We start from the raw sequence: 144179 nt of genomic DNA, 5'->3' as shown, positions 1-144179 counted from the left end.
TGGCTCTGCAGACTCGAACATGTGTCCCCACACACAACCCGGAACCTTGCACGATATTTACTCCCGGATTTACAGTAAGGACTTCTTGGTATAAGTACTGGGAAGCATTAATTTGCGCCTTCGATTTGCTTATAACAACAGTGCGCGTTCAATGATTTACCCAGATATCACCTTGAGAGACAGTTTCAAATGTGCCATTAAAGAACAGCGTACATTTCAGTGATGTGCCGTAGAGTATAAGTTTACATCTACATGCGTTGTCTACACGTAATCTACGCGTAGTTTACATAGACTACGTAGACAATCTAAATTGCATTAAAATTAATTTTCAAGGCTTTCATGAAAGGAAAGTGACATTTTCAACTATATTGGTTCCTAACGAACTGAAAAGAATCCTATTTACAACAAAATTGCTCTTCTCTTCCATCCATCATCAACTATGAAAGAAGATAAATAGTATGCAAAAGAAACAACAGATGGCACTTAAGAGCCAAGAGTGGCCTTTTTCTCATAAAACATTAGAATATTTCCTATATTAGGTTTATTGCTAGGTGAGAAATTGTTCGAATTTGGAAGAAAGAGTATGAAAAGTTCTCCTCACACAACTGATAAGTAGTATAAGTTTCTTTTAATTCCACGGCGTCCTTTGCTAAGTTATCACCTTTGGACATGTTGTTTACATAGATTACGTAATCTACGTGTATAAAATAGTCCAAGTGTAGAATGTAGACTATGGTTGTTTACGCGTAGATGCACATCACTGGATTTCCAGAAGATAGTCTGTTCTCTTAGAAGTGTATATGTATCCCTAGTCATTAACAAAACTATTACTTTCCGTTGTACAGTTTAATTCACAATTAGTGTTCATAAATTCAGACACAATTTCACGAACAACTCTTGACATATTACATGTTCAAAGTTATAAGCAAATTATTTTATGAACTTGAGCCCTGTAGGCCCATATAGGTTGGTGTCACTGAACAGTTGAGCATCTATGTGGGGTTGGTGAGGATTATAACCCATTCCCATTGGCTATCCTACAATTGATTCATTTGATTTATTATGCTTCACATGTTTGCCACTTTTGGCTATTGCGAAGATGATAATGAGCTGATAAAATTGATGAAGGGACACTCACAGGGCCAGGAATCGAACACGGGACCCCTAGCATCGTAGCGCGCTGTGCTAACCACTCCACCAAGGAGCCCGGCGACTATCCTAGAAAAAAAGAACGCGTCACATACATGGGAAACATGATGGTAAGAGACCTGTAGGAAGGCCAAGACGGGGATGAAGGGATAACGTTGAGATGGACCTAAAGGAAATCGGTAGGGATGGAAAAGATTGGATTGATCTTGCCCAGGATATGGGCAGATGGAAGGCTTGTGTTGCTGCAGCCATAAACCGTCGGGTTTAAGAAGGCTAGAGAGTCACTTAGTCAATATTAGCACTAAAAACAAGAAGTCATACTCCCCTTACGTATCCTCGGTACGCCACTGGTCTCTGGAGAAAATTCTAGACCTGACAGTGTTCTGCAACAATGATTTGTATGTTCTGCCTTCTCAGAGTATCATATTTCATGCACTCGCCCCACCCTGCTTGTTTAGATGTGACAGACATCCCGAGCAACTTCCTAGATCGTAATGACCAAGCTCTTTGTTGACGAGTTCTCGGTAAGTCAACGGTTTGTTCAAACAGCAAAGCCTGTCGCCAGAGGGCTAGTGGAGAAATGCTCTTACTTTCGAAAGACGTTATATTACTCGTTTCGTGCAGCCGATTCTTTACTATTCATGAAATCAGCGGTGATAAGTTTGAGAGGCGTTACTTCGATTGAATCTCTCTCGACAGGCAGGATGCGCAGACTGGTACCAGGAACGTTATGTAATATTGGGTTGGTGGGTCTTCGTAACTCTACACATCGTAACGGTAATTTACGGTTATGCATATACAGGGTAATTCAAAATGGTTCATCCAATTTGACACATTTTGTGTTTACCACGTCAATATAAACAAAAAACCCGATAAAATTTCATATTGCACTACTAGATGTCACCACTAATCCTACAGCTTTAACACCATGCGTTCAATAAGAATGGAGAGGAACTGAAAGATTTTCTGTATGATTCAGTTGGACACATATACCACGAGATGTTACATGTGACTTTTTTTTATGGAGCTACATTAAATATGCTGTATCCAATCCACCGTTACTCACAACTGATGGAGGAACACATAAGAAACTGCATGTTATTGATTGGCCATGGATGTAAGGCAATTGACTATCATGCTATCATGTTTTCTACTAGGTATTATAAGGTAAGTCATGATATGAAATTTACAAATTTCCCATTACGTCGGTGTAGAATTCACCATTACAAAACTTCAAGTTAAGAAGAAAATATATGGCCATTTCAAATTGAATGAATCATTTTGATTTACCCTGTATATCTTTCTGTCTTTGGTTTTTAACTCAGATCGTCCATAGATATACTATAGGTATATAATAAGGCCATGGCCGTAGGCAGGAAAAAATTTCGGGGGGGGGGTTCATTCATAATTGTTCCCATGGGATGTCGCCAGAAATTTGAATAATAGAAATAATAACAATAATTGTACAATAATAATTAAAATTTCATAATAATAAAAAAAATTATTCCATAATAATAATACTAATAATAATTATTATTATATTATTGTTATATCCTTGAGGGGGCTTACTCAATCCAGCAGATGAGTGAATATCCAGCACAAGTTTATTTATTTATTTATTTTTTTTTTACGTTTCATACAGTGTGTACTGAAATGCACAATTATTATACTTCGTCATTAAACTTTAGATACCTTCAAGAGAAAAGCTTTAAAAGTTAGATGGAAATTTTAGTCATAAAGCTTTTGTTGTTTGACTTTAAAATTATTTTTCTGGAATTTTGAAAAGTGTGGAACCAGTTATTCTCTTTAAAAACTTAGCCTGGTGCATGGATTGTAACCTCAATCGCGAACGTAATGCGCTACAAAACTGGAGATCCTAGGTTTGAACTCCTATCAAGGGGGATTTTCGACTTTATCGGACAGGAAATTTAAAAGCTGGAAAGGGAATTTTGGGACAATCATAAGGGAATCTTCAGTCTATATTCCTTGTGACGCAGGAGCAACACTGGAAAGATGACAGCAGAAGTGATAATGGAGGGGCCGCGGGTGGGCTACGATTCTGAGAATAAATCCTGTTTCACTCAACTTTCAGAATTCCAAATGTATGAAAATTCTAGCTCGATCGATTCAACATTGTCTCCATGTATTTTTGTGATGCTTCGAAAAAAAATTGAATTTTTTTTTACAGATTTTGGTTTCTGAACTTCCATTAATCCAACATGTCAGAAGTTTCGGGGGGGGGGGGTTGAACCCTAGAAACCCCCCCTCTAAATACGGCCATAACCATACCACCACGGAAGCCGGCAAGGTTCTGAAAAGGCCACTTCGTACACTCCATTTCAATTATACGGATCCTGTTTATAAACAGCCTATCTGGGGTCTTCAAGTTTTAGCCAAACACCCTCAAAAGATTACGCAACACCACTCTTGTGCTAAATTTACGTTTACACGACCTAAAAATTAACTTACACACCACTACATTGAAATTAATAGATAATTTTCTGTGCAACCTAGTTTTCACGTATCATTAATGAATTCTGCTCTCAAGCCGGTCTACCTTCATTTTTCTCACTCGCTTTCTGCTCTATGCAGTCATTTGTTTGCTATTCATGGGTAGAATTTGACCCAACATGAGGCCAATCATATTCACGCATGACCCGAGCAGTTATCCACACGCCACGAGGGAACAATGGGTTAAAATACACAAGGCGGGAGGTTGGTCGTGTGAGTCAGACCAGCAGGATGAAAAGCTGTAATACTTTCACTCTTGTGTGGGCAGAGATCTCAATCCCCTTTCTCGCTCGACAGGTGGTGAATCGGTTGGCGATTACCCATTATTATAAAGCACATTGCGACCGACACCTCATGATCTTGAGAACCAGTGTTGCCAGGAGCCATTGGAATTGCCAAACTGATGAGAAATTCTACGCCCAATATTTCTAGTGTGCTTTAAGTACTTCATGCTCGGATAGGCTGTACGGGACTGGGCCTACAGTTTAAAGTGCGATCTGCGATCCCTCCTTAAAGAAAATGAAATTGAAAGCATAGAGTATATATTTTTTTTTAACTACAAGTAACAAACACAATTGAAAACTCATTCTTGTCCATTATTGATCGAATCATCAAAGATTCCCCTACCAAAAAGTATGCAGCTTTGTGAATTAAACGAGAAGGCCATTTTGCATCTGTACATCTCACCGAGCAAGCAGTAGGCTGTTTTCCACTGAAGTTTTCATGGCATACTTCTGATATTTTACATGTATAAAAGTACACAATAAACTTGTGGGGTATTGGTCAGCCCCATAGGCGCCGAGTCCATGGGGCTTGGGGGGGCTCGAGCCCCCCCAATGTTAACGCTGCCCCCCCCCCAAATAATTTTGCTTAAGAGGATCTAATGTATTATTTTGCTTCTCTTGTAAAGTTTACTCTGAATTGTGCCACATGAACTTAACTTTAAATACACATTTGAAATGTTCTAGACCATCAACTTGGGGGGGGGGGGGGCTATGACCAGAGACAGCAAAACACATGACTTATTACTACCCTATGAGTATTGTTAACATTTTTACTAGAAAGAGTTTCAAAAGAAGATGTGCATGAACAAGGAGAATGGATGGGACGTTCGGGCTACAAATGGCTCTCACATGACATTCAGAACGAGATCATTGATATATTACGGACATCTGTTTTACGCTCTGTGGTAACAGATATTAGGCTATAAGTCGGGAATATTTTCCTATTATGGTTGACGAAACTTGTGACATATCCATACGTGAACAATTTACATTTTGCATTCGAACTGTAAATGAAAATTTTAACATTTTTGAGGAATTCATGGGCTTTTACGAGATTCCGAACACTGAGGCCAAAACTTGAAAAAGAGAGGTAGTGAGTCATTCATGAATTTATTTCAGTGATCAGAGGGCCCCCCCCCCAATAATTTTGACAAGTCGGCGCCCCTGTACCAACAGTATGAGACTTATGGCGACAGTGCTGCCGCATGGTGCGCAGTAGAAGAAGGTTCCGGCGCGCATGGAGCGTCTACACGTCGCAACAAAAGTTAGTGATCAACGTGCCCTGTTCAATACAAGAATGCAAATCCTGGAGATTTGGTGGGAAGCTGTTCTTTCATGCGGCTGTGCTACAGAATAATGACGGTCGCTGGAGGGAGATTTGCAAATAACTGTTCCCGAATGTCTTGCTGTCCATTCTATCGTGTACGTTGACGGTGGGTTTTTTCATTGTTTTAAGTCCACTTTATGCACAGAAAGGCTAATTGGGACTGGGTGAGTCCGGACGCCAGAGTCTCGCTTGTCTGCAAAATGCAGTTCAATGTGTGTGGAAGGGGGCCGGCATTTGGGTGCCCTATAGAGGGGCAAACAAGCTTTAACAAACTTTTGGGACAAAGAAAGACACAGACATTTTCAACTCCAGACGAGTAAAACGAGACAGGTATCCTGACTCCCGAGACCAGACGAGAATTCCAGTACTCATCTCTTCTCGGTGCCATACCTGAAGGGGAGATCGTGAAAACTCAACCCACTCAGCCACCGATGCGACTTAACATCCAACACAAATCGTGTGCGAAAAGGTTTTAGAATTTACATACCTCCAAAAAATCACGACTTGCGAACAAAGAACAAAGGCAGTTAACAATTAACTACAAAAGCAAGCAAGATATTTTCAGTACTTATCTCTCAGACACAATCAGATTGGGGGTTTTCCCGACCCCAACCCTCGTCCTCTCCCTGAAATCGTTCCGTAACATCGCCCCTGCCATCTGGTGGGAATCCCTACCTGGTAGGTCCTTCACTGGTGACGTCATAAGATTTAACTTATTCAGATAACTAAGCCTGTACCGTAGGCTTTGGATTCTACGAATTATCTTACATTTCGATGCTTTTGGGCGGGTAAATTCACATGTACAAAACTTGCCTGATTGAATCAACACACAAATATTGACTTGTTAAAACCATGAAGAAAGCAGGGCAGTTAGTCATTTCAGTCCTGATAGAGGGCGTTCTATGAACATGCTAGATTCTGATACACTACTTCGTCAAAAATTTGATCGTTCTTCCATTTGATCTCTTAAACAAATCTCGAACATTATAATATGTAATATGATTTTGCACTAATGCTTTGCAATAAAAGAAAATGATCACCAGTTGAAGATAATTTACCAGCACTTCCAAATTAACTTCTGATTTTATAATATAAATTATCCTGGACTAAAATGCAGAATGTATTATATCATTGGCTGTATTTCTTGATAATTATGGAGGTCTGTGTATATGTATCATTCCCTGTGTTTTGTGTCGAAATAATTGTACTAAAGAAGAAACGCGATTTCCCTAATATTTTTCAATATTTAAGCAATAATTGTAGAATTGCAGTTCATTTTTAAGAACCTGCGTTGTTACGTTTTTTGTTAAGAAATGCAAATATGAGAGAAAAATGCATGAAATATATTGTTTAATTTTCATTAGAGCAGAATTGCGTGAGAGAGAGGGAAGAGAAGAGAGAAAGAAAACGAGAAGATGAAAAGACAGAAAAGAGTCCCTATTTATTTTTTTTCTATCTCCCTCTCCCATGTTCTTATTCCCTCTCTCTGTTTCTAGGGAGAGAAAGAAAGAGTAAAGAAAGGGGCAGAGAAAGAGAAGGAAAATCAGAAGAGAGGAGGAGACAAAGGGACCCTATTTCTTCTTTCTTCCTATATTTCTCTTTTGAGAGAGAGAGAGAGAGACAGTAAAGAAGGGAAGAGAGAAAGATGAAAAAGGGAATGAAAAGCAGAAAAGATAGAGAGAGACGCCCCATTTCTTTCCTTCTCTCTCTTTCTCCTCTTCCTCTTTTTCTGCCTCTAGAGAGAGAGAGAGAGAGAGAGAGAAGACGAAGAGAAGGAAAGTGAAAGAGAGAGAGAGAAGACGAAGAGAAGGAAAGTGAAAGAGAGAGAGGAAAGAGGTACTCTATTTCTTTCTCTCTTTCTCTCTCCGGTTGAGAGCCATAGAAAGGAAGAGAGAGAGAGAGAGAGAGAGAGAGAAGAGAGAGAGAGAGACGAGAAAGAAATCAGCTAATCCGGGATTCGATCCCAGTGATTCGGCTAGGCATTCCTCTCTCGAGACATAATATCTCTGACATCAAGTCTCAATCTTCTCTCGAATTTTAAACCATAGTCTGTGTCATACCACCATCCCCACAGTGTGATTTTCCCAAACGCCCGATAGAAAAGTGCCTCCACAGGACAACACATACGAAAGACAAGCAAAGCAGATGCTGAGAATAAACCCAGATAAATTTCCGAGATCTCAAACTTACCAGAAGAGTGTCCGAAGAGAGAGACGAGAAAGAAATCAGCTAATCCGGGATTCGATCCCAGTGATTCGGCTAGGCATTCCTCTCTCGAGACATAATATCTCTGACATCAAGTCTCAATCTTCTCTCGAATTTTAAACCATAGTCTGTGTCATACCACCATCCCCACAGTGTGATTTTCCCAAGCGCCCGATAGAAAAGTGCCTCCACAGGACAACACATACGAAAGACAAGCAAAGCAGATGCTGAGAATAAACCCAGATAAATTTCCGAGATCTCAAACTTACCAGAAGAGTGTCCGAAGGCATCCACCAAAAGCGTCCACCTGCTCTCGAGGAGTGGAGAAGAAAGTTCCTCTGGCTCGACCAGCGGAAGGATTGTGTTCCCTGCAGGGTGGGGTCGAGTTACGTGGTCCAGATTTCTTCTCGGGATTGAATAGATCCTGCTACGTCATCCGCTCCCCCCTCCCTCACCCCCCGCTGCCAATCCGCAAGGACGCCGCTGGGGTATTAACGACCAATTGTCGCTCGGTAACCTTAAAGCCCCCATTGCACGGTTTTTTACACGTGGAATTGGGTCTTTGGTGGGTTTTGATATGGTCAAGCAGGATATACGGAGATGTCAGTTGTGTATATCCTGAAAGCATATCTTCCAACGTCATCAGCAGCCACTAGCAGAGAGGATAGAGTTATACCCACCCAATAGATACATCAATTCCTATACCCAGTATTAAACTGCGGACGTTTTTGAGGAAGAAAGAAAGTAATTCTCATTTGTTACATTACGTCACTTTTGGCTAACTTGAACTTCAGTGGTGAAATAAAAAGTCGACCACTTAACGTGGCTGTTGAATGAAAAGAGAACGAAAGGAAAGATGTGGGTGGTAGAAATGAAAGGAAGAAGAAATAAAGAAAGAAACAAGATAAAGGCCGTAAATAAAGAAAAGACAGAAAAAGAATCGAATAGAGGAAAAAGTGAAGGATGGAAATAGAGGAAAGAGAGAGAGAGAGCGAGAGAGAGTAAAGAAATTTAAGAAGAAAGAATAGGAAAAAAAGAAAAGAAATGGAGTCAAATAGAGAAAGAAAAACTGAAGAAAGAAAATAGAGAAAGTAGAAGGGAGTGAAAATGTAAAACGGAAGAATGAAAAGTAAAGAAGAAACTAGAAAGAAAATGAAGAAACGGATTAAAAACAGAGAGAAAGAAGTGACTGAAGGAAGGGCAAGAGAAGAAAAGGATAGAAAGAGGGAGGAAAAAACGGAAAAATAAAAATTAAGAAAGACAGAAAAAGTAGTTTTTCAGTCTATCCAAGCCTATCTTGTTCGGTATAAGGTCATTACACTCCACGACAATGAACGCACAAGAATTAGTTGATTGTTGGAATTTGATCTGAGAATGCAAGAGTACCAGACCTGTGGACAGAACTGATAGAGTGCTTCCCTTGTCCACCAAAGTTACTCCTATAAAACTAATGGACTGGTTAAAATGCATCAAATATTTTATAAACTCACTTCCAAACAAGTTATTCAAACTAATCCATCCTGATGCTTAAACAAACGATTTCCTTTTACATGAATGTAGCACATAATACACATTGCATAACTTATTAAATGTTGGCCATTTGTAACTTGTTTGAGAGAACTTTAACAATAATATTACAAGAGTAACATTAACCAGTCGTATAAACTAACGATTCAAATGAATACATACATGCAATAAAATGCATTACATTTCAAGTACAGAGAAGAATTCCACATTTCGGTTGATTCATCAAAATACACCATTTTCTCTTGATGCATTAAAATGCATCAGATCACAAATTTCGATCAACAACAAACCAAGACAAGAACAACTGATGCATTTGAAGTGAGGAAGTTAAACTTGATGTATTTTCTTTTTCGTGTATAAGAGACCAACATTTTGCATTACTCACATTTTTTAGGAACGCTGTGGGCCACACGATGGCGTGGATAGAATGCATTAGCACTTATTCACCACAGAGACCACACTTTGAATCACTGTTGTACAAAAACTTGTACATAATTAAATAATTTTATACTGCGTTAAACATGAACACAATTTATCAATATTTCAAGCCACGAAAAGTGAAATGGTAGATATTAGATAACTGTTATTTCATAACGAGAGATACAATACGAGAGAAATTATGTTTAATGCCTGCATATGCTTCTCTCACAGCCTTGACAGTAATGGCTTTTTTGGTTCCACGAAAGTCACCGTTACATAGGGCGATTCAAAAATAAATGCCCTGATTTTTTTTACGACAAACCTTCTCCAGTTGTAATCATGATGACCCAGTTTGGAGTCACGGAGGAGAGATATTTTTAAAATGTCCAATAGCTTGTCCATAAATTTCATAAGGATGACGTACGATTCATTTAACTCATTGTGTGTTCAGCTTCATTGTTCAATGTTCACGACTTATGCAACTATATATCTTCTAGCGACAATCTGACACAGTAGGGCACCCTAGTGCACATTAATAACACTAACTAAAAGTTAAAAGCAGAACTGCCGGAATAAGAGAAATGTAAATGAAAGAGGAAAGTTGAAAAGATGGAATGGAAGAAAGTAGTTAAATGCAGAGAACAACAGTAAAAAGTAATGAAGAAAAGCAATAAAAAGTAAAAGAAAAGAAGTAAAGAAAACAGTACAAAGTAAAGAAGAAAAGCAGTAAAAAGTAATTAAAAAAGACGAAGAAAGGAGAAATGCAGTAAATTGTGGAGGAGGAAAAAGAAAAAGAGAGAGAGAGAAACATACGCGCACAAGGAAGATGCAGGCGAAAAGAGAGAAACGTGCACAAAGACGATGTAGGGGAAAATAGAGAAACAGTACAGAAAGAAGACATAGGGGGAAAGAGAGAAACAGTACACAAGGAAGACGTAGTGGGAATGAGAAACATTCGCACACAAAGAAGATGTAGGGGAAAAGAGAGAAACAGTACACAAAGAAGACGTAGGGGAAAAGAGAGAAACAGTACACAAAGAAGACGTAGTGGGAAGGGAGAAACAGTACACAAAGAAGATGCTGGCGAAAAGAGAGAAACGTTCACAAAGAAGACGTAGGGGGAAAGAGAGAAACAGTACACATAGAAGACAGGGGAAAAGAGAGAAACAATACACAAAGATGATGTAGGCGAAAAGGGAGAAACATACGTGCACATAGAAGACATATGGGGAAAGGAAGAGACATTTGCACACAAGGAAGATGTAGGGAAAAAGAGAGATGATCTGTTCCTTGCACGGCGGAAACGTAGGGGAAAGTGGAGAAACGTTAATGAAAGAGACATAGGGAAAAAGAGAAACGTACGTACACAAAGAATACGTAGGGGAAGAGAGAGAAACATTCGTGCACTAAGGTGAGAAGCGAGAGGAACGTAAGAGGACAAACAAGACGTAGGGGGAAATAGATAGAAACATTCGTACATAAAATAGACGTATGAATGAAGAAACTGAGGGAGAGAGAGAGAGAGGGGGGGGGCACATTTTGTCACACAAAAACTGCATGAAAATGATCTCAACCAAACTTATTAGAAATACGAAAGCGCATTCTTCGACATGTTGCAAGATATGTCAATATTTTATCGTTCTTAATAAGGAAGTTATGAAATAAAGTATACATATTTAATGATGTTATACACCAAGTTGGAGCGAAAAGGGATTCTCGTTGCATAACACTTGACTGTAGAGAATTTCAATTTGGCATCGTGTGCACTGACCTTGGCGCGTTCGAACTGCAACAGAGCGTCATTTGAAAGTCACGTGCAGAGGGATGCTACAGTAACGGTCTATTACCTTTTCAGAAACGGAGAAAGTGAAATTTCTGCCCTAGGTCTGATGCGGGATTCAGTTCACGTGTCTTAATGGGGGAAATAAGGTCTTGTCCGAAGTTATGGCGTATTGTTCTCTTGCTTCATGTTGCTGGTACAAGGTAGAAAAATATGTGTTCCGCCTCTTCCCGGATGCGGACTGTGGAATTAAGCCAATAAAAACACGATGCTGGGCGCCAACAGGGAGAGTCAAGGGGGGCACTTGCCCCCTTTCTGTTATCTGCAATTATTTCCCTATTATTGGTATCTCTTTACTCTTATTTTCTTGTAACTTCTTTCTTTCTGTATGTTTACGTCACTTTTCTATCTCTGTGTGTTAATCGTGACGATGATATTGTAAAATAGGTTATGGGACGAACACAATGCATACATTACCCAGGTTACGAACCTGTGACCTCATGCTTCGTAGCAACTTCTGATTCTTCCCATTCTCTTTTATTTCATCTCTTTTTCCTTGTCTTCTATTATTAATTTATACCGTATATAGAGATGTAGCCAAGAACAATACGGACGTAAGCATGCGACCCCATACCAAAATTGCTGTTGTGCGACATGCTTCGACCAAGAGCTGGCGGCAGTGACGTGCGTCTGTCTACGCGTAAACAACCATAGTCTACATTCTACACGTAGACTATTTTATACACGTAAATTACGTAATCTATGTAAACAACATGGCCAAAGGTGATAACTTAGCAAAAGGCGCCGTGGAATTGAAAGAAAATTATACTGCGTATCCGTTGCTGATGTGTGAAGAGAACTTTTCGTACTCTTTCTTCCAAATTTGTACAATTTCTCACCTAGGAAGAAACCCAATATAGGAAATATTCTAGTGTTTTATTGGAAAAAGACCACTCTTGCCTCACGACTGCCATCTGTTGTTGTTTTTTGCATACTATTTATCTTCTTCCATAGTTGAAGATAAATTTTGTTGTAAATAGGATTCTTTTCATTTCGTTAGAAACCAATATAGTTGAAAATGTCACTTTCCTTTCATGAAACCCTTGAAAATGCGCTTTAGATTGTCTACGTAGTTTATGTAAACTACAACCAAATGTAGCAGACAACGTGTAGATAACGCATGTAGACGTAAACTTATAGTCTACGGCACATCACTGGCTGGCGGCTATAAATTTACAAATGTTTCTTTATGGAGGATCATTGATTGATTGAGGTCATGGGTGTCCAGAAGGGGGGGCAAGAGGGTCCGTGCCCCTCCTGGAAAATGAACGTCAACCAAAAATTTTATATTTCATACATATAATTTCATTTCTGCCACAATAATGTGTTTTAATTATTGCATGAATGTGATAAATTCAAATTTAAGCAATGTTTTTTGAGGGAACAACACTATTATTGGGGAAAATGTACCTTGCTTGCCCCCTGGAAAAAACACTTTCCTTGCTCCTCCCTGGAAAAAATCCTGCGGGCGTCCATGATTGAGTTGGTGTTTCAAGTCCACTTTATGCACAGTAAGCAGAGGCGTCTCCTGAACGCATGCGGTGCATGCTGCGCATTCGTCAATTGTGGGAAAATGGACAGCTTGCTCTGCGACGACATTAATGAGCATTTCTACATTCTAATTTCTTCATATAGGAGAAGTATTTATTTTACACGAGAGCGCTCAACTAAGCTTATATTACATTTCTTGGATCTGAAGTGAAAGAAAGTAATAATTCTTTTCCCACAATTGACGCATGCGTCACTTCAGATCCAAGAAATGTAATATAATCATAGTTGAGCGCTCTCGTGTAAAATAAATACTTGTCCTATATGAAGAAATTAGAATGTAGAAATGCTCATGAATGTCGTCGCAGAGCAAGCTGTCCTTTTTCCCACAATTGACGCATGCGCAACATGCACCGCATGCGTTCATGAGACGCCTCTGACAGTAAGGCTAATAGGGACTGGACCTAAAGTTTAAAGTGGGATACGAACAACTTTGTGCCTCCACCGGGTATCGTATCCGGAACCCTTTGATTACATGGCGATGACGCTACCACTACGCCTCCAGGGAGGCTCATGAATATAGGTGTACGCGTACGTATGGGGTACTTAGTTTATCAAGTAATGATGCTTTTATAACGAACATACAGTAATTATCTGCAAGAATATATTTGTAAATAAGCTTGTAAGATCCCTAAATGCATTTCTATTCTCCTGTGAACGCACACGTCTATAAAAACTGTGCAGACTTGTGAGAGAACAAACTTGCGACATCATGTCAAGCAGCCTTAGATCATTATTCATACTTGTCACACGGACCAGATCGTGAAGTATACGACCTTGAGCTGTGGTCAACAGCCGGAACAAGAATTCTTTCGGTGTCGAACCTTGTACTTGCAGGAAGGATCAAGTCAAGTGGAAGAATGGGGAAGTAGGCAATGGTTATCTTGCAACATGATCTGCATAAAAGAAATGCGTTGATTATATCCCGAAGTACTGTTCTTTCTAAGCTGAAATAAGCAATGTGTGAATTAAGCTTTTGGCTTTGGGGAAAGGGGTGCCCACTCAGAGGCGTATTTGCGATTTCATTTCGGGTGTGGGGTAGGTTTCTTTGGGTATACATCTTTGTACAGGGTGTATCATAAGTAATAGTAACAGTTGAAAGTACACGATAATAGAAGCAAGAAAGTCTCTGTAAACATGGGTCTGCAAACGAGCCTTTTACGAGATAATTGCGAATGTGTTGTTACAAGCCGCCACTGACTTCATTGTTTGTTGAGTTGAGTTGGTGTTTTAAGTCCACTTTATGCACAGTATGGCTAATCGGGACTGGACCTACAGTTTAAAGTGGGATCCGAACCACTTGTGCTTCCTCCGGGTATCGAACCCGGGACCCCTTGATTACAAGGCAATGACGCTACCACTGCGCCACGGGGGAGGCCTCACTTCATTGTTTGTAGACGTCATCCTAGTTGGTAAAATACTAATAATGTGTGCGAATGTCTGGTTAGAAGCCGTCACTGATTGCATTTTGTAAACACCGACTGCTTTTCTCCTTGGGCGTTCCGAGGTTTGCTCTTTGTTTACGAAACAGAACATTTCCGAGAGGTTGCGTTGTAATCAAACAGGATGGATACAATCAGTACACAGTCTAATCGTACTGTGGGAGTCGAGTCAGTTGTGCTGTACTGCGAAGTGAAAATGGAACCTCACAGCAACGAAGAGTACATTTTACCAACTTGGGTCACGTTTACAAACAATGAAGTCAGTGGCGGCTTGTAACCCCACATTCGCAATTATCTCGAAAACAGCTCGTTTGCTGACCCATGTTTACCGAGACTTCCTTGCTTCTATTATCGTGTACTTTCAACTGTGTCAGTTTGCGCTATTACTTATGATACACCCTGTATGTGTTACCAGTTAGATGAACTATTGTCTTGCAAATCTAAGTGACCCAATCGCCGTGGATCAAACCTAACATTAAATCATCTTATAACATATACATGTAATTTAGAATCGGCTAGTGCAGTGGTTCTCAAATTTTTTTCTCATTATACCCTTTAGTCTTTAATTAAACGTCCAATGAACCCCCACCATACTTTTTCTCCGAACAGTGGATTTCCTTTTGCTGCTGCCTGTTGGAGGCGTGTATCTGCAGTAGAGGAAAATGGCGAGGTGAGCAATTGCCCCTCCTAATACTCTTAGAAATTTAGTGTAGAGAAATCCTATTACCGTTATTAAACAATATTATTCTCTTTAAAAAATAAAGTATTTTCAATCCGACGAATGTTCCAAGCAACTGCGGCGGGATTATTTCCTATGTAATCGGACTATGTCACTTCGTTCTCCAGCAAATTACTTGTTATTAAGACTCACGCATTTTATTCGTCAGCCTAGTTGTGTTACACCCACGTGGTCGCAGAATAAATTGGTCACACATTGGAAATGAATAAATTATGTGTAGTTATTTTGAATCTGCTGTACGAAACCATGTTTATTAGTCTGAACCACAGATAAGGAAAATGATGAGGAAGGGAGAACAGAACATTTGTGCCACGGATGCTGGTCGCTGGAATTCTCCTAAGAGTGATATTCGGTGTTTAGTACCCATCAATACAATAAGACAGTGAGATGGAATGAGTATTTTTCTTTCTCCGACTGAACTTTCGTCAAGCATTTTGCCTCGGGTCTTCGCACGCCTATGAACATGGACGCCCGCAGTATTTTTTCCAGGGAAGGGCAAGCAAGGTATTTTTTTTCCAGGGGGACGGCAAAGGATGCATATCTCCCCCCCCCAAATAGTGATACCCCCTCAAAAAACACTTTTTCAGTCTGAAATTATGTTTCTTCAACGAATTTATAATTATTACTGTGACTGAATTGAAATTGTGTTAAATATATAATTTTTAGGTAGACATTCATTTTCCAGGCGGAGAAGGCCGTGGCCCCCTTGCCCCCCTTCCGGAACCCCATGCCTATGATTATACCTTAAGAACAGAAATGTCAACAAAAGTGAATAATAAAGACAAAGGAAGAATATAATTTCCTGAGGAAAGTGAATAAGCATACAGATTACTGTTTTTCGAACAAGAACAAAGGAAATAAAATCATTACTCGGCAACTTTGGCTAGAAATCGCTTAAAGGCGGTGCGAGCCAAAAAAGCAGCAGCCATCTTTTAATTCCACTTTTTTGGTGGGATAATAGAAACATCCCTGGCAGGTATTATAAGTTTTTTTTCTGCCGAGGATAAACAGTTTAGTGGGAGTAAATACCTGGCATCCCTCCCATTACGCACACTGGAAATAATACTATTTTAGGTCACTTTCGACCCACATTTCAGCTCACTATCGTTAACATGTGTTAGAAGCTTTTAAAGCTATTTTCGAACAATAGATGGCACCACAATAAAACTATTATATCTCGAGATTTGTACCGGAATTAGATTCCGGTTTTACTTTGCAAATTATATCTTCTAATGTATAATATAGTGGGTTTTAATCTTCTCTAGTTTACTAACAACCTGTTCAAGACAATTACACTACTGTTACTAGCTTGTAGCACTCATTACAGTTACTATTTTTAGTACCTGTATAAATAGCCTTGGACATCGAACCATATGTACAATCCAGAATACTCCGTTCTGAAGGCTTGACTTAAGTTTCAAATATACGCAGAAAACATTTGAGAACTGCATAGTAAATTTATGTTTACCACTAGCACAAAACTTGCTAGATAAGGGTCTGATGCGAGGCACATGCAGCTGCTAACAGCTACTTAACTAGGGTAAATTTGTTCCGAGATAGAGAACTTCTCTGCATATCAATTGTTGGCTTTATGTTCTGAGTCTTTCCTACAAAGGAGTTTCCAGTAGAATTTGCCTAGTAATTTCTGTCGATCGGTCACTAGGAAGAATCTGCACTCGCCAGATAAGAGTATATAGATGTGTGTTCAAGGGGGGTTTGGTGGGGTCAATCCTCCCCATTTCGCCCAGAATTCTTAAAAAAGAACGTCAAAGGCAGGAAAAGCTGGCAAAATGAGAAAGACTACTAAAAAAGAACGCTTACCCCCTCCTTTATAAAATCCTGAGCACGCCACTGGGTATATGGGACGCTGGTTCTTCAAATTCAACTAATCTAATTTTCTGACTACGTGCATTGTTTTGACATAGCTACTTAATAATATCCACATTCTATATAGAATACTGTATAAGAATGCTGTTCTAATATTTCAATCAAAAATAATTAATACGCACTATTAACTTAATTATAGAATGTAATCATGAAAATAATTTATATCAATAAGTTTTCTATAGGATCAAAATTCAATGTAAAGTAAACAATAATTATGACAACGTTATTGCGTGTGATTAAAATTACCCTTTAGCTAGGTAAGGTTAATAGTTTCATGATTTCCAATTAGTAATTGTATCTTAATGACACGGAAAATAAAAAAAAAACATTAATTTAGAAACTTCTTAGCCTCGATAAATCTTGGCTTTAACTTAACATGTTCTGTTTATTGCTCTTGGGTAATATATAAAATTTGCAATAATTGTTATATTTCGATTATATAGTTCAGACTAAGGAACAAAAATATTTTCTCAGAGCTTTGGTTATAGACCAACCACCCAGGGCTGGCCCTGATCGAATGGAATGCTCAATAGAAAAATGTAAATGTCAAAGTTTGTGGCTGTGTACTGTCACGGACACTTTAGCTCTAAATGCAAGCGTTACAAGCTAGAAGGTATTGTTACAGCCCAGAAGTGTCCATGACTACAATCTGCCACAAGAATTAACAGGCAAATTTTCCATCACCGCGAGATTTTACATTAAATTGTACTGGAGCACAGGCTGTTCTGTGCCTATTCGTGCATTTTGTTTCAGTTCTCTAATCCCACGTTGCGGAAAATAGAGTGAACATGACAATGGACAATCTATTAGCTAAATGAGCTCTATGAGCACAATACAAAATTTGTACAATATTTTTAATTTAGGAGACACTGATATTAAACTTTTTGTTTATCTATAATTTCTAGTGTGTTCAACACATTCTGTTCTGTAATTCTATCAAGTTTTATATCACTACATCAAACTTCAAGCATTTATCTTTGCGACAATACCATTTACCCATTGGTAACACTTTTGGTTTGTCGTGTAGCCAATTACTAGGGACATTGAATTTTCGCGATGCGCGAAATCGCGAAATGTGAAAAAAAGATGCAATTTTGAACATTCTGCACGTAACTACACCCCCAATGATGAAATATGCATGAGTTTTATTCGCAAAGTAATGCGAAATGTGTGCTTTTCCACGAAATGAACGCTTTTTCGCGAAATAACCGTGAAATATCATCAAATTGTGTAGAAAACAAGCAAAAACCGGCAACCGAGGTTGTGCGCGCAAACTGTCGATTTGTAACGAAACGTTTGCCTAAAGTTTCCTACCACTTGCAGCTGAAAAACGTTTTGTCTTCTATCACAGCAGGAAGACGCTGCAAATTGGGATTTCCCATGTACATAATCTCAGTTCGAAATCTTCGCTCCCTGTCAAGCTGCATTCCTTTCTTCCCCCGAATTTCCACTCAACTTCCAGTTTCATTGAACTTGCTAGCTGTAGCAGCGATAAGATTAGTCTGTTTCCGCACATCAAGGGAAACAATGGTGTCATTTGTGTTCAGTCATGAATGAATTTTGTTTATCATCATGTGATTTTCAACATGTGTTTGTGTATGTGCAGTAGTGATTATTTTATTTGTTGGACAGCAAGGATATCCTTTAAATACATACAATGAATAAATCACTTGAGGCAATTTAGAAATGAAGTGATTTTGTGTTGATGTTTTTCTTTTTGCTTGGACAGCTAAGTACTTGTGTATGTGTACAGTATATAAAAATGAAGTAGTTTATCAATTTATAGCTCTTTTGTATGATGTTTCCTCTCATGATGAAAAAGTGTGTGCCAATTTTTTTTCCACCGCTGGTATATACCGCTGATCTAACATTTTATTTACCGCTCTCCTCAGTTTTTATATACCATAAATTTGTCTCCCTACCAATTACTAAGTTTTTGATGCTTAGAAACCTTGCATGTCTCCTGGTGGCTCCATCTTTGACTAGTCACTTGTAAAGACTATAAGTGTGGAGTGCAACACACATATCTTTGCCGTTGAGCACATACCAATTTTAGTTTCGTCTCCCTCTCTCTTAGCATCACGTGTTCTACGCTGCTCGCCAACCTTCGCCATTGTTACCAATTGTCATTCCATTCCTGGACACACTAGCGGAAACATCATTGAAAACAATTGAATAGCGCTCCAGTTCGCGGTTCACACCGTTCGGCAGGGACGGTAATGTGGCAATATAGCATGACGAAGTGGTTGCTTCTTTTATGCAGTGCATGTTTATTGGTTAGCTAGTAATTAGTGTTGCAAACTGTAATAATGAAGCACTATTTCTGTCACGGAAGGAGAAAGGCAAAATGACAGTTTTGTTTGATTGTAAACACCATATTTTTATTTTAAGTATTTGACTGGTTTGACATTGTGTGCGTGTATTGAGTGTGTAAGTGAAGTGCATGTGCTTCGTTAGTGAACGTTAAATTCCATAATGCCTCCAGTACAGTAGAATAGGTAAGACAAGAAACTCCTCGCGGCCCCACGCCCAAGCCATACGTAGGGGAAGGACGCACAGAAGCAGGGTTGGCAATGCATACGGGCCAAACTGTCTACGCAGAACGAGAACACAAGAAAAGTACTCAAGATCTGGGTGGTATGGCGGTAAACATACAACGGAATGACCGTGTTCTGTTAAGATGGAATCAATTTTGAACATCTTCAAACGGGGTTTGTTAATTTTCACCAATGAATACAATTCTGGTTTGAACATGTGTGCGTCAAAGGGGGTGTTGTTTTGAACGAGCCCCTGAATCATAATGCATTATCGGGAGGAGGAAAAAGGCGCAGGATTTATTTGTACGTTATGGCATGAGGCGTTGTCAACAACAACCACACTGTTTCGTGTCAAATTTGGGATCAACTTCTCCCCGGACCCTGTGGCCGAGTGGTTAGCACATCGCGCTGCGACGCCAAGGGTCCCGGGTTCGAATCCCGCTCTGTCATGGTTGTTTGTAAATGTCCATTCATCAATTTCATCACTCATCCCCATCTTCGCAAATTAGCCAAGAGGCACAAAACGCGAAGTAAAATAAAATATATCAAATCAAAATTTTGGGCATTCGTATCATGGTGGTAATCTCCAAAAGATTTTACAGATTTGAACATTAACCGCCAGCATTTACAACAATTTAGACACCGGTGCTTTGGCGGCAGCCGCGGTTCCTTCCACCCAAGCTTCTTTGTTTGTTGTCGAGCTGTGAAAATAAGCCCGTCAACGTAAACAATGGGTCGTCCTTGTCGACGAAGGATTTTTATGGCTTTGAGGTATGATGAACGTAAACTTTTTATTTCGTCCTTTTCTATAAGCAATTGTCTATTTTCTGCTTTTTCCCACACTATTGTTCATATTTCATCACTTTAGAATTGCTCAAAAGAAAGAAATTATGTGGATGCATGAGTATTTCAACCCTCGGTACCGCCACGTGTTCTTGTAGGAATTGTATGATGGAAGCTGTTATTTTTGTTGCTTAATTCGATGCTGTTTTTTTCTGTGTTAAAATTGGCATGTTTTGATGGGTGACAAGTTCATAAAAGAAAAAGCCGCGCGGCTTATTGTCTGGTGGCAATATATGTACTTCCTATTCTTATTGCGGAAGCCGGCATCGTATGTAAATTTACAAAGGCAGCCGACTGTCTGCCATCACAGACAGGCAATAATACAGCTCAAGAAGGAGTATTTGTGGTCCAATTGTCGCTGTTTAACACGTTCGCAAGTTACACTGTTCTACAAATTTTCACTTTTTCTGTTAGAAAGGAAAGTAGCTCTTTCTTACTGAAATTGGCCCGAATACGAATTTCATTTTCTAAGATTTGCTCTTAATTTGAGTTACGGCATAATTCATGTTACCCATAGGCAATGCGTTTGCTATTATTTTCAAGATATGATTAATTGTTATGTAACATGAATTTTGCTAATCAATGTGGGCATAACTTAATATATTAAGAGCGCCCGGAAAAGGAGTCCATGGGGGCACTTGGGAAGAATTAATACAATTCAAATTTTGAAATTAAAGCGTGAAAACTTAGATGAGAGATGCCGTGAAAGACAGATGCAAATTAACTTAATGCTGGTGATGCTTTATGATAATTATCTTAACTGGAGGAAAGCAACCGTTTCCTCCACTTTAAACACTTCCGTATTCAGCATCCTGATATTAGTAAAGATTGGGTACTCTCATTTCTGTAACAAAACGTGTTTAGAACAGTGTTATTAGTTCTCAAACCAGTGGTAGTGTCAGTCGTGCATCACATGTTGTTGCAGTTCCAGTACCAGTGTGGACGGGCTTATGGGAGTGAACAGTTAAAATGCCACCAGGTTCATTAATGCAATGGAAAAAATAATTCCTTAATTTTATTTGAAATCACTATGAAGAAGTCTTCTTTACATCATTTTGGGTAATTTTACGCAAGGATTAGTCCACATTTAGCGGTTTTAGCCCATATGTATGTACATATAAATCCCAGTCCTGGTTATAATGCATGGCATTTAAAACTCAACGTTAGATAAGAGCAGAGTTCTCTAATTTCCTTGTTCTACGGACAGCTATGCCTCTGCGCACTGTAGCGATTTTTCTATCGAGCAGATTAGCAACACTGGTTCTCCCGTTCTACTGCGCCGATTGCGGCAGAAATATCTGGGTTTGACTACCCTAGACACGTGTTTCATTCAATCTACTCTACCATTCTCACGAATTCTCTTCGAAAGTACGACCGCAATTTGATAACGTGAAAAGAAATCCATTTTAATAAGACCCTACAAGTCTTGCGTTCAACAAAGTTTAAATCCCATATTTTTAATCAATTTATATAAAGTATCTGGAAATACCGCAATGTCATATTACGAAATCGTGTAACCGTTAAATTATTCATATGCTGCGATTACTCAAATGGATACAGTTTTAAATGTGTTCATGTAGGTAAAACTGGCCGGGGTGGGGCGAATGTACTAAGGATTCCCCACTGGATTCAAACTATGCCAAACTTAAATATTCATACTCGCCTATTGCACGTGCAGTTTAAATACATTTTTTATTGGAAAATTTCAATATATTTAAGTTCCGAAATAGAATAACTATTTATAAATTCAGAAGTTTCAAAATAATAGTTACATTTCAGTGGGCCTATTAGTTTTTCGAATGTAAACTTAATAAAGATTGTGTGTTCTCTGGCAACTTCTATTCTGAAACTGGATAAAGCTTGAATAAATACTAAAGTGGTGTGCAATTTACTTCAACAAGACAATGTAGATTCCAAGATGCGTTTAGTCATTCTGTGCAGAACGAGTTTACAAACTGTAGCATTTTAAATATATTGGCTCTAAAAATAAATTTTAGTCTAGTAGAATAACAGTTCAAATAGTTTTAAACTACAATATTTAATAAAAATACATATTAGCCAATAGTAAGTTTTATCGGAGATTGTAGAACTTAATGTAATCGCAAATATGCTCGTGCATTTCTTATAATTCTCAACAGGATCTTGGTTGGGAAAGATTTATGAAATTAATGTTTAGACCAATTTTAAGGCTCTCTTGTGGCTATTGATGGTAATGTACCTTCCCAGATCCTTCTGGATGTAAAAAACCAATTACCTTCCAATAAAAGCATTACAAGCTAGGCGTGTCCTTGACTATACCTGTATTTAGCCCCATAAGAGGCAAATTTACAGACCAGTGTGGCCAGGGAATGATCAGTCCTGTTAAGTTGTCATATTTCGTCAGATTAGTAATTAAGATTTATCTATAACTTGTACAGACATTTGTCATATCAATCTGAAGTGTCTCTTCAGCAGCACTTTAAAAAACTCTACTGCTTCAATAGCAGTTTTCCAAACAACTGAACAGTTGAATTAGTTATTTCACTTTAGATTGTGCCTCCATAGAATTCATGATAATACTAACATGTAGGAGGAATGTAGTGGTATTTTAAATCATAAAGCAATACATTTTGAATCTGAAAAACAATGGTTTTGAAAATAATTTTATCTCTGAACTACTACTCTTCAATATATTTAAATTTTACACCTGAACCTAAACTTTGAAGACAACGAATCAATGTCGTCAAAAGAAATACGGCGACCTCTCATATACGCAAACTACAAAGAAATAGAATTAGGTTATGGGAAAATTGTTTTATAAGTTACCAAATTATGCCTAAAAATATTAAATTAAAATAAATGTTTACTTTCATTACAAATTTATTTGAATATTATATTGTGTACATCATAAAGCTATAAAAATATTCAATTACAAATGAAAAATATTCAAATACAAATGAAAAATATAGTTTGTCCTTTTTCGTTGCATATTTCTAAATCCTAATATCACAGAATGCAGCAACAATATATATATTTATTAACAATTAAACTTCTTTCCAGTAAATTAGATTCATGCTTGGTAGATGTGGACTATTGCAGTTGAAAACTTCATTTCTGAAAAAAAAAAAAAAAACTGTCAGGTCTACAGATTAAAACTGCCCAGATCTATACATATGTTACCTGCATTTGAGTGCAAAGACACAGAGTGTTGTGTTTTTTACTTCGCCTTATACTCATCAGCTTAAAGAAAATTCATTTGAATAGTAAACGCGCGCATGGCTGGAATCAAACCTGTGAACCTTTTATTGCAAGCGGGAAGTGATATCCTAATTGCAAGTTATTTGCATTGAAATAGGTTTTAAACCAATAAGGGAAAAATCTCTGGTATAACAAATTGAAGCTTTTCCTTATCTGTCAATTACACATTGTATGCCCTACGAATAATGGTACGAGTAAAGTTGACAAGCACGATAATATTTATTCTCATATGATCAGTATCGCACTAACATTTACACCACGGAGGATACTATGGGTTTCTGGTTCGAATTTCAGCCTGACCATGAACGCTCTTTGCCACTTATCCTTTTATAGATTCATCTTTAATCACCACTTATCTTCGCGACTAGTCAAAAAAGTGCCGGCGATTATGGGGGGCAAGGGGGCAGTTGCCCCCCCCCCCACACACTTCACTTTTGCCCCCTCACTATGCTAAATCTTATCTACAAAGTGAAATATACTGTCTTTGCCCCCAGTTTTGGCACATTGGGTTCCAAAACCGCGGGGTGCAATCACAAGTGACAGAAAAGCCATGTAAAATTAACCAAATCAATAAATCCAGCACAGAGGAAAGATCTTTTCTGGAACTTGGTAGTTTATTTATAAACTAAGCTATTTCACACACACTTTCGAAATAGAATATATTTAAATAGTAAAACTTCCAATAACAACATACTTTGAGGAAGGGAAGGGTTAGAACAGAGGACATACACACAGAAAACTAAATGCATCATACCGATTGATGCACTAAAGTGTGTTTTATAGCATCTGCGAAGAATCAGATTCACATTTGATGCATTTTAGTACATTTTTGTATGTCTTGAAATAAACACCGAAGTGCATCATGTGATGCAAGTGAGGATTTCTTTCAGTCGAGATGCAATATAATTCATCTTTTGATGCACCTTCCTGCATCTTTCTCGATGATCCACTTAGAAGATTCAGAGCTAAATAAAGTCTGTAGCTCAGACGAAACGTTTAATTCAATCATTGAAAAAGATGCAGGAAGGTGCATCAAAACTCAAATGATACATTATAATGCATCTCAACGGAAAGAAATCCTATTGCATCAGATTATGCACTTTCGTGTTTCTTTTAAGACATACAAAAATGCACTGAAATGCATCAACTGTGAACGTGTGGTCCGATAGCGATTAAATGTTATTATGGTGCAGGCAGAAAGATTATAAACAATTCTTAATTTTCAGATTTTTAAAATGTGTCGAAAACTAGTTCTTAACAAATTTGCGAAATAACTTTCTTGGTATTGGGTTGTCCTACAAGTACAAAATTGGTCTTGTTTTTAAGTTCTTTTCATATGTTTTTAAAATCAATTATCGTCAATTCACATTGCGAAAATTGTTTTACAGATTTTTATTCAACGGAGTAAATATGTACTTTGAACGTGGCAACAGTTTCGAGTGGTTGTATACTCAACGGCAAAAGAGACTAGTTGTCCATTTTCATTCGGTCTGTATTACACAATGTGATGACAATTGAAATAATTACGTCAATAAGCAGAGAACAATGCCTGATTCGAACAGACAGTTTCATTCCTTAAAACACAGGACGTAGAATAAAAAAGTAATGAAAATAGCTGTGAACAATTTTCCTAACGTTATCTTTGCCGTTGACTGTACCGCTCCGAAAATACATTGAGAGATGAGAGTCAAATTGATTCATTAAAAAAATATTTGTGTTTTACAATGCCTTTCATACGGGTCTTTTAAAGTAAGAGTAGACAGATTGCCCCGAAATTTCAGATTTAATAATTTAAACATAGGAACTTTAGTTTCACGTTCTTCTCCATTGTTATTACGTTCCAATATAAAATTGCTTACCCTGCATTTGGAATCTTTTGTTAGATAAATAAATTCTGTTAGTGGGAGTGAATTCTGAAACATTCAGAATGAACATGCCTGTCTACAGCTTGAAATGTTTAATTCATAAAATCTGAACGAAATGAGACCGTAAAAACATAGTACACAGAAACATTGTTAGAAAAAGCAAGGAAACTTTAGTTGGGAAATAGACTTTGAGAAGGGATTTCCAAAAACATTTCTTTAAAAGAATTCATATAATACTGGACACTTGTAAAGAGAATACATTAATTAGTCTTCTTCCTGGAGCTTAGTAATACAGGGCGTCCGGGCTTCAGGTAAACAAAAACATGATTTAACTTTCGAACGAATTGATATTAATGTGCAAGCAAATACTCATTCGATAGGAAATATCAAAGATTTTATAGCCAACATGGCAACACTGCAACAGCCACGCTGCATGATGGGAAATCGCAAAATCGTTAGGTATCTGAGCGCGATTGCTTGGTTATTCATGTGGACCCCGCAGCGGAAAGTGCGGTGCGTGCTTTGGCTAGCTGAATTGAAATCCGTTACGTGTGTTCAGCAGCGTGTCAGAATGAAATTGAATGTGGATCCTCCCACACGCAAAACCATTTACGAGTGGGACAAGACTAAAGGAAACCGGCAGTTTGATGTCTCAGGCAGGGAAGTATGCGAAGAAACGCATAAGACTGTTGAACTTGTGCGGGACTCGTTCAGCAGGAGTCCACGGAAGTCTAAGACAGGCAAGTAGTCTTTTAACAGTACACGATATTGTCCACAAACATCTACGTTTGCGTGCGTACAAAGTGCAACTGCTTCAACACATTAAGCCACACGATCCACAGAAGAGAAGAGACTTGTGACAATGCTGACCCGGATTGAAGATTAAAATTTTGATAAGTTGTTTTTTAGTGATGAGTCCACCTTCCATGTTTGTGGTAAGGTAAATCGGTATAATTGTGTGTGGGGTAGTGAGAATCCTCACCAGCTGATTAAATATGGAAGGGATACACCGAAAATTAATATCTGCTTAGGACTGTAAGAATGGCATGGTAGGACTTCCTTTAATAGAGCCTACAGTGACCGGACAGGTCTACCTAGACAGGTTTGAGAACTTTGTATTTCCTCAGATACCTCTTGATTTTCTTTTCCAGCAGGATGGGGCCCCTCACTATCAGACGTCGCAGCGTTGCTCAATCTGACATTTCCGGAACAATGAATTCCCAGATTTGACGCCATTAGACTTTTTTGGTTTGGGATTCATTAAGGACATCGTGTACCAAACGAAAATTCGAAATTTGGCATATTTGAGAGAACGTATCATTAATGTAGTTCAGCTTATAACGCCCCAAACGCTTTTCAATGTGTGGCAAGAGGTAGATTATAGTTTCATATCTGTAGAGCTACAAATTGTGCTCATATTGAGATTTATAACACATGAACACTTTCAGCTATTCTTCTACGATTATGAAGAGTTCATACATAGTTTCCTTTCGTTATTTGTAACGTGAAAATCATTCATTCATAACATGGGTGCTTAAGAAATTCTGCTCTTTTCATTTGTATACGTCAAGATTTTGCGATTTCCCATCATGCAGCGTGGCAGTTGCAGTGTTGCCATGTTGGCTATAAAATCTTGAATATATTTCCTATCGAATGAGTATTTGCTTGCAAACTTCAATCAATTCGTTCGAAAGTTATAGCATGTTCTTTGTTTACCTGAAGCCTGACACCCTGCATATACATATGAGTATATGGTGTTGAAATACCATTAGTAGCAAACTATAGCCCGTGCCATTTTACTAGAAAAACTTGAAGTGTGAACTTACCCCGGGTAATCTCGTCTTAGGAAAGCGTTGATTGGTTGTTCCTGGAGTTCAATTTTGTCGCTGTTGTCGCAGATCAACCTGGCAATTGTTACTTTCTTAATTTCAGTGAGTTGTGCTGAAATGCAATTTGAGAAATATTATAGAAATGCTGGTCAAATGAAGCTTTGAATTTGAAGGGATTTACCGTTGTCAACCTTATATGACAATGTAATTACATGTTAAGCAGGAAACTTTTGCAGATTACACGAATTAAAATTCATGGGATTTTATACTTTCTTACTCAATTTATGTGCTTGGGATTTACCTCATTCAATATTAACGATACTTGCATTGAAATATTGCGAAACATTAAATAGCGTTAAAAGTAGTGAAACTAGTTTTATTAGTTTTATACATTAAAATGCATGTTAATTCACTATGAAAATTCCAATTGACTAATTTACGTATAATTATTTTAGGACTTAAAATGTTCGAGTGTTCATGTAAATTGATTTTGAAATGTAAGTGATTGAAGATTGAAACTTCCATCAAGGAAAGAAAGATACAAACATCTGGAAAATAATGTAATTTGAAGATATGACTAGAACAGAGGATGCAGTACACTGGATCAAGAGTTGGCATGGATTTTCAAACATTTTTATCTCATTTTGAGCTTAATTCACATGTAGTTCGAGCAAATGTTAATGACAAAAACAGCAATCCAAACCGCTTTAATGATCAAGTTTGGATGTTGAAACACTTGTTTAAGATGTGCCAAATGGAATGCAGGCTTACGTACCTGTAACCAGGGTTGCCAAAATTGTGTCTTAAAATAAACAAAACTGTTGTTTTAAACCTGTTTTTAATGCTTTAACAGTATTTTAAAGAAGAGCAAGACATGTTTTAAAGAAATAAAACATTTTAAACTATGTCAAGACTACTTATTTTCTAAGAATAATGATTAGTAATGAATCTTAAAAATAGGAACAGTCCATTCTTCAATGATTAAGTCAACATTTACTAACTTCTTAACATACGCATTTATAGTCTTAAATGATAAATCTCGCATGTAGGCTTTTCGAGAAGCTTTAACTAATCCACAGTTGCCAGGCGCCACTGAGTCCACGTCGTAAGTACTTTTTAGTATTCACGATGTTTCTTTGTTAATTTAATTCACACTTTCAGCCACTGAACAGATTTATATAGAATAAACAAAATGACTCATTGAATGAAAAGGCATAGTTACAAAACATGCAAATAACCACAAACTAACAAGTCTGAAAAAAAAACTGTTTAAAACACTGATTTAAACGTTTTCAACATTTGTAAAAAACAAAGCCATGTGTTTAAAACAAGTTGTTTGAAACACTTTCGTTTTAAACATGCCAACCCTGCCTGTAACACAGATTGATCAGTTTTCAATCGGCATGTGCTAGTTGCACTGCCGTACGCAGGATTCTATTTCGGAGGAGCTGGAATTTTAAACTTTGATGTTATACCTGCGCTTCATAATTACCATGTTTTATTCCTTTAGTTTGATTTTATTTTCAAAATTTCGGGAGGGGCTGTAGTCCCATCAGCTCCCCTCCTGTGTAAGCCAGTGCCCACTTTGATGGAGCAAGATTGATATACGAACAGTACAAACGTAGGTGCCTTTAAGTATAGCAATTTTTAGCTTTGAATAGCATGCCTGGTGCGCTATTCTAATCCACCTTTCCTATGAGTAATCTTACTGTGATTATTAAAGAAAGTACTGATCGATGAATTAAAAAATGAAGCTTACCAATGTGCCGTAGATTATAACTTTACGTCTACATGCGTTGTCTACACGTAATATATGCGTAGATTACATTGGGTTGTAGGTTACATAGACTACGTAGACAATCTAAAGTGCATTAAAATTAATTTTCAAGGGTTTTATGAGAAGTGACATTTTCAACTATCTTCGTTCCTAACGAACTGAAAAGAATTCTATTTACAACAAGATCTCTCTTCTCTTCTATTATCAACTATGGAAGAAGATAAATAGTATGCAAAAAAATAACAGATGGCAGTTATGAGGCAACAGTTATTTCCCCATAAAACACTAGGATATTTCCTATATTAGGTTTCTTCCTAGGTGAGAAATTGTTCGAATTTGGAAGAAAGAGTATGAAAAGTTCTCCTCGCACAGCAGCAACTGATACGCAGTATAATTTTCTTTTAATTCCACGGCGCCCTTTGATAAGTTATCCCTTTTCGCCATGTTTACATAGATTAAGTAATCTACGTGTATAAAATTGTCTACGTGTAGAATGTAGACTATAGTTGTTTACGTGTAGACACACATCACTGATTACATACATAGAATTTTTGTCTGCTCAAAAAAAATTGAGCAGTGTCAATGTAAGGGGTAAGATTAACTATTTGTACGTTGGGGGCAGAAGATTACTGAAGTCTGTGCCAGGTACGGCCTGCGAGTCGCATGCAGCCAGTGCGCTCTGCTTTAGTTATTGAAATTTCTAACTTTAGAGGCATTGTCTAATTTAATGTTTCCCGCAACAAATTACTCCAGAAGTTACCGAATCTCCGGGTAAAAAAGTTTGGACACTACTGCCTTGAGAATGTGTTACGATGAACGGCGTAGAGGCCCATTTGCACACTGGGGTTCCTTGAAAGTACAAACTAATGAAAACCCCGCCAAGTTTATTAGCAATTATTGGCCAAGCTCCAAGAACTTATTGCCTTACCATCAGTTTAGAAACTTTTAATAAAAGTATTCTGAAAGGAAATTAACGTCGTCGTTAGTATACTAGCACTTAAATCCGTGTAAAACCACATATTTGCGATTCACTGACAGTCCATTATGCACATGTAGGTCAGGGGCATTGACGTGAGTCTACGCGTAAACAACGATAGTCTACATTCTACACGTAGACTATTTTATACACGTAGATGACGTAATCTATGTAAACATTGCGAAAGGCTATAACTTAGCAAAGGGCGCCGTGGAAGTAAAACAAATTATACTGCTTATCAGTTGCTGATGTGCGAGGAGAATTTTTCATACACTACCTTTCCATTTCGAACAATTTCTCACCTAGGAAAAACCTAACATTGGGACTATTCTAGTGTTTTATGGGGAAAATATTTAATTTTGTCTCACGACTGCCATCCGTTTTTTATTTTCTTGCATAATATTTATCTTCTTCCACAGTTTAGAGAAAAGAGAAATTTTGTGTAAATAGGATTCTTTTCAGTTCGTTAGGAAGCAATATAGTTTAAAATGTCACTTTCCTTTCATGAAAGCCTTTAAAATTAATTTTAATGCACTTTATAGTCTACGTAGTCTATGTAAACTACAACCCTATGTAATCTACGCGTAGATTACGTGTAGAGAACGCATGTAAACTTAAACTTATAATGTACGGCACATTCACTGGTCAGGGGTTTCATATCATGCTCTGAACACATTGCCTAAAGCTCTATTTGCACACCACACCACAAGACTTTGAATAGGGATGAGAAATTTAACTAAATTTAACAGTGGTTTTGACGGTAAAATCTTCATGCTAAATATGAAGATTAAAAACTTTTGAACTTACCAGGGGTGAAGGAATGTGGTTGAGCTCCGTGTTCATAGAAGAATCTATCACCGCGTCTGAGCCTTGAGAATTGGTCTGCGATTATATTCATGAAGGTTGGTCCCACGATGGCACCTGGCACGTGCTTCTCGCTAAGGCCACCAACGAACAGATCCACGTCATCAGGATGGACGTACAGTTTGCGAAGATTTTGTACTTGCTATAATAATGAAATTAACCAATATTAAAACTTCACATACGAACATGTTTCATAATTATTTTACAGATCAGTTCAATGCTATTCAGTTTAAAAAATAGTGGAATGTATCATTTCTTTCAAACTGAATATGTTTGTAATACAGTATACATGTCTGTTCTATACTTCCTCAATACTGTACCAGTATTAATTACTTGAGACTACTTTTAATAAGATTAATGAAACTTTATCAAAATGAACTAATCTTGCGCCATCTATTAAGTAACTTTGTCAAAAATGATAGAGCAAAAATAAAATTGGTTAAGACTGGCTGAGAAGTTAACTGAAAACCAGAAAGTTAGTTCTGGTGAGAATTAGTAAGACTATTACCTTAAGTTCCATTACATCCAAGAATTCCTCGAACGTTGCAGCTCGCTTCAACCCGATGAGTTCCCTGTAAAAGTTGTATGGTTTTACAGCATGGTCGCGCCCCCTTGCGATGTTTAAGGATACCAAGTCCACTCCAAATGGGTTGCCAGCTCTGAACATGTATTTTGTCAGCTGCAAGAAATTTAAAAATTACTGTTTGAGGTACCAGAGGTTCAGGAAGAGCTAGCTATATTTGTAACATGAAAATTTAAATTTGTTCTTATGCGTCATTAACTGAACACAACATTCCTAATGAGTTATATATTTTATTATGATGTTCCATTCTTGAAACCAGTTTCCTTTTGAGTGTCTCCGATTAAAAATGGGACAAAAGGCACAGCAGAGAAGAGCCAGATCGGGTGGGGAGGAGAAGAGCCAGATCGGGTGGGGAGGAGAAGAGCCAGATCGGGTGGGGAGCAGAAGAGCCAGATCGGGTGGGGAGCAGAAGAGCCAGATCGGGTGGGGAGCAGAAGAGCCAGATCGGGTGGGGAGCAGAAGAGCCAGATCGGGTGGGGAGCAGAAGAGCCAGATCGGGTGGGGAGCAGAAGAGCCAGATCGGGTGGGGAGCAGAAGAGCCAGATCGGGTGGGGAGGAGAAGAGCCAGATCGGGTGGGGAGGAGAAGAGCCAGATCGGGTGGGGAGGAGAAGAGCCAGATCGGGTGGGGAGGAGAAGAGCCAGATCGGGTGGGGAGGAGAAGAGCCAGATCGGGTGGGGAGGAGAAGAGCCAGATCGGGTGGGGAGGAGAAGAGCCAGATCGGGTGGGGAGGAGAAGAGCCAGATCGGGTGGGGAGGAGAAGAGCCAGATCGGGTGGGGAGGAGAAGAGCCAGATCGGGTGGGGAGGAGAAGAGCCAGATCGGGTGGGGAGGAGAAGAGCCAGATCGGGTGGGGAGGAGAAGAGCCAGATCGGGTGGGGAGGAGAAGAGCCAGATCGGGTGGGGAGGAGAAGAGCCAGATCGGGTGGGGAGGAGAAGAGCCAGATCGGGTGGGGAGGAGAAGAGCCAGATCGGGTGGGGAGGAGAAGAGCCAGATCGGGTGGGGAGGAGAAGAGCCAGATCGGGTGGGGAGGAGAAGAGCCAGATCGGGTGGGGAGGAGAAGAGCCAGATCGGGTGGGGAGGAGAAGAGCCAGATCGGGTGGGGAGGAGAAGAGCCAGATCGGGTGGGGAGGAGAAGAGCCAGATCGGGTGGGGAGGAGAAGAGCCAGATCGGGTGGGGAGGAGAAGAGCCAGAAAGAGGGACAAAATTAGCAAAGGAAGACAAGAGGTAAAAAAAAGATGTCCAAAGAGTCAATACAGGATAGGAAAATTCCTAAGCCAAGACTTACCCCTTCTGAAACTGAGTTATCAACATCCTGCATAGGCTGAGTTGTCATGGTCTTCATCACTCTGTCGTAGAATTGCCTACGGCGCATGCGTGCAGGGTTGAACATCACTTCAGGCAAGTAGATTATTTCGTCTATGGATTCCTTCTTAGCATCATCTTCCTTCTCCATTATCCTGTAAGAATTATATATTAAAAGGTGGGAATTAAGGCAGATGATAGTTTGTCCACAGTAGTCCCAAGTATCCTACGGAATGGACAGGCACATAGCCAAGGGGAGGCCTCGAGGTGGGCTCTAGTCTCCAGAAATCGTACAATTATCTAATTTAAATGTTGTATAGTGGTATTTAATTTAGTTTCTTAGCAGGATTCATATATTAATAAGTTGTAATATACTGCGAAATTAATCTTCAGGGCTTCTATCTGTTAAGGGATAAGATGAGACCCTCACGAAATGTCTGGCTTACGGGTCTTGCCCCTAATAGGGATGTTTCCCCCTCTCCCAATGAAGTCACATTTCCCATATACAAACTGCTGGAAGAAAAGCTGGTGGCTGCAGTCGCGTTGCCCCCTGCATGCAGTCCCTTCCTTACTCTAATTCAATGGTCGAAACACCTTAGTCACAATTTACACCCAGAACTTCCTGAACGGAGAGGGCAATAGTGGGCCACGACTCCCCAGGAAAATTAATGTCAACCTATAAGTATTCATATTTCATTTAAGTCTCACGAATGATTGATTTGGTGTTTTCAGTCCACTTTATGCTCAGCGAGGTTAATCGGAACTGGACCTACAGTTTAAAGTGGGATCCGAACCACTGTGTGCCTCTTCCGGGTATCGAACCCGGGACACCTTGATTACAAGGCGATGACGCTACCACTGCGCCATCGGGTAGGTAGTTTTTGGAAAATAAAGTGATCCAAAGACAAAAGAAATCAACATTCACCACCAGTGGAACAGCAAATGCCCAGCAAAGACTTAAGTATTGAACAAGTCATTGTATTAATGTTCTGTTAGAATTACTGTTAATAAATATCTTCTCTGGAAAGATTGACATTCGATACGACTATGATATGGCTTTCTTACTGGTACGTGTTACTATTATTTGGAACAACAGTTAAGTGCCCAATGATTTTTCACGATAAACCTTCATGATACTTTTGAAATAAGCAGACTTACGTGTATTGTCATAACCAAGAGAAACTTTAAACCTGCACGCTACGCAACTGGCATCCCACCTTTTTTTTTTTTGTAGCTTGCAATGCTGCTCTATGTTTAAACGAAAGTAGACACGACGGAATTTAAATACCAAAGGCAATTCACATTTTTCTCCTGATGCGGCGAACACGAGGAGTGTGTATTAGCCAAAAGTTCCACTAAAGTTACTGGCAGTGACGGCGCCAGCCTAAAATAAGTGGGTGTCTACAGATTTTGGAGTCAAATTCTCGGGGAGAGGAGGTAACTAATATGGGCTAAAACTTAATACTTTGCTACTGTGTAATTTTACTTGTGACATTTCAGTCAATCACCGAGATGCTATGTTGCATTTTGTTCCATAGGCACAAATCTTTTCAAGTGTAATAATTTTATTGCTTTCTTTTACTGAGCCATTATAGAGACTAATAATGCCACATTCTTACTATTAATGTGAACAGTTCAGATTTACAGAGGAGCCGGCCCCCGTGGCGGAGTGGTTAGCACATCGCGCTACGATGTCAGGGGTCCCGGTTTCGAAGCCCAGCCTCTGATGGATTTTTGTGTGTCCCCCCATCAATTTCAACGTATCACTCATCCCCATCTTCGCAAATTAGCCAAAGTGAAGTAAAATAAAGCAAATCAATTAATCAACGATTTACAGAGGTTAATGATTGTACACATTTAGCTCTGCTCATGATTGGCCAATTACTTAGTATCGAATTAACAGTGGCCCCTTGATATTAAAACACATCGTAATGAAGTAAATGGGATTAACCGAACTAAAAAGAAATACTTCAAAATTGAACAATGGAAGTTTTATAATGTAAGATTTAAACTTTACTTTTTAAATTGTCAAAATCAGCCTACCGTACTTATAAAATCTAGGGGGCTAAGACTGTTTGGGGGGCTTCAGCCCCCCTAGTCCCCCTCTAGCGCCGTACCTGGTTATGCTGATACTTACGTAGATAGGTGGTGTCTCCTAGCGGCGTCGTGAGAACTGAGTAAGGTGGATTAGAGAAGTGGTAATTACTGCAGACACGTAGAACAAAAGAGATGACTCAAATTGACTCCCGAGTACTTGTACGTAGGACCGATGGTCATTATTGTTAACAGTGTCTTAGCCAAAACCTTTGACAAAAGTGGAGACAATTTTTTAGCACGTCCTGGTCTCATTTTCTCCCTCACTTAGGATCAGTTTTTTGAATGTATGTACATTCCTTATGTGGAAACAAGGGTACTAAACAAGAATTACAAGTCTCGTAAACTTTCTTCTTTCTCCCAATTTGTTGACAACTCCAGTCTTTACAAGTACATACTTTTCCCAAAATCCTTGTGAAACTTATTATCTCTTACGATAATTTGAAAAAATAACAATTGAATTTTACAGGAATATATTTAGAAATAAATTCAGGAAACTATTTTATTATAAGAGCAGAGTGAGTACTTATTAGTAACTGAAACAAGTGCATGCGACTTGCCTGCCACCTATACTTGAGAAAAAGTGGTGAATGAACTTACTTGAGCCTGCCTTCCACTGTTGAGTGGCCGAACCTAAAGGCTGCCGCAGAAAATTCGTTGGTTATTGAAGGGTTGACCATATGATCGTAGTCAAAGGAGTACTCTGGCCTCACGCTAAGCTGGTAGTCTTCCATAGCTTGGAAACCTGGAAGGATATTCAGCACTTAGAAAACTGCTAAGAAAGTACAACGTAAGACAAGTTATCTAGATTATAGCTCTCGCCACGAAAACCGTCCAGTCAAGGTTGGACCTTCCCCTTGCCTCTTCCAATCATTTACTCTTTCTTCAGGTTTATCTCAAAACTCATTTGTCTCATTCTCATGTTTTGAGTAGGCTACAGCCCACCTTCACCCAACGTGGCGACGATCCTGCTTTGTAAAATCAGACAGGTACATACCAATTTATGTATATTTGCTTTTCGTTGGAGACCACAGCATTTGAATTCGTGGCCTTTTGTGGGTATGAAGTTCTGTAGGGGTCAATTATGATTTGAAACCGTATTTTTATATGAAACATTGCATTACAAAGTAAAACTAAGAAAATATACAGTTTACGATAAAAAGTAGGGTATGCTTACCTATGACCAGTGGAAGGAATTGTGAATAAGCAATATGTTGAAACAGAGCGACGACGATCTTCCTAGTTTCCTGGAACAGCATTTCGTCAGACCAGCGTGGATTCAGTTTTGCCAAACCCTTCGCTACTCTGTTGTGTTCCCTCAAGAACAGAAGGTGCAAAGCGACGAGGGTGATCTTCTGATTTGCTCTTGTGTCGCCTAAAAAGTATCATTTCATATAAATACTTACATACAAGTGCAAGGTTAGTTGTAGTAATCATTCAAATGTTTCCCACTTTTTTGCATGTGAATTACGGCTTTAGGCTCAGATTAACGGAGATTAAGATTATCAGTGAACTGATCGAACAAAGATGAATGAACATTCGTAGACGTCGAATCTAGAAATAGCGTTGAAGATTAATTTTATCTGAAACTGGCAATACTAAATTGCATTTTACACATTTCAAATCTTATGTTGACAATGATTTTAATACGAAAAGTATCAAACTTTTTAAACTCCACATCTCGCGAGATATTTAAAAACAAACTGAATTAGAATTTTAAAAAATATATTTTTGAAATAGTTATTACCAAGTTGAAAAATTACTCTTGTTGAGATGAATAAGCTAAATTTAATAATTGAAATACCCCCCCCCCAGATGTACAAATCTGTTCTCTTATTCATAAATTCAATGAATACAATTAAACTTAGTTAAAATCTGAACAGTTCAGTAACAGTATTTGAGACTATGGTGCAGCATTGCCAACTTGCCAAGGTGTCAAACTGTACAGGCCATGTCAAATGTACCGTATTTTTGTCTACAGTACCGTGCCTTGCATTTTAGGGGTTGCTTTGTTTGTGTATGTTATACAAGTTAGTAAGGAGTGTTGTAGGTAGATATTGGCATCGAAAAATTGAATTCCAGTACAGAAATCCATGGTGAGAACTATACATGATCAACTTTAAGACGGCTGATCAATATCTTTGAGCGCTTTTTTTTCTTTCTTTTGCAATTTGTGTTCATTTCAACTTTTTTTCTGATTTTTTTTTTTCAAAAATGTATGAATTTGATTCCTATTCACAATAGCAGAATTCGAATTTTCGAATTGTGGTTTAATATTGACAAAATTGTTTCTTCTCTTAGGCATATCTAAAATTATATCCAGGACTGCACGAAAATGAAATTTCCGTGCATGTAGGGCCACGAGTCATGGCCGTGCAACTTGCAATGTTGATTTGAAAATAGACAAAATTTTAAAAAAATAATTAGTTACATTTTCAAACTAGCCTGCTATGGTATTCTTCCGCGATAGAAATCTGAAAATGAATTAATATTAATCACATCTGCCATCTTTATCCTTCCGTATGGGAGAGGGATTTTCGTATTTCGTTCAGAACTTATCCAATTAAAAATAAGCTGACCAAGAGTAACCAGGAACCTTCGTGAGGGAGATAGTGCTCTTGAAGCATCAGTATCATGTATGTGATCTGATCTGTTAAATGCCTTTTCGCAAGTTGCAAGTGTAACGTCTGGTAATTTAGCTTTGAAAATTAAGTTCAGTTTTTGATGAAGGATCGAAAAAGAGGTCTTACCGGCAAAGAAGCAAGCGCTTCCCTTCTCCATGGTGAGGCAGGCGTTCCTGTCAGGGCTAAGGGGTGGCAGGTCACGTCCGAAGTCAGTGAAAACTTTCATCTTGCCGCCAGAGTGGCTGCGAAGGTTGTTTGTCCTCTCTGGGTCTGAACCATAGATTGGAGATCCATCAAGAAAGTGAGTCACCTGGTTCATCTGAAAGTATTGTCGGGCAAAAAACTTAGGTTTGTAGACAAATACCCTTAATAATGAATCTAGGATTGTGCGCCTCTAACGAACAAACAGTGCTTTCATCCATTATTGACTTAAAGTAAAAATCTAAGCAAAATCAAATTTAAGTTAAGTGAAATTATGAATAGAATTTTAAGATTTAAATTTGTGAACATAAAGCACTTGAAATCATTAACACTATTGAAGTTACTTCTTGAAAATTTCTGATACTGTAAGTAACTCAAACTAAATTTTGGAGATTTGTGGTTCATTACTACAGAGGAAAACCACTCATGACTTTCTCCCCCCTTCAAATCTAATTAAGTTTGTACTATTTTGCATTTGCAATTTTCTTTTTGAAAAACAGTATCCGTTCTCCTATTTGCGAGTTTAGGATGTTTAATCTGTAATACTGAACGAAAATCTTAATATCCTACATACAATTTCACTATTAAATTAACAATGCTGCTTTCAACTAAAAGTTTAATATTTTAGCACGAATATTTGATAACTTACGAAGCTAATTACTCTCGAGAATTTTGGCTAATTGATTCAGTTTGCATACTGTGTTAGATAGCACGGCCTTTAAATTATGGTAACAAAGAAAGTTTATAAAAGTTAAAGGTTTTAAAATTTGCAAAATAAGAATTAGGATGTAAAATTTTCGTATCCGCAAAATTTCTTCAATTTTACAGGAGAAATTGCTTACCGAATGCAGTTTATTTATAATTGTGGAAGTTCGGGGAAGTGTTTCTCGCATGGTTCATTGAATTTTGCTGGTAAATCCTCTATTTTTCGATATAAATATGTGACCGATGCACGAAAGCTCTTGCATCCATTTACTTCCAGGTGGATGTAGCCTGTGTGTGATGACGTAATCCCGGTAAGTGTTTCCAAACACGTTTTTGTAATTGAAGAAGGTACGTTTCCGCAAATGGTTTGTAGGGCTGTGTGTCAATGGTTCGTTGGGCTATGCGAGAATTGTGTGTGGGGCTACGCACATTTTTTTCGAAACCAATATTTAACTATTGTAACCTATACGTGATCCTACCTAACCTTACCGGAAATGGTTCGTGGGGCTAACCGTGCATGGTTCGTGGAGTTTTCGAACGTGGAAAAAAATATAAAATCAGTAACATGAAACTAGTTATGTTTCGATGAAGGAGGTTGCAACACTGCATAACCACTGATAATTGACAACGCTAGTCAAGATTTCTCCGCTATATTGCGTGTAACGCAAGCGAAAGCTAACAAAAAAAATACTCAATATGTCTAAAATTGAGATTATTTGCGTGGAAAAAACTAAATCGCACCTTGAAGAATCCTTAGGAATGCAGAATACGTAAGTATCAATGTGAAAAAGAAGAAAATAAGGGAATTAGAGAAGTTGGGAGGTTACTGAAATTTTACCAACTTTTCTCTATCGATGATTTGAATTTCCTGTCAGGTAAGATATTAAGAGTAATTTAATTACAACAGGTTTCCTCATGAAGACTAAAGAAACTGACATACCTGTTTACCGTATCCCAAGGAACAGTCGTACCTAGGAGCAAGCATGGACCTCACAAAGTTCATGCAGTGCTGCTTGAAGTGTTTGAAAAACTCGTCCTGGTCGGGAATGGTGATCGGGTAACAAGCGAAGTGGCGCATATCCTTTGGCAAGTGGTTTCCGTCCTTGGTGCAACATGATATTCCCTTGCCATCAGCTACAACAGAAGAAAGAGTTAAGATCTGTCAAATATAAGGTAAAGTTAACAATTCAGAATAAATCCTTGGTACCGTATTCTGTTATTGATCACAGAGGGTCTGAAAAATCAGTATTGATAGAAGTTACCGTAACGTTAAGAATATCCTTCCGTTAAAACTGATCTTCCGTTGAAACTTAACAGTTTGCGGACTAGGCGCATTTATTTTGCTATCACTGCTGTAGCTAGCATTAGAAGCAAACATTTGGTAGTCGCTTCAAATATTAAACACTCCTTATATGTTAGGATATATGATAGATAGTTTCGTATTAAGATATTCATAGCTTTAGGGGACAAACTAACCTAAACAATGACCATAGTACGAATTTGAAGTCTTAACAGATCCTCCTATCGGAAATTCTATACAGTGCATCATTGAGGGAAGAAAAACAAATTTAAATATTGTAAGTTGAACGAGTTGTTTTTAATATCACTGTACAGAAAGGCTAATCGGGACTGGACCTACGGTTTATAGTGGGATCCCATATGCGTCCACCGTGTATCGAACCAGGGACCCATTATTACTACGCCATTGAAGAGCCATTTTGTCTGGATTAACTTACCTACTATATTATAACTGCAGTTGTGTGCACCATAAATATATTTTTAAAAACAGTTCCTAAAATTATAGTTAACCAGGTAATAGCCGTTTAATACTTCAAAAACACTTTTTACAGTAGTTTGAAGGGTGGACAAGATGAGTGATAAAAATATGAATACTTCAATAAGAGAAAGTATTTTCTTGAGTTTACTCCGTACACATTTTTCTTATGAATATGTCCATACTATAAAGTATGACAAATATTGCAAGAAGTCTCGCTCATTCGATGTTTTTGGATTTAAGTTAGTTTGCTGTAAAGTAAAATAGTTAGAAAATACGATGATGAATAATACCTGCGAAATTTATCTCCTAAAACTTTAAATATGATCCAGTATGTTGCTAGAAGTAGTGCAATATCTGGCTATAGCCAAAGTGCAAGTTTTCCGAGGTGGCGATTACAAAATCATTCAGAATGAAACAAATTCTTCACCAAACAAGTACGAGGGATGATCGAAAAAAAAGGTTACAAAGCCTATTATGGCGTATGTGTTAGACAGCTGGGAGATCAACACCTGATGATGGAGGACACTCAACACTAGTCCTCGATGAAATCCTCTTTTTTGTTCAATCACTTGTCACAACAGTAGATGAGGTTTTCCATACCGGTTGCACAGAAATCCGCGTCAAGTTCTCGTAGCCACCGTGAGGCAGCTCTTTTGACATCATCACATGTCAGATAATGGTGGCCAGCCAACCAAATGGTAGTCAAAGCTCAGCTGATATTGAGCGTAATGTTTTTAGTCTGTGCTCACGAATAAACTCATCCACAAGAGCACAGTTCACGTCAGTGGGTGAGGTACTGGGCCTACCGCCGTGTCCAGGGTTGTCATTAACAATACTGGTCCGTCCTTCTTTGAAGGCACGACACCACTTCGCTACATGTTGCCTTGAAATTGTCCCCTCCCCATACACCTCCACAATCTGCCTATGAATGTCAGCAGGTGGTGTTTTTGGCCCACAGGAACCGCACCACTGCCCTCACTTCTACTCTTGACCAATTTTCTAGACGAGTCACAATTTTAAATGTCCGCTTCTCGGGTACGCATGGTCAGAATCCGAAGTCCTCAAACTCGCAACAAGACAAACATGTTATTAATTTATACAAATTTTCGTTACGTTACAGTGAATAAAACAAAAGTTATATGCTTTGTAACCTTTTTTCCGATCATCCCTCGTAAATTAAAACACGTTACTTCCATATATGATATGAAACCGATCAATGACGAGGCTTTCTTATCCTAGAGTTTTGGGTAATAGTTTTTTTTTTATTTTGATAGCATAATAATTGTGCCTACTACACAAACATTTGGGAAGGAGATTAACAATATTTTTTATAATTTACATAGGCCTCAGGACAGAAAGTGCCCCTAAAATTGCCGCCTATGGCAATAAGGTGTAAATAAATGAATGAAACTTTTCTAAGTTTTTAAGCGCAATGAACAAGAGAAGAATTGTTATGTAGTTACTATGATGAAATTTGACGAATTTTTTTGTCTAAATTACTCTGCACAATATAGCATGTAAAAGTATTTGTTTTCCCAAGCGACTATGCATATTTCTATTGAACCCTATCGAACATCTCTTTTCCTACATTGGCCAGATGAAGATTTACTACGTCAGTAAGTGATCGCTTCCGTAATTGCATCAATTTTTCGATATTTATTTTGCGCAAATTCTTATATGTTTACTATTTTTAAGTGATATCTTGTGTGAAAATTATAGTTTTTAATGCTGAGAAAGTTTAATGCAGAATGATCAAAAATTGCCAGTTCCTTGTGAGTTAAAACTTTCACATCAGGACATTAAATGAAAAGATGCATATCCACTTATCAATTTTTAAAGCTCCCGTGAAAAAATAAAGGATCATTCATTAACCCTCATTCAGTAAGCAGAACACTTTCTAGTTAAAACACAGAATATTATAACTTTATATTCAACATCATTCATTGGAATTATGGAGAAAACAAATCTTCACTGTTGTCGCTGCTTACATACTTTGTCGCCAACTTTGAATATATAATGCACACACAGCATGTGTCTTGTATCCAAAGACAAAACAAAATATTTTGTTTTGTCAAGGACGTTAATGGTGGCCAATAAAGGAGGGCAGTTGAAACTTTCACAACTGTAAATGTTGAATTTTGGCATAACTTTCTTTCTGAATCTAAAACTCAAACTACATTTTGAGTTTTGTTTATTTTTATTTTAAGTAATGGGGACTGGACCTACAGTTTAGAGTGGAATCCGTACCACTATGTGCCTCCACTGGGTATACTAAAATTACATTTAATTTCTTTCTGCTAGGCGGCATCCCTCGAGGTAGATGAAACCTTGGCCCTCTCCTAGGGGTGGCGCTGATTTCACTACTTCTAATGTAACCTCACAACTTTCGTTGCCTTTAATTTCTTCCGTAAGTTTCATATTTTCGCATGAATTAAACAGTATATCCCCACTATTTCCATGTTCACCAAAAATTAAAATTCCTTCTTAACCTAAAGGGACAAGACAATATATCCACTGTACAACTGTATCAACTGAGCAGTTGAAAGCATGGACAGGCTGATACAATGAATGGAGTGGGGTCAAATGACAGAATTTGGGAGTTTATGTCAAGACAGACAAGAAATTATGCGAGAGGCGAAAACCGTAAGCAGCAGCAGATCTGAGGGGTCAAGGCAGGCACACATCCAGGGGGGAGGGCTGAGGCCCCCCAGAAATCCTACACATTGTGTCTAGTGGTATTTTAATTTTACTTCCTTAACAGGATTAAACAGCTTGTACACTTCCCAACATCTTATTTGACCGCCCTGAAAAAAAGTCCGGGATTCGTAAATTTGGCAGCATAGCGCTTCAGAGCCAACTAAGAGTAGACAACTTTGCAACATTTCTTCTTCCTAAATGAAAACGCTCGTGATTTTTTTCATTCTTTCACATTTCATAAAGTAAAGATACCCTAAAGCAGTAATAAAATATATGAGTAGACAAAAAAATGTTAAGTAGAAATACGAATCTTGAAAATATTTCAAGATTCTTAGTTCTGAATTTGAAAATAGGAAAATGTATGTGCATTCTGAAACATTGAACAGGTTCTCCTCCACCTGGAAAGAATTGCTGTCACATTTGAATGCAAGAAGGCAAATTTATGATTATTTTATGCGAAATGTTTAGTAAAGATACCTTGCACAACACCAAACGATTCTGCAAAGTGTCTTTTCCTTGGTTCTTGGCGAAAAATGGTTCGAAACTCTGGCACAATGTTGCTTCAACTGAGATTAACGTGTTTTACTGAGCTTTCTGTTAGAAATCTCCTGGAGTAGTTGGTTAGATGACAACACTTTTGTTTTTTTTACTGTTTGTCAAGATCAAAACATCGTAGGTTCAAATCCCACCTTTTCCTTATTATTTTTTCCTTTTTATTTACCGAGTACGAAGTGTTCTAATAACGTAATATAATATATGATATTACTGTAAATATTTATGCGATGCATGCTCAGTGGCGGCGATTGGGTTTCAAAACTGATGGTGCAAGGTGGGGGGAGGGCAAGGACAGTTTCTTTCCCTTGGTAGATAATGTTTAGCATAGTGCTGGGTCATCTGCTCCTTCACACTACATAATCGTCGCCACTGTGCATGCCTCAAGTAATGCTTCTACTAATGTTTTTATCTTTCAGTGATTGGCAGGATTTTAGGAAATACTTTTCCTTTCATTCAGCTGTTATAAGTTCATACATATTAAGAACTACCATGTCAACTTTCTGCATCCGGAAATGCTGGACATAAATCGCATAAATATCAACGGAAATATCCAAGAAACGTAGATAAGCATTCTTGTCCAAAGCCGTTTAATTCCCGAAAGAGATTTTGCAAAGAAGTAGTTTTGAACCCATGACCTTCCATTCCATAAGCAAAGGATCCCCCTACACCACACGGTTCACGTTATTTTATGCACTCTGTTCGGATTCCACTTTAAACTGTAGGTCCAGTCCCGATTAGCCTTACTATGCATAAAGTTGACTTAAAACATCAAATCAACCAATTCATCTCCTTTCAGAGTGGGCCTTCTATGGTGCTGTCGTCTGCCAGCATCCGAAAATACAGTTCTGCTTCGCGTATACCAGAGTGTAATTGCATTTAATATTGTGACTAATTTTACTTTAAAACTACAGATTAAAGCGATAATAGTGTCCAGAAAAGAACCTCAAAGTAGATCTTCACACAAAGTATTTTAATCCAGTACCCAACATTTCAGTTACGAATAATATTATGCTTTTCTATTGACCGTATTTTCGATTCATGGTGAATTTGCTAAAAGGACCATGTCAAGATCTAAATATGTAAGTTTTACTAGTAAATTAATTTAAAATACACGAAACAGGGGAGGAGAAAAATAAACCTCAAAAATAAGTAAAAATGTAACAAAAACTGTTAAAAATACTGACAAACTAAAAGCCAAAAAAGGCCGAAAAATGCAAAAAAAAAAAAATGTAAAGTAGAAAGTGTTTTCCGGCTCTAACTGAAGGAAACTGACATGATATCAGGTTTAGCATTGTTTTTAAGGGTCAGAAAAAAGTTGATTTTTCATCAACTTCCGGACCCTAATTAATAATTATGACCATTGAAAAAGTTGGAGGTAGCTTAAAATTTTCTTACTGAGGGATCGTATCGTCCCATATCTCCACTTCATAATAAAGGAAAAAATGAAGTTCATATTTCGAATATGACTGAGTTTTCCACCACGAAAATATGTTTTTCATAGTTTGAAGTTAGTATTACCTTTCAAGGTTTCCATTGTTTTAATTTCACATATTTATATTTCATACGTTCCTCTTTTCATACAGTCTTTGGAAGAAAGCTGAAGTTTCTTGTCAAACGGGGTCTGATTCAAATGACTCCTTTTCGCTCTCCTGTTCCTACTTTAAACAAACAACAAAATACTTCGTAACTAAACGATTGCTTATTCAAAACACGGAATTTTTACAAAATTTACAAAATATGACAAAACGCCAATAGATATGTTCATCATTTTTCCCTTTCAGCGTTTCTCGATTTTATCTGAATTCGTTTCCTCATGAAAATTGCTATGAGGAAATTATAGATATGACATTATGTGTGAATTGGTTTCTTCAAACTGGTAGCAAATTTTAATATGAGCTACCTGGAGAAGAGGTAGCGTGCTTGATTCTTACGAGGGAGGTCGTAGGTTCGATTCTGCACCTAGGCAGGATTTTTTTCAGGAGTATATCTTTGGGTGTAAAGTTTATCCACCGTGCTGAGAAGTTAACATTGGTCTGTATTTCACGAGGTGAAAGGAAATAGTAAGAGAAAGTTATTTCGATGGGGAGGAAGTCACATGTCACGTGGAATGCGCAGAATCAAGTTACATAGAGTTAAGTCTCTAATGGTGGTTTCGAATATTGCAAAGTTAGTGCGGAAAGTTTGTTATATCTGATACTCGTACTTTCTGTTCAAAGAAGACAAACATTTTAGATACAAAGCAGTGAGGAATTAACGATCATGAGGTTTTGAATTTTTTGTTTGTCACTCACTATATAAATACTTATTAGTAGTTTCTTATCGAATCGGCCTTCGTCGCAATAACAATTTATGTTAATTAGCGATTTACTATTAGCTTTAGACGCATGGTAAGATGGTGGTGAGGGGATTGACAACAGTCATTACGAAGGAACGGACATAAAATTACTAATCTTAGCAATTTGAACTCATTAAACGCTCTCCTTCGTTACAGTACTGCACTACATCACTACTTAACTATGTTTTTTAGTATATCGAAATCAAATAATAAATATTTTAGGTGTCAGTGAAGAACAAGTAATACATAACTTAAATAACATTACATTTTGCATCCTGAATACATAGGCTATGTGAGATTTGTGAATTAATCATGATGTGTGTGTTAACCCAACATATGAACAATAACTAAAAAGAAAAGTTTTAACTTTAAATCCTGGAAATCTCCAACTTCTAAGGGGAAATATGCGCAGAAGGGACGTCCCTCAAGTGTGCATCGGATTCATTTTTTAAATATTCTAATATCAACGGTATCTGTTCAGCAAACAAAAAAAAGAGAAGTTGGGATTTGAACCCGCGACCTTTCACGCTTTATGAAAAGTAAGGATAGCAGGGCCTAACCAACTGCTCTACGTTAACTTAATGACGTTACACCCTTAAAAACATGTTGACGTTTATGAAGACTCCTACCTTCCTGTGTTTCAAGCACATTTTCTCGACAAGTCGTGTAAAATATATGTTTTTGAGAACTGTTCGATATTATGCAAGGTATTGTAAATAAAATGTCGCATAACTCCTCACAAATTTGCTTCCTTCTGCACAAACTTGATCGCAATTTCCTCCAGGTGGAGAAAACCTCTATTCAGTGTTTCAAACCCCCCCAAATTTCAAGTCTAGCAAGCAGAATCTTAAATATCCTTCAAGGTTCTTTTTCCAATTTATTATTTCTGTTTGATTGTGTATTATAATAGCGGTTTATAGTTCCTAAGTTCATGGAAAGTGTTAAATTTAAAACCTATCACAGCAGCGTTTTTCGTCTAGTGGAAGGACTTACTCAAAGTTGGCTACTCCCACCTGGAGCCGAAGTGCAATGTTGTTAAGTTTACGATTTCGGGACTTAGAATTCTTTCGGGGCGGTCAAATAATATGTTGCGAAGTGTACAATAATAATGTAGTGAAAAATCCATCTTCAGGGCTTCTACCCTCCCAACTTTTTCTACTTTAGATAGCGGCTGCTGATACAGGATGAGCCCCCTTCCCCCGAAATAAAATGCTGGTTACGAACCTGGACCAAGACCTGCCAAGTGTTTTTTCAATAGGTGACGGCATCGAGTCCCTTTGCCACCTTTTTCTAGAATGAAGTGAAGAGAATTCAGATAAGAAATCTGATTACAATTTATGAAGGGATTACGCGCACTCATGTGTGTGTGCGAGATATAGATAGATAATATATAGGGTGATTCAGAAGTCCCCTCTACAACCTCTAGAAGTGTAATAAATTCTGAATCACCCTGTAGACAGACAAGACAGTAAGGGGGAACACAAAACCGGAAAATGTATGGAAAGGACAAATAAGGAAATTTACACCAGCATATAGAAATGGGGAAAGAAATACAAACAAAAACAGGAGGGGGAGAGGTAGAGAGAATACAGGTTTGTATACTCCTATACTCCATGTATGCCCACCGTAATTTACCCGGTCAAATTTGTTTGGCGCCGCCCCTGTGAGGTTGAAAGAACCTTTATCAAACCCTAGGTGTCACACGTTGAGTCTACCCCCAAAAATCAGTGAAACTATAGAATTTTCTTCCAAATTCGCAATTTCGTATGGTGTTTCTAGGTATAATAAATTGTTTCCAGAAAATATTCGCGCCTCACTCCACCTGGCTTTAAGTCTGTACTGGTGCAGCAGTTAAATAAATCAAATTCTCCTGGACTTTAAACTTACATGTTAGAATAAATATCCAAGTACAAGATAAGAAATCAAGCTTTTTGCATGCAAGTAAGAGAGGACTGCTATGACCAAGAAGTTGACAGCTAAGTACATTCGAAATTAACACTTACCAAAAGTGATTGAAGGTGCCTGAGATATATCGTGGGTTGTGAACTGTCCAAACTGCATCACCATCAACGTCAGATGGTTGTGGGTTCTATTCTTGTCCGGGAACATTGTTGTACTGATCAATCTCGGACTAGGGAGTTCATGTCCAGTTATGGATACTCTGGGACCCCAAACACCTACAGAAGAGAAAAGTTCATGTAAAAAAGGATAGTAGGCGCTGTTTGAAACTTGCATAATGGTTGAAACTTGCATAAATTTACTTTTGACCACTGCTGAACAATCAAAAGTTTAAAAATTGTAGAAGGGCACAATTGTAACCTCTGGAAACACCAGCACACCCCTTTCTAGAAGAGTGTTAAATTTGAATACATACAGCTAGAGAAAATACGTACTATACAAAGTGACTATTCTTGCAATACTTTTTCAGTGTCTTGGCCAGGATTTTTGAAAGTGGGGTTAGGTATACTTTTTTTAGTAGCCAGTTATTTTGCCATAATTTCCTAAGTTGGCCATTTTTTTAAGAATGATGGACCAAAAAGGGGTTTATGATACCCACCATGCCCATTGGGCACGCCACTGATTTTTCTTGTTCACTATGAAGTCAACATTGTCTTTGAAGGTTGATTTTGTCTAGTTTTGATTCATTTCTGAGGCAAGTTATGAAAAGTAAATTTATTACAGACCTTCTTTACGTAAATGCTTCAAATATTATAAAAAAAACATTCCATTAAGGTACAGTCAACCGCTATAAAAGTAGGGCCGATCCAGAAATACTCTTTATGGAATTGTGTATGTTGCCCAACATTACGGCGATATGCGAACTTCCAATAGCTAACTTTTAATAGCATATTCAACCCCAGCCGTAGAGTTAGGATATGCATAACCTACAGAGAAGGGAGTTTGAGGATAAATTTGTCCCAATTTTTATTGCAGACTACTGTACAGTCAAATTCCGATTTTCACTAATCAGTTCAGAATTCTAATTAAAAACTGACCGATGATGCCCAAGTAAGACATGTTTGATTTGAGAGTATGTTGGTCAGTGCCGGATCTACAAATCTTGCTCCCCCGCAAAGTATTACCAAAGGCCCCCCCTCTACCTACCTTCCTTCACACCTCTATATATACACAGAGGTGTCCGGCTTAGACCTTTAACATTACGAAAGAGCATAATTTTGCAGAGAAATCCAATTTTATTACCAATCATTCATTTTTTTTGTCCCAGCACCAACACTTCACACAACCTCGATATGAACACCCTGTTGCACGACAGATGTCCAACCGATATTCCAATTCCGTCCAGGTGTTCACTATCGTTTAAGGGGGTCAGATTGTTAATCGCCTGACGAATTCTGTTACGCAGATCTTCCAAGTTCTCGACGGGCATACTGCAGACAGTCCTTTATGAACTCCCAAAAGAAAAAGTCTAGGGGGGAAAGATCCGGCGAGCGCGGAGGCCAAGCAAGTGGTTTAGATCCTCTTGTTATCCATCTTCTAGGAAAATGCTCATCGAGAAATTCTCATACAATGATAGCAAAATGTTTCGGGGCTGTGTCTTGTTGGAAAATGGTTTCTGGAGGCATTTGAGGCTCAGCGTAATGCTGAAGTATGTAAAGAATTCGTTCCTCACGGTTTCTTCAGCCAAGAAGAATGGGCCTATTATCTTCTCTCATTAACCCACACCACACATTAACTTTTATAGTCTCAATTTCACGAAACTCTTTAGGATTGTCACTTCTCCAAATTGTGCTTGTTAACTTTGCCACACGTGTGGAATGCAGCTTCATCAGAAAAACACCTTGTCCAGAAAAGCATTGTTGTCAATTTCGGTTAACATTTTGCCCGAAAACTTGTGTCTTTAGGTTTATCATCAGGATAAATTCGTTCATGTAAATGAAACATGTACGCCGGTCGACTTAACCTTTTGTGCACAACGTCATGGATAGTAAACCGAGGAATATTCAGCTCTAAACTTGCACGACTTATTGATTTTCTTTGACTTCTTGTGAATGCAGTGCGAATCGCTTCAATGTTTTCCTCTGATACCTTCAGCTTCGGCTACTTCCCGCGCACCGGCAACACTTCCAAGTTTCTCTTAGTTGTTTATCCCACTTAGCAATACTCAAATAAGAAGGAACATTGTCGTGACGTTGATGGTTGAATGCATTGTGTATTTCTTGCTGTCATGTTGTTGAAATCGCATACAAGGACCTACAGGGTGATTCAAAAGTCCCTTAACATTCACTATAAAAAGTAAAGGAATTAGGCTGGGTACAATTGGTGATAGAAACAGGTTAGGCTTAGGGAGAACAACATTGGTGTGTTCCAAGCAGACGTCCGCCATATTGAATTCAATTCAATATATACTTTGTTACAATCATGCAGGCATAACTTTTTCCTGATTAAAGATAGGTTGAAGAGACCTTCACCACTACTGCATTTCTCATGAAAGTGTAGCCTGATTTGATTCTAGTTGACTGCCAATGGGGGGACTCTGGCTGGGTAATCTAAGGTCTGAATTTTTCAGGCTTTGGTCCCGCATCGAAAATATGTGGACCCCTACCCCCATATACTCTAAATGTGCTTTCATGGCTGTATGCACACTGAACTAACTTTACATTTACCTGTGTATTGTATTAGATTCTGTACCCCTAATTAACTACGTTTACTTTTTACATACGCACACACGACTATGTCAATGGCTGCCCCCCTAAAAGTTTACTTGTCTCCGGGCCCCACCGCACTTATGGGTTTTAAAGCTTTTAGATCTGGCACTGATGTTGGTTGAAGTACTGTTGGAATTAACTGCACACTGATTCAGAGACTTCAACACTACAAATTTTGTGTCCACTCACCGAATGATTTTGGAATACGAACCCTTAGAACAAATTTAATTCAGTGACTTCAATTTTGACTGAATTTCTAATATAGCATCACTAGATTGGAATGGGAATAATGTTCATAACATTTGAAATTATGTTTCAAAGTTTCAAAGAACTATAGCGTCTAGTATATTAATCGATTGTAGGGCGTCGATATTTCTGCTTGGCAGTTAATATTTTTAACTAGCCGGCCCGCCATATTTTGTTGTATTCTAGAGGATAGTGTCGTGCTAAATTACACGAATGGGAGTCTGGCAGACTAAAGTGTTTAGCGTACAGTCCTACGAAGAGAGGAATCCTTTGTTGAAATTAAAAGTATGGATTCTTATACCTGAACTTCCATCATTGCGTTAGACCTATAGGATTTGTCGCAAATATTCGAAACTGAATGGCAGAAATTCTTTACCAGGATGCAAGATTGGAAATATTACACTAAAATTGTTAATTACACTGGTAGACATTTTGAATTAAAAAATCTGTTTCCAACCAATCTGTAACTAGAATTATTTGCTGCTCATGGAAACCTGGATTTCGCCTTACCAAGGCGAATCAAATCACCATATCCTAAGTTGGGTAATGTTTCAAAGAATTGAACCAAAAATTTCAAACATTTTCTAGCAGGCAGTGGAGAATACGTATACAAGTAACTAAATATCGTGACATCTAAACAAAACATTGACTTTTGGACATTGATTTTTTATGAGGTATTTCGTAAATAAAACTTACGTAACCAAAATCTCTACAATTTTTATGCTAGCGAGTCACGTGGAAGGTGGATTAGATATTTACATTTCTACTGTATTTAATTTAGGTTCAAAATTGGAGGATTTGTATTGCAGAAAATCATTATTTTAGAACCATCTAATCAGAGCCATCTGCTGTGAAAATAATGGCACTGCACATTTTGCGAAATTAAGGCAGTTAATATATTGCTGTAAGAAAAAAAAACATGATTAAAATAGATTTCATTTTTGGAATTGGAATGCCGAAATTCTGACAAACTAATGTCGACCAGTGTTCTGCATGATTATCACAAATATTAAATTGGGCATTGTTTCCGAGAGTTGAACCAAAAATTTCAAACTTTTTCGAGTAGACAGTGTAGAAATTATAAAACTAAATATCGTAATTATCGTGGTGCGTACATTCTCAGTTTAAGGACAACTAGTGGTGCGTTACCCAGTACAAAAACTCAGGTTGGTTTACATGAAATTCGGAGTGCTGTTTCTATAGCATACTCACCATCACTGTAAGCAGGTGGTAGAATTCTCTCCAAGGGTGCCCTGGCCATGCCCCATTTGGGAAATTTGAGATTGTTGCAAGAACCATCGATTGATCTGTAAAGGTGACCCATGTTGCATTGTGGGTCAGCGGGGCAGGTCTCTGCCATCGGCGTTGACTTCAATCCGTAGCCCTCCAAACCAAATTCGAGATCTTCAATGCTTAACCCTTGCCTGAAAGAAAGTTTAGATTTATTTCAACATACTAAAATTCAATGTTGCTTCGAGTATGTAGATTACACTTTTACGACATTGAGGTTAAAGAAAATTAGTTGTTTTTTTTTAAGTTAGATGTTTAATGCCGAAATATTAGATTTCTGTAATGTATACCATCTACAAATCCAAGTTAGGACTAAGGTCAAGTTTCCCGTTCGTATAGCACCGTGCCATGAAGGCATATTTAGGAGATGTGAGGGTAGGGCCCCACACATTCTCGATGTCAGCCATTTTGGAGGTGATGTGATCAGCACCACGCTCCGGCCGCCTTCCCCCCCCCCCGGTTGCCCCGAGATACACATTGATTTGAGGCTGGGTGAGCCCTAGAGCCTCTTTATGCGAGGAATGTATACCTTAGATCACGCATCCCGGGAATCGAACCCAGGTCTCCCGCGTGGAAGTCAGACGCCCTACCGAATATACCACCCCTATGCAAATTTACTTGTGTTTAGTTCCAAAAGGGGACGAGTGTATTCAGTAAAGTTGTGGCATTAAAGTACCGGGTATAATTAACTGCATGCTTCTCAATTCAATTATTTTTTGTTTCAGTCCAGCCCCGCCCTCATCATCTGACGTCACGCTAAATTCTTTCCTTGTTAGGTTTAGGGCTCTTAGCATAAACCCTGCATTTTTTGTGACGTCACAAGTCTGAGGGAGCTTTACCAAGGTGATTTTGAAGTGTGCTACAAGTGACAACCCTTATACTGCCAGCTTGAATGATTTAGCCAGAGAGGGTGGACAAGAGAGGCCTTTCCTCCCGGTTGACCAATTCGACCAACTAAAACTTTACAAATTCCTTTCTTTAGCTCTGTGCATGGTATTTCTGTCAAAGCTTTTAGAAACTTTGCAAGAACCTCATTATATTTAGTTGAGCACATTATTTTGTTTAATATTTGAAGAATTTAAAGCATATATCTTTCCATTCCTGGTTGAGAGAAATTTATGTGAACGTTTTGATAACTAAAGGTGTGCAATTCCCTGAGAACCTGAAACTATTTAGAGAACATTGGGTTTAAGACCATCAAAACTTACTGTTCCTTAACGTCCAGTGTTGCCAGAACAACTTCCATCGCCTTCATGTGCATCTCTTGACTTTTCCGTGTAGTTAACTGGGTCTGGAAGTGTCCAAAGCTCGGAGTTCCACGTTCAACAACTAATCCACTGTCCATAATCTTAGATTCGGTCATGTGCATCTTGTTGATCTTAGATCTGTAGTCGTGGACAATTTGGTTAAGGTTCATCTCTGGTATGGCCGACCTTTCGTTCATTTTTGCTTCTTTCATCTTAGAATCTAGCAACGAAAAGTTAATTTGTTAATGAACTGCGTATGTACAGAAATTCTTCAAATCTAAACTTTCAGATTTTCAATATATTCAGTTCAAAATTTTAAACAGAGTAAACTAATTGTTAACTAACTTGATTTGCTATTATCTTAGTGTAATTTGAAGTACTTTTTCAGCAAGTTTGTTCAAGAAAAATCACTAAATTTCTCCGAATTAGTGCAATATTAGTTTTAAGTTCAGAATCCAAGCATTTTTCATGTTGATTTTTTTTTGTGCTGGCCCACTATTAGGCTGATTTAGCCTTAAGGCTAGGAGGGACAATTTTTCCTAGGTCTTTCTCGCTGGGGTAGCTGCCGATTACTGTTGCCAACTTCGCTCTTTTGGAGCCAGCTCTGGTTCTTTCGTGCACTCGTTTGGTTGTGAACTGTGACACCCGCCCTCTGTCACACCATGATGCCACCACTGGCTCCAGCCCATAAAGACCAACCTTTGCCATGAGTACATATTGCACGTGACGTGATCTTCATATACAGGCTGCGTCACCCACCCCCTCTTTCCTCCCCACGTATTTTTATATGTAGGGCTGTGGCTAAGGTGAAGATTACAATATTATCCGGGAATCCTTTATTTTAAATTTCATATGAACATCATTGGATTATTGAGATCTGTGATTCAGCCCAATCTAGGCGGTGACAACTAAGAATTGCCATCACACTAAAGCTAATTGTAATAGCAGCGCCCCCATCCCTCAAGACACCTAAAATTACCCTAGGAGGCAGTTTATGTAGCCTTCGTTAATCTAGCCCCTTCAAAGTCATCTTTAACTCTATTAATGGTGAACTGTAGCTCTTTTATGCACATCAGGTTTGGCAACACTGCCAGGATGACCGTATGAAGCAAGGAGAAATGCATTAGGTTTATGGAACCACTTTATTCGTTCTCTCGGGAATATCAAACTTCCAATGTCGTAGAAAAGTACATGGACGGAAAAGGACACGTTGAACTATATCATAGTAGAAGGAAACTTCTAAACTCATTTGATTAGCCGTAATTTTAAGTTGAAGTTCATTTTCCATAAGGAAAATGGGATTCTGTAAATACTTATTAATCGTATTTCTCAAACATCGTGTCTAGCTTACTAATCAACTTGAAAAAGAGTTTCCACTTGCAACATTGAGAGAAATTCATACTATCTTTCATACTAAACCCTTTTTTAAATAGCAGTGCCCAATCAGACTGTATTGAAATAAATGCACAACTAGTGCGTAATTGTCCCTCCTCGCCTTAAGAAAGAAGGCACAATTTTCATTACTGTCATTTTCACCTTAAGTCTATACAGGGTGCCTCAAAAAGTCACTTAACACCCTCGGCACAAGGCCACTGCAGCGCGCAAAGTGAAAATTGTTATCAATCGTTGCCAGGCCAAGGGGGAACCACATTGACGCCACCCACACGGTGGGCGGCCATCTTGATGTCCGCCATCTTGAATTCAACTTCAGAATTTTAAATTTAAAGGGGGTGATATATCAAATCAGGCTAGAATTTCACGAGAAATGCAATGGTGAAGGTTTTTTCGACGTATCTTTAACCAGTAAAAAGTTATGACTCAATTCTTGTACAGTCATGTTCAAAAAATCTGTGGCATGGATTTTTTCTAAGTCCAACGTCTTACGAAATTATGTTGGTAGCTCTGAAACAAGGAAGTGTTGTGAAATATACGATCCTCCAATCAGAGTGAAGTTCGATTCGTAGGAGCAGGAGGCGGGACTCACGGTCTTGTCCACAGGAAGTTCAACCAATGCAGCATTTCCAAATATGAGATAACGTCCCCATTGGTTAAATATTGTTTCAATAATGCGAATCGGCAGAAAGATTGCGCAAAAGTTTACTTTGTCGTTTTAATTGCCTTTAATCGTTTCAAATTAGTATTAAATTGTCCCAATTATAGTGCACGAGCTTAATATAATGTATTCATGACAATCACATATATCACTCATTGGAACAATTTTCACATTGTTTTCACTACGTGAGATGACATTTCATTTACATTTACGATAAAATAGTGGTTTGGGTGTAATAACAGTTTTCATTAATTAATTTAGATATGCATTTTTATTTGTTGAGTTAATGATTAGGTTAATTCGTTATTTCTCGCGAAAAGATGGAACCACAGCTCAAAGAAAATACACAACTTGTATTATTGAGGTCAAGAGTTCGTTTGAACATCACTTTTTGCACACATAGGCTAATCACGACTCGGGATACATTTAAATTGGAATCTGAAACAACATGCGACCTGACTGGAACTCGGAAAAGGACACGCTGATTACAAGACGTCGATACATTACCACTTGGTCTGGCGAACGCCAATAATAATGAGGGGTTGTGGGAGTGGGAGAGGGGTGACGGAAAGTAGAAAATAAATAGTATTTTTGGGGGGATTTAATGTTATATTTATACACATACAAACCTAAGAAAATATTTATTTTGATACATGTGTGTGGGGGTGGGGAAGAGGGAAAAGAGGGGCAGAAAGATATTGGGAGAGATGGGACGAAGAGGTGATTGTGGAAAATGGTTCATTTGACGTTCAGTAATAAAAACAATCAAATCAATGATGATTATCTTATAAATACCATATTTAATGTAAATTTGTTTTAAAAATGGGGGCGGGGAGCTGTTTGTTTTACGCAGTGCAGGATAACAAGTGGAGACACATAGTGGTTCGTATCTCACTTTAAACTGTAGGTCCAGGCCCCATTAGCTTATCTGTGTATAACGTGGATTTAGAATTCAGTAGAAAAAAACGTCGGTCTAGTATTTTGGATTTTAGATGCGTTGAGACCACTAAAATTTCCAATTCTTATAATAAGAAACCTGTCCTCATATCCATTTTGAAAGAGAAAGTTAATTGTATAATCTTTCGTTGTTAGTTTCAAAGAAGACTAATTCAAATAGTAACAATGGGAACGAATAAAGCTTACGAAAAGTTTTTGCCACCGTGGGGATTTGAACCTACGACCATTAGAGTGACAACCCAGTGCGATAACCACTACCTCACGAGTTCGTTCCTTCTTACGGCATGATGAGTTAAGACCAATTCGTTCAATATGCATTAGAAATGTAATCTCCACCCGCTTCTTTATAAACAACACACCCAAACGCTCCTTTGTAGCAAATGAAATAAAGGTGGTATGAATGTCACAAAACATTTAAGCAAAATCTACTATATTTACGAAGCAATCGTTTTACATGGAGAGGCTACAGCTTCGAAAATTGAGGTTGTGACGTGGGTTCTTGTAGTGGTAGGGTAGATATTCGTATGGCAAGGTTCCAGCGTGCACTAGCTAGTAATTTCCGAGAAAAAAAACTTCAATTTTTTTTATGATGGTAAATTGGTTCGGTGATAGGCTATCAGTATTACACGCCGAAGATTATAGGTTTGACTTCTGTTCGATTACCCCTATTATTATTATATATAGCAACTAAGTATTGTATTTAATAATTTAAAGAAATAAAAATGTTATATATATATATACATATATATTTTAAAAAATAACACTCCTTTCTAATGATTTTTCAATATTATTTTTGAAAATAATTTTTCAGAATATGTTTTTGAATTTATCATCATTTTACTAGAATTGGCATAAAAATTATCCATGTGTCATATTCGACGAAATGTCAAGTACAGCGAAAGTTATACATTTTTATTTTAGGGAAAATTATCAAGAAACAAAACAAATAAATACTATTGACATCCTTTTGTGAATAGTATTTATTTTACATTATTTTTTGTTCACCATGCATAGTTGTATTCTTGTAAAAAGCATGAAAAATATATTTTCTACATTTCCCAAAGCAAATAATATACGAATTTTCGTAATAAGTAAAATGCAATAAATAATTTTTCGGTTTAATAAGAAATAAAAATCACATAGTTAACCGAACGGTGAATCGAACACAGAATTTTACAACCCATAAAATGCCTTGTAGCCTTTCCAATGAAGTGATGTAGATTCAAGTAATAAAATTTCATGCAAAATCGCACGTTATAAGATTGTTCAAATATATTAAATCAATGTGTCCATAAGTTATTATACTGTCAGCCATTTGGCACATCTCGTTACAAAATCTCAGCACATCACCATTCACTAGTTAATCGAATTGAATATTGATTCACTTCACAGTTCAATGTGCAACAATAATTTCGACTCTCATCACGTGAGATGTAAACTCAATTCAATTCTCTCATTGTATGTAACTTGTATGTTGAGCTCATGTAGAAATATCAATTATGAGTTCTAAGCTAAATTTGTCGCTACAACTCTTGCGTCTCGCTGCCAGACATTCTACGTTCCTGTTTGCTCCAGGTTGCTTCTGCATTTCATTATCATTATTTTTACCTCTGTTTCATTCTCATCGTCGTTATAAACCTACGTCATTTCTACTGTTTACAGTTATCAATTGTAGTACTCTACTGTGTGTCTCGGAAATCTACTCAAAATCAATGATTTCCTACTGAACACTTTCAGTAGGCCTAATGTGTCATTACAGTTGAGGAACTACAAGTGAAATATTCTCTTCAGTACTACATGTAATATTGCATGTAGTGTGTTCGAATTTGAATTCAAAATTTTGGGTGCGTCAGCACTTAGGCTATTTTGCACCTGTCGCTTTATACGGGGTCCAGCCCCTTACCAGAACTAAAATAACATAACTGTAACGTCGTGTTGTAACTAACATATTAAAATATTCTGAATTCGGTTAAAAGCTGAGGCTGTAAAGAGGCACTCAACACCCACAAGGACCAAACACAGGACAACACAGAAAATTATACTGGCCATGGGGCCAGTTGCCAGTGCCTCGTTCGTCTTGAAACTGAAGTCCAGGGTGTACTACGTGGAAGCAACAATTGGGTGTACATACTTCTTGGAAGGTCATCCCTTACACCCTTGCAGTGTGTTTAGCTGTAAATATAACTTTTTATTCCTCCTCACTAACAATTTGTTTTTATATCTATTTAAAATTTAAACCAACCTCACTTCCATGTAGTACACCCTGAACTGCATTTTGCAGACTAACGAGGCTCTGGTGACTGGACCTACTGTTAGTATAATCTTTGTAGGACTGCGTGTATGTTGTACTTGTTTTTGCTGACTGTCGCTTTACAGGCTCAGCTTTTAACCCAGGTAAGGATATTTTACTTTTCAGACACGGTTTTATTTTTGTCATAAGGGGCTTGACCCCGTATAGCGTGACGGGTGTAAAATACCCTAAGTTTTCAGGCACACAAATTGTAATTCAAATTTAAAAAATCTTAACATAGATGTTTCAAAACACCTATTGATCTACTGAAACCAGTACAGTAGAGAAACTGCAAGTGAAATTAATTTATTCAGTATAGTGTATAATATGTTAAGTTTAATATTTTGGCTGTAAATATTAATTTCATACCCCCTTATTATTTTTTGTATTTATATCTTTTTGAAAATCTGAACACAGTAGATGTTTCAAAACACCTATTGATCTACTGAAAACAGTAGACAAAAGTTTCATTGGAGTAAGTAGAAAAGAGTCCTGAAATAATACCCAAAGAAGTCAACCATTATGAATTAATGTTACATACTTTTTTTTATTTCACTTTCCAAAACCTAGGAGCTCGAAATAATACATGGCATGCGATTTACTAGACAGTCTGCTTTTCTGTGATTGATTCGTCGTGCCCAGTCGGGGATTACTACCGTTCAAGGTAAAAGAGGAAGGGGAAGAAATCCACCACAGTACCATGACGTATGAAGTAACATGTTCACAGGCATCCAATACAACAGATAAGGGTTCACCTGACCTTGGAAGTGTGGGAAACACGTTTCACGCTGGTTTCCAGAATGCTGTGGCTAAATCTGGAACTAACGGTGGAATAAGAAATAGTTTGTAACATTTTGCATTTACAAAATATGAGATATGTAGACTGATTTATTTATTACAGTAGACGGTAGAGAATTAATTACCACGAAAGTCAAGTTCTAAATTGCAGGCATCAAAATCTACGCCAGGTTGTAAAATACATTTGTGATAGACAGCAGATAGGTTAATAAGGTTTACAAGATTGCTAACGACTCTTAAGACAAACGTTCAACGAATGTTATTGAGTGAAAATGGGAAATTGTTAAAAATAGCGTCCTAGTTGAGTGAAGATCGAAGGTTCGAATCTCTTATAGAACCGGCTATTTTTTGACACTAAATATATTATGCACGAAAAATTAATGTATTGTCGACATTTATAAGAAACAAAATATGAAAACTCTCCTCCTCTGTAGCAGTAAGGTCTAAGACTCTGTGCTTTGGATTCCGACTGCAGCGGGACGGCATGGATTCGAGTCGTCCTGGGTTCTCGGCCTGTTATCTGTATAGGACCGGTGGCAACCCACCATCTTGAGGAAATTGGGGAGCTACGAGTGACTGGTGTAACCTGGTTTCAGATATCTTCTATAACGGTTGAGGGTTCGACGTGCTGACCGACGTCACCTCGTTGCCAGTTGACGATCTCCACACCTTTAGGTAGGATTGTGGAAGGGACACTGACAGTCGGGAGATAGCCCATGGCCCTTCGAGGTTTTAAAATATGAAAACTATTCCTTCCGTAAATCTAATTTCTAGTCATTGTCACGTGAGATTTCTTTTCAGTATGACTCCTGCAATACTAATTAGTTCCTAAGTAGGATAATGAGATGGACAGAGATATTAAATTATGAGTTCACTGTTTAAAAAATAAGCATTAACACATTTTTATATTCACATACCTCTTTATAAATTCCTGAGCACGTCACTACAAATGAACCAATCTAGTCCACACTAAAGCCTTGGGTTATCGATACCTATGTGGTATCCTACAATTACAGTCAAACCACAACCTCAATTCTCGAAGCTGTAGCCTCTCCATGTAAAACGATTGCTTCGTAAATATAGTAGATTTTGCTTAAATGTTTTGTGACATTCATACCACCTTTATTTCATTTGCTACAAAGGAGCGTTTGGGTGTGTTGTTTATAAAGAGGCGGGTGGAGATTACATTTCTAATGCATATTGAACGAATTGGTCTTAACTCATAATCATGCCGTAAGAAGGAACGAACTCGTGGGGTAGTGGTTATCGCACTGGGTTGTCACTAATGGTCGTAGGTTCAAATCCCCACGGTGGCAAAAACTTTTCGTAAGCTTTATTCATTCCCATTGTTACTATTTGAATTAGTCTTTGAAACTAACAACGAAAGATTATACAATTAACTTTCTCTTTCAAAATGGATATGAGGACAGGTTTCTTATTATAAGAATTGGAAATTTTAGTGGTCTCAACGCATCTAAAATCCAAAATACTAGACCGACGTTTTTTTCTACTGAATTCTAAATCCACGTTATACACAGATAAGCTAATGGGGCCTGGACCTACAGTTTAAAGTGAGATACGAACCACTGTGTGTCTCCACTTGTTATCCTGCACTGCGTAAAACAAACAGCTCCCCGCCCCCATTTTTAAAACAAATTTACATTAAATATGGTATTTATAAGATAATCATCATTGATTTGATTGTTTTTATTACTGAACGTCAAATGAAACATTTTCCACAATCACCTCTTCGTCCCATCTCTCCCAATATCTTTCTGCCCCTCTCTTTTCCCTCTTCCCCACCCCCACACACATGTATCAAAATAAATATTTTCTTAGGTTTGTATGTGTATAAATATAACATTAAATCCCCCCAAAAATACTATTTATTTTCTACTTTCCGTCACCCCTCTCCCACTCCCACAACCCCTCATTATTATTGGCGTTCGCCAGACCAAGTGGTAATGTATCGACGTCTTGTAATCAGCGTGTCCTTTTCCGAGTTCCAGTCAGGTCGCATAATGTTTCAGATTCCAATTTAAATGTATCCCGAGTCGTGATTAGCCTATGTGTGCAAAAAGTGATGTTCAAACGAACTCTTGACCTCAATAATACAAGTTGTGTATTTTCTTTGAGCTATGGTTCCCTCTTCTCGCGAGAAATAACGAATTAACCTAATCATTAACTCAACAAATAAAAATGAATATCTAAATTAATTAATGAAAACTGTTATTACACCCAAACCACTATTTTATCGTAAATGTAAATGAAATGTCATCTCACGTAGTGAAAACAATGTGAAAATTGTTCCAATGAGTGATATATGTGATTGTCATGAATACATTATATTAAGCTCGTGCACTATAATTGGGACAATTTAATACTAATTTGAAACGATTAAAGGCAATTAAAACGACAAAGTAAACTTTTGCGCAATCTTTCTGCCGATTCGCATTATTGAAACAATATTTAACCAATGGGGACGTTATCTCATATTTGGAAATGCTGCATTGGTTGAACTTCCTGTGGACAAGACCGTGAGTCCCGCCTCCTGCTCCTACGAATCGAACTTCACTCTGATTGGAGGATCGTATATTTCACAACACTTCCTTGTTTCAGAGCTACCAACATAATTTCGTAAGACGTTGGACTTAGAAAAAATCCATGCGACAGATTTTTTGAACATGACTGTACCAATTTGCTCCTTTTCGAGGTGTTAGAAAAATGCCTTAACATTTGTTTAGCGCATCGGTAACGCATCGAGATCAAAGTGATGTCTAGGGAGAGAAGTTCACATGCCACTGAACACGATTTTAATCTGATACATCCACGAAGAGCTGCGAATTATGAATGGTTGTCGCGAACATTTACAGTGTGACGCTTCCATTAAATGAAAAGTCCTTCACAGTGACAAGGCTAATGTTTATGTTCATAAGGAAGTTCATAAACAGAATATTCGATGTTTCTGATCTGATAACTCATTTTGGACAGATCACAACCGAATGGTTAGTGCTGGAAAGTTAATAGTATGGAATGCTGTGAGGAACACGAATGGTTAGTCAATTTTCCATCAACGGAACCTTAAATGCTTAGGGTTACTTGGATGTGTTAAATAAACAGGCTTTTTTCATTCTTGCTTATCCAAGGTACTTTTACAGAGTTTTTTCAATAGGGAGGAACACCAGAACACTATGGGAACGTTGTGAAGCAGTTTCTGTCCAAAGTTAGTTATCAGATGACAAGGGTCGCATATTCTGTTTATGAACTTCCTTACGAACATAAACATTAGCCTTGTCACTGAAGAACTTCTAATTCAATGGAAGAATCATACTGTAAATTGTTCGCGACAACCATTCATAATGCGCAGCTTTTCATGGATGTATCAGATTAAAATCGTGTGCAATGGCATGCGAACTTCTCTCCCTAGACATCACTTTGATCTCTATGCATTAGCGATGCGCTAAACAAATTTTAAGGCATTTTTCTAATACCTCGAAAAGGAGCAAATTGGTACAAGAATTCAGTCAACTTTTTACTGGTTAAAGATACGTCGAAAAAACCTTCACCATTGCACCGTGTGGGTGGCGTCAATGTGGTTCCCCCTTGGCCTGGCAACGATTGATCACAATTTCCACGTTGCGCGCTGCAGTGGCCTTGTACCGAGGGTGTTAAGTGACTTTTTGAGCCACCCTGTACATTGACCAAGTTGAAAATGTTCATACGTAAACTGCACTAACAAGATAGGTAAGTGTTATGAAGGATATTACGTTTGATAAACCACGATAGATTTTTAAATATGATCTACTTCCCGACAGTTCCGAGATTTCAGTACATAAGTCTCCTATTGGAATGTGAGCAACAAATTGCCACGCACTGCTAAATGCAATTTATCCATTGTCTAGTTTAGTAACTGACACTTGTGTTGTAACAAACCCATTAACTTCTAATTGAGTTGTTTAATGGAATTGTTACAACCCAGAAGTGTCCACGACAACAATATATTCAGTTCTCTTCATTACACCCTACATGTTAAAACTCTCCGACATGCAATATTTACAATAACGTTTGAGTTTTATCAAGTTACTGTCCAAAAGTAACCGTTTGGAAACAAACTTCCAACAAAATTTATTATACATAAACTTGAATGACTAAAGTAGTACTTATATGACCATGACCACATACTAATAAAATAAACTAAAAATTAACTAAAAATGTTGACCAAGGTTGTCAATGAACTTAACGTTTCCATCCTCTGGCAGGGGTTTCTTCAAACATTGAAACTACAATGAAAATCTGTAGATTTGATTTCATTTAATTTTTAATCTTTGAAGAAAACCACTTTAGTGGGTCGAAACGTTGTGTTTATAGTGTGTTATGTAATAAATTGAACATTGAATCAAAGCCTAGTAGTGTAACGCATTAAGAAGTATTGTTTTTAGGACAACTTGAGATAGCAACGCAACTTCGAAGCTAAACCGAGATTCCAATGAAGTTCTAAGATTATGTTATCATATTACCTGTATGGTTGTGCCCCGAAGTACAGCAGAGACCAAGGTTTCCGCTAGGTAGAACGCAGCGTTCCAGTTTCTTCAAGACATGAGCTGGACATTGGAGTGGTGGGACGCAGTGTCCGATTCCTCCCCCAACCTTCATGGTGCAGGTGTTTGCTGGTTCAACAGAGCGACCGTGGAACTCCAGGCTGGTGTAATGACCCATGTGAGGAGATCTCATGCTGAAGGCTCCGTGCAGAAGTAGCAGTATTAGTAATGCTTTTATTGCCATCATTGTTGACCTGTAATGAAAAGGCTAAGTGAGCAATGTCAAGTATTAAGAAAACTCGCTGAAATCTGCTAAAAAAAATTCTGTAAAACTGTCAAAGCCGGGAATCGGCTGTAACTCGTTTATTCTGTAATTGTTGACATTCGTACTTATTCTGCATTGCGAAAGATTGTTTAACAAGGGATTTCGCTTTTTTTTTTTTAACGAAATTAGTATCTATTGTCGACATATCTAGTAATTATTGTTAGTTCTTTTCTCGCTTCCTGAACATTCAAAATTGCGGGCAAATCTTGACTAGCGTTGTGTTTCAAACGGCAAAGCAGTGTTTCAACCTTGTTAACAAAAATTCCAGCATGGCCCTGAAAACCATTCCCGCATAGCCCCTAAAACCATTCTGGATCTCGTATAACAGTCCACGAATAGCCCCAAAAACCATTTACGATAGCCCCACGCACCATCACGGTAAGGGTAGGTTGCTTTAAGTTGGCCAATGGTTATAAAAAAACTGGAAACACTTAACGGGGATTACGTCATCAGATGCTCGCAATATCCGGTTCAAGTACATGAATGGAAATGCAAGCAACAGCTTTCGTGCATCGGACGGACATACATGAATTAGCGGCCAAATACATTGAAAAATTAGAGAAAACACTTCGACCTTCCGAAATTACAGAAACTCAATTCCTTAAGTACTTTCTCCTGTAAAATTTGAATAAGTCCGATTCCTGGCTTTGACAGTTTTATCAAAAATTCAGTAACTTTCAAAAGTGGTCCAGCTTGAAGTAATCTGTATCAAGTCTGAACAAAGAGGCATAATTGTAAATAATTTAGCCAAATATATTGAACAATTGTTTGCAAAGTAGGCGAGCCAAAGGTAGCCCTTGTTCCCAAGGTGGCTCACGTTACGAAAATCAGTATTTAACACAGCTGACAAACTGGACTGACTATATTAATATAGCTACCCAGTTCGCCTCAGGTTCACCAGCAGCAATTTTCTAATAAGATGTAGAAACTTTAATAAATTTGTTTTCTCGAGCACAAGCATCTTTATCTAAGCCAACTATAAGCTGTGGGCCACCTTGGGAACAGAAGTTACAAGCAATTTTACAAAATATTCATTTTGTACACGTTGTTAATTAGTTACAGGAGTTATATCTTTTAATTTCAGAAATTTCTCATTAGAGACTTAAATAGCCCTAGATGCTTAACTAGGGTCAATCTTTTTTCACCAACCATACTGTGTAATGCGCAAAAATTAACATCTCAAACTGAACTAAAAATGCGATCGTAACAGAAGTGGTTGCTTCCAGTGATGTTACAGATCAGTTACTATGCAAGATTGAGAGCTTTTTCTTGATATTAAATGTCGCGGTTCAACTAAAAAGAAGTTAATTTTTCTTTCAAAGTATAGCATTCAGATTTGGTGATTATGAAGTGTAGCCATCAAGTGGAATTTCTTCCAAAATGTTTGCAATTAATAATTCGACGAATGTTTTCATCTGTTCAACTTTGAGGTTTTCTCGCATTGAAGTTTAGAGATACGGGATTCGAAGATTATATTTATTTCACAACCTACTGATTGATGGATTTAGCACAACTTTCCAATTAATTCAGGTATGCTTCATATGAAAATTCCAAGTGAATATCTTATTCTTGAATAGAGTACTATTATTTTTCATTAAGTAATTAGTTATTTCGTACAGAAAGCAATAGAACTTCCCATCAATATGCAGCGAAAAGTGCTTTTGGTGCTCTTCACTACATATCTAAAGTTGACAGAACCCAACAAAATATTTTAGAATAATTTACTATGGTTCTCATGAAAATTTACCTGCAATATTATCAGGTAATAAAAGCAATACCTCATTCAGACAATCTGCCATGCATCATGGCAGTGTTTATAAAACCATGTATCCTTACGAATGCTTACACACTGGTCACGATTCCACAACTTTGACTGCTACTGTGAACAGCATGGCTGCCTTCTTCCGTGCCGTAAGAACTAAGAGCAGAATTTTGTAAGTTCGGATACTTTACTTCGCAGGGAGATGCTAGTTCATACTTCGTATCTGACATTTTTTTGTGGGGGTGGGGAGAGATTTCCTCTCAATAACATCCGAAGAGATCGTTCAGGAAATAGGCTTTTTGTTTTAAATCCTTACATTTCACTACTTTGTCTATGTATTCCTAATAAATAATATTACAATAGAACATTGTTATTTTGGCCAAGATTTTTAGGCTTTGTAAACCTTGTGCAATAGTAGATAAACCACAATCTTTCGATAGCATAAGACAGATTGTGGGTATGGACAGAAATTCAATATTTTTTTCACTTTCACTATGTTGAGTAATTGTATTAGCCAATCATGGTTCTATAGAGGTGAATTTCTTTAGTCCTTGCACCGGGAGAGGATTGTGTTGTCCAAGCATCTTTGAATCAAACCAATCACGACAATATTTATTGAACATATTTTAAGTTTTAATGCATATCTTTGCCTTTTTAGTGCATATACATCCGTCCCCTAATATAGTATTCAAATCAATGAATTACTCAAATATTTTTATAAATTTCAATTTATAGCATACCTAATTTGAGCGGAAAGAAGGAAAGCTTTGGATTGAACCCGCTGTGTAATTTCTTCAAGAAAAAGCTAGTAATCTGCTCTAAGATATCACGTTTTGAAACTTTGGAAATTTGTTGCTTGCGAAATGAACTACGTCCGCGCTTTAAAGTTACATTTTCACTGCAGATTATAATTTTTGCGCATTGCATAGGTATCAAATGTATTTAGTCTTAGAATTATTCATAATTATTCCTCTGTTCAGACTTGATAGCAATTTCCTCTAGTGCAGGTTTTCAAAACTAAAAATACAGGAAAGTGAAATTTTCTGTGATTAATTACAGCTTTAGCTCTGATTCTTTATTACCGTGGTGCTTTAGAGGTTTAACATGTTTGCTAGAATGAAGATCGCTAGCTCTACACAGGTCTATCGAAGTTTGCTACTCTGCTGGTAGATTGGGATTCAAAATTACCAAGTAAATTTTCCATCACTATGTTTATTCTGTATTAAACAGCAAGAGCTTCAAGGATTTAAACTAAACTCCGAATACGTTTTTGACAACCTCTGTAGCAGCATACTTCAAAATTCATTCCTACGTAGAATGAAAGAGAAAAATTAGCGAGATATTGTCACCGACAATTTGCCGACAAATACCTGTGCATCCCACTGTACTCAATAGCTTTCTTGCCACATTCAAAATTTCTGGGCAAATATTTCAGGCGGTCATTTTTGAGGAGGGGGTACAATAGCTAAGAAAGATTAAACCTGATACGTGCAAAGTTTTCTAGATACAATTTCGGTGTTTTAATATTAAAGTAAAATGTCCTTTAAGACATGTAAAATTAGCGGGAAGGGGCAGTGCCTCATACCTAGTGCTTAACGATGTCACTAACCAAGAAGAAACTAAAATCTAAGCAGGCATTAAAAAACAATACAGAACGTGAACTATAATAATAAAAATTAACTTCGTGACTTCACATGATCGCATTTCGTTAATATAACTGAAGAACTAGATTTAACAATTTGACTTTATGAATAAAAATGTCTCCTACTACAATAGAATGCACTATGTTAGGAACAAATGCCTTTTATAGTATTTTACCAATAATTGTTAATGCTCTTAACTCCTAATGAATTAAGCTCTAGACAAAATTAATGCATGATTTTTTTTTACGATTGAATACTGAATACTGAGAATATTACTCTCAAGCATGAAGCTCTTGAAATATTTTTATAAGTTTCACATTTTGAAGGTGAGTTGCTTGAAACACCCATCTTAAGAGAAAGTTAGGTAGCTATAATAGTCTTTGTGTATATACATATTCTGAAGCGTGAACGTTAACTATTCGGCTAAGGATCAGAAATGTTTTAACTAAACGCAGGGCCATGAAAATAGGCGGCTGGGTAGAATTGCGCTGTTGCCACATGGCAAAAGCAAAGCGAGAGCGGGACAAAAGTAGCTACTTCTCGCGCACTTTGTGGCAACGTCAACCGTGCTGTGTTGCCTAGTTCGAACGTCAGACAGACTTCCTTCCGGGGCCCTTGGGACATCCCTGACATTTCGAACAATACTTACTGTCTGTATCGCATGGATTACAAAGACCAAATCTACAACGAGACCTTTAATTCTCCTTAACCTCCGAACACACGGGGATGGGCTCCGATTTTGCAACAGCGCATACTTCTGCCACCCGCCTAATTTTATGACTGACTTTAGGTTGAAAATGAAACAAACTTCAAATGACTTTAGAACCATAAAATTATCGAATAACACTGCATTCGGACTAAAGGTTAATGACCATCTGTACACAACGATTCTGTAGTTATCAGACCTAACTTCATTATTTTTTTAAAAAATACTTTTCAAATTATATACATCTGAGTACAATGTCAAAATATCTAGGCAATATGTCCTGAGAGGGACTGACTGCCAAGTGGGAGACCGGGTTCGACCTGGATTCTCATGTAGGAACTTTTCCTGGAATGCCCGTTAACTTTTAAGCGTACATTACTGAAACTGATATTTGATAAGTTTGCCACGGATCAGTTATTTGTTGTACAAAATATTTTAAAATTTATGAAAGAAAGCTTCATGCACTCAGTTTATTAAAATTAGTAAATTTACGGTTCTAGTGAAAGATTTAATTGACAAACTAGAAATTCTCAGAGATGTGATCTTTAGCCGCGTGACACGATTTGTATGTATTCAAAAGTTTACGTAAACAGCGTTGAGATTCCCAGAAATCCGCATTCGGACCAGGACTATAAGATACTTTAGCAAAGCCTAAAACTTAAAATTTGCTGTAATAACTTCGTACGCTACAAGCATTTATCTAAAGACTAAAAATCCAATTAACAATTATGCAAATGCCCTCAGCATTGCTAATACGGTCAATTTGATTTTGAGCCTTGATTTGGATGTTACTTGTGTTCAAAAATTCCCAAATTAACTTCAGAAAAATAAATTCAAAATCCATACTGGAATGATCCATTTCAGTTGGCATTTCCAAGTGTTTATACACTTACACCTACTGCTGATATGGCTTTGTAAGAATGGTTTGTGAAGAAATGAATTATTCACGTTTTACGTAATGCAACGTTCAAAAAATGGTCAACCCCAAACAAGCAAATTAGGAAAGTTTTGACAGGTAACTTACCTTCGGCGCAGATTTTACATAAACTTTCTAAGAAAACATTAAGTGTTAAATTTTTACCCCATTTTCATCTATTTGACAATACTTGACCTTACCTGAAAATGAATCTAAGATATTTTTATTCCGATCCTTTAGCGTGTGAATACTATTTCCTAGTATATCATACAACCGAACTACAACCCTTACAATATTTCACTTAAAATGTTAATTTCATCAGCAACAAAAGCACATTAATAATCCTCGAAGAAAGAGGGGGTGGTTAAAAGTTTAATTTAGGGAAGAACTAGCGTAAGGACAACTTTTACATGCTAGCTAATACGGTACAATTGCGTAGAGCTGAAAAACAAATCTTGCTCTAAATTAGTACTGGCTTCTGCCTATTCGAACGTGCAAACCCAAATAAATCTGCAGTGAAATTAATTTTTATTATACTTATTCACTGAACACTATCTCCTTCAAAACATCAAACGTTCCCACACGCCATATAGGCTGCGTATTACCAGTGTCTGCAGACATATGCGTTCGCTTAGCATAAGTAGCAGTGCGCTTGTCTTAATTATTTTAAAAACCGTGAAATGTATGGTGCAAAGTTCGATCCTTGCAGTGCAATATGGCTAGGAGTGACAGCGAATAGGGAGCGTCGTGGTGGGGCAATTGCTCTTCCACTGTGTCCTCGCTCGATGACTTAAGAGGGAGGTGGAGTTTGGCGAAGGTCGCCGTGGAAAGTGCTTAAATTTAACATGGGCTTTTTTGCATTTTGTTGAATATAACGTTTTAGGACAAAAATTTGCCGGAAAACACACAGTAGATGTGAACTTACTTTATGCAACTTTGAGTACATGACACATTTATGCAATTTCAGTTCGATAAATGTGCACAAATTCCATTATTTTTTTTCAATTTCCCATAAGGAAATACGTAAATATGAACAGAATGGTTATAGGATTTGTGGGCAGCACCAACGAAAATGGCCATTATGATGCATACTAACGTAATGCTCAATCCTTTTACGACTAAGCTGGGGAGGGCTTTCTTTCAAAAGTCACTTGCACAGCCCAAAATGATTGTTTAAAAATGTCATATTATCGACGTCGAAAGATACGGCCGCTTCAGCCGAATTTCATTCATCATAGTTCGCCACTTGGCCATTAGATGTCTCTGTTCGAATTGCCTCAGGCTGACTGAGGGCTAGTTCGCGCGGGTGTTTGAATCCTCTGCACAGCTGGGTTCCGTCCCCTCGTCAGAAGGTCCCGTAGCTGTCACAGCTTGATTTATTGCCTCTTTCCCAGGCAAGAAACCAAGAAAGCAGGAAGGCCATGAGTTTGTGTATGTTTGAGTGTAGAGGCAGAGCATATTTACCGTGAATTGGAACCAGTGACACAGTAACTTTATCTCGAACCATACCGCGAAGGACGTATTTAGGGGGTCCAGGTGTCCCAACCTCCTCCCGAAAGACTTACCAAGTACAAAAATTAAATAATGAAAATAATGAGATCATAAAATAACTTCAATTAAGTAATGAAAATAAGGTTGTTTAATCGCAAATTGTTTATTTCCACAAAAATATTGGTAAGCAATACGACTTTGAATGACAGTACCAAAGAAGATTTATGCAAGAATTATTACTACTTATAATAACATGCAAAATATTACCAGGAATTTTACTTTCGTCAACTGAAAGTAACATTTTTTCATACTCAATAAATATTATATTCTTTATTTATTTGACACTAATTTCCTTGCCAGGGCAGTTTCTATTTTTTACAAATTTTGCCGACCTTAACTACACGTAAGCTAGATAATGAATACGTGATATTATCACAAACTCATCCAAACTTCAACACATTGACCAATTTTCCCTACACAGGTATACATTCCATTATAGACTAGCTGTTGTGTCAACTAAGCAAGCTGATTGACAGGTTACTTCTGAAGTACGAAAATATCTTGCCAGCTGGGGGAGGGCAGCGTGCATACTTTCTGTCGCCTATGAGTTTGTGTTGATTTTCCAGGATTTACCTGGAAGAAAAGTCAGTTTCTGTAAAAGTTTCAGAGAACCATATCGCTGCCCAAACTTCATTGGAGTAAGAAAAGGATTATAGAAGATGAATGTAGATTTTTCAAGTGAAATGCTTACTTTTGTTGTGAAGTGAATACTGAAAAGCGCAGAAATTGTGTACCCTGATAAAGTAAATTCATTCAGAAGTATTTCCTTATCACGAAATAAATTTGCCATAATCTGTGGCGGAGTGGTTAGCGCAACCCGTTGCGACACCAGAGGTTGCGGGTTCGAATCCTGGCCTGAGCATGGGTTTTCTTTGTATGTGTCCCTTCATCAATTTCATCATATCATTACTCATCCTCAACGTCGCCATTAGGCAAACGTGGCAGAAAAGCAACGCTAATAAAAAAAATCAGAAATACAGTTGGAGAGGATTTATGACTTAGTCGATGAACAATTGAAAGCGAAAATTGTTCGTGTTGTTGCCTTTTCGCTCACAATATGCGAAATTACGGACGTCTGTGAGCTAGCTCGGTTAGCTCCCTTCATTCGTGGATGCGATTCTTATCTTGATATGACAGTAAAACTTCTTGAATGATTCCTCCCCGTGACACAAGAGTTGATATTTTGAAGGAAGTGGAAGCCATTTTGCAAAGTTACAGTCTTTCGTTATATTAAAACTTTTTAATAAAGTTATAATTTGTCCTTCCCAACTTCTCAGGAATACCAGGAATGACAGGAATATTTGTCCACAGTAAAAATACTACGTGTTTCAAGACTTCAGAGGGTGCGAAGGGCAATAATCTCTGCTCCCTTTTCTTTTGATGATGCGTGTGCAAGTCCTGACTTCGAATGGAACTTATTTAATTGCAGTGCAACTCGTAAAGGTGGGCTATCCTTGATTTTTCTTATATCTCTCATAGCAATATCTTCGAATAAGCTATTTTGCTGTAGAAATTTTATTAATTTTGGTTGCACTTGCCTTGGTGAAAAGTTGTTTTCCATAATGAAGATTAATGAAACAGCCGAATGATCAAGAATTACTGACAAAACATTTGTTGTCTGCATTAAGAGTTTCATGCTAACAAAAAAACTTATTGCAGACTTTTGAGAAGCTTGTTAAAAAAAAAAAGCAGTGAAATCTGTGCGAAACGAAACTATAATTGCAAACAAACAGTTACAATTGTAACCAATTTATACTCTAAAGTAACATGTAAAATTCTATAACCATGAAAAAATATGGGGGGGAGGTCTATATAATTTACATATCGATGCTGCAATAATAATCACTGGAATCCCCCCCCCCATTGGGTCGAACCACTTAGTTCTGGATTTTAAGGTGTTGGGGTTCTAGATGTGTGGCCCGGATAGTTTTGACATTATCGTTATGCGGCCCTACTCACGAATTGAGTTTGACATTGCTGGTCTATAGGACCTGTTGAGGAGATATATGTGTGTGTGTCATAGAACATCACTACTTCCAAACAAACTTGATGTAGCTCTAACAGAAACATCTGTTTTTGGAGTGGAACGATTACGAAAAGGTTTACACTGGCCTCCCCGATGGTGCAGTGGTAGCATCGTCGCCTTGTAATCAAGGGGTTCAAGGTTCGATACCCGGTGGAGGCACATAGTGGTTCGGATTCCACTTTAAACTGTAGGTCCAGTCCCGCTTAGCCTTACTGTGCATAAAGTGGACTTAAAACACTAAATCAATCAACCAACAAAAAGGTTTACTGTTTCTTTGCAAATCTTCAATTAATGTAAAATTTAGTATAAAAACATAATTTTTGCTGACTTTCTAACTTGAGATTTAAAGACAAATTATTACTTCGAATTCTTCATTAACAATAACAAAAGTGATATAAAATATTGGATAAAATTCTTGCCTTCGCTGAGAATCAAATTAGAGATGTACAGGTTAGAAAAATGGAGGGAGAATTTCCTGGCGTCTTCCCCTTCTTGTACAATAACTTGTAATGTACTGAGAAATTCATCTTCAGGGGTTCTATTCCCCACTTTTTCGCCCTTAGATGGCAGCTGCTGATAAGGGATGAGCCTTTCCCCCCGAAATAAAATTCTGGCTACGGGCCTGCTGTTCTGCATCGTGACTGTATGGTCCGATGCATCAGGCTTTGAGCTCCGTCTACGAGACGCGCGCAGGTTCGAGTCTCTTAGGGGAAACGTATCAACTTTTCTCCTGAGATTTCGGCCTGTGTATAGGACCGGTTGCCACCCACCATCGTGAGGAGATTGGGAAGCTATGAATGAGTCACGGAAACCTATAACAAAGATTAGGGGTTCGTCGTGCTGACCACACAACTGGTTGGACTGGAAGTGAGGCCGGCAGTCTGTAGGTGGGCTCTGGCCCTCAGGGGCTGTAGCACCACGGGTTTACTTACATATATTGGCGTAGCCATGTGTGGGTCCACACAGGCTCGGCCTCTCCTCGAAATTCTGTCACTTTTTTTTGACCAATTCACTGGGATTTTTTTAAGAGTACTTTGTAACACGTATAGTGCTGATCTTGAAGAACATACTATAATTAGTTGGACTGAAATTTCACTTGGGAAGCAATCAATTAACATTGGGAAAAATCACAATAGGAGAGAGCAACTAATGTAATGCAGGAACTTGGCCGATTAGTCGGCCCCGTGGCGGAGTATTTCTCTCATTTCGCTACGACGCCAGTGGTCCCGGGTTCGAATCAGGTCTGGGCATACGTGTCCTTCGTGAGCTTCTCTTCATCGATTACATCATATCATCATTAGCCAAGAGTGGCAGAAAGGCGAAGTAAAATAAACTAAATCAATCAACCTTGGCCGATTAATACTGCTGTGTACTCCAACGATGAGAACTGTGCAAAGGGACTTAATTCAGATCATAACAAAGAAAACTACTTTTGTAAGTAAACTATTGTTTCCCGACATCTTTGTTACTACTGTACATTTTGTTACATTGTTTTGTCCGTCTTTCTCCTTTTCAGTTTCTCCATATGTTGCATGTCTACGTTTCCTCTTTTTAAATTCCAGGTAGTTTCGCTCCTGCCCATCTCTAATAGGGACTCGATTCGTTAATAGTTGAAATAATAATTGTTACTAATTCTTGCCTTACTATTATCATTATTATTATATATCGATTTTGTATAAAAAAAACAACCCCTTCAAAAAAAAAAAAATACTTTCTTTCAACTGATATTCTCTACCTCCTTCTTTACTCTCAATTGATAATTCCAACCTCAACAAGAAAATTCAACATAATTATAGTAGCCACTGTAATCAACCAAATTTATTCAATCAAAACTTCAGGGATGAAGGTTCTGTCTCGGGAGCCTGCCACTTCTCGCTCCATGCAAGAGTCAGCCAGCAAGCAGTGAAATGCGAATTGCTTTGCCAGTGGAGAAATTTTAGCCTCCGAAACCAAAATGAAAAGAAACAGGTGGGTGTTCTTTTCCTGGAAACCTCACTGCGGGAGTCACGCGGAGGGGAGGGGGTGGTGAAGGGAGGAAGGTTCTCTTCCTAGTCCTCTGATATGTCGCTAGGTGTGTCTATATCGCATCGGGCCAGGAAACTACTTTCATGCCAACCTCCAGGCCACTCTTAAGCCTTGTCTACCAAGAAACAGTAAACTGTCCTTACCCCCCCCCCCCAATAACTGCAACACTCGGGCACGGGATTTCATCAACTAAAAAAATAAATCACTATAGATAACATTGAGCAAAGACCAATCAAGGGACACACACGACTAGCATTAGACTAGAACCAAGAATCTAATGAGATAAGGTGTACGAGCTAAGCCCAGGATAAAAACTCCTTTTGACAAAAATATATCGAGCACACTTTTGAGTTCTTATAGTTAGAGTATTAGTAATTTCACGTGATTGGGTTTGTGTATTCAACTCAATTTCGCGAAACAAATTCAGCTGTAATTTTTACTAGTATTGCCAATACAGGACACTGGAGTAATCCACCGTTTAATGTAACATATATAGCAGTAAATATATACAGTGACAAACATTAGAACATCACATTTTGCATATCTTCACGATATTTTGAATTAACGAATTGCATACATATGTAAAAAGTTTTAAACTATATGCAATAGTTATTTTATTTTCAATTGTCAAATCTTAAAATACTTAATTTTTACTCAACATTGCTGTGTTTGGGTGTCGAAAAGGAAAAGTAGGAGATTTCAATATTTGAACACATCGTGAAACCTTCGGATTTTGTTACGTAGCTCCCTGCTGATCAGCTAGGATGCGGGTGCGAGTTGCAAGAACAGCCCATGGAACTTCCTGGCAAAAACATCTGTTACGGGTTGCTGAGGTGTTCTGGACTGAAGTGAGAATGGAGCATAAAAACAAGTTCAGTTTTCGAGCAACGGCACCTATTTTGATCTATGGAAAAGGGCCCTGGTGCTGGGAACTGCACAAATGTTAAATATATGCAAGTAACCTGGGGGACTAAAGCATTATAGTAGGCGAAATAGTATAGCTTTCGTGCCCCAAAGGCCAGCCAAGGAAAAGGCGAACGAGATATGAACGGGCTGTGAAAAGTCAAGAAAAATAAACTAAGTGCTCCGAAAGCAGGAGTAACTAAGCAGATAAATCTGGTATATCTGAAAATAGGGCACCAAAAAGCCTGCTATCATGGGGGTGGTAGTCCCGAAACAATACAACAATTGTGAAAAAGGAAATTCTGCAATTAATAAAATCACACCTAAAAAAGCATAAAAAGTGGCAAGTGTGACAGTTTTTGTTTTAATTCCACTTTATGCTCACAGGCTATTCGGGACTGAATTTACATTTTAAGTGGAATCCAAACAGCTATGTGCCTCCACCTGGGGCCTCTCGATTACAAGTCTACGACGTTACCTAACGGCATCGGGGAGGCCCGAGACTATGTTTAATATCCAGATATAAGATGTGAGGATGATATGGGGCACGTCAAATGTATTCTAGAAGCACAAAGTCAAAGTGGCAATTCTTGGATTCATAGTTAAAAACTAGTGAATGAAATTGATTTTATAGTAAATGCGAATAAATGACATTATCTAGCGTCTTGGAAGGATAACTTGCACAGGTACACTCCATAATTTCCAATTCTACCAAAATAATTATCCCAAGCACAAGTCTTGATAAAAAGATTGGCTGCTCCGTTAACAGTCATAAGGATCGTAAAATTGCGCACCATTCGCCTAATCTCAACGACGTTAAACATTTATGAAATGGATAGGAGGGCGAGAGAAACTACAAGTAAATCGAAAGCTTATTTGTAAGACAACTGCGGGGTGAATGAGTAAATATTTTGGTGCGATTTCACTATAAACATTGTAAATTATGCAGAGACTATTGAAGCAAGTCGTCAAAGGGTATGCCACGAATATAACATGTTTCTACTTGCAGTGTATTAGCTATATCTCATTTTACTAGTGCTCTCAGGATATCAAGACTAATTTAATTTTCGATTTACAATTTTTCGTAATACTTTCACATTGTATTATAATCCATAATATTGAAGTTTTTAATGTGTCTTCACTTAAAATGCATGCAACAAGCTTCGAAATGAAAATTTCGTACCTCTCCGAATATTTACAAGAGTCACTATTTCATTACTAATAACGCAGGACAGATAAAACATTGAAAATACAGACACGTGGCAATCCTAACTTTTCCATGAAAGTCAAACTTTCGAAGAAATCTAATTTGAATTTACGGGAAGTGAGCAATCATTACGTTACATAAACAGAAATCTTCCTATCACTATTTATCCAATGGTGTATGCAATATCGCGGCCCGAAAGTTCAGATATAATAGTAGCATATATCAAATCTAAATGCTGGCAAACTTTGTACTCCAATTGCTAGAGTTGTGCAGTTGATTTCAAAGACAAAATCTAGGACATTTCCACTTTGACATGAAAAACGTTTTAAATCCATTCATTTTACAGATAATGACACAAACATGAGATTTACAAAATATCTCGGCGATATTTGTTTCGGTTCTCGAGAAACACTCCTTCAAACACCGCTGAAATTTACCTCGTACGTCACGGATTTGAAAACGTCCTCTCCACAGACAGGAGGTGCTCTGACGTCATCACTTAGAAATGCGTGGAGGCGGGACTTCTGCTCGTCCCGACAACTTAGCATGAACCGCGGAAGCGACAGAAAATTCACTTGCTACTGTGTAAAACAAGTATCGTACAACTTCCAGTGCAAAAATCTGTGCTCCATTTCTTGGAGATGAATTATGCCCTAGCAGTATAGTAGTATTTACTATAATTCAGCCACTCGGTAGAGGGTTTTCCCATTAGGGTGACAAAGCAAACCTTGTAACAGTCAATGGCTGAACACGTGAACAGCCTTGCTCATTGCGAATACATAGGTTAGTTCTGACTGGCAAGAACTTAATGTTATAGGAATGCCTTTTCTGGAATTACAGTTATTTTCGTCATAATTTTTTCTTCACAAATTTTAAGATAATACTTTTAGAACACACTGGTTTACACGCCAATTTCTGCAATATAAGAGGTGATACGGTATAAAAAGGTACGGTGAGTTTTTCAATTTCCTGCAGTAAATGACAGTTTTCTTCAGTTAATATATATAGCAAATTTTTGTATTTAGCCTACTTTTACGTCGCTTTTCTGTTCACTTTGTTTAACCGCAACAATGAGAACGCATGGTTAATTTATTATAAATTATTTATTAATTATCATCTCTAACATCACATTTCTTCCCACTTTTGGCTAATCGCTACAATGAAAATGAAGAACTACAAGCCGTATTCGAAGTCGGGGTGCAGGAATACACCCCCCCCCACACACACACACACACACACTACCACCAACTGAGTATCACCCAACCTGCCATGATAAGAGACGAACTTTTTCTTCTGTCCCATCTCATTTCGAAAACATTCACTTGTCCCATCTCCTTTTATGAGACGAAACGGAACATGCCTCGTCTTGTGAGCAACACTAACATTAACAATAGAAGCATCCCCCTAGCTGTCCCCAAAGTCTCGAGCAAACATCCTCCCATGTAACAATTTCCAGTTCAATGAAATGTCACTCACAAGGAAACAGTCATGCCCAGGTCGAGAGTCAAACCTGAACATGCGACTTCCTCAGATAAATCATGAATTTTGTGTATAATCATTACAACGCCAGTTCAATCCTGGTAATTCTGAATCTGCAGTTTGGTTTGCATATATAAGCAGGATAATATTTAGTTTTCGAGGGCTGTACCGTCGAAACGAGGAGTCAAAAAAAATAATAAGAGATTTTTTTGTATTTATAATGATAAGCCTTTGCATACGTTGTTAATTCTATATTTTTCTAGACTTGAGACGAGAACGAGAATTGCCCTCCCAAACCGAGACGGATGTTTATAAATTGAGACGAGACTGTCAATGAGACATTTACAAATAAACACGAGACAGACATTTAAAACTCAACGAGAACGAGACCAAGGCTGCCATGTCTCGTCTCGATAGGATCCTTAGTGGTGAAGTTGTGAACCAACCAATTAATGCGTTCGGGGTAACGAGATGGGGCGGCTTTTTTCGCAGTACAAAATTCAAAATAATTATATCGTACTATTTCAGTATGGGGATATTGTTATACACATGGGCGTATATATAGTTCACGGGGGGGAGGGATGGATCAACTTTTGGTATGATTAGGGTTGCTTTATTTCGTAAGTGAAAATCCAGGACACTGCTGGCCGGAAGCTTGTTGGGGAGCATGGGGGGAGGGGATGTTGGACCCGACAAAGTTGTGTGTTTGTAGTCACGAAGTCATGCTACTTAGTATTGATACTTTTCTGTTCATCTTGTGTCACTACGTTTCTACGAACCAAATTTCTTTAATATGATTCGAGGGGGAAAAATAACTGATTTGACAGTCTTAATGCAGTTTCTTATCGCAGAAATTCCGAAACTATCAGGAAATTGCAGATATTGGTCTGCAGTCCCATCTGGTGTGTGGAATTACGAAATTTCCTTCCCATCCGTATCCCGTCCTATACGTCTTATTTAACAGAATGAAATAAGTCCGAAGGATTTTTTTTTATGAAGAAACGGAAAGAACAAGGAAACTGGTAATTTTAGTGAACCAAAAAAAAAAAAGAGGGGGTTGGACCCGTTGAATCTCCCTTAAATACGCCCATGGTTACACACATTATTTCCTTGTAATAATTATACGTACATAAACTAAGTATAGATATGTACTGTGCAACTAATGTAATCTTCTCAGTGTATTTTCTCTTATCTGCACAAACATATTTGATCATAATTTGCGCAACAGAAATGGAACACAAACTGAAATTGCTTTATGGAAAAGAATTAAATAGGCTTTATAAATAAAGTGAAGAATGTGAAAATTCCTATCTTGCACTACATAGGTTACGGTAAATATCGATAAATATAAGTTTAAAAATTATTTTTGAATGTCTGGTCAACAACCAATTTTATAAGCAATATTTTTCGTATGGACTGACAACACACATGCAACTGAACCCTTCCATTTACCTTGCACGTGAGCAGCACGGATATTTCATAGAAGAACGATCATTACAAAGCATAGCTTTCCTTTCTCCTATCGCTCCTCCTTCCAGTATTTAAATCGGTACAGATTTGTGAAACTGCTGCACGTGTTCGCTCACCGTGGGCTACCCATCCGGAACTGGACGCTCGAAGCAGACGACAAACGAGCTCTCCCTAAGTAGTGACGTAGTAACATGGCGACGGCGTGTTTTCAGCGCAACGCTAGCCTCGCAACTTTGGAAGTCTCGTTTCTGCCTTAAACTGGACGCAGAGAAACGCGAGAACTTGCAGGGGTCATTTTTCCAGGGTGTCGTTTTTAAAATTGTTGTAAAAAAAATTGAGTGGAAATGTCCATTACCCCATTGCACAGCAGAGCTCAACTGAATGGTAGAGTCCGTCGTGACTTGGATAGTGACCACAGGGATGTAGAGGGCTCTGTAGTCGATAGAGGCACCGTAGAACTGACAAACTAAACTTTCCGTATCCGGAAAACGCCTGAAACTATTTATGTCACTTTCCATATTCCTACTTCCTTATTAGCTTTTTTTTTTTTTTCACGGAAATCTATATTTTCGACGTATGAAGTAAGTTTTGTTAGTTTCTTTTTCCCTTCGGTAACACGCTAAATGGCGGTCACAGTTTCACTACCGTAGTCTGCATGCAGAGTTTCCACCCCATTCCACCCAAAAATACGTACATAGCCCCACGAACCATTGACGCATAGCCCCACGAACCATTTCCGGTAAGGTTAGGTTAGGTTGGGTCACGTTTAGGTTAGAATAGTTAAAAATTGGTTTAGAAAAAATGCGTAGCCCACGAACAATTTGCGGAAACTTACCTTCTTCAGTTATAAAAACACGTGTTTGGAAACACTGACCTCACACACAGGCAACATCTGGCTGGAAGGAAATTGATGCAACAGCTTTCGTGCATCGGTCACACACTTATATCGAAAAATACACTATTTACCGGCAAAATTCAATGAACGATGCGAGAAAACACTTCCCCGAACTTCCACAAGTCTAATGAAACTGCATTCGGTTAAGTAATTTCTCCTGTAAATTTTAGGAAATCAGTTTTCCGGATACTGAAAGTTTACCTAGTTCTCTTAGCTTAAATACGCGTACATTTGCAATTTATGCTAAAGGAACAAAACCTAACAACGTAGGCACTCCACGTTTCACGCAAGGTTTGTGTTGTGCGATAAGGGGAGACAGACCTAAGACAGTCGTGGGGTTATTAGTGCGACTCGCAATAAAAATTGATATATTGGTGTTTTAAGTCCACATTATGCACAGTAAGGCTAATCAGGCCTGGACCTAAGAATTAACCTCACTTTTCATTTTCAGTCTTATCTTTTGCGACTGTCCATGTTTTATTGTCGGTAATAGGTTCTCTTAAATTCTGTTTCGCATGTCTTCACGCTTGTAGGCTACATTAGCTCTGCATTTTCCTCTTCCCATAATCTACCCTTCCATTTCCTTGTTCGCTGTTGACTCGCCTTTTCTAGGTTTCCCTATTTCTATCATTTCATCTCAGCCTTCCTGAGAACCAGGCGTTCTTGGTTCGATATAAGGTGGACGCATAAAATGGTTTGCATCCCACTATAAACTAAGTCCATTCGCGATTAACTTCGGATCTTGCAAGTGACTTAAAACTCCGTCTCTCCCTCCATCCTTTCTTTCAATCTTCGTTAATATTTATCCATGTTTCTTTGCTTTCAATTATCCTTCCCTGCCATTTCTTTGTGCCGACCTCCGTGCCCAAGTGGTTATCACTACGCGCTACGCTGTCTAATCGAATCTCTGCCCTTGCATGATTGTCATTGCAACTGTCTACATTACCCAATATCATTGTTGCGATTAGACAATCGTGGAAGAAAAGCGACGCTAAATAATCAGATTAAGATCCTTCTGATTTTTACCTCGCCTCATCTCTTTTCAACTATCAACTTAAAAGCTTAGACTAAACATACAAAGTTATGTGAACTAATAGATACAATCAAGAGCCAGTCTAACTCATCAACTCAAACAATCCGTTCACCTTCGTGAAGGTAAAAAAATAAAATCTCATCTCAATATGTCAAACCTATGAATATAGAAAGAGCAGAAAGGTCAGTTCAGTACTACAGAGCGAATATTTAAAAATCATGTGACTTATTAAAAACTGCATAAAGATAAAACTGTGCGAAATGAAAATGATACGTCAAAAACTGTCTGTAAAATAATTCGAACTGTTATCTGTGAGCCCAACATGAGCTATAATATTAAAACAAAAATTCAGTAGGCAGAACCATCAAATACCCGTATAAATTGCTATAAATATGATCAGTACGGGAGAAAATTATAATGATTGACGTATGTTGACAAAACCGCATAATGCTGCATTTCCAAACTATCATATGCAAGGAATGATTGAGTGAAGCATATATAGTGTGCATTAGCAACTTGAAAGCCTGCCACACTAGCAAACTTAATCACATTGCTTAATGTAATCGCTTGATCTTTTCATTGTAGACTGGCTGGCTGACATTGTAAACTGAAAGACATTTTGGGTGAAATGCACCAAAGTTTTTCCAATTTTATGCACATAGGCTAATCGGGACTGGACCTACAGTTTCAAGTAGTATTCGAACCAATATTTGCTTTCACCGGGTATGGTCTTGGGATTCCTTGATTACAAGACGAATGTACAGTCACGGACACTGCCGGCTTGCAACTATTCCATTGAAAGTCAATGTATTCATTACAAGCCGGCAGTGTCAGTGATTGTACATTTCTAGTTCTGAGACACACTAATGTAGCCCAGTTTATAAAATTTATTTCAGTTCCACAAATATAATATTCTATACTAAACAACTGCCGAACGCAAGATGTCATCCTTTTGGAACATTATTCTCCTTCTGACAATGTGCGTGTTATTGACGAGTCAAAAGCTAGGTAAGTAAATAGCATACACAAAGTTTAAATGCCTCAAAACTACGGTAAAATCTATTATTAATACATGGTTAAATCTTTTAAATTAAAGTGATTAATTTTTGACATCGTAAAGTATGCAATACAGATTGAGATCCATTGTGCAACTGATGAAATGTCAAAATTATTCATAGATGTGAATTCAGAAGTTCAATTAAGATTTTTTGACTTGTTCCTCTAATACGTACAAGACCAAGTGAAAAAAATGTACTGAAATAATTAGATATTCTTTTAGTGTCATCTTTGTTTTTCTTCTAGATTCATGGTGGTTAAGCGCGTGGTTAACTAATCCAGATTCTAGCGCCTCTCCGTCGAAACTTCACAACCAATTTAATTTCAAATATTGAAATTGATAAGTTTGGATCCCGTTCCACACGAAAAACTAATTATGGTTATGTCCAGGGAACTGATATGTAATTCCATATTTATGTATGAAGCTGACATCAGTTATATTTTGTATTTTCTTTGCTCATCATGGCATGTACACTCGAAAAATTCAGTTTTTATTTTCCATATTTGTACATATTAGGTTTTTGGATCTTATTTGACATGTTAGTTATTTTTATTTAGTTATTCCATATTTCAGAACATTTCTGAACATATCCACAGAAAACTAAATGAATCATATCGATTGATGCACCAGAATGCATCGATTGATGCACTAAAGTGTGTTGTGGCTTCTTCAAAGAATCATTCACATTTGATGCATTTGGGTGCATTTTTGTATGTCGTGAAAAACACCAAAGTGCATCATTTGATTCAAGTGAGGATTTCTTTAAGTCGAGACATTGTGAGTAACGATCAGAAGTTAGACACGTGGAACGATTCACTACATTTCCTCTGAAATCCATGCATTTGATAAACTAAGTGCCCAATAAGATTAGGAGAGTGGCTAAATGATAAGACTCCAATTTTGGGGATTACTGGTTCAGATCTCGAGACGAGTTATATTGTGAGGTTTCTATGATCAGCTACTCCAGACTAACACCTAAGCAGCACACACAAAAAAGTCCACGTACGCTTTCAGCCAAGTGTCTCCCGTAGCATTCTTGATAACATTCTAATCAGGTGTTCCTGCTATAATTCCAAGACAGTGTTGCCAAATGAGCATATTAAAAATAACTAAAAATTGAAAAGCAAAGATTAAAAAACTATGTTCATCTCTAGAAAAAGTGTGAGGTAGAAATTTGTTTAGTGCATACACACACTCTGAGGCGAGAATGACTTTAGAACCAAAACATTATCTGTTAAAGTAAAGTTAAAGATGTTTGACCATCTGTACACAAAGCAATATTGTAGTCATCAGACCACACTAACTTCATATTTTGAAGACTCAAATTATAAATATCTGACTACCCTGTCAAAATTTCGGGCAATGCGCTACGGAGACCCAGTGGGAGACCGGGTTCGACCCTAGATTCTCAGGTGGGAACTTTACAGGAATTTCCATGGGTTTGTGTATTCAACTCCATTTTGCATAGAATTGCCAATAAGGGACACTGAACGAGAGTAAAATCCATCGATTATAAACTAATACGCAAATACACTAAGTCACAGTAAATATATACTGTGACTTAGTAATATTAGGACATCATATTTGCATTTCTTCAGGATCACTGTTCAGTTGTCAAATATCAAAATACTTTACTTTTTAAACATTGTGTTCGAGTGTCAAAAGAAGGCCACTTTAATATTTGAACACATCGTGAATGCTTTCGGTTCCCATTTTGTCGGCCAGCTAGAATGCCGGGTACAACAGCCCATGCAACTGCTTGATCACAGCTGTTACATTGTAGCATTGTCTCTGGACTGAAGCAAGAGAAATGGGGCACAAAACAGCAACGGTACTTATTGTAATTAAAGGAAAGGAACCCTCGTACAGGGAAACTGCACAAATGTTAAATATGTGCAAGTACCGTGGGAACCATAAACCATTATGAAAGGGAAAACAACATTTCATGCCTGAAGGCCCGTGAAGGTAAATAGGCGAACTATATTAACCGGTCCGTGATATAAAAATTAAGAAAACCCAAAGAATGTTCCGAAAGGAAGAGTAACTTCGAGGAGATGTTAAGCTTTGTATAGCCGAAAATAAGGCACCGACTGCCCATAAAGAGCCTACTATCATGGAAGATAGTCCGAAAACAATCCCACAATTGTTGTAAAAAAGGAAATTCTGCAATTCATAACATCACCTGGAAAAGCTCAAAAAGTGACACGAAAGTGATTTTAGCAGATCAGAAGTTTGAGTTACTATTAAGTCCACTTTATGCACACAGGCTAATCGGGACTGAACTTAGTCTGTGGGATCCACTAGGAACCGAACCTGGGACCTCTAGTCGAAGAGAGTTATCAAACTATCGAGGAGGCCCGAGAGTATAAGATTTTCAGATCGGATGCAAGGAGGATATTGTACATGTTAAATATATTCTAAAAGTATACAACAAAACCAAAGTTGGGGAAATTTACTTTGCACAACTTTTACAGGAATGCTGAAAAAATGGTTCAGAATAATTTCCAATTCATCCAAAATAATTATCCCTAGCACAAGTCGTGATGACTAAGTGACTGTTCCGTTAACTGTCATATGGATCGGAAAACTGCGCCCTATTCGGCTAATCTCAACCCTCATTTATAAGAGCTGGATAAAAAGGTGTGAGAAAAAGTACAATTTAATCGAAAGCTGATTTACAAGACAACTGCGGGGTGAATGGGTAAATATTTGGCGAGATTTCACCACAAACATTGTAGAGTTTTTGCCAAGACTATTGAAGCAAGTCGTCAAAGAGTATGCAACAAGTAATAACAGTATTTGCAGTGTCATTAACCATCTCTAATTTTACAATGTTCGAATATTACGGTGATCGAGATAAAGACTAATTTTGATTTCGGACTAAATTACATTTCGTAATACATGCACATGTTATTGTAGTGCATAGATTTTTTTTAATGTCTCTTGACTTAAAATGTGTAACAAGCCTCGAAATTGAAATTTCATACTTTTCCGAATATTTAGGAGTCACTATTACATTACTAATCACTAGGGAGAGGAAGTTGATGAAATGTCATCTTTTTTCTGACATCTCTGACACGATGCTCATTAAACACACAATATTACACTTCGTCTAGAACCCAAAAAAGGTAATTTTAAGTGCATTTGACAATTTTCAGGTAATTTCCCCCGATTTTCGGCATATTTCGCAATATTCTGTGTATTGTTTAGTCATATTTTGTCAATTCTTTCGTTTTGGTAATATTCTTGAGTATTCACCAAGGTAAAATTTCTCTCTCTCAGGATTGCAATTTACGAGCAAAAGAAATTCTGAACTGGTGACAGTCTGATGTGTCCGGGGAAACCACCAGGTGTCCGTCTGGGGCAAACTCAAATTTAAGATCAGATAAGGAGATTGCATTTTGTTTAATTTCCTTTTCATTTAAATTTTTAATCCGAAACTAAAATTTAATAGTCATCTTTTAGTACATTCTATAGGTCATATACCTATATTTTTTAGGTCATCAACTTCCGCTCCCTACTAATAACCTAGGACAAATAAAATATTGAACACAGATGTGTGGCAAACCTAATTTTCCCATGCAAGTCAAACTTTTGAACAAAATTAATTCAATTTGAACTTACCGGAAGTGAGTAATCATTACGTTACATAAACAAATCTTCCAATTAGAAAACAAATCATGATTATCAACGGAGTATACACAATTACGGCCAGGGAGTTCAGCTATGACATGCGAAATCTAAATTCTTTTTAAGTTCGTACAGCAATCTCAAAGTTGTGCAGTCAAATCTACCCAACAATAAGACCAGGAGACCACTTACCCCATTGTACAGCAGAACTCACTAAATGGCAGTGTCCATCGTGCCCTGCAACGTGAACACACGGCTGGAAGAGGGCGCCATGGACTGAACAGAAACAAAACTTGATTCGTCCAGGTCGAAGTTTAAACTAAGAGTATCGGGTCTCCCTTATCGCAGAACGCAATACCAGCATAAATAGTGTATTTATGTTAAAGGAACCAAACCTAACATTATCGTAGGCCAGAGGCGTCTCCTGAACGCATGCGTCAATTGTGGGGGGAAAAGGACAGCTTGCTCTGCGACGACAGTAATGAGTATTTCTACATTATAATTTCTTCATATAGGAGAAGTATTTATTTTACACGAGAGCGCTCAACTAAGCTTATATTACAAGTACATTTCTTGGATCTGAAGTGACGCATGAGTCAATTGTGGGAAGTTTGAGAAGAATTATTACTTTCTTTCACTTCAAATCCAAGAAATGTAATATAAGCTTAGTTGAGCTCTCTCGTGTAAAATACTTCTATATGCTGAAATTAGAATGTAGAAATGCTCATTAATGTCGTCGCTGAGCAAGCTGTCCTTTTCCCACAATTGACGCATGCGTAGCATGCACCGTATGCGTTCAGGAGACTCCTCTGCCGTAGGCACTCCGTGTCTGACGTCAGAACACAAGGTTGGTGTCGCGTTGTGCGATAAGGGAGAGACCCAAGGTATCGTAAGGTTTTGTAGATACTAGTTTGCTCTAAAAAAATCAGTTTCGCGTGTCTTCACACACATAGGCTACACCATGTGCATTTCTCTCCCCATAATTATCTTTCCCTTCTATTGTTCTCTCGCTGTTTTCTCTTTTCTACATTTCAATCTTGCCATTATGTATACCGCGTTTGTTAGAACCTGTCCCCTTTCCCGCGCTAGCGATCGCTCGACAGTTTCGGTGCCAATGAGAAACGAGGAAACAATCGTCTGCTGGGCAGCGAGGAGCGAATGGGAGCCAGAAGAGAAGCGCTTACGTAGACGCTGTTGCGACGTTGCGTATTTTAATTGGCTGCCTGGCTTTGACTTTCTCCAGCACGGAGAAAAGCCAGCGAACAGCTAGCGCGGGAACCGGGACAGGTAACAAACGCGGTATAGTGGTAACCTATAATCAAGGTGTCCTGTGTTCGATATCCGGTGGACGCTTATAATGGTTTGCAGCCCACTAAACTGTAGGTCCAGAAACTTAAATTCTGACCTTGCAAGTGGACTGTGCATGAAGTGTAATCAAATCAACTCCTCTCCATCCAGCATTTATTTCTTTACTTTGTTAATATTTATTGACGTATGTTCCTTTCGATAACCCCACCCTGGCATTTCTTCCTGCTCCGTATCGACCTTCGTGCCCGAGTGGTATTCTCGACGCGTTATGCTGTGTGCCGGATTCGAATCCCTGCCTGTGCATGGTTTATTCTCTGAGTGTCGCTTCATATCACCCCTCCTCATCGCCGCGATTAGGTAAAAGTTGAAGAAAATATACGCTAAGCAAAAATTAAATTAATATATTTCTGTCTTCCCTTCCCCCCTCTATCTTTCCCCCTCTTTATTAAATTAGAAACCTGTCGACATACAAAGTTATGAACTAAAAGATACGATCTACAACCAGTCTAACAATCCGCTCACAATTACACCTTCGTGAAGGTAAAAATATATATTAAAAATCTCGTCTTAAAGATCCACGTTTTGCACAGAAAAGCTAATCGGGACTGGACCTACAGTTTAATGTGGGATTGGAATCAGTATGTTCTTCAAACTGGTATAGATCCCGATTTAGAGTTCTATGAAAGACTACTTTAGTGCCGTTTATAAAATTATTTCAGTTCCATAAATATATTCTATACGAAACAACTTACGACCGCAAGATGGCATCCTTTTGGAACATTATTCTGCTTCCGACATTGTGCGTGTTATTGAGCAGCCAAAAGTAAAGTAAATGCATACACAAAGCTTTTCTAAAAACTCCGGTAAAATATATTGTTATTATGTGCTTAAATTAGCTTTAACTTACAATTATTCATTTTTGACATCGTAAAGTATGCAACACAGATTGAGATGCATTGTGCAACTGAAAATTTCTATTCATAGACTAACTCAGAAGTTCAATTAACAAATTTGATTCATGTTCCTCTAGTACGTACAAGAGCAAATCAAATAAATTTGTACTGAAATAATTAAGATATTCTTTGTTATCTGTATTTCTCTAGATTCATAGTGGTAAGTAGTGCGTGATTAATGAATATTCTAGCGCCTCACCCTCAAAACTTAACCAAATTGAAATTGATAAGCTTTGATCCCGTCCCCCACGAAAAACTAATTATGGTATGTCCAGGGAACGGATTTATATGTCCTGGAAGGGGGTGGGCGCACCCCTCTGGAAAATTAAAGTCCATCTGAAAATTATATATTTCACACAATTTCATTTCAGCCACAGCGTTGAAGGAACATAATTTCAGACTGATATAGTGCTTTTTGAGGGGGTCATCACTATTGGAAAAATATTCCTCCTTTGCCCCCACTGGAAAGAACTTACCTTGCTTGCCCCTCCCTGGAAAAAATCCTGCGGACGTCCATTGTAAATACATATTTATGTATGAAGCTGAATTCAGTTATATTTTGTATTATCTTCGCGCATAATGGCATGCAGACAAAAAATCAGTTTTTTGTTTTCCATATTTGTACATATATTACGTTTTTGGCTCATTTTAGTTATTTTTATTTAGTTCTCCATATTTCAGATCATTTCTCAACATATACTCCATATTCGCGCAATAACATCCCCGTGTGACCGAAAGAGCTGGGAGAGTTTCTTGCGAATAACTGAATTTGAAACACTTCCATTACTTCTTGCCATATTGATATCAATATAAAACCATCCTAAGAGGAGACCTAAGACAAAATTTTGGTTTTTTTTTCGGAACAAAATTAAAATCCATTTTGTGTTAATTTAAGCGTTCTGTATATTATGTAGATCGTGCAGTCATTTTATTAACAAGGTCGATTTTCACAATTTTTAGTCCATATTTTCCATAGTTTGGTAAAAATAATCAAATTTGTTTATATATTTTGCACATTTTTACTACATATAAATCAGTTCCCTGGATATGTCTCAAGTTTATTTCTTGTTTATTTACTGGTTCAGATATAGAGATCAGGCATATTGTGAGATTTCTGTGCTCTGTGTACCCTTTTACCCAAAAGTGCCTCCCTTAGCATTCTTGATAACATTCTAATCAGGTTTTCCTTTCCTGTAATAATCCCAGGACAGTGTTGCCAAATTAGCTTATTAAAAATAAGAAATAAAAATGGAAAAGTCGCAAGAAACTATTCTAGAACAGGAGTTTCCAACTGGCGGCCCGCGATGTCTTTCTTTGCGGCCCGCGAAGTCAGTTTTCAAAATACATTTTATGTATTTTTTATTAAAATACGTTCTATTTATGATTTCCTTAAACAACTGGCGTTTATAACATCACAGGTCATCTGAAGGAACTGAACTTTAATCTGCAGTGAAGAAACCAGCTTGTGTCAGATTTAATGTGAAACAAATGGATTTCGTAATAAAGTGAAGATTTTCAACGTTACTTCGGAGAGGAATAACCTGGTCCATTTTCCAAGCTGTCGGCGGCTAGCAGATGAAGAAACACTGGAGTTATCTGAATTCAGTGTAAATATTAAATAAATAATGGATGAGTGACTCCAGATTTAAAGATTTTGAAGAACTTAAAAGCAGCATCCAGCTATTTATCAATCCTCTTGGCGTTAGCTTCTCTTCAACTTCAATTGTATGATTTAAGGCGATGCGTTCCTTCAAACTGGCAAGAAAAGGTCCGAGGTTTTCAAATACCTTTCAAAGAAACTATTTCCAAACCTTGGTAGTTTTGGGCAAACTTCCGATGTTCGGCAGCACATCACGTGTGAAAGTGTTTTTTCTTCAATGAAGTTCATCAAGAACCGCTACAGAAGCCGCCTGGTAGATTCTTCACTGCTTCACCTTCTGAGACTTTCAAATACAGAAATTCAAGTGGACATTCCAACTTTAATAAAAGCAGATCGGCCTCAATTTTCACATCGAACACATACTATGAAGGATTCTTATTTGTATGGTGTGTTTTTCATTTCTTTCAATTCATCCATAAGTATTTGGTTTTGGTGAAAATTCTAATTATGCAATTTTCATTTGTGATTCCATTGTTTTTATTGCCTCATTTTAGAAATTTAGGTCATGCGAAAGAACTACATTTTCAGTACAGTATTTACAATTTTTGTAATTTTTAATCCCCCACACAAAAAAAATGTGGCCCGCCAATCAACTGCTGGATATAATTTTGGCTCTGACCTTTTGAAGTTTGAAACCACTGTTCTAGAACGCTAAAGAGTGAAGAGTGATTCAATTTTATTCTTCCCACCGGAATCAAACCTCTGCTTTTCAAGTTCTGATGCAAGTTTGTTTCTTGGGGGATACTAAGCCCGATATTTATAGGACCTACCCGATGGCCTAATGGTGACGTCATTGCCTTATCGAGGGAGTCCCGAGTTAGATATCATGTAGAGGCACATGCTGGTTCGGATCCCACATCAATCTAAGACTATGCAGCGGGATCAACTCCATCTGATGTTTCAAGAGGAAACAATTTCCCCATCCTTCCGGAATTTGACAACTTTAAAACACCATGAGGCAGAAATCTACTTTTCTCGCTCTATATGAATTTTCATTTTGCGCACTTATGTTAATCTATGTAACTTCCTTTTCATTTACTAGGAATTTTCGAAAAAGTTGGCAAAAATTAAATTTCTATATTTAGAGCTAATTTTGCCTTGTGAAGCTACATCGTTCATTCTTTATCTTTGCAGCTCAAAATTATAAGCAGTGTTCTAACTCTGACCTAGAAGAATGTTTGATGATGGGGTACGCCGATTGTGCAATATTTAATGGAATGTTGAAGTGTATTAACAGTGGCGCAACCCCAGGGGGGACATTGCCTCCCCAAACCTTTGACGGGAATGAGATGTAGGGGCAGCGGGCAAACATTGACGGCCAAGTGTACCTGTATGGGGGCAATTTGCGCCCACAACTTCAAATTTTATGATGTTACCACTACACCATCGGGGAGGCACAAAAGTTGTAAAAAAGAGAATGCATTGGCGTCCCGTGAAATTATTTGCGTCCTATTAAATCAATATTGACTTCAGCCTGGAAAAACATTTGATCCAAAAATGTTCATGCTCGCTTCGCTCAAAATATGTAATTGTTCTCTAATGCATTTTAAATTTACAGACAGAAATAAGACTTGTCTTAATTGATTTTGTCTTAAATGCATGAACAATTGTTTTGAGGAAAGGAAGCCTATACATTTGAGAGAATTTATGTAAATTTTGCTGTTTGTTTATTGCGAGATTGATGAATTTGTTGTGTAATGTATGTAAATAATGTATGTTGTATTAAAGAAACTTTGAATACGCACACAATTTAGTGTCCACGTCGCTCCATGTTGCATATTTGTGAAAAATATATCGTCCATGAAAGTTATAATGTAAAAAGTAATTATATTTGGAATGCATTTATCAAGCATTCATTTTCTGTTTTTAAAAAATAGTTTGTGTGCTTGTTTTCCATTATTAATGTGAAATTGAACGTGTTGAAAAAATAATTCAAATAGTTTGTTCGAACACAAATGCTTTAGCACCAACTTCTACCCCCTTTATGTATAATTTACGAGGGTATTAACGTATTTGATCAGTGGCGTCGCTAGGCCCTTTTTGGCCCCAATCCCTCGATAAGCCCCCCCAATTTTTAGCTATTATTACATACAGTATTTCGATAAAACATATTTGAACAATTGTTAATGCAGGAACATACCTCTAGATACATATTCTGGGAAAGAATCGTTTCGTTGTAACATAGTTTTTTTTAAACCACGATCTTACATCTGACACACCATGTCTTTAGCTGGCAACTGCAAACGATCACAGTCATTTGTTCTATTTTCACAACGGTTGCTACGCTAGGAAACGGTAGTGGTGCGTTTTGTGTTACGGAGTTTGTGACATTGTGTGTTTGTTATCAAAGCTTTTTGTGACATTTACTGTTGTTCGTACAACAATGGACAAATTTATTATTCGAAGTAAGTGCCTGAAATCGGAAGCTTTAAGCGAATGCAGCACAGCCACAGATTGTCTCGATGAAGATAAGGTACCTGCTTCAACTGCACCAACTGAATCGGAAACATGTCCTCCCACTCCAAGTCCATCTACAAAAGAAGTCGAGAGGTTCATCACTTCAGATTTAGGCAGTAAAAGCGAAGGGCCTAAACAACCGTTTCTTTCCAGATTTCCAGGTAGTGTTTTCGGTAACCAGAATAGGTGTTTTAATGAAGTGTGGTACAAAAGTTTCCGGTGGATTGAGTACAGTGTTAATCACGATGCAGCCTTTTGTTTTCCCTGTAGACATTCGTAGGCCAGACAGGTAAGGCAGATCCTGCATTTACAAGTATCGGTGTTCGTAACTGAGAAAAGGCTATAGAAAATTTAAAGATCACGAGAAATGTGATTCTCATGCAGGCGCGACTCTTGCATTATTTTCCTGGGGGTTCACCGAAGTCATATGACACATACTCAGTTTCCGCAAATAGATTTTTTACAAAGGGATGGGGAGGGGGCTTAAAAGATTGGTACATATTTTTTTCATAGAATGAGGTTTCATAGTAGAGGTGTGCGTATAAAATTAGGGCTAAATTGTACATCTATGAAAGAAATTTCGGGTTTTATGGACGTCATAGACGTCCTCAGGATTTGTTCCAGGGATTGTGTTATTGATAATTTTGCAAGAAATTCGAACCGCAGAGTACAGCTGATACATAAAGACATAGTTCACCAACATTAGAAAGACAGGACAAGAATATCCATCTGTTTTCATAAAAATTAATGCAGTAAGTCTATGTTAGTTTTAATTCCTTATGTTTGTTATATGTAGGTGTCTTATTAATCACTTTGCTATTTTCAAACATTAAAAATATTTACAATAGTAGTAAGTCATGTTCTGGTTGCAGCCCCCCCAAAGCAGATGGCCTAGCGACGCCACTGTATTTGATACTACTATTACTACTACTACTAATAATAATATTGGTTCCGGGTTCGAATCCCGGCTTGGGCATGGATGTTTGCGAGTGTCCATTCATTAATTTCATCATATCATCACTCATCCCATTTTTGGGAATTAGCCAAAAGTGGCACATAAAGCGAAGTAAAATAAAGCAAATCAATAATAAGAATGTTATAATAACATTATTATTAGCATTGTTATTGGCATTATTATTATTATTGGTACGTTTATCCTGCTACTTGCCCCCCCTCCGACAAAAAATCGTGTGAAAATAGTTCGTATTCTATCGACCTTATATGGTTACCATGCATTACTTGAAAAAAAAAAAAAAAATTGGTATTGATATTTTAGTCTGTTTTTTTTTATGTAAGATTGTTCGTAATACCATGGTAACCGCTCTCCCAACATTTTATATGTCTGCAAAGGCATACCTGCCGGTGGTTAGGTAACTGCTCCTTGGATTTATGGAAAATTTCAAAGGTATGACTCATTGCACCAAACAAACACCTTTGTCAAGCGCCGTATTTCACCTTATGATTAAAACTTAATGTTTTCGTAGTTAAGGCTCGTTAAGTTTAAATCTCAGCATAAATACACTACATTTAGCATAACAATGAAAGGATTTAGTGTGACGTCAGAAGACTAAATACGGCGCTTGACCAAGGTGGTGCGATAAACTAACAAAATTCCAAATTCAGATCCTAAGGAGCAATATTTTTTTTTTTTTGCATCTCCTATTTAACGTCTTTTCTCCCACTCTTTGCTAATAGCAAGGGATGAGTAATGATTAGATTAAACTGATGAAGGAATATAAACACTCAAGCCAAACCGGGCTTCGAACCGGAACTTCGGTGGATGTATCTAAAATCTACCAACCGGCAACCAAGCAGGTTTGAAGTGACATTGACAAATTGAAAACTACATTAAACCGGAAATTTAGATTTTTGAGGAAGTCCATTTTACGCGCAGAAAGTTTAATCGGGACTAGATCTAGGGTTTAAGGTGGGATTCGAACCACCAAGTGGGTATCGAACCGGGGATCCTTTCATCAAGGCGACGATGTAATCATTTCATCGGGGGAAGACTAATATTTAAGACAAAATTTATTGTCTATATTTTAAGTTTTAATGCATATTGACATTTTTAGTTCTACATATAAATCCACCCCTGTAGTATTCTAATCAATAATATGGATTACTCAATATTTACACAACTATTCATATATAGCATACCTAAGTTGAGTGGAAACTGAGCTTTGGATTTGAACCCGCTGTGTAATTCTTGGAAGAAAAAGTTCGTAATCTAGGCATGATATCAATTGCTCTATAACATGAAGTCTTGAATCTTGGGAAAGTGATTGTTTACGAAATCCACCACTTAGCGCGTTATTACTGCAGATTATAGTTTTTGCGCATTATACAGTACTTTGCTAGGTATTTTCATATATTTCGTCTAACAATTATTCATAATTATTCCTCTGTTCAGACTTTATAGCAATTTCCACTAGTGCGGAGTTTCAAAACTTAAATCTTTACATTAAAAAATTCAACACAGAAAAGTGAAATTTTGTGATTATTTATCCAGCTTTAGCTCGGATTCTCTATTATGGTGCATTAGATACTTAACATAGGCGAGATCTACACAGGTCTGTCGATGTTTGCTACTCTGCTGGTAGAGTGGGACTCAGAAGTATTGACAAGCAAATTTTCTAACACCATGTTTATTCCGTTTTATGCAGCAAGAGCTTCAAGGATTTAAACAACTCCAAACACGTTTTTGACAACCTCTTCACCAGCACACTTCAAAATTCATAAGTAGAATGCAAGAGAAAAAGTGAAAAATTATAATGGACAATTTGCCAACAAATACCTGTGCATCCCACTGTACCAGAGCTACATATGTTGCCACATAGAAGTATTTCTGTTCCGAATGTATTCAAAGTTTAGTAGATACAATTTCTGTTTAGATATTGAAGTAAAATTTCCTTTAAGACATGTGAAATTAGGGGGAGGGGCATTGCCTTGTACCTAGCACTTGACTTCACTAACCAACAAGAAACTTTAAAATCTAATTAGGCATTAGAAACAATCAAAATAGTCAATATTAAAAGTTAACTTCCCGTGGCGTCACATTATTGCATTCGTTAAAATATAAAAAGTATAAATTCAACAATTTGATTACAAATATAAGTGTATCCTACTACAATAGAATTGCACTATGTTAGGAACAAATTCCTTTTATCGTATCGTATGAATAATTGTTAGATAGCATTTTCTAAGACTATAGTAATGGTTACCTAAGCCAGAGCATTGCTAATGCTTCTCTCCTAGACACGTTAATCTCTAGACAATTAATGCACGATTGTTTTTACGATTGAATAACGAATGCTGAGATTATGTGTACTCAAGCATGAAGCTCTTGAATTTTTTTGTTACGAGTTCCACATTTTGAAGGAGAGTTGCTTGAAATGCACATCTCTAGAGAAAGTGAGGTAGAAATTGTCCTAGTGTATATACATATTCAGAGGTGAGAACGTTAGCTATTAGACTATAAGGATCCGAAATTTTGGAGCTAGGTTAATTGTGAAACTCATTTCAATTGACTTTTCAGAACTAAACAGTTATCTAATCACATTGTATTTGTGTTAAAGTTAAGTTTATGACCATCTAATACAAACAATACTGTTATTAGACCTAATAGCTTATTTTTTTAAAAAAACTTTCAATTATATATGTGCAAGTTCTCAAAAATTTCGGGGTAAAATGCAACAGTGACCCAGTCGAGAGGGTCTGATGCCAATCTGGTTCGATTCCCTGGATTCTCGCATGGAATTATTCCAGGAAGGCTCTGGGTTTCGCCCAGCCAGCCTCCAAGGGATACCATTAGGTTTCAACATGTCTTGATTTGCAGAGAGCTAGAGTCTGCCTTTGCTGTCTCATGCAACTGATGATCCTCGATAATTTTTAAGCGTCCATTGCAGAAACCGATTTTCAAACGTGGAGATAAGTTTGAAACTTATTTTGTTGCATGAAACAATTTTTACACAAGTAAAACTTTTATTCACCACCTCAGTTTATTAGAATTTATTAACATTTATATGAAAATAATCCAAAAATTAACTTTAAAAAATACAAAAGGTGACTATCTTAATTTCTCGACTTTGTCAATATAAAAAGTTTCTAAAGAACCACTCAGCACTGGACACCTGTTCGTTCACAAAAACGAAGAAAAGCACTGAACACTTAATTTTTTTACACATCTTTCAGGTTCATATGGAATCCGTGAGGTGAGCTGGGTGAATATGATCAATTCACTTTTAAAAGACAACAGGCCTAAAAGTAATATTAGGTTTTGTGTAAATTGGAGATTTATTAAAACTAAATTTACTAGAGATCTGAATTCTAGCAGTATGATTTTTAAGACCGTATTAGATTTTAAAGTTTTTGTTAATTACAGTGGGCGAGGTAGGAGGCACTGTCCCCCCTAAATTTACCATGTCTTAGAGGATATTTTACTTAATATATTAAAACTGGGGGGAGGGGGGATCAAGGCCAGTTCACTTTCCTTGGCTGACTAGGCTTAGCCATAGAGTGGAGGCAAAAATTTAAATCACGAATGTATTAGAATCTCCCGCCCGCCCTCTTGAATTCCGTATGCTTACAAAAAGTGGCTTCAATCATGGCTCGAAGCCACAAATGAGTTTGTGACGTAGGTGAAACACCTATACTCGAAAATGGTATTCACTCGCCAAAGGATCAGGATTAAACTAACTAGTTATGATTCACTTTCAGGTTAGGCAAATCAATTGGCAAATAGATTAAAATGAATGGGGTAAAAATATAACACCTGAAAAGTGATTTAGAACAAACTTGCAGTTGGTGCAGATGTAACCAGGGTTGTTCAAGGTCCAGCAACCCATAAATTATAATGGGTTTCGCTGAAGGACCGGAACTATTTTTCTCTCAATTTAAATTCTGTACAAGTTTCGTATTGTTTCACTCAAAAAAGTTCCTGGACCATATTCAAATTCAGCCATAACACCATTAAGCCTTGTTTCCATGATTATGAAAAACTAAATATGCTGACCAAGGCAGTAATTTATTTTATTAAAAACAAACTAAACGTAACGTTTCAACCTTCTAGCAAGGTCTTCTTCAGACTCTGTATCAAGTACAAAAGTAACAAGATACAAAAACAGGGCATTATATATGCACAAACATTACTCCCTCCAGACTATTTAGAAAGTTGTTTGGAACTTTCTAGCAGTTGACTTTCACTTTCCAACTTTACTTTCACCTAAAAGGCTAAAGGCAATTACTTCCATATAGAATGTGGTTGGACTTTTAATCTCACGCTCTTTTCCCTTCATTTTTCTTCCTTCTCCTCCCCTCTTTCTCTCTTGTCCTTTCCACTCTTTCTAACATCTTCTTCCATTCTTTGTTTAACTTCAATCCCCCATTCCAGTTCATTGTGTCTTCTTCACCTCTCTTCTCTATTTCCTTGGCTTCCTTCCATTTTCTCACTAGCATTCTCTTCTCCCTTCCTATCTGCTTAGCCTCATCCCACTATGTCATGTCCTGTTTCTCTCGTGTGTTTAAATATTGCATTTCTTTCTCTCTTAAGTCGTACATCATCAACCTGACAGGTTGAAACAACATAGGGATGATGTACGACTTAAGAGAGAAAGAAATGCAATATTTAAACACACGAGAGAAACAGGACATGACATAGAGTGGGATGAGGCTAAGCAGATAGGAAGGGAGAAGAGAATGCTAGTGAGAAAATGGAAGGAAGCCAAGGAAATAGAGAAGAGAGGTGAAGAAGACACAATGAACTGGAATGGGGGATTGAAGTTAAACAAAGAATGGAAGAAGATGTTAGAAAGAGTGGAAAGGACAAGAGAGAAAGAGGGGAGGAGAAGGAAGAAAAATGAAGGGAAAAGAGCGTGAGATTAAAAGTCCAACCACATTCTATATGGAAGTAATTGCCTTTAGCATTTTAGGTGAAAGTAAAGTTGGAAAGTGAAAGTCAACTGCTAGAAAGTTCCAAACAACTTTCTAAATAGTCTGGAGGGAGTAATGTTTGTGTATATATAATGCCCTGTTTTTGTATCTTGTTACTTTTGTACTTGATACAGAGTCTGAAGAAGACCTTGCTAGAAGGTTGAAACGTTACGTTTAGTTTATGTTTTTAATAAAATAAATTACTGCCTTGGTCAGCATATTTAGTTTTTCAAATTCAGCCAGAAAAGATTCTGGGTCGTATTTAAATTCAGCCGGGAAAAAGTTCTCTAAGGTCCAGAATCCATTACGCTTGCAGATTCTCTCTCCTGGACCGAAATTTAATTTATATAAAATTCTTGGACCTTTAACCCTGGATGTAACCAATGCTACGTGGTGGATATTTCCTTCCAAACCGCAAACATGGTGGCTGTACGTTGCGAATCCTGGATTCATATGGATAATCTTTCCAACCCACTAAAATTTTCAAATTTCTCGCGAGGGTAAGGAGGGTCACCATCACATTATTCAACTACTTTTCACGAAAGATCCACGTGGAAGATTTTTCACTAGAATTGCCAATACAGGATAGACAACTGCAGAGTGCAAAATCCACAGTTTCGTAACATAGTAAATACATTCAGATACTCCAAACATTCGAACAGCACATTTTTCATTTCCTCACGATATTTCGAATTAATGAACTGCATATAACAATAGAAAGTTTGGAACTATATGTAATCCTTATTAAAAGTTATATTCAATTGCCAAATCTCTAAATTCTTTATTTTTATTAAACATTGTGTTTGAGTGCCCATAAAAAAGGGTCACTTTAATATTTGAACACATCGTGAAACCTTCGGTTCTTATGTAGCTCCCTGACCAGTCAGGTTGGATGCGGGGAAAGAACAGCCGATTAACTTTCCTGGTCAAAACAGCTGTTATGAGTTTTCAGCACTGTTCCGGACTGAAGTGATAAATGGGGCATAAAAACCAGTACAACTTTCGAGCAACAGCACTTATTTTTATGGAAAAGGGTCCTGGTACAGTGGGATCCACGATTATTACCGTGCAAATTGTCCATGTTCGTGGACTTTATTTGACCCAGTAAGAGCTTCAAGAATTAAAACTCCAAACAAGCTGTTGACAACTCCTTCACGAGCATACATAAAAATCCATCGCTAAAAACAAGATTTAAGAATAATTCATAGTCAAGGACAATTGGCACGGTTATGCTCATGGATCCCACTGTACTAAGAAAGTGCACAAATGTTAACTATATGCAAGTACCGTGAGAACCATTAAGCATTATAAAAAGGTAAAATAGGATAGATTTCGTGCCCCAAAAGGCCAGCCAAGGTAAAATATGCGAATGAGATTAACACGCTGAGATATGAAAAAGCCAAGAATAAGTGCTCCGAAAGCAGGAGTGTAACTGAGGAGATATTAAGTCTGGTATATCTGAAAATAGGGCACTGACTGCTCCAAAAAGCCTGCTATCATGGGGTGGTAGTCCAAAAACAATCTCGCCAATTGTCAAAATCGAAATGCTGCAATTCATGAAATATCACCCGGATAAGCACAAAGTGGCAGAAGATCTATTTTAGTAGATCAGCGAGAGTGAGTTTCTTTCAAGTCAACTTTATGCACACAGGCAAATTAGGGCTGAACTTACATTTTTAGTAGAATTCGAACCGCTTTGTGCCTCCACAGGGTATCGAACCTGGGACCTCTTCATCACAAGACGACGTTACCCAGTGCCATCTGCGAGGCCCGAGAGTATGTTTTAAGATTTCCAGAAATCAGATGTAAGGAGGATATAGGGCACGTTGAATATATTCTAAAAAGCGCGAAGTTGCAATTCTTGCATGCATAGTTAAAAAACTGGAGTGAAGGAAATTGATTTCGATGAAGGACATTATCTAGCGGCTTGGAAGGATAACTCACAGAAACGCTGAACAAAAGGCCTACAGAATTATTTCCAATTCTACCAAAATAATTATCCCAAGCACAAGTCTTATTTTGATGAGATAGTGGATATTCCGTTAACTGCCTTAAGGATCTAAAAACTGCGCCCTATTCGTCTGATCTTAAACATGTTCAACATTTATGAGATCTGGATAAAAGCGAGAGAAAAACTACAATTTAATCGAAAACTATTTACAAAGACAACTGCTTGGTAAATCTTATGCAGAAATTATTGAAGCAAGTCGTCCAAGAGTATGCCACGAAGTATTAACCAGTTTCTATTTGCAGTGTATTAGTTATTTTACTCTGTGTTCGAATATTAAGGTAGCAGAGATACTTTTTTCGGACAAACATTTTTTTTTTTTCGTAATAGCACATTTTATCATAGTCCATAATATTTAAGACTTTTTGAATGTCTTCACTTATGTGTGAAAGAAGCCTCAAAACTAAAGTTTGTTACCTCTCCCAAAATTTAAATTCACTATATTACGTTAAAAATGATACCAATGAACTTGTATAGAACAGAAATCCGAATACAGTACATCCATGCAAGTGAAACTTGCAAACAAAATTAATCCAATTTGAATTACCGGAAGTAAGAAATCATTAAGTTTCAAACAAATCTTCAAATTATAAAAAATAAGGTATTCAATGGAGTACGCACAATTACGTCCCGAAACTTCAGCTATAGCAGCACATATCAAATCTAAATGCTGGTCAACTTTGTACTCCAATTGCAAGAGTTGTGCAGTTGATTTCAAAGACAAAATCTACCTAACACAGGAACCAATACGCTAAGAGATGAAGGAGACCACTTACCCCATTGCACAGCAGAGCTCAACTGAATTGCAGAGTCTGTCGTGACTTGGATCGTGGCCACAGGGATGTAGAGGGCTCTGTAGTCGATTCGGGGCGCTATGGACTGGACAGAAACAAAGCGTGAAGCGTCCAGGTCGAAGTTGAAGGGAAGAGCATCGGGTCTTCCTTATTGCACAACGCGATACTAACTTAGAGTTCAGATGCAACCGGAATGCTTTCATTGTTAGACTAAATGCCTTAGTTCTTAATATTAGTTCTCTTAGCATAAATAATACATTTGCAGTGTAATTATGCTAAAATAGGGTGACCAGACATACTCTTTTTAAGAGTATTATACTCTTTTAGAGGTTCATATACTCTATACTCTTTTCAATTTGCAAAAATCCCCAAATATACTCTTTTCCTTGCAATTTAATTTCATTCATTATTTTACGCGTAAAAATGCCTTAAAATCCACAGAACGGAAAACGTAAAGATGTCAACAAACTGAAGTATTTACTCCTTGAATCAAGAATCTTCTATGAACAATTTCAAGAGTCATTTTCATATTCCATCAACAAGCAAACATATTTCAAATTGATTGGAATTTAATGATAATGATTAGGGCTGAGCCGATACCACTTTGAACCGATACCGATGCCGATACTCTTACCGATACCCACCTATACCTGAAAATTGCAATAATTAAAATTTGTTCAAAATATTGATCAATATTGGTGTGTAAATATTCTCCTCCAATTACATGCATCAACATACCATGAAATTTGCTTTAGAATATTCAAGAATTGCATCAGAATATTAAAATAGATATTATGTAGTCACAAAATATAGTTTTTCGTGCCAAATTAGTGTAAAATAAAAAGGAAGTTTTAGTTTTGCATAATTTCCAGGATAATCAGATTGTCAAGAAGTCGCGCCGGATTTTTTCGGACCCCGTGAAAGACCAAAATGCCGGAAAGTGTCGGCTGGTATCGACAGCTGAATTCCAACCGCTACTTTCCAATTCCGATATCACTGGTATCGGCCGATACCGATACATCGGTATCGGTTCAGCCCTAATAATGATATTTTTTTAATTTACTGTGCAATTTTAAAAGCCGTTGAAAAACATCTTGAAGATTGAGGAGAAAGACAAAAAAATCAATCATGGGTAAGTGGAGGTCAGTGTGCAAAGATTTAGTACAGGCTGTATCAAATTTTAAAGTGATTGTGCCTCTTATAAAATTCTTGCTTACCGTGCCTGGTACAAATGTTGGTTCTGTAAAAAAGTACACTTCTGGTGTCAACACTCGAACAAGTAATGAAAGTGAAATTCAATGTGGACATGACCTGTGAAGAGTTTGGACTGGCAATAAAGTACGATTTAAACATACTCAAGAAAGCAAAATCATCCCAGAAGTATGAACAATGGTGCCATTGGTGAGAAAGTATTTGTAATTAGCTAATTACATTAGACCCATAAGTAATTTGAATCTGTAGAGTGTAGGCGTATTTTATAGGGGCTATAATAGAAGCAATAACAAATAGCCACCCTTATTTTCGTTTTCTTTTTATGTTTTGTTCATGCGCACCATCAACTTATAGACTATACTCTTTATGGTCGACAAATATCTGGTCACCCTAGCTAAAAGAACCCAACCTTACAAAACAGCTTAGGCACTCCGCGTCTGACGCCAGAACACTGAGTTTTCCATTCGTGCTTCTCTTTTGCAACCGTCATCGGCTCTGTGCATATATATTCCATATCTATCTCTCCCTTTTTCCTTCTCTCGCTCTTTTTCTGTTTTCTCGCCTTTTCTATTTCCCTATCTATCTTTCCATCTCAGTCTTCCTGATGTAGTGGTAACATGTAATCATGGGTTCTAGGTTTGACAACCGATGGACGCATATAGTGGTTTGCATCCTGATATAAACTGTAGGTCCAGTCACTGTTACCTTCTGACCTTGCAAACAGAGTACGTACACTGGCCTCAACAAGTACTGCGGCATTGTTTCTTTATACAGCATAATTGCACAAGATACAATTCAATCTCAACGCGTATCAATATATATTGTATAAAAACTTATTACTAACTTCGTTGACCCTGTACATGAAGTAGACTTAAGCTCAGCTCTCACTATCTACCCTTTAATTTCATTCCATCTTCGTTTATATGTATCCACGTTCTTTTCTATTACCCCAATCCTGACATTTATTCTTCTGTGTCGACCTCCGTGCCCAAGTGGTATTCACGACGCGCTACGCTGTACCCCGGGTTCGAATCCCTGCCAGTGCATGAATTATTCTTTTAGTGTCATTTCATATCACCCCTCCTCATCGTCGCGATTAGGCAAAAGTGGAAGAAAAGATACGCTAAACAAAAATTGAATTGAAATCCTTCAGTCTCCCTTATATACCTCTCTCCCTATCTCTTTCCCCGCTTTATTGATTTAGAAACCTGTAAACATACAAAGTTCTGAACTAAAAAATACGATCAACAGCCAGTCTAACAATAATCAGCTCGCAATTACACCTTCGTGAAGGTTAAAAAAATCCCATCTCAAAGTCAACTTTATGCACAGAAAGGTTAATAGAGATTGGGCCTACAGTTTAATGTGGGATTGGAACCATTGTGCTTCAACCAGGTATCGAACCGGGATTCCTTGATTGAAAGGCGAATGTATACTTCTAGTTCTACTATGACAGATTAGAAGTGTAGCTTCTATTATAAAATTATTTAATTTATTTCAGTTCCATAAATATAATAGTGTACACTAAACTCAACTGCCGAACTCAAGATGGCGTGCTTTTGGAAAATCATTATCCTAATAACAATGTTCGTGTTATTGACGAGCCTAAAGCAAAGTAAGTAAATAACATATAGCAAATTGCAAGTTCTTAACTCCGGTAAAATCTTTTGTAATATGTGGTTAAATTTCTGTTAACTTAAAATTATTCACTTTCGACATCGTAAAGTATGCAATACAAATTGAGACATTGTGTAGGTGATAAAATAGCAGCAAATTATAATGAGAATTTACAAATATAACAACCTTTTTCCGATTAATGTTCCTCTAGTACAGTGGATGAACAAGTATTGCTCGGCAAATTGTCCATGGCTATTGTTTATCAATGTTCCTCTTGCATTCTGTGTGTCGTGTAAATAATAGATTTTAGCTATGCTTGTCTAGAGGTTAGCTTCTTTGAAATTTGATTTCAATTCTTGAAACTCTCATTGGAAAAAAATAAAGTGCATGAACACGTTGATAGACAATTTGCTTGGCAATACTTATGCATCCATGAGTATTACCGTGCAAATTGTCCATCAGCATTTTAGTGCACTTCATTTGGCTCAATAAGAGCTTCACGAATTAGAAGAAAACTCAAAACAAGCTGTTGACAAATTCTGCACCAGCACACAAAATCCATCGCTTAAAAACAGAGGATGTAATACAAAAATTAAGAAAATAGTAATTGAAAATTTGTAATACTCATGGATCCCACTGTACAAGAGCAAATCAAATAAATTTGCAAAGAAATAATTAGACATTCTTTTAGTGCCGTCTGTATTTTTCTTCATTCATAGTGGTAAGTAGCGTCACACTAATAGTAATTAAACAACCCTTAATTTCAAATATTGTAATTTATAAGCTTTGATCCTATTCCCCATAAAGAACAAATTACGGCTATGCATTATAAATCAGTACATTTCCTCTGAGAACCATCCATTTCGTAAGACTCCAATTTGGAGATTACTAGTTCAGATGCAGAGATTAGGCATATTGTGTGCTCAGTCACTCCAGACGAACACTAAGAAGGCAACGTACGCCTTAACCCAAAAGTGCCTCTCGTAGCGTTCTTGCTAACATTCTAATCAGCGTGTTATAATCCTCAGTCAGTGTTGACAAATCAGCTTATTAAAAATTACTAAAACTGGAAAAGCAAAGATGAAGAAAGTGTTCATGTTATAGAACACTCCCAAACTAGAGCGCCTGGGTTCGAACACAGACAACCTTTAAAGACCGAGATACTGGAGAAGCTGTTTATTGTTAAGACTAATTCAATGGTACTCTTCACACTGGATGCAAACCTGGGTGTTTATCAAGTTCTGTTTCTTGGGAATACTATGCAACTTAAAATTCCGATATTTTCAGGACATCCCCGATGGTCAAGTAATGACGTCATTGCCTGATCAAAGGAGTCCCGCGGTTTAGATATCCGGTGACCACACTTCAAACAAAGTATACGGTGGACTTAACTCCAGATGATGTTTCACGAGAGGAAACTAAATATCCCTATAGAATTTGGCAAATACGCGTGTGACTACTTTAAAACATCATGAGGCTGAAATCTAATTCTCTTGCTCGATATGGATATTAATGTTGTGAATTCGATTGATTTGCTTTATTTTACTTCGCTTTTTCTGCCACTTTTTGGCTAATTTAGGGAGATTGGGATGAGTGATATGATGAAATTGATGAATGGACACTCACAAACATCCATGCCCAGGCCGGAATTCGAGTCAGAGACCCCGTCACGGGCGCCGGCGTGCATTTATGTTCCTTTACATAACCCCCTTCCTGCAATTGCCAAGGATTTACGTAAGAAAAAAACTAAAATGAAGCACAAGCCGAGTGAAATTTCTATATTTAGACCTATTTTCCTTGTGGAGCTACAACGTTCATCTGTTAATTACCTAATTTTACGAGCTAAGCGAATGCGCAAAATAACCACGTCTGGCTCCAAAATACCTTAGTTTGCAACACTCCCTGGTACATGCCGAATCTCGATTAGTTTTACCTGAGAATAACGTGTATGATTTTGAAGAAATTCTGAAGTTAGATTCCTCCGTTTCCTTGTCTAATTCCCATAGTTATCGTGTCAACTGATCTATTTGCACAAAAAGTAATTAGTTGGCAATATTGTCAAGATGTTAAATTAATGGATCCTGTATTTGAGATTCTTTTTCTTTCAGCTCAAAAGAAAAAGCAGTGTTCTAACGCCGATGTTTACTGATTGGGTAGCCTGTTTGCGAAATAATTAATGGAATATCCCAGTGTATGAAGTTAGGAGGATTCATGCGTGAAAATAGTTATGTAGTCAGCATGCTTTACTTGAAATAAAATGGCAGTGGTACTTTCGTTTGTTCTTGAGTAGTACAGGTGGCCCGGTTTGCCAACCGAAAATGAGGCTCGGTGAGGCTCGCCTTAATGGATTTCTCTCGTAAGGCATGAGCCTCATTTTCTCGCAGTGTTGCCAACTCCTCACCCAAAAAAAATCACCAAGGTTTTTGGGTCTAACCTAACCTAAGGCAAAGAGTTGGCAACACTGCAAAGCAAGCCTCAAGCAGTGTTGCCAACTTGTTCTTGACCTATTTTTTATTTTACGACGTTTTATGCACTCAACTAACCTACAATGAGAGTAGTACAGGTGCACCGGTTCACCAACCGAAAATGGGGCTCCGTGGGGCTCGCAGTGTTACCAACTCCTCACTCGAAAAAATCACCAAGGTTTGTTTTTGGGTCTAACCTAACCTCAAGCAAGGAGCTGGCAACACTGCTTGAGGCTTTTCTCGCAGTGTGGCCAACTCCTCACTTGAAAAGTTACCAAGGTTTGTTTTTGGGTCTAACCTAACCTAAAGCAAGGAGCTGGCAATACTGCAAGACAAGCCTCAAGCAGTATTGCCAACTCGGGCAAGGCGTAGCCTTTTGGGCGTATGTTAACCTCACAATGTTGCCAACTCGGCGTAGCCTTTTACGCTGTATAATTTATTAGCTTTTTTTGTGTGTGAGTGTATATGTGTTACCAACTCGGCGTAGCCTTTTGGGTGTATGTTAACCTCACAGTGTTGCCAACTCGGCGTAGCTTTTTGGGTGTATGTCAACCTCACAGTGTTGCCAACTCGGCGTAGCTTTTTACGCTGTATAATTTTTTAGCTTTTTGTGTGTGAGTGTATATGTGTTGCCAACTCGGCGTAGCGTTTTGGGTGTATGTTAACCTCGCAGTGTTGCCAACTTGGCGTAGTTTTTTGGGTGTATGTTAACCTCGCAGTGTTACCAACTTGACGCAACCTTTTGGATGTATGTTAACCTCACAAACAGTGTTACCAACTCCTCACTCGAAAAAATCACCAAGGTTTTTGGGTCTAATCTAACCTAAAACAGCTGGCAATTTTGCTGAGGCTTGCCTTGTAGTGTTGCCAACTTACTCGAAAAGTTACCAAGATTTTTGGGTCTAACCTAACCTAAAGCAAGGAGCTGGCAATACTGCTTGAGGCCTTACAGTGCATAAAGCAATTTGCCAGCCTACTGGTATTTTTGCCATAGCTTTTTACAAAAAAAAGAGAGGAGAGAGAGGGAATAGTTAAAACAACCGACAGTATTACCAACACCTACCTACAGTTTTTTTTTCTTACTTAACAAGAACTATCTTGCTTGAGACTTAACTAATTTATATACTGACGTAACATACACACACTGGGCAATAGAGCCGACAACAAACACACACAGCCGTAAAAGAGAGAGAGGGATGGATGAATGGATGGCAACATAGTATGTGTGTGCGTGTATAATATGTAGCATTATTAACTAGAGTGTGTTGGCAACTCGCTTATAACTAAAAAAATAGAGATGCCAATATTGGTGTAAGATGAAGAGAGAGACTAAGCTGGCAACAGTGGTGAGCGAATACGCATTATTTCCAAGTCCCGAGCGCCAATGTATATCGCGATTTTTGCAAACCTCTTCGCGGCAACGATGTGCTGCACATGCATACGCGCGTGCGTGCTTATTTTTATTTTCGTATTGTGAGGCAAACAAACAAACAAATAAATAATTGTTGTTTTTTAGGATTCCTGGCCCCTACAACCTCGCCAGGGTGCGTGGTGCCCAACCAAAAAAGGTTCTAACGGCTGCGGTTGTAGATAATCGCACCTCTGTAGAGTTTCACGTGTTTCCCCCCCCCCCCCCAAACTTCCATGAAACCCTACAGAGGACCTCCGTAATGCATGCAACGTGTACTAACGACTCTAGTGTTATTATGATGTTGTAATATTTTTGGATATAGAGTTTTGTGAGATATAGATAATAATAATTATGTTTATTATAATATTTTTTGATGAAGATGGAGAATGTATGTGTGTGTTACAAATAAAGTTGCATGTTTTTTTTTTCTAGTGTGTGTGTATGTGTATGTGTTCTTGATGTTCGACAGCATCTGAAACGATAAAAAAGAATTTTATTGTTAATTTTCTCATGTAAAAACAACAACAACAAAATTTTTGTGCAAGAATTCTGATTGTCTTGTGCTATAGTGCAAAAACTGATGATATTGTAATTCATAACTGATGAAATTAATATTGTAACTGATTTTGAACTAGTGAAATTTTCGTATTGTGCTATTGAAACTGATTGTGCTAGTACAGAAATTTCTTATTGTGCGAGAAAAGAGGTTAAAAACTTGTTAAAACTGCTCTGTGACCCTCTCGTTCTTCACGTCGTGGACGAAGGACTTCTCGGCAACCAGGATGACACTGCATACGGTATCCTCGGGCAACGGACTGTTGAACTCGCAGACGACCTTGATGTTGGTTCGATCGTTGACCACCACCTGCTTTCTCTTAGATGTGTTGATGACGAACATGGGTCTGCGGGTTTTGAATTCGCTGGGCGTGTAGTACATGTCCATGCTTCCCTCGGTCACGCGTTTGAAAGAGGTGTAAGCTTCGTAAAGTTTGAGGTAATCGTCTTTGGTCATGTCGAGGTTGTAATTCTCGCGCGGGAACACTTCGTTGCGTCCATTTTTCAGATAAACGTTCTTGATCTTGCAGTCGTCGAACTTGCTGGAATCTTTTTCCTGGTTGTTATCGCGCCCGGTCTGAAAGAGCACTACGACGAAATCTGGCATGTCGAACTGTATGTTGTTGAACTGCGTCGTCACGTCGAATTCCATGTGACTTCCCGACGCCATCTTCTGCACACACTGGTAACCGTGAAAGTGAATCGGCACCTGCGGACTCTTCAAGATCTCTGCTTTGTACTTGAGGGCGTAGTTTGTTTCGTATTCTACGATCGGCATTCTCAATTCCATGCTCCGGATGACGCACTTGGCCGCTTCGGGTAATGTGTTGGCTATCGGCGTGCCGTCGGCGTTCAAGTTGGTGTATCGCATCAGTGCGTTGTTGTCGTTGGCTGCTCTTCGAAAAGTAACGCGCAATCCTCCCTTCCACATGATCTCCTTGTAGTCCGAGAAGAATCCCGGCAGCAGACGCATGGGAAAGAGCGCCGTGTGACTTGTCGTCGATATTTTGGTCCCTGCTTCGAATCCCCCCGCCTGGTAGTATGCTGCGTCTGTTTTGGATAATTTCAATGTTCCCACTGCCGTCGACGTGATGCCTGGATAGTCTATTCTGTCTATGACGGTGTTGTGTTTCCTCACCTCCACCTGCGAGAACAGGTGAGGCACGAAGTTGTCAACGAGTATCAAATTTGCATTTGGCGGAAACGCGTCTTCGCTTTCCTTCTTCACCACGTCGAATTGAAGGTAGAGGTCCGCTCTGTGAGGATGAACGAACCCATCCCCTACGTCCACGTCGTATTCGATCTCCTTGTTTGCTTCGTTCAAATTGGCGAACGTGCGACGGTTGGGAGGAAAAGATTGCAATTCGTAACTTTCGATTTGCTCCATTTTCACTATGTGTGTTATTTATTATACGTTGATCTCCACGATGGCAGTGGTCGTTGCACCTGCGAAATCCACCACGTCTCCTTTCTCGTTCGTCACCACCAACTCTATGTCGTCTATGCGGTTGCGGCATACTGGAAAATAGATCGGCGAAGAGGGTGTGTAGATGATCGGTTCCATGAATTCGGAACTGGGTTTGAACGTGGCTATGATTCCCGTCTGCTTGTGACTTCCTAACAATCCATTCGAGGATTTCGTGATCATGCCTTCCGCCACGTTGCAGTGAACGTTTAGAGTTTCTATGGCTAGAAATTTAGGAATGTTGGTTGCCGTGTGTTTGATGCCAGCTTCGAGTTTGGTGTTGTTCTCGAAACCTAAAAGTTCTCCCATGGTACCCAGGTTTATGGTTTCCGTCGCCGATAGGATTTCCACTCTGTGCGTGACCGAATTTTGAGAAAAGTACGTGCCTTTGGGTAACTGAGCTTGCAAAGTGGAAAGATTGTATTGACCTGGCGTGACGACGATGTGTTCGCTTCCGACGCTAATTTTGTTGTTGTGCTGCGTGACGTTAGGTATGAGGTACATGCTGTAGAATGCACGCAGAGCTACGGATTTAGGATAGACGATGTCGTCGTGCAGCGTGAGTTTCAAGATTGAAGATTCGCTCGTGAGATGGAACACGCCCATCGTGTTTTAGGTTCCACAATGCTTTCTGAAAATGTTCCACCGAGGGGTTATTTATTTTAGACATGTATGCGAGAACGGAAAGGCATAGGTGGCCGCAGTTAACATCGGTGAAACCCTGGATGCGTTTGTCATTGTAGTAGAGGTTGGCAACACTGAGATACTTCACCAACCTGGCAGGTGGTGTGCCACCGAACGAATCGAAAACAAATGCATTGTTATCGTCAATTTTGAGGTAGCATATCCAATGTGTACCAGGATTTTTGTAACTGTCCAGGTTGACCACGCCATACTCCCTTTTCTTCACAGCAGAGGGTAGAGAATCGGACATGAAAACACCCCTGAAGTTTTTTATTCCCAACAGTTCGATCAAAGATTCAATATCGAAGTTGGACAGGGCTTCTTCTTTTTTTTATATTTCTTCAAAGCATCGAGGTTGCTTTTTTGTTTTTTTGGTTATACCTTTCCCCTTCTTCTCCATAGCCAGGTTGTGACGTTTCTGTTCTTCCAATTCTGCCTTGTTCTTCTTCGAGTCGATGACGGTTTTTGCGATGGCGGCGCTACCGCCGGCCAAACTTCCAACGGCCCCTAATGCTGCCAGGATGGCTGGGATGCTGAATATGAAACCTCCGATCTTTTGCTGTTTTCGCGAACGCTGCAAGCGTCTCAATTGAGGTGTGCTGAGAAGTAATTTCATTCCGTGTCCTTTCGTCAAGCAAGAACGTTTCTTTTCGCGTTGTTTCTTGGTGAGTAACCCATCGAGGGCACCTAGATTTTTCAGATTGGAGTATGGTATCTGGTACACGACACCCTTGGGCTTCATGTTGATGCTCTATATGCTATCTTCACGGTATGTTATTTATATATATGTTCTGAGATTTTTTTTGTTTTGTGTAATTTTTTTTGGTATGTTATTTATATATAAATGTTCTGAGATTTTTTTGTTCCGTGTAATTTTTTTTCAAGGATATACTCGCGCAGAGCCGTTACACAAATTCTATTACATGCTTTGTTTTCTTACCAAGAAGTTCCTTTGTACCCTTGTACACGATTTGAGTTTTGTTCTCGATTAAAATAGCTAGCTTCTCGTCGGATAACATGTTAGCGTATCGATCTGGTAAAAATAGACTGTATTGTGCGTTGAGCAACAGACGCGCCTTGGGGCCATACTGGGTAGAAACAATTGAACCGGAAGTTATCGTGTAAGGTTTGTCCACTTCTAATTCCTGAATTTTTACATATTCGACTGATGAATTTAGCATTTGTTTTAATGCTTGGGCGTCTAGTGATTGTTTACTCATTTTATAAATGGCAAACACAATTGGAGTTTTTTTTTTTACGTAGTGTTATTAGTAGTGGGAAAGTATATAGGATAAACCCACAAAAGGAAGAGCTCCCCCCAAGCAGAATTGTCTACACTTAAACCTAGCTCAACATGCCCATATGAGCTTTTTGCTCAAGTGTAGCACCCCCTCTAATCCAAGAATTTTGTAAAAAAGCCCTCTCAGAAAGGAAGAGCCTCTCAGATTGATGTGTCTATACTTACAAAAAGGCACTTCTGTGAGATTGTTGTCCATAATCCTGTCAAAAATATGCTCTTCTTGATATTGTATGATATAGGCAAGTTATTCAAGATCTAGAGAATGGCAAGAGATTTTTGAAAAATTATAGAGATCAAAAAGTTGCATCTTGAAATGCCCATGAGAAATCACCAAGCCCCATGTCTCTAGGATTCATGGTTCCGAAGATATTAACAACTTTGTTAATATTGCACTTTTCAAAAAATTCTATTTATAGAACAGACATAAATCAGAGATTTGCAGCTTAAATATTGCATATAACAGGAAAATTATAGAGACATAAAATATAGAGAATCTCGAATAGAATATGCCTACAAAATTTCAAGTCTCCAGCACTGATAGTTTTTGAAAAATCTCAAATTTAAAAAAATTATCGATTTTTTAACAAAACTTCTAAACAGCCTCTAGATTTCAAATATGCAACCCCCATGCTTCTATCTTGAAAAATGGGCAAGTTATTCAAGATCTAGAGAACAGCAAGATATTTTGAAAAATTTATAGACATCAAAAAGTTGCATCTCTTCATGCCCAGGCCAATGCAACAAACCCCATGTCTCTAGGACATATGGTTCCGAAGATATCAAAGAAACAAAATTATCGATTTTTTCCAAAATTTGAGTATGTTGTTCAGGGGGCCAAGCAGATGTTTGTATATGAGCCACAAGTCTGAAGAGTCTCAATGCCCTAGTACCGGGGAGAATCAATATATTGATTCTCAAGACTGCAGGCAATACATTAGTTCCTCCAATTCCCGAGGTGCTGTGAGCATCGGATCGCTGCAAGCACCTCGGATCAATGTTTGGGGCTATAGTTTCTCCAATTCCCGTGGCGCTGTGGGATGGAGCAGAGACATAAGATCAATACTTTGGGCAATTCCTGCACCGTGCGGGCTGGAGCAGTTCCTGCGCAGTGAGGCCGGTCAATACTTTGGGCTGTTCTATTGATTTCGAGCGATTCTATTAGAAGCCCCTGCAGTTTTATCACGATTAGTTCCAGACAATTCCGCTCGCCTAAGCATGGCGGCGCTGCGGTCTGGATTGTGTGTACGCTCAGCAGAAAAATGGGATGTAGGCCCAGAAGAAAACACTTCAGCAAAAATATTGGAGAAGAGTTCATGTTTCTGAATGCACCCCCAACCCACCCCCACACACCCCCAACCCACCCCCACACACCCCCAACCCACCCCCACACACCCACACACACACCTACCCACCCCTAACCCACCCGTACCCACACCTACCCACATCCATACATATTTACTTCCCAGTCCAGTTCTATTGCATCATGTTCTGCAATATTAATTGAATAAATGCTTATGAGATAATGTGATGATGTGGTGTTTTCTGGTTGGCTTAAGTAAGCAGGGCTCCTATTGGCTCTGTAAATCTATATAAGCCAGGGCACAGTGCAGGTTCTTCACCATTGCTGGATCGGCAATGGAACCCACAAGTGGGGGATAGAACCTGAACAGGCTCCACCAAAGTATAGGAGACTTGAAGCATATAATTTGGCGGAATAACCCAAGTAAGGTCATAGAGACAATATACACTAATACAATAAAAGTCAAATTTTTGGCAGGGGGGAAGAGGGGGGGGAGCCCAAAGTGGATTCTAAATACAAAATAATTAATATCTCAAGAACTAATTGACATAGAGCTATGCAGTTTTTTTCTCTGTACTGAACCCAACTGATATTTTTTATTAAGCATAGAATTTTGATCATAGAAACAATATACACTGATACAATAAAAGCCAATTTTTGGCAGGGGGGTCAAAGTGGTTCCTAAATACAATATCTCAAGAACTAATTGACATAGAGCTATGCAGTTTTTTTGTCTGCACTGAACCCAACTGATCCAGTATAGAGTTTTGATTTGATTCCCAGGAAATTTTATATAAATACCAAAGCGAGAAATATTAACACACATACACACATACACACATACACACACACACAAAGCACAGTGCTGAACCGAACTGATATTTTTTATTCAGTATAGAGTTTTGAATTGAAGCCCAGGAAATATATATAATAAACCAACAACAAAAATGCCAAGTCAAAAATATTGCAATCAGTGCAATAAAAATATATTTAGCTCTAATTGGGCTAGACACCAAAAGATTTGTAACCCAGACAAATACAGAACTCCCACGAAAATTTGCCCCAAATGCAATAGAAAATATAACATGCAATACTTCAAATATACACATAAAGATACTTGTTCTGCACAGCCATCAACATTGCCCCCACAACCATCTACATCTGGTCTGAAAAGGAAGCATGAAGCACCTGTTAATGCTGGACCTGCAAAGCAGCCACGCTATGAACCCATCCATAGCAGTTTTAATGCCCAACTTAGGGATTATCGGTTTGTATCAGAGCCAAGATGTGGTATTGAGAATTTCTTGAACAGTAAAAAACCTGATGTACAGGCAATTCTAAATGCACAAAATGGCTCTTATAAGCTGTCCCTCAAATTGTATACTCAATATAAGAAGCCAAACGGCACTAAATTTACACAGCCCCACATAACAGCAACTGTACCGGTATATTCAAATGCAAATTCAGACAGAATAATAAGCAGATTGATAGATCAATTGAATATTAAACACTCTGAATTTGCTGGAAAAGAGTCTGGATGGAGCCTATGCGGCTCTCCACACAGGTTATATGTTAATATTTCTGAATTCAGCCCATTGCAAGGATCTACATATTTGCCATTACCTGACAATATTAAAAACAAAAGAGCCGTGGTTAATATAGAAAATACCGACCAGAAATGCTTTTTGTGGTGTATATTAGCTGCTTTGTTTCCAGTTTTAAGGCATCCTGAGAGAATAAGTTATTACAAACAACATGAATATGATTTTGACGATGCAATGGAGGGTTTAGAATATCCAATGTCTGTTCAGAATATTGATAAATTTGAAAAAAAAGCCATGGATATGAACGGCAAACAATTATCTATTAATGTTTATATTTGCTCCACTGGCAATTGCTTGATAGAACCTCTCAGAATCAGTACAATTCATGATGAATCTGCTGTTCCTATTGATTTGCTCATAATTGAAGGGGATGGCACATATCATTACACTCTGATACACAGTCTTGAAGCTTTAGTGAGAACACAACTAGACAAATCCAATACAATATTCAAGTTGTGCAGAAGATGTTTAAGTGTATTTGATGGTAAAAAAATAATAAAAGGGGTTCGGGAAGTGAATGCAGGAATTGCAAAGAACAAGTTAATTGAACATCTGAAATACTGTGGCAATCATAAACCTGTTCATATGGTGATGCCTAATCCAAGTGAAAATTGCAAATTCAAAAAGTTTGAAGCCTTGTTGGAACACCCAGCATATATTGTCTGTGATTTTGAATCAAACCTCAAACCTCTTGCATTTTGTAGCCCAGATCCTGAAGAATCTTCTATTACACCATACCAGCTACATGAACCTTCCAGCTTTTGTTATGTGGTTGTACAGGATGGTGTTGCTAGTAAAGAATATTCATACATGGGGCCAGATGCCATCAAAATATTTGCACATAAAATAGAAAATGAGTGCCGTGACATAGCATCTAACATCTTATTAAAATCAAAACTCATGTTGCCTTTAACAGAGGAACAGATTGAAGATTTCAACAATGCAGAAAAATGCCCACTATGTGATTCTGAATTTTCAGATACAAATAACAAGGTGAAACATCATTCTCATACAGATAGTCGATATAAACAGGCCCTGTGTAATAGCTGTAATCTTAAGATCCAGAGACCAACATTTATCCCCATATTTTGCCATGGAGCATCCAATTATGATTTCCATCATCTGATCAGATATGAGGGGTTTGAGAAGCAGAATTTAAATATTTTAGCTGAAAATGATGAGAAATATATATCTATTAGCAAAACAATTAAAGTTAATGGATTTCCTATTCACATGAGATTTCTTGATTCTTACAGATTTTTACCTGCTAGCCTGGCTACACTGGCCTCTCAATTATCTGATGATCAATTCAAAATCACACGTGCCTTGTTTCCAAATCAGGATCTGAAATTAATTAGGCGAAAGGGTGTATATCCTTATGACTATGTCACAGATTTTTCTAAATTTGATGAGTGCTCCCTGCCTCCACAAGAAGAGTTTTACAGCAAAATCAGAGGATCTGGATCACAGATGAAGATTATTACCATGCCCAATTGATGTGGAACAAATTAAAATGCCGGACATTTGGTGATTATCACATGGCATATTTGAAACTTGATGTGACCCTCTTAGCTGATATAATGCAGACATTCAGAAAATCTTGTATGCAAAATTATGGACTGGACCCAGTGCATTTTTTCAGTGCCCCGGGCCTAGCATGGGATGCAATGTTTTTAAACACTAAAATGCAATTGGATCTGATCCAAGATCAAGACATGTATCTGTTTATGGAGGAAAATATAAAAGGAGGTATGGTGCAATGTTCTCAGAGATATGCCAGAGCAAATAACAAATATATTCATGAATATGATCCAGCACGGCCATCAAATTATATATTGTATGTGGATGCAAACAGCCTCTATGGTCACGCAATGATGCAAAAACTGCCATATGCAGGGCTTGAATGGGTTGAAGATTTTAATATTGAGGATCTTCAGGTCTTTGATGATAGTGAGTGTGGACTATTCTTAGAGGTTGATCTGACAATTCCTGATGATTTACATAACAAATTTTCTGATCTGCCCCCAATTCCCGAGGTTCAGTGCTCACCTGGCTCTAAACAGAAGAAGCTCATGATGACACTGGAGTCAAAACAGGGCTATGTCACATATTACAAGAACCTCCAGTTCCTGATGAAACATGGTGTTCAAGTGACCAAACTTAGAAAAGTTTTGAGGTTCAGGCACTCAGAATGGTTGAAACCATACATTGATACAAACACGGAGCTTCGAACATCTGCAAAGAGCGAATTTGATAAGACCTTGTTTAAATTGATGGTTAATTCTGTATATGGCAAAACAATTGAAAATGTCAGAAAACATACCGATGTTAAATTAATTACTGACCCCAGCCGGAGCAAAAAATTGGTTGCAAAGCCTAATTTCAATTACAGAAGAATTTATGATGAAAATATGGCACTTTTCAACATGAAAAAAACAAAGTTTAAGTTTGATAAACCTATTTATGTAGGGGCTGCAATATTGGATTTGTCCAAATTACATATGTTAATATTGTATTATGATGTGCTGAAACCTTTTTATGGTGATAGAGTAAAACTGATATACATGGACACGGATAGTTTTGTTCTTGATATTCAAACAGAAGATGTTTATCAAGATATGACCCAGCCTGAATTGTTTAAATATTTTGACACCAGTGAACATACAAAAATTCAACACCACCACAACAAAAAGGTGCCCGGCAAGTTAAAAGATGAGACACTTGGTGATGTTATTGTGGAATTTGCTGGGTTAAGTGCCAAGATGTACAGTTTTAAAACATGTGATGCTGTTGTCAAAAAGGCCAAGGGCATTGGCAGAGTGACTGTTGACAAAGAGCTCCAATTTGAAGATTATAAAAATTGCCTCAAATCCCAGAGTTCAATCAAAACATCAGAATCCAGAATTCAGAGTGTGGATCACTTATTGACTTCAAATGTTGTAAGAAAAGTGGCTCTGGACCCACATGATGATAAGAGATGCATTTTATCATGTGGCATACATACTTTACCATGGGGTCATTGTGATTTGAAAAATGACAATCAATGCACAAGCACAGAGCATGATTTGAAATAAATAAACATGCCTATGAACTTATTTGGGTTCAAAAAACAGGCTATTATGGAGCTGCCAACCCCACAACCCTCTCCTGATGTGCAGTCTAAACTGAGTGGCTTGTTAATTATTCACCTGAACAGCATATTTACAGATGTTGATGATGAGACAGGCAAAATATTGTACATATTTAACAATAATTTAAATCACTACCAATTACCTGTAGGTGGGCAATTGCAATTTATTACAACCCCTGAGGGTGATGTTAAGATTTCAGTAGGGAAAAATATTTATAGAATTAAGCACTCAAACATGGTTTCTGGCACTGTTTATACTGTTTCTGCTGGTGATTGCTTATATATTGAGGTCCCTGGATCCTATGATAAGCTTATACCTTTTTTTATAGAATTAAGAATCAGATACTCTATAATAAATAACTACTAAACAAAATGCCTAATGATATTTTTGGCCATACAAGACATGAAGATCACAGTGATGAGATTTTGATGCTTGATGTCAGAGTCAAGAAATTAAGAAGTGATTTACAAGCTTTACAAACCACACTCAATGCCAGTCTTCAATTAGAAATTACAAATTTGCAATCACAATGCATGGACCCTCTTCTTAAAATTGATTCTGAACTCAAATTATTGCTTCAGAAATATACTGACCTGGCTACATTGGATAATTTTCAAAGTTTGGAAGAAGCTGTTGCAGCTCTTCAAGCCAAATTTAAGACCCAGGCTAACAACTCTGAGCAATTGAAACAGCAATTAGAGGAGCAAATAAATAATGTCCAGACACAGCTCCAAACAATTGTCAAAAGCATAAAATCACAAGAAGATTTTGATCTAGTGATTTCCACTCTAAAAGAACAGATTCAGTCACTCCAAATACCTAATCTGGACCCTCTGAACAATGCCATAGCCGAGGTTAAAGAAAAAATTGAGACACTTGAAAATTTTATGAACAATTTGCCATCTTCTGAAGCTTTGAATGCAATAACTCGGAGTGTTGCAAACATCAAGCTGCAACTTGAAACATATGAAGATTTTGGAAAAATTCAAAGTTCCATAACCCATCTTGAAGGTACAATAGCAGCAGTGCAAAGTGATTTGGCAAATGTACTAGAATCCAGATTGCCCGGGATTGTAGATACCCTTGTCAGTGTCCAGCAACAAATCACAAAGCTTGAAAACCTCAACACTGAATCTGAACTATCTCATTTTCATCACTTGATAGATGATATCCAAACAAAACTTGAAATTTTACAACAATCCACACCCTCTCAGGCAGATATAGCCCTGCTCCAAAATGCTATGCAAAATGTGGCCGATGCTTCTGAATTACACAATGTGAAATTGGCACTTGAATTTTTGCAAAATACTGTGTCAAATCTTCCTACATCACAGGAACTTAAAAATATTAAGAGAGCAGTGAATCGCATATTGAAATCAGAAGATATCAAGAATATCCAGGCAGAGATCAAACATCTCACTCAGACAGTGGCCACTCTACCAACCAATCAACATATTAATGAATTGCATGCCCTGTTTGAGGATATCAGAAGACAGGTCCATGATCTTACTGCTCAAAATTCAAAATTGGCAGTTGTTGAAAATTTGCAACAAATTGTAGCTAATATCAAGCAACAGCTAGGGACCATGGAATCCAATCAAGCAAATGCTCTGTCTGTTTTTGCCACCCAGCTTCAAGAAATTGTGCAACAATACAAAAAACTTGCTGTTGACATAAGAATCAAGCCTGGGCACGATGAGATTGTTAGAACCATCAATGAGCACCTTGAATCTGTAACAAGCAGATTGCTCACAGCAGAAAAGGAAATAACAGGCATAATCGAGAATCCAAAACATACAGTAATTCTTGAATTGTACAGCATCCCCAACAAAGAATATGATTCTCCATTTACACCAGGTGGGAAAATATATATGCTATCCCCTGCACAATTTTATTATCAGTTTTTTGTTGGGGGCACATTGAGACCATTCAAGATCAAATATTGGCTTCAGCCACAGGCACACCACTACCCCACCTTATCAATAACAAATGCTGATAACAAACCAAAAATCACCAGTGTAGAATTAGAGGATTTTACAGACCCCAATACATTAGAAACAGCCTATACTGAAGATGATGGCACTCTGGAATTTAAAATACAAATAGGGGACAAATTATATTTAGAAAATCCTGCAGTCTCAGCTGCTGAACACCCCATAGTTGCAATATTCTTGTTTACATATTATGTCTAGACAAATTATTGTTGATGAATTACACAGACAAGCCCGACATAATTATAAGAGACTCCCAGTAGTCACAAAGGGCATAGATGATTTATGGCAAAGCGACTTGATTGAAATGGCAAGTGGGCAGTTGAAAAACTTAGACAAAATCAACAAGGGCTACAAGTATCTACTCACTGTAATAGACACATTTTCAAAATTTGCCTGGGCTGTGCCACTCAAATCCAAGACTGGGGCATGTGTTACAGAAGCCATGAGAACAATCATCAATCAGAGTGGAAGATCCCCGCGCTATTTGCAAACAGATAATGGCAAAGAATTTTATAATTCAGTGTTTCAACAATTTATTAAAAGCCAGGCAATAAAACATTACTCGAGTTACAGTGATCTCAAGGCCTCAATTGTAGAGAGATTCAACAGAACCCTAAAAAATCTTATGTATAAACAATTCACACTGCAAGGTAATTATAAATGGGTTAATATTCTTCCAGAACTTCTACATAAATATAACAATTCTGTCCATTCCACAATCAACATGAAACCCTCTGAAGTAACTTCATCTGATGAGCAAAAATTGATCAGCACTGTTTATTATCCTAAATATCAGCCAACAACAAGAAAGGCCAAATACAGGGTGGGGGATCAAGTAAGAATAAGCAAATATAAGCACTTATTCAAGAGAGGCTTCACAAGAAACTGGAGCACTGAATTATTTACAGTGGTTCAAGTTAAACCCGGGACCCTTAACACATATATAATAAAGGATCACCGAGGAGAAATTCTCAAAGGCAGGTTCTATGAACAAGAGCTCAGCAAAACTAAACAGCCTGACACATATCTCATAGAAAAAATCATCCGCAGAAAAGGCAACAAGTTACTTGTCAAATGGCTGGGTCATCCGGAAAACAGCTGGATCGATGCAAACAAAATAATAATATGAACACCTGGGATGTTATAAAAAGGCTGCCAGAACCTGAACAACAGAATAAGAGAAATGGAGTGTTGCTACCTGATAATATTAGGTGTCTTATTGTTGGGCCATCTGCTTGTGGTAAAACTACACTATTAGTTGATAATTTTTTATTGGCACCCAACTGGTTAGATTGGAAAAACAGGCACTTGTATGTATTTTCTAAGAGCTTGGAACAATTAAAATATCAGCAGCTGATGAAGCTATATGATGGATTGGATATAGCCACTTTTGAACCAGATGTTAAGCCACTTGATGAATGTCTCGATAATTCTGTTGTTGTGTTTGATGACATTATACTGGATAATCAAAACAAGGTTAGAAACTTCTTTACACAGGGCCGACACAAAAACATTGATTGCTTCTACCTGGCACAGACTTTTTCAAAAATACCGAAGCAGCTGATCCGAGACAACAGCAATTTTATATGTATATTTCATCAAGACCATACCAACCTCAAACACATACATGATGAATATGTAGGTGGGGACTTGAGCTACAATGATTTTTCCAAGTTTTGCAGTAGGTGCTGGAACCAGGACAGTTATGGGTTTGTCACAATTGATATGACAAGAACACCCAATAGTGGCAAATATAGAAATAAAATCAACAATTTTCTAGACATTGAAATATAAATAAACATGAAAAGGCCAATCGTTGATGATCTTAAGTTAAGAGATTATCTTGTAAAAAGATTTAAGGGATGGAAATCAGAGAACCGTGGAATTTATGAAAAACACAAACAAACAGAACAGCCTGTAATTGATGCTATTAATAATTTAGGTAAGAATATCAAAACTGTTACAGAGCAAAATCAAAATTTGCTCACAGAGCTTGTACCTGTAGCTGCAAGGAACATATTAGATTATCCATTCACCCCACTTTCCAGTATTCATACACCTAGTCCTATTGCTCCTAGAAGAATTGAGGCTAGTCAGGATCCTATTGAATTGGGTCTTCTTGCTCAAAAATATTTAACAACACCTAAAGACAATAAAGATGAAGTGTTTGGCTTATATGCTGACACAGAGCTTGATGGCAGCATCATACATAGAATTGGCAATTTCAGAGTAACATTTATGGGAGATGATATAATTGTATATTCAGAATCTCGACTTGGAGAAAAAGGTGCTTTTGTTAAATATGCCGGAACACCTGGATTATGGGAACTGATGACTAGGAAAAGGCCTGGCAGCTATACAGATCAGGATTATGAGGATTACAAAGAAATATTAATAAAATCAGATGCTCTATACCAGAACAATGATCCCACACAAAAAAGAGTCAAGTCTAGCAGTGGGGCAAAATACAACAATTTAATCAAGCCCATATGGTCACAGATCAAGACTGGCAGTGGAATCAAACAATACAACACCCTGCCCAAAGAATTTGTGTGGGTTGATGATGTCAGGAAACTTGTAGATAGGTTATTGGTGATAGCTGGGGAGGAAAATGCTGGGAACCACAATTTTTACAATGAAAAGGTTGGAATTATGGATATGATAAGCACCAAATTGTCTAATTTTATAGTGAATGACACTAAGGGGATTGGATATCTCATAAAAATTATTAATACTCTACCACCTAAATTTTGGAATATTTCTGAGGGTCGGGGCCTTGTTAATGACATTATAAACAAGTTGCCATTTGAACTGCATATTCCAGGCTATCAGTATTGTGGTCCAGGCACAAAACTGGATCATAGATTAAACAGAGGGGATCCTGGTGTTAATCCCCTAGATGCTGCTTGTAGAGACCATGACATAGCATACAACACACATTCTGATCTTGACAAGAGACATGTTGCAGACAAGAAATTAGAAGAGGCTGCATTTGGCAGATTTGTAAGCAAAGATGCTTCTTTAAGTGAAAAAATAGCAGCATTGGGAACCACCATAGCTATGAATACCAAACAAAAATTGGGGTGGGGGTTGTGAATATGTATATAATAAACCTACAATGAAGGCCAAGGGTGTTATGTATCAAATTCCTTATGCAGGTCTCAAATCTCTTAAAACTATTGACAGTCTTTTGACCAAGAAGCAGCGCAAGAAAAAAAATTCTTGTATTGCAAAGGGTCATGGTATGAAATTGTTGCTTAGCACCCCCCAATTAAAAAAATTACAGCAATCAAGAAAAAAATCACATGTGGGGGGATTTATATTTACCATCCCTGCCATCTTAGCTGCTCTCGGGGCTGTTGGGAGCTTGGCTGGGGGTTCAGCTGCCATAGCAAAAACAGTAATAGATGCCAAGAAAAATAGGGCAGAATTAGATGAGCAGAAGCGCCATAACCTGGCAATAGAGAAACAAGGCAAAGGTGTTAAGAGAGCCATGAATAAGTTTAAAAAAAACAAGAGCCGCTTACAAACCAAGATATTGAAGCTTTAATCAAGCCACTGGGCATCAAACATTTTAGAGGTGTGTACATGTCTGATTCTTTACCGGAACAACCACTCAACAAAGAGTGTGGCATTGTTAATTTGGATGAGTACAAAAATCAGGGCACTCACTGGATCTGCTATCTTAAATATTTAAAAAATGAGGCATTTGTGTTTGATTCATTTGGAGGTGTTCCACCTGAAAATTTAATAAAATATCTAAATTCATCTAATCTTTATTACAATAATGCCCGTGTTCAAAACTTCAAAGATGTTAATTGTGGACATTTGTGTTTATCTGTTCTTAGATATATGTCTCAAATAAATAAACCATCAATTGAAGATTTTCAAAAAGCCTTGTGGTATTTGAAACATCATGGGGGTATTCCATCTCACCAGCCAAAATTCAATATTGAAACTCAAATTGCATGATGACATAGTGTATCCCAAAACAATAGCTCTCAGAGCATTTTATGGCATGTACCTAATCCCCAATATTACACACCACAACAATACAATTGCAGTTGGGGATGAAAAAATTGTCATCACTCCAGGGCAGTATAATCTCTCCACTCTAAATGCTCAATTACCCAGAGGTGTAGTTTTAAGTCAAAATTCTGTCACTCACAGAGTAGAGATTGTATCTGCCACAGAAACAGTGGATCTGGCTACTATTGGAGAGCTGTTAGGCTTTGAGAACAACACAAAACTTGAACCAGGCATCAAACACACTGCTATGAATATACCTAAATTCTTAGCCATAGAGACTCTGAATATTCACTGTAATGTGGCTGAGGGTATGATCACCAAATCAAATGGCATAGGCTCTCACAAACAAACAGGCATCATTGCAACATTCAAGCCTAATTCTGAATTCATGGAGCCCATTATCTACAATCCATCCCCAACATTATATTTTCCTGTGTGTCATAACAGAATAGATAATATTGAATTGATGGTCACTAATGAAAAAGAAGAATTAGTTGATTTTGCTGGAGCCACAACAACTGCAATCATAGAGATTAACATTTAAATAAAAATACATACAATGGAAAATATTGAGAGTTATGAGCTACAATCATTCCCTCCAAACAGGAGGACATTTGCAAATTTAAATCAACCCAACACAGAAATTGAGGTTGATCTTGATGTAGGGGATGGATTTATACACCCTCACAGAGCAGATCTATACATCAAATTTGATGTTGTAAAGCTCGATGGTACAGATTATCCGGCAAATTCTAATATAAGATTGGTAGACAATTTTGTGCCACATCTATTCTCTGAAATTGAGATCAGAAAGCATGGCGTTGTTATAAACAGAGTGGATTATCCCGGCATTACCTCCACAGCTTTGGCCACATTAAAATTATCCAAAACCGAGGCTTCATACTACAAAATAGGAGGATTCGAGGCTGGTGATAAGATATTATCTAAGAACCACACAGTGCTGTTCCCGATGCGCCTATTGCCAGGATTCTTCTCGGATTACAAAGAAATTATGTGGAAGGGTGGGTTAAGAATCACATTTAGAAGAGCTGCAAATGATAATAATGCCTTGATGAGGTACAGTGCAATAAACTCTACAGGAGAAGCTCTGCCTAATACCCTACCAGATGCAGGCAAATGCATTATTCAGACTATGGAGTTAAGAATCCCTGTTGTTGAGTATGAGGCCAGTTATGGTCTTAAATACAAAGCTGATATTCTAAAAAATCCACAGATTCCTCTACAATTTTATACATATCAATGCGTACAGAAGCCCGCATCTGGTACATATTATGAGTTTGATGCTACAAATTCATTCTCCAGTATTCAATTTGACATGCCTGATTTTGTGGTGGTACTGTTTCAGACTGGGAGACACAACAATCAGGAAAAAAATTCAAGTAAATTTGATAGCTGCAACATCAAGAACATATATCTTAAAAATGGCAGAAATGAGGTCTTTCCCAGAGAGAATTATAATTTAGACATGTCCAAGAATGATTTCCTCAAATTATATGAGGCATTTTCGGCTTTCAAGAGAGTCACTACTGGCAATACGGATATGTATTACACACCAGATGAATTCAAGGCACAGAGACCCATGTTTGTAATCAATGCTTCAAAAAGGAAACAAGTTATGGTGAATGACAGGACAAACATTAAAATTATCTGTGAATTTCATGAGGCATTACCTGATGACACCATATGTAGTGTTATTCTCATAGGAGAAAAATCATATGTTTATGATGTGAGAAATGAGAGAGTCACGGAGCAATTCTAGAGGGTCTCTGCATATTACATTGTTTTAATATTGGATATGCAAGTTGAGGTTGAGGTCCAATTGAACTTAAACAGGAAGTAAATATGTGTGTATATAGGTGTATATGTGTGTGTGTCTTGGCCTAGTTTTGAGTGTGGCCAATTTTGACAAGTTTATGGACAACAATCTCACAGAAGTGCCTTTTTGTAAGTATAGACACATCAATCTGAGAGGCTCTTCCTTTCTGAGAGGGCTTTTTTACAAAATTCTTGGATTAGAGGGGGTGCTACACTTGAGCAAAAAGCTCATATGGGCATGTTGAGCTAGGTTTAAGTGTAGACAATTCTGCTTGGGGGGAGCTCTTCCTTTTGTGGGTTTATCCTATATACTTTCCCACTACTGTTATTTATATACCGAAGAAATTTTTTTCACGGTTCGAGAATTCTTTTATTTCTACACACCCCATCCAAGTTTTTGTTTCGTGTTCATGACGATGGTGGTGCCCAGTGCTGCAACTCTTTCTCCCAGCGAAGCGTCTCTGCTAACGAATCTTTCGAAAGCTGCGTGCTCTAACTTTCTGTCTGCTTCGTGACGTGCATCCAGATCGGTGCGAGTGGTGTTGTAAGCGATGTCGTGATCTTTGCATGCGGCGTCCAACAGATTCACACCCTTGTCTCCTCTCTCCAATCTTTTCTCGAGTTTGGTACCTGGTCCGCAGTACTGGTAGCCAGGTAAATGCATCTCGAAAGGTAACTTGTTGATGATGTCGTTCACGAGTCCTTTTCCTTCGGCAACGTTCCAGAATCTCGGAGGCAGCGTGTTGATAATTTTGATGAGGTAACCTATGCCCTTGTCGTCGTTCACGATGAAGTTGGAAAGTTTCGTGCTGATCATGTCCACGATGCCAACCTTCTCGTTGTAGAAATTACGATTGCCTGCATTCTCCTCTCCTGCAATAACCAACAACCTGTCTATGAGCTTGCGCACGTCGTCCACCCACACAAACTCTTTGGGCAGGGTGTTGTAGAGTTTGACGCCGCTGCCTGTTTTCACCTGGTTCCATATCGGCTTGATGAGATTTCTGTACTTCTCGCCGCTGCTCGATTTCACCCTATTCTGCGTAGCGTCGTTGTTTTGGTATAAGGCATCCGTCATGATCAAAATTTCCTTGTAACTCTGGTAATCTTCGTCGGTGTAATCCTTCGGCTGCTTTTTGGCAACGAGTTCCCACAGTCCCACCGTACCCGGATACCTGTTCCAACTATCCTTGTCGCCTAAATTAATTTTAATGTCGTTACCTTCGAAGGTAACTTTCGATTTTCCAATCTTCCAAACCACACCACCACCTTCGTTACTCTCCATGCTCGGATACAATCCGAACACTTCATCCTTGTCGAACTTGCCCGTGCTCAGGTAGTCTCGTGCCAAAGGTCCCAACTCGATTTTATCCAAAGACGACGGCGTGCTACCTATGGCTCGACGTCGTGCCGGTACGTCCTTCAGTTCGAATGGTGTCGAAGGAATGCTCGAAATAGGCGTGGGTACGGTGTAACTTTTAGCTGCAAGTGGTACAAGTTCGTTGATCAAATTTTTATTTTGTTCTGTGACGCCTTTAATTTCTTTACCTAGATCGCTGATGGCATCGATCACAGGTTGATCTTGACGTTTCTTCTCTTCGTAGAATCCGCGATTCTCGGATTTCCAACCTTTGAAGCGTTTCGCGAGGTAGTTTCGCAACTTGAGATTTTCGTCTTCGATTTTTCGTTTCGCCATAACGTTATTTATACATGTCGTTTCTCACAACGTTGCAACGTTTAGAAAGTCGTTGATTTTGTTTCTGTATTTTCCGTCGTTGGGTTTTCTCGTCATGTCGATCGTCGCGAATCCGAAATCGTCACTGTTCCAACAGTGGGAGCAGCAGCGTTCCGAAAATTGATTGTAGTTCATGTCTCCGCCTACGTAGTCATCGTACGCGTGCTTGAGGTTGGTGTGATCTTGACGAAACAAACATATGAAATTAGCGTTGTCGCGTACTAACTGTTTTGGAATTTTGGAAAACGTTTGAGCTAGGAAGAAGCAATCCATTCCTTTGTGACGACCTTGCGTGAAAAAGTTGCGAATTTCATTTTGATTTTCCAGGATGACATCGTCGAACACAACGACTGAATTTTCACGACAATCGTCGAGTGGTTTTATTTCAGATGCGAAAGTTGCAATGTCCAGACCATCGTACAGTTTTATCAGTTGCTGGTATTTCGCTTGTTCGAGACTTTTCGAAAATACGTAGAGGTGCCTGTTCTTCCAATCTAACCAATTCGGTGCGAGGAGAAAATTGTCCACGAGCAGTGTCGTTTTCCCACACCCTGAAGGGCCTACGATTAGACAACGGATGCTGTCGGGAAGCAACTCGCCGTTCTTTTTTTTTCGTTTGATTTTCCGAATCAGGTAGACGTTTCACGACATTCCACGCACTCATAGAATCACTTCGTTCGCGTCGATCCAACTCTTTTCCGGAAGCCCCAGCCATTTCACCAATAGTTTGTCACCTTTTCTACGCAATACTTTCTCGATGAGGTACGTGTTGGGATGTTTTGTTTTAGAGAGTTCCTCTTCGTAAAATCTTCCTTTCAAAATCTCGCCGCTACTATCTTTTATTATATACGTGTGTCGGTTTCCGGGTAAAACTCGAACCACCGTAAAAAGTTCCGTACTCCAATTTGTTGTGAACCCCTTCTCGAAGGTGCGTTTGAATTTGCTGATCCTCACCTGGTCTCCAATTTTGAATTTTGACTTCTTGGTAGTCGCGGGAGTGTACTTTGGACAGTAAACTGAAGAAATTAAACGCTGCTCGTCGGATTTCGTAACGTCAGCTGGCTTCATGCCTATGGTTCTGTGTACTGTATTATTATAAGTGTCGACGAGTTCCGGCAGTATGTCGACCCATTTGTAATTTCCCCGAAGCGTGAATCGTTTCCACATGTGTGTTTTCAAGGTTCGATTAAATCTTTCCACGATGCTGGCTTTGATGTGACTGAAGGTTGAATAATGCCGAATGTCATGTTTTTGAATAAACTTTTGGAATACGGCGTTGTAAAATTCTTTACCGTTGTCTGTTTGCAAAAACCGTGGCCGTCTGCCGCTTTCGCGAAAAATTGTCTTGAATGCTTCCGTGACGCACGTTCCCGTTTTGGCTTTCAAAGGTAAAGCCCATGCGAATTTCGAAAACGTGTCTATGACGGTGAGGAGGTACTTGTTGCCCTTGTTCAATTTATGCACATTTTTTAGATTGCCGCTACTCATCTCCACGAGGTCACTTTGCCAGAGGTCGTCGATTCCCTTGGTCACCACCGCCAAACGTTCGTAGTTGCGGCGTGCAGGTTTATGCAATTCTTCGACGATGGCTTGCCTAGACATTTTTAGAGATTACGTTTGAAGAGAAGCACCAGCGTGATGGGATTCAAAGAAGGTGGCACTTCGCTCGTGTTTTGAATGATCAGCTTATCGCCGGCACTCACGTCGAAAACGGTGAGATCTTCGTCTTCGTGTATTTCATATATGTTGCGCGTTTCGTTCCAACGTGCCAGAGGAATATTTCCTGCTTTCTGGACACCGCGATTCGATATCAAGGTCATGGTGGGAACGCTAGCTTTTCTGCCGTGAGACCAGTACGAAAATTCATTTATCTGAATCGTGCCATCGAGGAGAAACTTGTAGTACGGATGATAAGGATGCAACATGTACAGTTTGTTACCTTCGACGAAAGTGGAGATTCTCTGTTGATTGGGTACGCTGTTAATTTCGATGGCTTGCAGAGAATGCAGTTTAGCGAATTTAGTATCGACGCTAACGAGGTTGCTGTGAAGCTGTCCCAGTGTATTTTGTAAGGGCAACAAATGTTCGGCTATGGTATCCGTTACAGTAGAAAATGACGGTTTGATTTTCACTTCCACGTTCAACTGCTTGAAGTTTTCGTTGAGTTCTTGCAGCTTGGTACCGAAAGAGGCCAGCGTCGATTCCTGCGTGGATTCCAGCACTCCAACTTGATCTCTGATGTTGACGACGATACTCTGAAGATTCTCGACTTGATTCAATTTCGAACTTTTCTCGGTAAGATCGTTCACGATGCTTCGCATCTCGGTAAACTGCGTGTGAAGGTCGGCGACGCTCTGCGAAGTGGGCAACGTCGACACCAGCGAAGCAAGTTCGTCTCGAATCTGTTCCACGTTCGCCGTTTCTGTTTCCAGTCGTTTCAGCATACGTGATATGTTCCTTTTCAAAGCGTGCAATTCTTTGGAGGTGGGGAGATTGGCCACCCTACTCTCGAGATCGCTCAACGAACTTTTGATGTCGCTCGAATCGGATAGTGCCGTCACAGCCGTTTTCAATTTTTCCAAATCTTCGCTCGAAGGTACGCTCGTCCGTAACGATTCCAAGTCGGCCTGTATGTTGTCCAGTACGTGATGAAAATGAGCAAGATTCGATTCGACGTTCAAATTTTCCAAATATTCGATCTTCTGCTGAACCGTGCTCAACGTGTCTTGTATGCTCGTCAACGCGCTCGCTTCAGCGTGAATATTTTTAATTTCTTCGCTGATCAACTCCAGAGATGCCTGAAGCGTAGCGATGGTGGTTTGAATGTGTTCGAAATCTTGATAAGCCTCCAATTGAATTTTTATGTTCGCGACGCTTTTGCCGATGACCTGCAGTTCGTCCGACGATGGTAGGTTCGTCATGGTATCTTCCAAAGTCTGCAACTTGGATTTAATTTCTTCCAATGTGCCGGCGAATTCTTCTTGTAATTTGGAAACAACGACGTGCAAACGTTCTACATCAATATCCTTCACGACGGTTTGAAGTTCAGAAAAATTCTTTTCTATTGCCGAAGTTCGTTCTTCGATTTCGAGTTTCAATTTTTCCAAATCTTCATTTTTCGATTGAAATTGTTGTAGTTTGGCCAAATCATTTTGAAGCTTATCCACGCTCAACTGTATATTTTGAACGTTGTCGTAAGAAGGTACGTCCACATAATTTTTTATGAGCGTTTTCAGTTCGGAATCGATTTTCAGAATGGGGTCGAGACATTGCGTTTGGAGCGTAGCGATCTCCGACTCTAAACTTTTGTTTAAGGTCTCCTGCAAAGCGATCAAATCGCTCCTCAACTTTTTAATTCGGACATCCAACATAAGAATCTCTTCTGCATGGTCTACACGCTTAGTGTTGCCGAAAATATCGTTAGGCATTTTGGTTAACGGTTATTTATAATAGGATAGACGATTCGTAATTCTACGAAGAGAGGAATGAGTTTGTCGTAATCTCCGAGGAGTTCGACGTACAGGTAATCTCCTGCGGAAACATCGTACGTAATGTTAGAAAGCATCTTGTCGTGCTTGATTCGAAAAATGTTCTTGCCGGTAGATATTTTGATTTCGCCTACGTTTTCCGGATTCACGGTGATTTGAAGTTTTCCATCGATCGGAATTTTGTAAAAATGTAAATTGTTGTTGAAGACGTAAAACATCTTGCCCACATCGTCATCCAATTTCGTCCAAATGCTGTTAAGGTGAACAATCAGTAGACCGTTGAGTTTAGTTAACATGGAAGGTAGAAATTCATGATCTGTCGTCGTGTGGTGTACAGCCTCCATGTTGGTTTGTTTTCGGAAACCAAAGAGATTCATATTATGCTGGTTATTTAAAATACAGTCAAAGTTTTTTGTAATGACTGTCAGTGTTTTTTTTTTAATGACTAACAAAATGATTTTTTTTTGTTTTTTTTTGTTTGTTTTGTTTTTATGAATCTTCTGTTGAAGATAGGCACATGTTGCAGGTTTTGCTTTCTGCTAAGCGATAGTGCCCCCACGGCAATGTGTGGATTCCACATTGGAGAACGCACCTCTTGTCGTCGTTGGGATCCAGGGCAATCTTCCTCACTTTGTTGGTGGTTAACACATGGTCGACGCTCTGGATGCGCTGTTCTGCTCTTAGAACCGACGACCCGGTCTTGAGGCAATCCACGAAGTCCTCGAATGTGAGATGCTCCCGAACCACCTGTCTGCCGACACCCTTGGCCTTCTTGGTAACACTGCCCTCGGCTTTGATAGTATAGGCCTTGGCGCGAAGACCTGCAAACTCGAGAATCACGTCTCCGTCCTTCTCGTCTTTGAGTTTGCCAGGCACCTTTTTGTTGCGAGCCAGGATTCCGTACTGGTTCGGCTGGGGATAGCCCGACGTGTCGAAAAGCTCAATGAAAGATGGAGCTGTGGCTATATCCCCGTATGCGTCGGCTGTGCGAACGTGGTACACCAAGCTGTCCGTGTCCGTGTAGAGAAGCGAGATGTTGTGGGCGTAGTGTGGACGTAATGTGTCGTAGTACGTCTCGAACATGTGGAGCTTGCTCAGATCCAGAACAGTGGCTCCAACGTAGATGGGCTTGTTGAGCTTCACCACACCTTGCTTCATGTGAATCAGAGCCAGCTGCTCGTTGTAGATTGTTCGAGACTTGAACAATGGACTTGCAACAAGCTGACGACATCGCTCTTTCCTCGTCACCAATTTTATGTCCACCCAATTCCGTACATTCTCCATGGTCTTGCCAAACACCGCATTATTCATTAACTTGAAGAAATCCTTATCAAGCTCGGACGTGGCTGCGGTGCGGTGTTCAGTGTTGACTTCAATATATGGACGCAACCATGGAGAATGCTCGAACTTGAGGATGCGGTGAACTGCGTGGACTGTGACCCCTCGCCGCATCAACCACCGGAGATTCTGGTAGTGCAGGACGTAATTCTTCTTGGGTTCGAAATCCATTACGAGCTTCTTCTGGTTGGAATCGGGTGGACACTTGAACTCGGGTGCAGGGGGGAGATCGCAGAACGAATCCTGCAGCTCCTCGGAGAACTCAAGGTTCACCTCGGCGAAGAACCCATGTTCCGAATCGTCGAAGTTTTCGATGTCGAATTCGGAAGGATCAGCCCACTCGAACCCTCTAAAGGGGAGTGGCCGCATCATGGAGTGCCCGTACAAGTTATTCACGTCCGTGTACATGATGTAGCTTGACGGTTGGGTGGAGTCGTAGCCAGTAGCCATGTGATGGTTGTTGGCGCGCGCGTGCCGTTGCGACACCTGGACCATTCCACCCCGCTTGGCACGTTCCACAAACAGCATCATGTCCACGTCCGAAAGAAGCTCCAGCTTGATTTTCGTCACCAGAAACATGGCTGACCATGCCAGTCCGGGGAGACTATAGAAGTAGGCGGGATCCAGGTGGTAGATGTTCATTGCAGTCGCCCGGAACGTCTGGAACACGTCGGCGAGGAGCGTCACATCAAGTCTGAGGTACGCATCGTGGTAGTCCCCGAGATTTTGGCAATCCAGCTCGCGCCACATGGACTGAGCATGGTTATAGTCATCCTCAGAGATGCCCGAGCCTCGCAGCTTGCTATAGAAGTTTGCTCGAGGAGGAAGCGACGTCTCCGCAAACTTGGTAGAGTCGGTGACGTATTCGTAGGGGTAGACCCCCTTACGCCTGAAGAGACTGGCGTCCAAGTTTGGAAAATTCGCAGAGGTAATGAGCATTTGCTTGTCGCTAAGCTTCCCTGCGAGAGCATCGAGGCTAGCCGAGAGGAACCTCAGGGAGTCGAGGAAGCGAAGCTCGATGCTCCTGCTTTTTGAGTTGGGGATCGGCACCCACTTGCTGACGCTAATATAACGCTCCTCGTTTTGTGCCAGGACATTGATTCTTGCATTGTCGTATCCAAGATGCTTGATCAGGTGGTGAAAATCGTACCCCGAGCCATTGTGAAAAAACACAGGGATGAAGCGCGGGTCCCGGGCCAAGCGATTGCAGTCGTCGCACCAAGGACCAACGTACCTACCGTTAAAGTGATCGTGGTGATGGACTTTACGGTTGTTGGTGGTGTACTCCTCGACGCAGACAGGGCAAGTGATGGCCTCGTCGTGTCTACGTTGATCGTCGGGGGACAGTGGGAGCATAGACTTGGGGGTCAACAGCACCTTCCCTATCTCGTTGGCTTCCACAACCATCCTCTCGAGGAAGTGTTTGGCTGCGTCGGGACCACGGTACACGTAGGGCTCGGGGACGATGTGTTGATCTCGTCGCACCACAACGTATGCGAAACTGGATGCCTCGTGGAGTTGGTAAGGGGTGGTGGAAGAAACTTCAGGATCGGGATCGCAAGTAGACAGGGGTTTGAGAAAGGCCTCGAAATCCGCGATGATGATAGCGGGGTGCTCTACCATGGCACCGTGCTTGCGGAAACGCTCCACGGTGCCAGGTTCGGGCAAGTCTGCCAGCCCAGGTTCGTTGGCTTTGCAGTAGAGCTTGTGGTTAGCGAGCTTCTCGGCAGCGATGTTGCGACCTCTGATGCGCTGGTAATCCTGCTGTTCTCGATTACGAAATTTAGACAAGCACCTGGGACAAACTTCTATGTGGTGACTGTCTTTGCTCAGCTGGCTTGAAACAAGCCGAGAGAGCGAGCGAATGAGGGTGTAATGGTGGTGGGTCTCGTCCTTGATAAGCAGAAGATGAATTTCCTGCGCACTATCGTCGTCTACGTTGCTCACCCGGATAGGGAAAACCACATTTTTGTTTTCGGTGAGGCCATAAACGTTGATGGCCAACCGAGGGTTGTGTGTACGGGCCTCGAACTTGCGAATGTCTGAGACCTCCACCGGGTAGTTGATCCCAGCAATGGCATCTTCCAGCTCTGGCTCGTAGGGTAGGTAGTGGTTAACTCGGTGTGGTTGTTTTTTCCAGTGAACAGGGTGCAACGCTGCAAGCACCGACCAGAGAAAGCACTTGGCGTCTCTGTTCTGAATGTTCAGGACGGCCATCTTTTCCGCAATTGCTTCTGGTAAGGGGACGTAGCTGGAGGCGGAGAGAGGCACAAACTTGCTAAGTTTGACGCACAGTTCGTGAGGCTCGCCGCACAGCGAACCCCCTGAGCCCTCAGCTTCATGTTCTTCTTGTTTAACCAGCAGCTCCTCGACAAACTTGTTGTAGATGACCTCGAGGTTGTCGACATCCGCCAGATGCAGCGTTTTCGCTTTGGTGTTGTGGCAGAAGCTGTAAATTTCGTCAGACGGCTTCTTGTACCGGCAACGTAGCGATGCGTAGAATTTAGTGGAGGAGTGCGTAGCCAGTGCATTACTAAGAATAGAAACTATCTCTGCCCGCTTCTCCTCTAAAAAGCTACGAACATCGCAAGAGTCATCCGACAATCGGATGTAATCTCCTAATATTCGTCCAAAAGCAGACCGGTCTGCTTTCATCGCAGGCTTGACGCGCTTGGCGAGTGGTGCATTGATGGAGGCTGCTTCTGCCTTCCTCTTGGTTGAGCTGGTCGACGGTTGAGCCCCAGATGTACTTTTGCTTAAACAAGTAAGCTTATGTTTTTTGGCATACGCAATTGTAATATGTTTATTGCATCCAGAACACAGTTCGGTGGCAGCCAAATGCTTGTCTGGCACGCAGGTGCGACAGTGTCTTGCAAAATTTTTGCTCGATATAGTTTTTTTGCACACAGGGCAACTTTTCATGGAGCGCATTTTTTTCAGGGTATGTTTATTTATATATGGGTGGTGTTGCCTTCCTCAAATATGTGCTTTAATCAACTCTATAAAAAAATAAAAAAAATATATAAGAAAAATATAATTGTAGATAGAAAAAAAAAACACGTGAAACTCTACAGAGGTGCGGTTATCTAGAGCCGCAGCCGTTAGAACCTTTTTGGTTGGGCACCACGCACCCTGGCGAGGTTAGGGGCCAGGCATCCTAAAAAAACAACAATTATTATTTGTTTGTTTGCGTCACAATACGAAAATAATAAGAAGCGCGCGCATATGCATGTGCAGCACATCGTTCCCGCGAAGAGGTTTGCAAAAGTCGCGATATACATTGGCACCCAGAACTTGGAAATAATGCATATTCGCTCACCACTGTTGCCAGCTTAGTCTCTCTCTTCATCTTACAGCAATATTGGCATCTCTATTTTTTTAGTTATAAGCGAGTTGCCAACACACTCTAGTTAATAATGCTACATATTATACACGCACACACATACTATGTTGCCATCCATTCATCCATCCCTCTCTCTCTTTTACGGCTGTGTGTGTTTGTTGTCGGCTCTATTGCCCAGTGTGTGTATGTTACGTCAGTATATAAATTAGTTAAGTCTCAAGCAAGATAGTTCTTGTTAAGTAAGAAAAAAAAACTGTAGGTAGGTGTTGGTAATACTGTCGGTTGTTTTAACTATTCCCTCTCTCTCCTCTCTTTTTTTTGTAAAAAGCTATGGCAAAAATACCAGTAGGCTGGCAAATTGCTTTATGCACTGTAAGGCCTCAAGCAGTATTGCCAGCTCCTTGCTTTAGGTTAGGTTAGACCCAAAAATCTTGGTAACTTTTCGAGTAAGTTGGCAACACTACAAGGCAAGCCTCAGCAAAATTGCCAGCTGTTTTAGGTTAGATTAGACCCAAAAACCTTGGTGATTTTTTCGAGTGAGGAGTTGGTAACACTGTTTGTGAGGTTAACATACATCCAAAAGGTTGCGTCAAGTTGGTAACACTGCGAGGTTAACATACACCCAAAAAACTACGCCAAGTTGGCAACACTGCGAGGTTAACATACACCCAAAACGCTACGCCGAGTTGGCAACACATATACACTCACACACAAAAAGCTAAAAAATTATACAGCGTAAAAAGCTACGCCGAGTTGGCAACACTGTGAGGTTGACATACACCCAAAAAGCTACGCCGAGTTGGCAACACTGTGAGGTTAACATACACCCAAAAGGCTACGCCGAGTTGGTAACACATATACACTCACACACAAAAAAAGCTAATAAATTATACAGCGTAAAAGGCTACGCCGAGTTGGCAACATTGTGAGGTTAACATACGCCCAAAAGGCTACGCCTTGCCCGAGTTGGCAATACTGCTTGAGGCTTGTCTTGCAGTATTGCCAGCTCCTTGCTTTAGGTTAGGTTAGACCCAAAAACAAACCTTGGTAACTTTTCAAGTGAGGAGTTGGCCACACTGCGAGAAAAGCCTCAAGCAGTGTTGCCAGCTCCTTGCTTGAGGTTAGGTTAGACCCAAAAACAAACCTTGGTGATTTTTTCGAGTGAGGAGTTGGTAACACTGCGAGCCCCACGGAGCCCCATTTTCGGTTGGTGAACCGGTGCACCTGTACTACTCTCATTGTAGGTTAGTTGAGTGCATAAAACGTCGTAAAATAAAAAATAGGTCAAGAACAAGTTGGCAACACTGCTTGAGGCTTGCTTTGCAGTGTTGCCAACTCTTTGCCTTAGGTTAGGTTAGACCCAAAAACCTTGGTGATTTTTTTTTGGGTGAGGAGTTGGCAACACTGCGAGAAAATGAGGCTCATGCCTTACGAGAGAAATCCATTAAGGCGAGCCTCACCGAGCCTCATTTTCGGTTGGCAAACCGGGCCACCTGTACTACTTTCTTGATTCAAGAATGTTAATAATACCACGGTAATCTCTCTCCCAACATGTTTTCCTGTCTGAACGTGCCAGCGCTTCCTGGTTAGGCAACTGCTCCTCTGAAACTGATTTGAGCGAAATTTCCAAGGGTATGACTCATCGCACCACGCTCAGACCCCGTGCCGTATTTCATCTGACGTAAGCGTGGAATGCTTTCGTAGCTAGGTTAGGCTTATTATTATATTAAATAATCAACAGCCAGTCTAACAATAATCAGCTCACAATTACACCTTTGGGAAGGTTAAAAAAAATCCTATCTCAAAGTCAACTTTATGCACAGTAAGGCTAATCGGGACTGGGCCTACAGTTCAAAGTGGGATCGGAACCAATGTGTGTCTCCACCGGGTATCGAACTTGGGACACTATTATATGGCCACAACGTTGCCGCTGCGCCATCGGCAAAGCCCTGAAACACTGGAATATAGAAATTAAAAGGCGTGGTTAAAGTTCCAACTCAATATGTATCGATAACCACTTAAAATTCTATAAATCGGCCTATCCGTACTATAAATAAATTCTCTCACTGGAATTTACGTAGTTGTAGTTGGCTTCAATACAACGTTGTCTCTGCGGAGTTCTGCATGTTAGTGCTTAACTATCCTTTATCTACTTTACTGTAGGCAATAGCTAGGCCATAAAAGGGCGAAGAACCCTGTTGATCGCTGATATAGCTAAGTAAATGGCTATAATTCTTGAATTCCTGCAAGGACGAGCAGACTGTAATTAATACTAGGCAGGTTTAGCCAGAAATATCTCCAGAAAAAAACTAGCTTTTTTTGCATATCTTCTAGAACGAATAAAATCTAATACCTGGCCTTCATCCAAATTTTTATATGCCTGCAACTCTAACATGTTAGTGATTGCATTATCGTGGTTATATTTTAACTGCTCTCTCCTCACTCACCCATCTCAAGTTTTTAAATATTCCACCCATCTACTAAAGAACACAGTTCTGTGAAACGTTGAGGAACTAAAACGTAAGTAGTGAAATATGTTACGCTTTTGGACCTTTCAGCTTAATTCTACGAAATCCTGTTTTGGTTGTATACATCCACACTGAACATAAAGAGTGGGGTAGCCAGATCGGTATCAGCAAAAAGTAGGACAGTGGAGGACTTAAGGGCACGAGGAACAGTTTCAGTGTCCAGCCAGACGCAATGGTCTCGAATGACCCTAAGCCGTCCCTCTTCCGCCGACATTTCCCCACGGCGAGCTGGAGTATTATTTGGTTTGTTCTCTTGGGGATATCAAACTTCCGATGGCGTATAAAGAGGTTTGTACACCCAGTACAAGAACATAATTTATGAGACAGTTCCGATATTGTGAAGTGGCGGCGCTCGCAAACCACTCGTTCGACAAGGTCATCCGTCACAACAAACTGACTTCCTTCCCCACCCTCATCATGCACATCACTTCATCCCTCTCAAAATTTCCGGCACCGTTCTCACACAACCGTCTCTCGTGACCTTTTCTCCATACACGGCACTTATTCTGCAATAGACTTCGGCATTTTAGAGCATAATGGAACCATAATGGATATTTGGACCCAGCAGGGGTGCCCAACCCCCCAAAATCATATCATTCGCGCCCTCAAACCATATCGTAATCCGCACAAAGTATTTAATTACGACACCGTGTCTACCGAAAGTAACTTTATTCTTAGCTTTAGTGAACACTATACTTGATCTGCCCCTCCCCCCTAAACAGGGAGCCCATCACTCAAGACCACCCCTAAAATCGTTGATTATAATCGAGAATATCGTTGTTCACCTCATTAAAGCGCCAAACACATCCTAGCAATACATTATGGCGAGCGAAGCGAGGAAGAAATTTTTTACATTCATTTCTTTGCAGGCTTTCCAGCTTCTCCTTTGGCACATTCGGGGTCGAAAACTTGTGGATACCATATCGCTAAGTACAGTCTCCAAAATTTAATGTTTGAACTCTCTCTACTACAGAAATCCCTTGACAATCTAAGATTTAACACTTTATGAAGAGCATTCTATCTCCCCCTTTAAATTCAAAAAATTAATTCTCAGTCTCCACACCAGAATTTCCGCAATAGCAATACACAATAATTGGATATCCCCTCAATTTAATGCTCAATCCCCCTCTAACTAAAATACCCGCCTTAATCCAAGACCTAGAGTTCGATACTGTTCCCCCGAAATTTATTTAAGAATCCTCCCCCCCCAGAACCCACATGTTAATTAAGACCTAATATGTAAAAGTTGGATATCTCCCCCCCCCCAACCCACCTTCGATAATACCCTTAAACACGTTTTCTTCTCTTCATTTAATGGATTAAATATGGTGCATTTAAGGTGTAAAATCTTTACATATATTTTGGAAGAAGATATAAATGTTGAACTTAATATTATTTGAAGGGAAAAAATCCACCCCAAAAATCTCGATGACGCAACCTGCGCCATAATCCCACCCCTGTGGGTACCCCTGGGATCCAGGACCCTTGGCTCAACAGTACCTTCCATATGTGACAACCGCCACCAGCACCTCGGCGGTCGATTGAACAGCAACAACAAATCAGAAGATCACAGAGACTAATGGAACGAAACCAGACATCGGAGAACATCATGTACGCAATGAGTAACGACTGGATAGAGAGCCTCCTGCCGGTGAGTGTAGAAGTAGATCATACGCCGTAATTGAAGGCAGACAAGATATTACTGAGAGGCGAAGAACAAGATCAGCAGGAGAACCTGGCAAGAGGAATAATGAATACCTATACAGAGAATAATTGTAAGCTTGTTTTCTCAAGAATGTAGTTTGGGACTTCATTGTATCTTACTAGAGTTGACGAGCTGTATCTTTACGGGTGAACCCTGCCCAAGCCCGGCTGCGCAGTAGCATGGGGGAGGAGCTACAGGCTGCGCGTCATTATCCTTGAGTTCTGTCCTTGCTGTCGACCACCCAAAGGGCGAGTAGATAACAACTACATAAACGTATCTCTCTCTCACTCTGCGCGGAGTAGCCAAGGCCACCCGCAAAGATACAGCTCGTCAACTCTAGCAATTTAGGACCAATCCCAAACACGCTTCTTTGAAACATTTCCTGCCCCCATTCCTGTTGAATCTCTGGGTGTCTTCACGCAGTCCTTCCTGACATCCCAGGAGTGACAAGCTGACAGGAAATATTTTCAACGAAAACCGACGGAATAACAAAAATGAAGACTTACCGTCGCGATCCCCGGTAAGTCACATTCGTGCTTTGCTGGTGACCAACAGAACACTCCACGCCATGCTAACCTTTAACAGTTTGGGGACAGTCATCATTTTCTCTCTCTTTGGTGGTAGTGTTAATTATAATAATAATCAAACAGGGTAAATAAATGTCACATTAAAACATCTACATTGGGTAAATCAATTAGAGATATGTTTTTGGGCTGATAATATGTACGCACAAATATTAACTATTAATCATGTAATATGCAGATTAACTATCTGTTTACCAATATTTATAGAAATATGTGAATACACGTATTTATAAATAAAAACGATAGAATATATAGTATATTTCAAAATATTTCCCAGAACAAACTGTAATCCTAGCCTGGAGGCGGGATCTTTCCAGGGGTTCCCCCCCCCAATTTTTTTTACTACATATGTGACATGTTAAGGTGAAGTTTTGCTTTTAGGTACCAGCAGCTTTGAAGCGAGTCATATTATGCATATCCTCCAATCACACGCCTGGATTCAGTAAGTTACTGAGGTCATCGCCACCCAGAATCAATCATCTGCGTAGAGTATTTAGAAAGGGACATTGTGCAAATACCTTGACTGTAAGTGATAATTTGCAGTTTCTAATGCGCATATTTATATTCGGAAGCCATTATCGTAAAATATTTTTTAAAAATATTCCATTTATTTCAGCTCCATAATTATGTTATTCCGTGTAAAGCTATTGACCACTGACGCCATGATGGTCTACGTATGGAGTTTCATTCTTCTTCTGACATTTAGCCTAATAACAACTCAAATAGCGGGTAAGTAAATTAAGCATGTCAACGTCCAGAGTGCAGTGTATGTTTGTGGGTGTATGTCTTGCTTTACATGGTGAAATTTAAGGCTCGTGTCAATACGAATCATTTTGTGCATCATAACTCAAGTTTCCTTGCATATGCTAAGGATTTACGACAAAATTGCGAAAATAAAATAGAGTGAAATATCTATATTTAGAACTCTCTTATGCATCTACACTCATCTGTTCATTTCCTATTTTTACCAGCTAAGTGTACGGAAAAAGAACTAGGTCCAACTCCAAGAGAGCTTAGTTGGCAACACTGTTCCTGGTACATGCCGAATCTAAATTAGATTTACCCGGGAATAAAGTATACGCTTTTGAACAAATTCCGAAGTTATTCCAGTTTCCTTGCCCACTTCCCACATATATAGTCTCGACTGATCCATTTGCACAAAAAGTCCTTAGTTGGCAATATTGTCAAGATGTTAAATGTAATGGATCCTGTGTTTGAGATTATTCTTTTTCTTTGCAGCTCAAGAGAAAGAGCAGTGTTCTAAAGCCGACGAAGCCCGATGTTTCCTGATTGGGTACCCTGTTTGCAAAATAATTAATGGAATGTACCAGTGTATGAAGATCGGAGGATCCATGCGTTGAAATATGTAGTTATGTAGTATTCAGGCTTTACTTGAAATAAAATGACATTGGTACTTTCGTTTGTTCTTGATACAAGATGGTTAATACCACGGCAACCGCTGTGCCATGTTTTCCTGTCTGAACGTGCCAGCGCTTCCTGGTTAGGTAAGTGATCCTCTGAAACTGGTTTGAGCGAAATTTCAAAGGGTATGACTCAGTGGTGCAGGAACGTTTTTCATTTGGGGTGTACAAAATTCAGCCTCTCATATATGTGTGTGTGTTTGTATTACTTATATATTGTATGGGGACCATAAACGTAACCTAGCTCTACCATCTGACCCCTAAAGCGTTCGCAGTAACGATCCCCGTAGTTTAAGTAATTGAAACCAGTGAACGCATCATGGTGGAGTTGCTTTGGGCTACCTTGTAATTTTGTACACTCCCGTACAAGTTGCGCGTAACATTTTAACCCCCCAGTTTCGAATCATGGTATAGTTGCAATAGGCGCAACAACAATTTTATTCGCTCCCATACAAATTGCTTTTAAATTCATGCCGAACGTGCGAAACCTTAGCATAACTTTTGCATTCCACCGTACATGCCAATACAGCCCACATTAACTTCTTCATTCATATCAGTTATCAGCGGATGACAGAGATGCACTTATGCTGTAATTTCGGGTGCGACAACGATACTCATTAACGTCAAAAATCTAAAATTTTGCTAAGAGCGTGTAAATCAATGATCCAACCAAAACAACCTAAACCTCATTCCTATTCAGTTACAAGTAACGAATGAACACATCACTACATGACGTATTAGATCAATCACTTGATGAAATGTTAAAACTAGCTTCAGAAATACATAAACCCCCCACCCCGTCCCTAACTAGATCTAAGGCAACAGCTTCATACCCCCTGTTTCTAACCGGTCTGGAAACTCCCAGACGGAAAAAGAAGATTCCTTTCACCAGTACACCCGAGATACCTAGACCACATACCGCAACCACTATGACTCTACAAGAAGAACGTGGGCCGTCGAACTCAGAACTCCGTGCTCTGTCGCCTGACGTCCGCACTCAACCGCTTGGCCGAGAGGTAAGATGTACGTCGTCTACATCCCTTGAAATCATTCCACTCCCTGCCAGAAGCCTGTCAGTGAGATTGTATGGGGACCATAAACGTAACCTAGCTCTACCATCTGACCCCTAAAGCGTCCACAGTCACGATCCCCGTAGTTTAAGTAATTGAAACCAGTGAACGCATCAATATATATATATATATATATATATATATATATATATATATATATATATATATATATATATATATATACATACACATACATACTACTTCACAGGAACCTATACCTAGGCATAATGTGAAGGCATTGAAAATATTCTATTTTAGAACAGAATTTCCTGTTTTTTAATGCAAAATGTGCATATTTTTTTTATTATTTTCTTCGAATTTATGGTTATTTTAAAAACAGATTTTAAGACCAGATAACAATTCCGAAACATATAAAGCTACTGGACCTTGTTCTGGGCTCATTTTGAATTTAACGGAACGGCAAAGCACGAGTTAGAAATGTGAAAATTGCGAATAAAGATGCATCAATTCATTTTAATGCAGGGTGAGATTAAAGGGGGTGAGGAGGATTAGTCACTCCTCAATCTTGAGCCATCCCAACCAGGAATAATCATTTCCCACACACTCGATATAGAAACTACATTATTAAATATATCATACTTACAGAGTTCCACTTCAGTTCATTCTAATTTTAAAGTTCCATAGCTACGCATAAAAGTATATTTAAACAATTTATGGCAGATGTATACCACATCCAATTTCTTTTAAAAACCATGTATTCGTTATTTTCTGACATCTATAGGGCGTAGTGTTAAAAAAATATAAATAAATAAAAATACTTAGTTGATATGGTTCCCGAGGTCTAACTTAGGAATATTTGTTTTGACAAAAGCATTTATTTCTAATATAATTATCTGTA

At 38.6% G+C, this 144179-nt stretch overlaps 2 protein-coding genes across 7 annotated transcripts; one reads left to right on the top strand and one right to left on the bottom strand.

The window, feature by feature from the left end:
• Positions 1-23100: 23100 nt before the first annotated feature.
• On the bottom strand, positions 23101-101507 carry LOC145978038 (chorion peroxidase-like). 2 transcript variants are annotated; one of them, XM_083110435.1, is made up of 14 exons: positions 101488-101507; positions 63749-64023; positions 53095-53353; positions 51809-52020; positions 47687-47860; positions 39260-39453; positions 37540-37732; positions 35967-36164; positions 35390-35534; positions 32679-32850; positions 31316-31486; positions 30751-30949; positions 27188-27302; positions 23101-23352 (listed from the first exon to the last, which is right to left on the bottom strand). In XM_083110435.1, the coding sequence occupies exons 1-14, from the start codon at positions 101490-101492 to the stop codon at positions 23283-23285; spliced, it is 2382 nt and encodes a 793-aa protein (XP_082966561.1). In that variant the 5' UTR covers positions 101493-101507; the 3' UTR covers positions 23101-23282. The 2 variants fall into 2 exon arrangements, with proteins under 2 accessions (XP_082966561.1, XP_082966560.1); XM_083110434.1 differs by lacking the exon at positions 101488-101507 and adding an exon at positions 80138-80224.
• Positions 92898-142240, top strand: LOC145978040 (uncharacterized). Of its 5 annotated transcripts, XM_083110438.1 has the most exons (4): positions 96151-96226; positions 96967-96986; positions 141446-141558; positions 142069-142240. In XM_083110438.1, exons 2-4 carry the CDS (start codon positions 96973-96975, stop codon positions 142188-142190), a joined length of 249 nt encoding a protein of 82 aa, XP_082966564.1. In that variant the 5' UTR covers positions 96151-96226; positions 96967-96972; the 3' UTR covers positions 142191-142240. The 5 variants fall into 5 exon arrangements, 3 of the variants coding, with proteins under 3 accessions (XP_082966562.1, XP_082966564.1, XP_082966563.1); XM_083110436.1 differs by lacking the exons at positions 96151-96226; positions 96967-96986 and adding an exon at positions 92898-93064; XM_083110437.1 differs by lacking the exon at positions 96967-96986.
• The last annotated feature ends 1939 nt before the right edge of the window (positions 142241-144179 follow it).

This window comes from Lepisma saccharinum, chromosome 24, assembly GCF_977018435.1.
Source record: "Lepisma saccharinum chromosome 24, izLepSacc3.1, whole genome shotgun sequence".
In the NCBI taxonomy this organism is placed as follows: Eukaryota; Metazoa; Arthropoda; class Insecta; order Zygentoma; family Lepismatidae; genus Lepisma; species Lepisma saccharinum.
Note: the sequence above shows the minus strand (reverse complement) of the source record. Positions and strands in the feature narration are given on the sequence as shown.

Bases quoted from the DNA above. Each gene is read 5' to 3' on its own strand.
- LOC145978040 (XM_083110436.1), top strand. From the start codon at position 92,970: ATGAAGTGTGGTACAAAAGTTTCCGGTGGATTGAGTACAGTGTTAATC. The intron at 93,065-141,445 runs GTAAGGCAGATC...CATTTATTTCAG, and splicing joins GACATTCGTAGGCCAGACAG to CTCCATAATTATGTTATTCC. The intron at 141,559-142,068 runs GTAAGTAAATTA...TTTTCTTTGCAG, and splicing joins AATAACAACTCAAATAGCGG to CTCAAGAGAAAGAGCAGTGT.
- LOC145978038 (XM_083110435.1), bottom strand. The intron at 53,354-63,748 runs GTAATATGATAA...TTTCGTTGCTAG, and splicing joins TTCGGGGCACAACCATACAG to ATTCTAAGATGAAAGAAGCA. The intron at 30,950-31,315 runs GTAATAGTCTTA...TCATTATTATAG, and splicing joins TGGATGTAATGGAACTTAAG to CAAGTACAAAATCTTCGCAA.